This window comes from Microtus oregoni, unplaced genomic scaffold, assembly GCF_018167655.1.
Source record: "Microtus oregoni isolate MIOR12 unplaced genomic scaffold, Mior012 000026F_ref0000081, whole genome shotgun sequence".
NCBI classification, from domain to species: Eukaryota; Metazoa; Chordata; class Mammalia; order Rodentia; family Cricetidae; genus Microtus; species Microtus oregoni.
In genome coordinates this window covers 18,093,571-18,237,749 of record NW_024543085.1, presented here as the reverse complement: position 1 = coordinate 18,237,749, position 144,179 = coordinate 18,093,571, and the positions used below count along the sequence as shown (strand labels likewise).

The window sequence follows — 144,179 nt, the reverse complement described above, 5'->3', positions numbered from 1 at the left end:
TATTTTACTGAGTAATTTTGCATCCATGTTCATGAGGGAAATTGGTCTATAATTCTTTCTTGGTTAAGTCTTTGTGTGGTTTGGGTATCAGGGTTACTATAGCCGCATAAAAAGAGTTTGGCAATGTTCCTTCTGTTTCTCTAACCCATTTTTTGTGTGTCAGACTTGTTCTCCATCTGGCTGGTGACTCTCACTCTGCCCATCCTCACCCCTTCATTCTCAGTGTGGCTTTCCCACCTAACTTTATCCTGTTCGACTATTGGTCAGTCAGCTTGTTTGTTAAACCAATCATAGCGACATATATTCAGACAGTATACAGAAAGATTGCCCCACAGCAGCGTTCCTTGCATCTTTTCAGCTCTCTGCCTCTGCTTCCACTAAGGCTTCCTTCAAGTCCTTGGACTCCTGAAATCTAACCCATTTAGAACCATTCTGTAACTTACACATAAACGGTTATATGTAAAAAAAAATAACTATTGTCAATGCATGATCAGAGAGTTGATATTAGTAACTAAGAATAAAATAACCCATGCTTGCCAATGGCTAATAATTAAGAGAAATCAAGACTACTTCACAAATTGCAGCCAATGAAGCCAACATACCATGGGAATTTATTGTTAGTCAATAAATTCTGATATTGTGGAAAGATACAGATATGTTTATCTATGTTTCTGGCATAGTACACTAACCACAGAGTAGGTCTAACATAATTTATTTATCTATCCACCCTTTAAAAGATAGCTGTATGTTCCCAGTATAAACAAGGCCATTTTAAATATTTTCATGTAAATTTTTTTACAGGATTTTCAGAATAGAAAAGTTAAAGGATGAGGAGTCTTACAAATGTCAGAGGTTTGCTGAATTCCTTTACTTTGGTCAATCTAAGTAAAAGTTTTCTTGTCAACCAAATAAAAAGGCCAAGTCTTTGCTACAGACTGAATTCATCAGGATTTCTTTGCCTAATGGTCCTGGCTGGACTGGAACTTGCTGTGTAGACCAGGCTGACCTTGAACTCACAGAAATCTTCTCACCTCCCAAATTCTAGGATTAAAGGCGTGTGCTACCACTGCAGCTCTAAAATAATGTTCATAATGTGGTTCCCAATCCCTTTACATCTTGTTACTTGAACTGCTAAGAGACACCAGAATTTGCCTGAGACTCAAACAGTCATTTGCAAATGAATGGGAAAGAACCTTCAGAAGAATTCAGATCAGAGGACGTTCTAGCTTAAACTTTTAGTCCCTAAACTTTGGGTAAATACATTCCTGTTTGTTAAGCCATTCAGTCTGTGTCATTTTGTTATAGCGACCTTGGCAAACTAATACAACCTTTCACTGTATTTTGTATAATAACCACACTTCCATCCTAGGATAGCAACATGAATCAAAGGCGTCGGCCCCATCGCAGGTCCTTTAAATGGTGCTGTACTTTCCCTGTACTTCAGTAGGCAAGGAAGATGGAAGCAGCCCAAAGGCAAAAGCCTCTGCTTACAAATGGCATCTGGAGGTCCTTCCGCTTGCCCCACCTCACAAACAACATAAGGCAGGGTTCTGAGCTGTTACATGAAACAGATGACAGCTGAGTCAGGAAGGGAAAGGGACTTTATTCAAAATTCTCGGAATCGCTGGGAAGGTCGGCAAACCAGACTTCAGGCTAAGGTTTCAGAAATACAGCACCTAACTCACAACAGGCTTGGCCTGGTAGAAAGCAAAGCCAAAGTCGTGGCTGTTTCCCCATTGGTTGCTACAGGGAATTTGGCAGCAGCCACCCTGTGGTGCCTCTCTAGGCCAAGAATTCCACCTTGGATCCAATGGGAAACCTCTCTGCCACATGTCCCGGACAAAACCAAAGCTCCTATGCAGGCAGGCAGTCTCCCTTTGCTGCTCACAGACAGCATGGGCCCCGCGTCTGTGTCTTAGCTGGTGGCAAGTCTGGGAATCTGAACTAAGGAAGGATCTGATGTCTGGGCATTTTCCCCGAATGCTGAAAGTTCTTGAAAAGATGAAAGTTAACCTTGAAAATATCAAGCGCTTAATTCGAGGTCAATTCAGCTTCCACGTTGTACTAACTCCACTGTATTCTCAGGGCCTAATTCCGCGTCCACGGGGCACTCACTCCACTGTATTCTTGGAGTTCAGTTCAGTATCCACAGTGTGCTAACTCCACTGTATTCTCAGGGTGCAATTCAGCGTCCACAGTGTACTAACTCCACTTATTCTCAGCATTCAGCTTCAACAAGACAAAGGTGGCTTATTTTATTTCACCTTATCTTTACCAATATTATTTTAATGATATGTATTCATAGTTTTCCGAGTGGCATATTGATATGGTATATAATGATCAACCAGGGTGGTTACCATTTGTGCCTCCTTACGTCTCTGAGACATTTTTGATTAGCATGTAAAAATTGCTTTTTTATGAAGTAAGGCATAATGTTTCAATACCTGTATACAAGAGGTACAAATCTAATCAGAGAGTGATTAACTTGTGTTTCCTTGTTCCTTTGTGACCCTTGAGTACCTCCTCAGTCACAAAGCATGCAATCCAGCCACGCTTACTTCACTGTGCTGTAGCTCACAAGGACTTGTTAGTTCTAGGATCTCTCAATATTCAGCTAGAAACATTTCCTGAAATCTCAGCTTCCTTGAGTCTACACGAAACCCTCCCTTCAGTATCTAGAAAGACACTCACGGGCCGGGCCAGGCCAGCTCTTTCACTGACAAGTCAAAATCTCAGATAAGGCAGAAAGCATCGCCTATGTCCTTTCTGCTAACTGACTTCAGATGGCTTCCAAATAGTGTCTGTTGGTGAACTATTTGGTTAAAATCAATATACTGTAACCCAAAACAGCTGCAAAGGGAAAAATAGTCTCTAAATCTTGGGCAAAACATTTTTCACTCATATTGAAAATGATGTAACACAAGTGTAACTTCCTGTTTTTATTAATTAAATGATCAGCTATATTTTGAAAATCAAATTAATATTAAATTAGATGTATGTTTTTGTCAACTTTTCATTGCTGTGATAGAAATACCAGAGATAAGCAACTTTACAAAGCAAGGTTTATGGCCCCTCCTTCCAAAGGTTGCAATCCCTTGTCTCTGGGCTATGTGACTTTCAGAACTGTGATGAGATGGTACATCAAGCAAGGGTTTGTGACAAGAAAGTTCTCACCTCTTGACAACTGGGAAGCAAGCAGAGAAAAAGGATGAGGCACGATTCCCGCCCTACCACCGAGTCCTCTTCAAAGGCAAGCCCCTTCTTGCCTAATTCCCTTCCTTTGGATGGTATCTCCTAAAGATTCCACTATTTCTCAAAAGCAAAACAGGCTGGGCAACTTCAACACATGGACATTGAGCCCATTTCAATACCAAACTGTCCCAAGCACAACCTGTCTCCCCTTCAGACTTCCTTCCACTACACATCTCTGAGAGGCACCCTACCTCCTTTGACAGGTGCGCTTAGAGTGATCAAAAATTGTATAATACAGCAGGTTGGAGATGAATTTACTGTGGGCACAGTGAACTGCTCTAGGTGGTTTGTGGGTACTTCCTTGTATATCTTATTTATTTTGTGATGGCTAACACTATGTTTCAAGTATAAATTACTGAGCGGAAGAGATTTGTAAAACAAAAAACACCTTTAAATCGTAGACCCCACTTCCACAAGGACAGGTAACTTCCTGGAATGCTGGAGGCTGTTGTTCATTTCAGATAACTATCATGTACTTTTGCTTCTGTAAACAAGTTGGGTTATCCCCAAGAGCACAGGATATGTGCTTAATCACGCAGAGATAGGAAGTACCTAAGCCTTGTGACTTTTGCCTTTCTAAGCCTCTAACTAATGTAAGTCAGGGTGGTACTCTAAGCATGAATGAGTCTCAAGTAAGGATCTGGCCAGTATCCATGGTCCTGCCCAGTATTTAATAAAGCCTCTTCTTTATTAAAGTGTGTCCACAGTCAGATTCATCAATCTCTGAATGACCTCAGACCCATAAATATTTCTAGTCCCCGTGATGTAGGAATGATTTTCAGGAATATACCAATTGACTGCTACTATCTTGACTTGACCAGTCTGTAACACAACACAGAGGTCATTTCCTCATATAGACCTATCTTGGGCTTTTGGCACAGACCAAATTAAATAAAAATCCACAAAACTGCATTCAGAAGCTTGTCTGGAGAACATTTCTTTGATTGTAAAATAAAATCAAAGTGTGTGTGTGTGTGTGTGTGTGTGTGTGTGTAGAAATGTCAGATTTGGATGGTCTTGGTCATTTTCATGTCTATAATCCTATAGGAACCTGAGGAAGGACAATCCTGAATTCTAAGCTAACCTGAGTTATACAGGGAGCTTCAGACCAGCTTAGGTGATATAGCAAGACCCTGTCTCCAACACACACACACAGACACACACACACACACACACACAAACATGCATGCATGCACCACAAAACGAAGTAGATTTTGTTCTTAATACTCATCAAAACAAGTTCCATCTTTCAAGAACGTATTTAGTGCTCTGCTGCGAGTCTCTGTTTTGTTTTCATCAGTTGCTGGATGAAGGTTCTATGGTGACATTTAATATATTCATTAGTCAGACTACAAGGCCAAGCCAATTCGGGCACCCTCCCCTCTATTGCTTAGGGTCTAAGTTGGGGTCATTCTTGCGGATTCAAGGAATTTCTCTAGAGCCAGGTTTCTTGGTAGCCTCATAATGGCTCCCTCAATCAAAGTATCTCTTTCCTTGCTCTCATCTCTGCCCTTCCTCCATCTCATAAACTATCCCTTCCCCTTAAGTTCTCCTTCCCCTCCCCTTCTCTCCTCTTCTTCCTCTTCTGCCCTCCCTTCTCCTCTCATCACCATGCTGCCAGTTTTGTCAGGCGATTTTGTCTATTTCCCCTTTTCAGGTGGACCTATGTGTTTTCCTTAGGGTTCACCTTGTTACTTAACCTCTCTAGGATCATGGCCTATAGGTTCAATATCCTTTGCTTTACAACTAGTATCCACTTATGAGTGGGTACATGCCATATTCATCTTTCTGGGTCTGGATTACCTTACTCGGGATTTTTTTTTTCTAGTTCCATCCCTTTGCATGCAAATTTCAAGATGTCGGTTTTTTACTGTTAAGTAGTACTCCACTGTGTAAACATACCATATTTTCTTTATCTATTCTTCGGTTGAGGAGCATCTATGTTGTTTCCAGGTTCTGCCTATTACAAATATTGCTGCTATGAACTTAGTTGAACAAATGTTCTTTTTGGGAGCACTGGGCTGAGCTCTCGAAGTCCAGTTGAAGAGTGGGAGGAGTGAGAATATGAGCAAAGAAGTCAAGACACCCAATTAAACAGTTTACCTGAGCTAATGGGAGCTCACCAACTCCAGCCACACAGGAAAGGAGCCAGCATGGGACCAAACTAGTCCCTCTGAATGTGATTGACATGGCTGGGGCGGACTGTGGGGCCACTGTCAGTGGCACCAGGATTTATCCCTACTGCATGTACTGGCTTTTTGGGAACCTATTCTCTTTGGATGGATACCTTGCTCAGCCTAGACATAAAAGGGAGGGCCTTGCACCTTCCCCGCAGCAACGAGCCTTACCCTTTCTGAGAAGTGGATGGGTGGTGGGGTTAGGGGAAAGGTGGAGGGAATGGGAGGAAGGGAGGGAGTGCGAACTGAGAATGGTATGTAAAATGATAAAAAGATAGTTTGTTTTCTCATTTTAAAAACACAAAATAAATTATAAAAAAGATGCTGAATAAAAATGATATAAAGAAGTACTAAAGGTAAAAAAAGGAATGTATTTAATAATGCATCATATGCAAATTTATAAATGGCCCTTATTGTTCCTTTTTAATTTTTTGTTGTTTATTTCTTATTTTATGTGTATGAGTGTTTAACTGCTTGTATATGTATTTATGTACTCACTATTGTCAGACCAAAACAGGAAAAATATGCCTTGCAGGTTACAGGTTCTGTTTGCAGTTAAGAATAAGTTCCTGTTTGTCCTCTGTTTGTTTGACCCATCTGCAAAGGATGTGCTTGATAACCTGTGGGCAGCGGGTAGGCGGTCAGGAAATCCATGGGGATGTATGTTCGTCTCTGATCAGACCTGATGGGAAACATGGTGGCCCCCATGTCTTGCCTTTTTAAGGCCTTGCAAAACATGACTTGTGGCCATTTCCTGGGAAGACCTGTCCAGAGTGCATCCATCTGGTCAGTATTTAATTAAAACTTTCTTCTAATTTGGCTTTAAATTGTGATAGTGGACTTCTTTTCCTCCACAAGCCTGGGGCTGGAGGAAGTCAGAGGGCATAGGCTCTCCTAGAACTGAAATGACACGTGATTGTGAACTGCCTGCCATGTGGGTGCTAGACCTTTGTAAAAGTAGCCAAGTGCTCTTAATCACTGACCCCCCCATTCCAGCCCCCCCCTTATTCTTTCTTTTTTGTGTGTGTGATTATTTTGTGATGTAGAATCCGAAGCACAAGCAAAACACCGTGAGGCTTTTGGCTGGGGTCTGAAGTGAGAGCCCAGGAGTGTAGCGGGATGGGGATCAGAATCGAATCGGAAGACACTCCATTGGCTTCTGCTGCTGACTTTCTTACTGTGGAGAAAATTCCCCACAGCTTTCTGTATCATAAAAACTTCCATATTGATTGTGGGTTTTGAGCAGAAGAAGAAACAGTTAACTTCCTGCATAACTACAACTATGTCACAACACACAAAGTCATCTTTCTGTTCTTGCTGTAGACAATTGCATCGCTTGCGATGAGAACGGGCAATTAACAAGAATGTAGCTTAAAACTCTAGAAGAGTAGGATTTTATTCATGTCAGACTGTTAAAATGTTGTGATGTTTTCTTGGATTGTTTTTATGTGTATGACATTTATTTATTAGCTTTTAAAATACATGTTTGTCACAATCTTTATTCCTTGGAATAACGACTTAGTTTAATACATGTTTGGGGAGGGGTTGTTCGTTGGTTTGTTTTGTTTTTGCTGTTTCTGGGGATCAACCCATGGCCTCACACATACTAACAAATACTCTCATTGTATAATATCCTCCGCCCTTTGCTTTCCTTTAAGTACCCACATTGTGTCTGCCTCAGGGACCGACCACACTGGGATAGATCTGTGTCTGCTTCCATTGATTTGGGGCAGTACCACAGCTTCCTAAGATCTTGCTCCTCTGCTCACTGGGATTCCAGTTCATCCTATCCACCCATCGCCAGCACTCTTCCCCAGCAAGCATCTCAACCACGTACCCACTTTGTTGAAACACTTTGTAGTCCTGTATTAGATACATTATCTCAATTTTTTGATCTGAAAAATGAAGGTCTAATTTATTTTTCACTTTTATAGTCAACAACCTGCTTGTTTTCATGCCAACATAAAGTCTTGTAAAAATTACTATTTATATGTTGAGACTGGGGCAGGCTATAAAGAAAATTAAGGGAATGTTAAGGGACATGGGAATGGATGGAGTCTGACTGAAACATCTTACCACTAGAATCAAGATTTCCAGCATAATCAATCATATTTGCCATGAAAGTTGCCTACAAAGAAACAATATTCTTCTCATAGAGACAATATTCTTCTCATGTTGATATGTTTCAAATAAGAATGTGAAAACAGCAATGAATCATGCTTAAGGCTTAAGTGTATATAGCCTTTCTCCTTCCCCAATTTTTGTGGGCCATGGGTTTACTTTTACTGTTTGGGATCTTACCCAAAACACCTCTAGGGCCACCTCATAAGCACATGTGATAAATATGAGGGCTAGTTTCATTTGACTTGGCCCAGCCTAGAATCATGTAAGAGTCTCAATGAGACATTATCTAGATCAGGTTCTTGTCTGGGGGAGAATTTGTGATTGGATTCATAGCTGTGCAACCCTAGAGCCCATCGTAGCACCATTCCCTTGGTTTGGGTCTTGGAGTACATAAAAGGGCAAAAGTAAACTGAACACAAAAATGCATGCGCTTAACTGAAGATACATGTGTTGAATGTATTAGCTGCTTTAAGTTTCCTTGACTTCTTTGCAGTGATGGGTAGTAAATTATAAGATGAATGAATAATCCCGTTCTCTCTAAAGTGGTTATCGTTGGGGTGTTTTATCACAGTGATGGAGGTAAAACTACGATGTTAAAAAGGAAGGAAGGAAAAATTTCTTAGCTACTTTCTGACATAAAATTCAAGAGTCACTAAAATTGGCTGGTTCAACATATGAAAATCTATCAATCTAATCCATCATATAAATAAACTGAAAGAAAAAATCATATGATCATTTCATTAGATGCTGAAAAATCTTTTGACAAAATTCAATATCCCTTTATGATAAAAGTCTTGGAGAGATTAGGGATACAAGGGTCATACCTAAATATAATAAAGGCTATATACAGCAAACCGACAGCTAACATCAAACTAAACGGAGAGAAACTCAAAGCCACCCCACTAAACTCAGGAACACGGCAAGGCTGTCCACTCTCGCCATACCTCTTCAATATAGTGCTTGAAGTTCTAGCAATAGCAATAAGACAACATAAGGGGATCAAGGGGATTCAAATTGGGAAGGAAGAAGTTAAACTTTCATTATTTGCAGATGATATGATAGTGTACATAAGCGACCCCAAAAACTCCACCAAAGAACTCCTAAAGCTGATAAACACCTTTAGTAATGTGGCAGGATACAAGATCAACTCCAAAAAATCAGTCGCCCTCCTATACACAAAGGATATGGAAGCAGAGAGGGAAATCAGAGAAGCATCACCTTTCACGATAGCAACAAATAGCATAAAAAATCTTGGGGTAACTCTAACCAAGGAAGTGAAAGATCTATTTGACAAGAACTTTAAGGAATTGAAGAAAGAAATTGAAGAGGATACCAGAAAGTGTAAAGATCTCCCTTGCTCTTGGATTGGGAGGATCAACATAGTAAAAATGGCAATTCTACCAAAGGCAATTTATAGATTGAATGCAATCCCCATCAGGGTCCCATCAAAATTCTTCACAGATCTTGAGAGGACAATAATCACCTTTATATGGAAAAACAAAAAACCCAGGATAGCCAAAACAGTCTTATATAATAAAGGAACTTCTGAAAGCATTACCATCCCTGATTTCAAACTCTACTACAGAGCTACAGTATTGAAAACAGCTTGGTATTGGTATAAAAACAGAGAAGTCGACCAATGGACTCGTATAGAAGACCCAGATTCTAACCCACAAACCTATGAACACCTCATTTTTGATAAAGGAGCTAAAAGTATTCAATGGAAGAAAGAAAGCATCTTCAACAAATGGTGCTGGCACAACTGGATGTCAACCTGTAGAAGAATGAAAATTGACCCATATCTATCACCATGCACAAAACTCAAGTCCAAATGGATCAAAGACCTCAATATCAATCCGAGCACACTGAACCTGATAGAAGAGAAATTGGGAGGTACTCTACAACAGATGGGCACAGGCAATCGCTTCCTATGTATAACCCCAGCAGCACAGACATTAAGGGTAACATTGAATAAATGGGACCTACTAAAACTGAGAAGCTTCTGTAAAGCAAAGGACACTGTCACTAAGACAAAAAGGCAACCCACTGACTGGGAGAAGATCTTCACCAACCCCGCAACAGACAAAGGTCTGATCTCCAAAATATATAAGGAACTCAAGAAACTAGACTTTAAAATGCTAATTAACCCAATTAAAAAATGGGGCACTGATCTGAACAGAGAATTCTCAACAGAAGAAATTCAAATGGCCAAAAGACACTTGAGGCCCTGCTCAACCTCCTTAGCGATCAGGGAAATGCAAATCAAAACAACTTTGAGATATCATCTTACACCTGTCAGAATGGCTAAAATCAAAAACAGCAATGATAGCCTCTGCTGGAGAGGCTGTGGAGGAAGGGGTTCCCTCATCCATTGCTGGTGGGAATGCAAACTTGTGCAACCACTTTGGAAAGCAGTGTTTCGGTTTCTCAGGAAATTCGGGATCAACCTACCCCTGGACCCAGCAATACCACTCTTGGGAATATACATAAGTGATGCCCGATCATTGACAAGGGCATTTGTTCAACTATGTTCATAGCAGCATTATTTATAATAGCCAGAACCTGGAAACAACCTAGATGTCCTTCAATGGAAGAATGGATGAAGAAAGTGTGGAATATATACACATTAGAGTACTACTCAGCGGTAAAAAACAATGACTTCTCAAATTTTGCATGCAAATGGATGGAACTAGAAAATACTATCTTGAGTGAGGTAACCCAGACCCAAAAAGATGAACATGGGATGTACTCACTCATAATTGGTTTCTAGCCATAAATAAAGGTCAGTGAGTCTATAATTTGATATCCTAAAGAAGCTAAATAAGAAGGTGAACCCAAAGAAAAACATATAGCTATCCTCCTGGGTAGGGGAAGTATACAAGATTGCCAGGCAAAAAATCGGGATCTTAAGGGTGGGTGGGAGGGGGGTAAGGGGAGATGGGGAGAGAAATGTGAGAAGGGTAAGATGGGGAGAATTTGGGGCAACGGGATGATTGGGATAAAGGAAGGTTGGATAGGGGAGCAGGGAAGCACATATCTTAATTAAGGGAGCCATCTTAGGGTTGGGAAGAGACTTGGACCTAGAGGGGCTTCCAGGTGCCCAAGGCGAGGTCCCCAGTTAGTTCCTGGGGCAGCTGAAGATAGGGAACCTGAAATGACCCTATCCTATAGCCATACTGATGAATATTTTGCATATTACCATAGAACCTTCATCTGGCGATGGATGGAGGTAGAGACAGAGACCCACACTGGAGCACTGGACTGAGCTCCCAAAGTTCCAATGAGGAACAGAAGGAGGGAGAAGATGAGCAAGGAAGTCAGGACCAAGAGGGGTGCACCCACCAACAGAGACAGTGGGGCTGATCTATTGGGAGTTCACCAAGGCCATCTGGACTGTGACTGAAAAAGCAAGGGATAAAACCGGACTCTCTGAATATGGCGGACAATGAGGGCTGATGAGAAGCCAAGGACAATGGCACGGGGTTTTGATCCTACTTCATGTTCTGGCTTTGTGGGAGCCTAGCCAGTTTGGATGTTCACCTTCCTAGACCAGGACGGAGGGGGGAGGACTTTGGACTTTCCACAGGGCAGGTAACCCTGACTGCTCTTCAGACTTGAGAGGGAGGGGGAGAGGAGTGGGGGGAGGGGGGAGGAGTGGGAGGCTGGGAGGAGGCGGAATTTTTTTTTCTCATTAAAAAAAAAGGAAAAGAAAAGAGTCACTAAAATCATATCTATGGCTGTAGGTAAGCACAGCTCGCCTTTGCGAAGCCCACAGGCATGTATGGGTGTGTCTCCTTCTATTAACGTGTGTCTAAATCTATTTGGGGAAAATCTGTTTTTAATACACTGTAGCTCTGCTTCTTACAGGCTCAAGTCAAGAACACCATCTTCATCTGAGGAGAGGTCTCTTCAAAGATTCAAAAATGTTCTTCGGTGGCCAGAGGCAGCAGCATGGTAAGACATTTAGGGTCAACCCCCTACCATTGGGTCCAACCCATCAGTTCTGGTCCTTTCTATCCCCATTTTCCTTTCACTCTGGTTTTAATTTGTAAAAGTCCTACTGATCCTTTAAGGAAGACCTGACTCAAATATATATTTTCTAGTTTTTTAATTGGATCTATTTTATGTCCTATGTGTTCTGCCTGCGTTGTGCCACAGGTGTGTTTGGTGCCTGTAGAAGTCAGAAGAGGCTGTCAGATCCTCTGGAAGTGGAGTTATAGGTGGTTGTGAACCACCAGGTGAGTGCTGGGAACTGAACCCAGATCCTTTGGAAGAGCAACAAGTGCTCCTAACTGCTGAGCTATCTCTCCTGCGCCTCAAATATTTCTTTAATAATTTTTTCACATGCCTCCTTGACCTTCTGTATGCCTGAGGCACTTTTGCTCTTTTTTAAAATAGTCGTTTGCATTTTTTTATTTTTAAGACTCAATTTCAACTACATTTCTCCCTCTCTTTTATGCCCCTCTTCATTCTCCTTCAAATTCATTTCTTCTTTTACCATCAATTGTTAGTGCATGCATATTCAATTACAGTCTCTTCCTTTCATTGAAATTAGGTTTTTTTTTCCTCACACACTATATCCTGAGTATGGTTTTCCCTCCCTCTACTTCCCCCAGCTTCTTTCCATTTTCCCTCCCATCAAAATCCACTCCCATCTGTCTCTTATCAGAGAATAAATAGGCTTCTGTGATATAATAATAAAATATAGTAAGATAAAACAAAAACCACACTGGAATTGGACAAAAGAAACAGAGTGAAAAGAGCCCAAGGGAAGGCACAAGAAACAGAGACTCACTAGTTTACACCCTCAGAAACGCCATAAATACACTAAACTAGAAGTCATAATATATATGCAAAGGATATGTAGGGTAAAAATAGAGAAAAAAAAGGACGTAAATAAAATAAAAATTAAAAAAAATTTTAAAAAGAAAGAGCCTTGACACAAAATCACGAGGCAAAGAATCTCCAAAGATGCTGCTGAGCACGTTTTGTGTTGGCCATCTACTGTTGGGCTTGAAGCCTACACTTAAGAGTGGTTTGCTTCCCTAGTGAGACTCCCTTGGAGGAAACTAAATTTTCATTTGCAAATGGCTACCAATTGGAGATAGTTTCTGGGTTGGGGTGGAGGCATGCGTCCATTTCCCTGTTTTCAGCTCTAGGACCTCATCTGGAACAGACCCCGGGAGGCCCTCTGTGTGCTGCTGCCTCAGTCTCTGTGAGTTCTTGGTGTGAGTAGAGGGCATTGCTCCCTTTGTTTTCTCCATCCCCTCTGGCTCTTACACTCTTTCTGCCTGCTCTTCTGCGGAGCCCCCTGACCCTGAGGGATTTGAAGGAGACATCCTGTATAGCGCTGAGTGATCAGGAGTCTCACTCTCTGCAGAAGGTCTGGCTGTGGGTCTCTCCATTTGTTCTCATCTGCTGCAGGACGAAGCTTCTTTGATGGTGGTTGACTGCCCTTATTCTTACACTCTATATTTGCATATTGCCTTTGAGTCACTTGACTATTTTATAGATTGCTTCTCCTTATAAACCAGGAGTTCTTTGTGACTGAATATTACCTCTTTTTCATCACTACAATGTTGTAGAATATTATCTTAAAATGTGGTACATTGGTTTATGCTGTGGACTATTTGTTTAATGATGAACAGATATGTTGTGTCTTTTACATTGCATTAGTTTACCTCTGTGAAGCTATGTTAATTTGCTTGCCTAAAACACCTGATTGATCTAATAAAGAGCTCAATGGCCAATAGCTAGGCAGGTGAAAGGATGGGCGGGGCTGGCAAGCAGAGAGAATAAATAGGAGGAGAAATCTGGGAAGGAGAGATTGAGGGGCAAGAAAAGGAGAAGAAGAGTAGGATGTCATGGGCCAGCCACCCAGCTGACAGCAAGTCATGGAGTAAGAGGTGAAGGAAGGTATATAGAATACAAAAAGATGGAAGCCTAGAGGCAAAACATAGATAGGATAATTTAAGAGAAGCTGGCAAAGTATTCACTGCCATTCTCGATACGAGATACCCCACCACTGCAGCAACCACCAGAATCTCAGCCCCACCTACTCCTAGAGGAATAATCACCAGAACCATGGCCCTGCCTCCACCTAGAGGAGTGACCACTGGAGCTGTGGCCCCACCAGTACCTCAAGGAATGGCCATCTGAGGTTTGGCCCGCTTGCCCCTGGGGGAGTGATCACCAGAGGCTCTGCTCTGCCTGTACCTGAAGCGGCCTTCAACAGAGTCACAACCCCCAACTGCAGCAATCGGAGGATGAGGAACCCCCTGAAGCACAGGCTCCACCTATACTGATTGGAGAGATGGGTAGACAACAAGGTGGGAATACACTCAACAACATTAAGAGCAATATGGCACCACCAGAAGCTAGTGGTTCTACAACAGCAAGACCCAAACACCCCAACACAGATGATAAAACAAAACAAAATGACTTTAAAAATAACTTTATGAAGATTATTGATCACCTTAAAGAGGAAATGAAAAATTGCCTTAAAGAAGTGGAGGAAAAGACAAAAAAATTGGAAGAAATCAACAAATACCTTAAAAAATACCAAGGTAAAACAATCAAACAGGTGAAGTAAATGATTCAAGACTTGAAAATTGAAATAGAGGAAATAAAGAAAACATAAACTGAGCAAATTCTGGAAATAGAAAATATGGATAAACAATCAGGAACCACAAATGCAAACAAACAACCAAACACAAGATATGGAAGAGAGAATCTCAGGAGTCTAAGATATGATAGAGGAAAAAGATGCATCGGTCAAAGAAAATGTTAAATCCAACAAAATGTTAACATAAAATATCTAGAAAATATGGGACACCGTGTAAAGACCAAACCTAAGAATAATAGAATAGAAGAATAGAAGAAAGAAAAGTCCAAATCAAAGGAACAGAAAATATATTCAACAAAGTCATAGAATAAAACTTTCCCAAGCTAAAGAAGGACATGCCTATGAAGGTACAAGAAGCTTACAGAATACCAAATAGACTTGACTCCCTTCCAAAAAAGGCCCCTCACCACATAATAATCAAATAATCACTAAACATACAGAATAAAGACAGGATATTAAGAGCTGCAAAGGGAGAAGACCAAATAAGATATAAAAGCAGACCTACCACAATTATACCTGAATTCTCAATGGAAACAATGAATGCCAGTAGGTCCTGGACAGGTGTTATGCAGACACTAAGAGACCACAGATGCCAACCTAGACTACTATACCCCGTAAAATTTTCAGTCGCCATAGATGGAGAGCAAGATATTCTATGACAAAACTAGATTTAAGCAATACCTACCCACAAATCCAGCCCTAAAGGAAGTAACAGAAGGAAAACTCCAACTCAGAGAAGTCAGCTACATTCACAAAATCCAAGCAGTAGATGATCTCACAGCAGCAAATCCCAAAGAAAGAAAACGCACACACAACGCCACAACCAACAACAAAAACAAAAATAACAGGAACTAGTAATCCCTGGTCATTAATCTCCCTTAATAGAAATGGACTCAGTTTGCCTATAAAAAGACACAGGCTAGCAGGTTGGATATGAAAGCAGAATTCACCCTTCTGCTGCATACAACAAACACACCTCAACCTCAAAGACAGGCATTACTTCAGAGGAAAAGGTTGGGAAAATTGTTTCCAATCAAATGTGCCTAAGAAACAAGCTGGTGTAGCTATCCTAATATCTAACAAAATAAACTTGAAACTAAAAGCAATCAAAAGAAGGACATTTCATAATCATTATAGAAAAAAATTCATCAAGATGAAGTGTCTATTCTAAACATCTATACCCCAAACACAAAAGCACCTGCATTTGTCAAAGAAACAGTACTAAAGCTTAAATCACACATTAGGCCCCACACACTAATAGGGGGAGACTTCACCACCCCACTCTCACCAATGGACAGGTCTGCCTGAAAGACACTTCACAGAGAAATAAGAAAACTAACAGATGCTATTACTCAAATGGGCTTAGCAGACATCAATAAAATATTTCACCCAAATACAAAAGAATATGCTGTCTTCTCAGAACCTCATGGAACCTTCTCAAAAATTGACCACATATTCTGTAACAAAGCAAGCCTCAACAGAAAAAAAAAATAGAATAACCTTAAGTATCTTATCAGATCACCATGGCTTAAAGTTTACTAATTTCAGATAGCCCACAAACACGTGGAAATTGAACAATGCTCAACTGAATCATCAATGGGCCAAAGAAAATAAGAATGAAATTAAAGATTTTCTAAAAATTCAATGAATTTTAACCAAACAGCATACCCAAACTTATGGCACACAATGAAAGCGGGGCTAAGAGAAAAGCTCATAGCACTAAATGCCTAAATAAAGAGGCTGGAAAAATTCCACATTAGTGAATTAACAAAACACCTGAAAGTTTTAGAATAAAAAGAAACAAACTCACTCAGAAAGAGTAGACAGCAGAAAAAAATTAAATTGAGAGCTGAAATCAACAAAATAGAAACAAAGAAAACAATACAAAGAATCAATGAGACAATGAGTGTTAGTTCTTCGAGAAAATCAACAAGATTGACAAACCTTTATCCAAACTAACCAAAAGGCAGAGAATTAAAAGGGAACATCACAACAGACATTGAAAAAATCCAGAAAATCATCAGGTCATACCTCAAAAACCTGTACTCCACAAAACTGGAAAATTTAAAGAAACGAGAAATTTTGTGTATAAGCACCACATACCAAAATTAAATCAAGATCAGATAGACAAATTAAATAGATATATAAACCATAAGGAAATAGAAACAATCACCAAAAGTCTCCCAACTAAAAAAAAAAAGTCAGCTGATTTTAGTGCAGAATTCTACCAGAATTTCAAAGAAGTAGTAATACTCAAGCTGTTCCATATAATAGAAACAGAATGAACATTACCAAACTCTTTTTATGAGGCTACAGTTACCCTGATGCCCAAACCACACAAAAATGTAAAGAAAATTACAGACCAATCTCCCTCATGAACACTGATGCAAAAATGCTCAATAAAACACTGCCAAACCAAATCCAAGAACACATCAGAAACATCATCTACCATGATCAAGTATTCTTCAGTCATTAAGCCATCTCTGGGTGATTATTTGGGAGCTGGGTGGTGAGACCACCCCTCAAAGAGCAAATAATATTAAAAAATTACACTGTAACCTCTTTGTAACTTTTTTTTCTTAATTTGGGGGATTTGATGTTTTGAGACTGGGTTTTTCTGTGTAGTCCCGGCTGCCCTGGAACTCTCTATAAAGAGCAGGCTGTACTTGATCTCACAGAGATCTGCCTGTATCTGCCCCGAGTGCTGGGGACAAAGGCATGTACACTATGCCCTGCTCTTTAGAACTTCTTAAGCTACACCTATTTGTATTAATTTCTTCAGTGTCACTGTGACCTAAGTAACTGACATATGTGACCTGAGAGAGGGAGATTTGTTTGGCACAGTCACTGTTTCACAGGGTTCAGTCCACTTCTTTCCATAGGCTGGAAGCATAATACTGGAAGCAAGTGGGAGAAGAAAGCTATTCATATCAGAACAGACAGTAAGCAAAGAGGATTACAGACAGGATCAAGAATAACATAACCCAAGGACCTCACCCGGGGGCTCCCTCTCAAGCCCCACCTCCCAGAGTTTTCAGAACATCTCAAAGTAGCACAACTGGGTGGAAATCAAATTTCCAACTCATATCCAAACTCTAACATCTACAGTTTAATATATATTACTAGTTCATGAATAACCAAATGAGCGCGTGACTAGAGAAGTCCATGTATTACAATGCTACCTCATTCCCTTATAACCAACAAATATATCTTGAGACCATACAATGTCCCAACACCTGCGGTTATTTCTGGGAACAAGAAAGAATCACACATGGGGTGGAGAGATGCTCTTACTCTTGTAGATGACTTGAATTCAGTTCCCAGAATGGCTTCAGGTGACTCACAACCGTCTCTAATTCCAGATCCAAGATATTCAATGTTCTCTGTCCGCTTCAGGTATCCACATTCAAGCAGTGCACATAAACTCATGCTGACACATAAATACACATAAATTTTTAAAAATAAATATGTTTCTTTTTAAAAAATCTAAGACTGGGCAGTGGTAGCGCATGCCTTTAATCCCAGCACTTGGGAGGTAGAGGCAGGTGGGCCTTGATGAGTTTGAAGCCAGCCTGGTCTACAGGACAGCCAGGGCTACACAGAGAAACTCTGTTTCAAAAATAAATCAAAGAACTACATGTATATTTCTTGCCCACAGATACATTTTAACATGACAGAAACAAGTAAGAACAAAATTTCATTCATCAAAGGGCTGTCTCATAAAGAGACATGGGGCTAAAGGATTCCACAGTAAACATGACTGCAGCTGGCTAGACTATCTTTGCATCTGTTTTCCCATGATGAATCGAAAATACATTTTCGATTTAAGAAACAATCTTCAACAGGGAGAGCGTTAAACTGTATTTGAGCTCACTTCTCTATGTCCATGTTGTTTAATTCCTTAGCTAACGATTATCAGATCTAATTTCACAAAATCAGAGCAACAGTTTGTCCCTTGTTTTTGAAGACTGGCACATTTTCAGGAGTGCTCTCTTGTGTGGGAGCAGAACTGGGCAACCCAAAGCTCAGTCTTTGCTCTGGGTACAATTTTCCTTTTGTCTGCAACTCTGCTTGCCAAGCTTAGCCAGTCTGTGGTATTCTTTCTTGATAGTCACTGGCTGTGTCTTGGCTTGCTCAAACCATCCAGTCTTGCAGACCGAATCACAGGGAGGGAGGGAAGGAAGGGGAGAGGGAGAAAGGAAGGAAGGAAGGAAGGAAGGAAGGAAGGAAGGAAAAAAAGGAAGGAAGGAAGGGGTGGAATATTCTCCTTCCTGTTAATAAACTCGCACAAACACACCCACTTTAGGAAAATTTTTTCTTGTTTTTCTGGCTAGTTTAGTCATCTCCATGTTCGCTGTTATTTTGACTTCTATTAGTCTATTAGTGGATTTGTATATCAGTTAATCAAACTAACTGTCTCCCTTCTTTCTCTCTGGTCTCTGAAGCCATCAACACTCATAGGTGTATCCCCACACACAGACCCTCCCCTGTAAACATAATTAAAAACACTAATACAATCATTTTTTTTAAGCATGACTGAACTTTCTGTGTGCATGAGTACTTGCTAGCTGGAGGATGCCCCTGAGGGACAGTCAGGTGTGAGTGGGAACGTTCTCTGGGTGACTCAAACTGTCTGGAAGTAAAGGCAAACCCCACCCCCTCAAGAAACTGTCTCCTTTCCTTCCTTCTCTTTTGCTTCCTTCCCTTCCCTCTCCTCTCCCACTCCTTTTCTCCCATGTTCTTTTGCCTGAGAGCTCCCTGGGAACCTAGAGAAAGTGGAAAGACTAGGGTCTTCCCATCCTTTTTGCTGACTCTTACTCTAGTCCCCTGTCCAAATAAGTGACCTCTCAGATTCACTTTGTCCAGAGGAGGATTTTTGTCAGGCTTTGTGATAATCCAGAGGGGACCCATTGGCTTCCTGCTCTCTGTAGACATCAAGGTGTCCCAAGTCCAGAGGCCTGGGGCTCACATGGTCTTCTAGTTTCTAAAACTAGTTTCCCTACTCTTGTCCACTCTTGTCATTTTTACTCAGATTATAGGCATTGGTGATTAGCTTCAAGTTACCAATAATGCTTAGGTGTCTCACTAAAGAAAGAAAGAAAGGAATTCTCCTTGGAATCCTTTAACCAAGGGTGAGTCCAGATTTGAATTCTCTATTTCATGCTCCCTGTGTCTGTCATCTTCTGTCTGTTTGTTGTATGAGTCTGAATCTGTGACTGCTCTAAGGCTGTCTTGTGAACCTGTTTATCCCTATGTCTGTGTGTGTCCCTGTTGATGTCTGCTTCTGCCTTTGTGTGCCTGCATCTATGGTATGCACGATGTAGATCTGTCCCTAACGAAATACTTCTCTCTGTATTAACTGAACAATATAGAAACCATCCCAAGGGGGAACGAATAGACACTTTACAGAAATCTTTAACAGAGTGTTACAAGGAATTAAGTCCCTGGGTCCAACTGATCACAACTGACCCAGATAGCAAATGTCCTTTATCAACCAGTAACCATAAATAGTTATTTCCAACCTCTGTGGTAGACTTTGGGACGTTGCTTTCAATCTCCCTATTTGCCACTTTCAACAAATGATACACGGGCATTTTCTGGGCCAGGGACATGGCCTGGAAAGTCCGTAACTTAAAATTACAGCTATTACTTAGCTTAGGTTGTAAAAGCTGATTACATGGGAAATCAAGGGCAAGTAAGGTTGACTGTTCCATTGTTATGTTGAAGGCAGAGTAAACAATTTGAGTGCACAGTAGGCTAGCAGTCTTAAGTCTTAAATGACCATAAGGTATATTATTAATTTTGGTTGTGAGGTCCAGCAAGAGTTCCATACTCTTGCAATGTAAGAGATATTTTCAGAATATTGCATCACCATGATTGTCTATGATCTTCTCTTCACTTTCTCCACTTCCTGCCATTTTAGAAAATATTTAGAGAGGAGAAATAATGAGAACCCCTAGGAGGCAAGAACCTGATTGAAAATTATTTATTTGATGACTTTTCTCGTTGTTTTGTATATTACTTAGAAATCCATGCTGAGGAGTGGGAGAGAAGAACAATATAGAGAGGGAGGTGTTATGATTTAAAAATGGCTGTTCAGAGAGAGAGAGAGCAGATGCCAGAGCTTGCCTTGGAGAGTTTTTATTGGAGGAAAGGAGAGAGAGGGGGAAGAAAGAAAGAGGTACATGACCTCATGGCAAGAAAGAGAGAGAGGGATGGGAGTTGGGGAGAGAGAAGAGGAAGAAGAGAGAGAAAGCGGGCAGGGTTCTGCCTTTTAAAGGGAGGGGGCAATACATGTGCACAAAGACCACACAGCAGGCTAAGGAACTGCCTATGTACTGGGCTTTGAGCTCAGGGGTGACTCACACTGCCAGGTCTCCATGGGGCGGGTCAGGTATGCCTAAATGCCAACATTCCTCCCTTTTGTTTATTATAAAATGATGAGAAGTTAGGGGTGGCATGTTAGGGATTGAGTTCTCAAGAGTGCTTCTTGCTAATCTACGGGCATTGGAACCTTCGGGGACCTAGAAATCTGGGGTGCTTGCCACATCCTTGGATAGCTGGCTGTTTCACTTCGCTGTCCTGGCTCTGTGTTACCGGTGGTACCACTTTGACAGGTCAAGAGGCTGCAAGGGCAGAAGATAAGGTTAAGTTTAGGAGAAAATTTTTCTTAGGTCCTGGTAATTGAGGGCAGGGGACCACAAGACCAGGGAAAGGTAAGGAACTTAGGCTGTTGGTTGCCAGCACTCGTCTGGAGCATGGCTGGCAGTGCATCTGACCTGCTCAAGGTAGAGCCAAGTCAACTCGCTGGAGCCTGCAAGAGGTCCTTGAGTTTAGAAAAAGATAGAAGTTTCAGATACATTAACATTTTCACTCTTTGTAATCTGTACCAAAATCTACATTACAGAAAAGGTGGTATACTCACATAGTGGTAGTAGTATTCTGTCTGGTTAATAGCTTATCAGGATTTCATTAATTAATGCTAAGGCTATGAACTTTTGGAGTCTTAGTATAACAGCAGCATAAAGAGAGCTATCTGGACTGTGTTCCGCTCCTCTAAACATCTCAACTCACTTTCTCTTTATCAGCCCTTCCATTCCCAGACCTTCATACCGTGCATTTACACACCTTAAGTCGCTTTCTTAGACCCAGAAACATTCTTAGATCCTCACATCTTAAGCTTTCATTTCCTCACATAAACTTTACACCTTAAAACCCCTCCTTTCCCTCTAATTCACCCGGAGATACAAGTGGCTGACCTTTGAGAGTAGTCATTGCAAAGTGAGTCTCCTTAAGTAAAAGGAATGGTAAGAGTTACATTAAAATATGTTTTATAAGTTTCTCTATTCTTGAGTCTGGTAACGAGGTAAATTGCGTCTAGACTTAGTATTAGCTCTAGGAGAGTGAGGCCTGCGACCTGAGTTTTACACAGAGGACTGAGAAGGTAGCTGAAGCCTTGGTTGCTGCAGTAAGCCGACAAAGTTGCCAGTCGTCAAACAGCGTCAGAGTTCTGAGAAGGATAAATTTTACCTGAGTTAGCAATGGAAACGGACAGAGACTTACTTGCTGGCTACCTGGACAGTTACCCAGGGTCTTCCTTGGTCACGGAGGGCAAAGGTCTCAGGATAATATCAGTCTTCAGTGGCGGTTCCTCTGTAACATTGGGGCATTCATCTTCAGCCTACAGTTCTAGGCCTTGCCAGGCCCTCGAAGATCCAACAGAGTTTCTGTGGCACATTGACTTGTGGGAAGACCAGCCTACCTTTGTCTAGGCAACTTGAGGCAGTCCATTCCCCAGTGTCCTGTTTTGTGCATGGTCTGAAGAGGGTCTTGGCAGTAGCTGAGGTGAAAGGTCAGTAGCTCGGGTTGCTACTTTTGAAGCAAGTTCTGGGTAGAAGTTTTTCTGTCCCCATTCACCTTCTTTGGAAGAAATATGGGTGCTGCCAGGAATTAACAACTTTCTCTATTATAAGAAATTTTCTAATTAAACATTTTAAATGCCATAGTCTACAAATATCTGAGCATTTGGTTGTTGTCTGTCTATTAGGTACATATGGACAGGCAAACGTTTTTTAGTTACTTGTTTTTTTTCTTTTTTTTTATTGAGAAAAAGAAAAAAAAGTTTCCGCCTCCTCCCAGCCTCCCATTTTTCTCCCCCTCCTCCTCCTCCCACTCCTCTCCCCCTCCCTCTCCACTCCAAAGAGCAGTCAGGGTTCCCTGCCCTGTGAAAAGTCCAAGGTCCTCCCCACTCCATCAAGGTCTAGGAAGATGAACATTCAAACTGGCTAGGCTCCTACAAAGCCAGAACATGAAGTAGGATCAAAACCCCGTGCCATTGTCCTTGGCTTCTCATCAGCCCTCATTGTTCGCCGTGTTCAGAGAGTCCAGTTTTATCCCATGTTTTTTCAGTCACAGTCCAGCTGGCCTTGGTGAGCTCCCAATAGATCAGCCCCACTGTCTCAGTGGGTGGGTGCACCCCTTGTGGTCCTGACTTCCTTGCTCATGTTCTCCCTCCTTCTGCTCCTCATTGGGACCTTGGGAGCTCAGTCCAATGCTCCAATGTGGGTCTCTGTCTCTATCTCCATCCATCTCCAGATGAAGGTTCTATGGTGATATGCAAGATATTCGTCAGTAAAGCATTTGTTCAACTATGTTCATAGCAGCATTATTTATAATAGCCAGAACCTGGAAACAACCTAGATGTCCATCAATGGAAGAATGGATGAAGAAAGTGTGGAATATATACACATTAGAGTACTACACTGCGGTAAAAAACAATGACTTCTCGATTTTTGCATGCAAATGGATGGAAATAGAAAACACTATCCTGAGTGAGGTAACCCAGACCCCAAAAGATGAACATGGGATGTACTCACTCATAATTGGTTTCTAGCCATAAATAAAGGTCACGGAGTCTATAATTGGTGATCCCAAAGAAGCTAAATAAGAAGGTGAAGCCAAAGAAAACATATAGTTATCCTCCTGGCTATGGGAAGTAGACAAAATTGCCGGGGAAAAAATTGGCATCTTGGGGGTGAGGTGGGACAGGGGTAAGGGGAGAAGGGGAGAGAAAAGGGAGAAGGGGAGGCTGGGGGGAACTTGGGGAAACAGGATGATTGAGATAAAGGAAGGTTGGATAGGGGAGCAGGGAAGCACAAATCTTAGTTAAGGGAGCCACCTTAGGGTTGGCAAGAGACTTGAACCTAGAGTGGCTCCCAGGAGCCCAAGGCGATGTCCCCAGTTAGTTCCTTGGGCAGCTGAGGATAGGGAACCTGAAATGACTCTATCCTATAGTTACTTGTTTTAAGCTTAACTTTAAGAGCATACATAAGGTCAGATTGCTTAGGTATCATCAAATAGGAAGATAATCAGTCTCTGGTGTTTAGCTGTGATCCTGAGACATAGAACATAATCCTAACCTGTAGAAAACAGAAGCAAGTTTGTGCCAGACTAAGCTTGCTTCTGAAAAAGAAAGTGATAAGGAAAAGACCTAGGAACAGGAGAAAATAGAGCTTGTAAATTGGGGTGTGGCCCATGAACAGGGACTGAAAAAGCATAAAGGCCAGCACTGAGATCCAGAACCCGAATAACCACCACGAGACCAACTCCAATGCTTTATTTATGAATTAACTCAGGTCCCTCCATCCTCCTGAAGTGGCAGGAGCCATGACAACAGCAACAATGACAGGGCAGTCACGATGGCAGGCACAGTGGCAGCAATGACAACAAAAGCAGCAGCGACAGGAACAGAGCAGGAGAGAGACCCAGAGCAGTGACAGAAGCGGGTTTGTATACTAGCCAGCCGGGAAGTAGGGGCTTGGGCAACTCCAAACCTGCCTAGCTACAGCCTTGGGATTGGCTCAAGCCTGGACTAAGCTGATTGGCTGCCCTGAATCTAGGGTAGTTCCCAGTCAAGGTGAATCCTCCCTCTGAGGAGAGTCCCAAGGGGAGTCCCAAATCTGTTGGCCTAGAATTAGTCAATTTTTCTAGCCCAGGAATTGGCTAATTTGGGGTCAGAAGCAGAAATGGCTCCAATTCCAGGGGTAGGCTCTTTCTTTTGATGGTTCTTTTTGGCCTTTTGACCCCAATTCTAGGGGCTGGTCAAATTTCTTTTAGATATTCTGAATCTAGGGGTCAAGTGTGTTCTTTTGGGGCTAGTTTCAGATTTAGGGTGTTATTGCTGGGCTCTAGGCTTAGGGATAAAGTATCTCTTTTGCTGACTTGGGTCCCAAAATCAAGGTGTGTTTCTTTCACATACCTTGGGGTTTGGAGTCAGGCCATTCAATGTCTGTGTAGGGGCTGTATATCAGGGATTTTCTGGGGCCTGGGTTGTTCACTCCTGAGAGGCCATGGAGTCCTCAGTCCAAATGACCAACTCTGGGAAAAGAACCTTCTCTGGGGACCAGTCATGTCATTATAGAATATATATATCTTACTTATTAAATACCTTATTAATCAAACACATGTTGCTACTTATTTAAATTCTCTAGAAGTTTGGTGTTGAACATTTGGCAAAGACATAAGTTCTTAGGGGTAATTCTCTAAGTTAGCTTTTGATACTCTGAATAGGTCTTCATAACCTTCAATTTTTATCATTATATAGAGTATATTTTAGGGCAGATATACAGTATGTTCTAATAAATCTAGCCATATATTTTATCATCATACAAAAGTTCATACCAATCTGAACTAGACTCGTTAGTCTAGAAGGGGATACAATGAACAGAGAGTTCATTAGGACTAAGAAGTATACCCATTAACCTTAGTAAATAATGGCTGCCAGCCAGACTCATCTCTGTACATGATTCAGAATTGCAGCCTTAATATCTCAGTAAACCAGCATTGTTCTAAATCTTATCTTTTATAAACTTTGTTTTTCTATTTTTTTTGGACAAGACAGGAATTATCATATAGAAATATATCCTTACTGAAAGTATATTAGAGACCTGATGTCTTCTTGGTGGGGCCGGGTCACATGGTCACCCTTACTAAAGATGGTGGTGAAGTCATCTATCTTAGAGCTAAGGTCAAAGACCAACATGGCAACTGATCATGTGGTACTTTCCAGAGCAGTTTCAAAACTAGAGTCAGAAGCCTTACAGGTTTTAAATCATATCCTTTTAGGAAGACACACAGACAGGGCAGGTAAAACTCCAGCATTCAAAACCAGTTAGAAACACAGGCATGTGGCCACACCATTCACACATTTCTATCCATACATACAAAACAGACAGGACTTTTAACAAAAACAAAAACTCTTCCCAGGAAACTATGTCAGATGACCAACTTAAAAAAAAATTCTAAAATAAGAGTTTACAGTACAAAGCGGCATGTAAAGAACCGTAAGCATGAAAGATGTTTCCTGGCCAAGGTGATGGGGGCAATGGCACGGAATACTGCTCTTATCGGGCCAGCTCGCTGTGGGCTGCAGGATGGCAGTGGCAGCAGGAGGGAGCAAATCGACAGAACAAATAGAAGAAGACATTTAGACTGAGAGCACGAGATGCCAGCAGGCACAGAAACAGGGAGCAGGTGAAAAGGGAAGCCTCCAGTGGGCCAGAGGCCAAGCCATGGTCTTTCTGGTTGCCGGGAGAGGAGAGCAAACAGGACTGACAAACAGAACAGAAAAGGGGAAAGGATTGGTGTGCGTAGCCTCAGAATCCTGGGTAAGGGTGATTGGGGTGAAGGTAAGAGGAAGCTTGAAAGTGGAGTACTCCATGACAACTGTTGTAAAGGTCCCATGAAATATTGGGATATAGGGTGCCAGTAAGCAGCCGTTTGGATTGAGATGTTGGACTTATATTTCTGGTAGCTTATTCCGCATGAGCGAGGCAGAAACAAGAAAAAATGAGATCCAATGGCTTTTTACCAAGTGAGAATAAAGCAAGAAAGGTGTCATTCAAAGAGTGGGGGCTGAGGTGCTAGGCCCTAGGGACCCTTGGGTCTGAGTGAAACAAGACTTCACTCATGGGGGGATGACCAGAGGTGATTGTCCCTGAAAGAGGCCGGCTGTAGCCCTGAAAGTGTTCCCACGGGTCTAGAGAAGCGTTGTTCAGGGTCTCTGTGCCTCAGGGTGCTGGGAGTGCCTGCCAAATCTTTCAGCACCAATGTTATAATTTAAAAAATGCCAGGAGAGAGAGAGAGAGAGACAGAGAGAGAGAGACAGAGAGAGAGAGACAGAGAGAGAGAGAAAGGAGGGGGGATAGATGCCAGTGCTCATGTGGAAAGTTTTATTGTGGTAGGGAGTGAGAGAGGGAAGAGAGAAAGGGGGCACAGAGCGGCCTCATGGAAAAGGGGAGAGAGTGACAGGCAGAGGCTGGAGAGATGGGAAGAGAGAGAAGAAGAGGAAGAAGAGAGAGAAAGTGGGTGGAGTTCCACCTTTTAAAGGAAGGGGCACAACACAGAGACCACACAGCAGACTAAGGTGACTGCCTGCATACTGGGCATACACGCAGGGGAAAGTACTCTGCCAGTTCTCCAAGGGGTGGGCCTGGTATGCCTGAATACCAACAGGAGGAGGAGAGCAAGGGAGAGAGATTATTTTAGTTAAAATTATGACTGTGAGATCATTTTCCATTGCATAAAAATGCCACTATAATATTTTTTCTGACCTTTCAAACATGAGCTTCTGTGCTCGTGGATAAATTTGAAGTGTGTCATACAGACAAGCTCTAGCATGTCAAAATTTCCTAGTCAAAGGATTTTGTAATTTTATATAAAGGGAAAAAGAAACCTGTACTTGCCAAACGCCAATTAAGTGGCTGCTTTCTGATTCAGCTCTTGGGAAAATCCTTGGGGAAGGTTTTGAGGCATTATCTTGATTGCTTTTATAGATGAGGGACCCCCAAATCAGAGGGTAAAGGAACTTTCTTAGTGACAACTACAGCCAATAATAATAATAATAGTGGTCAGTATCCACAAAGGACTGATTTCATAGTCCATTTTTTTCCTAGGTTTAATTCACTCTCATGACCCACTGTCCTTCCTTAGGCAAGAGTGTGGCCATTGTACCCTGCCCAAAGGCCTCAGCAGCTGTCAGGACATAGCCACCATGTCTGCACTCTGAATATTTCCCTGAAAACTGTGACTTATGGATTTTTTTTCTAAATATAGCTACTTCTAAACTCATTGTTTGACTCTGAAAAACCAAACCCATATTACAGAAAACACATCTGGGTGGTTTAAATTAATTTTCATTATTGAGATAGTTTACTAGATTTTTTTTTCACATGAAGTTTCGTTATGTAGCCCAGACTGTCCTAGAACTAGCTATGAGGCTCAAAGTGAAAATCCTCCTCCTTCAATCTCAAGTGTGCCACCACGCTGGCTTAAAATATCTATTTCCAAAAATCTGTTTAAAGGCATTGCCTAAGCACACTCACTGACTTTGACCAAAACCTGAGATCATAGCTGCTAAAAGTCTACTTAAATGTAGATCCTGTGCTTATATAAACTCAATAGTATCTACGAATTTATGCAAAAGAGGGTTTTAAAGGGAATTTTGGTTTATTATGTACCTTATTTTTAAAAAATTAGAAGTGTAGATACCATACTTAAAAACAAAACAAACAAACAAAATATCCAGATCTGTGTGACTCATGCCTAGAAGCCGGGTGCTTGGCAGGATGAGCTACTCTGCAGGTTTGTGGGGTTTAGAAAGTTCACAGAAAAGACGTGAGAAACAAGATAAGCCCGAGGAACAGCGGAAGGGGTGCTCCCTTCTGCAAGGCCAGGACTCTGCCACCTTCTCCAGTAACCTGCTTCCTGTCTACTTCTGTGACCTACAGCATGTGCTACCAGCCGGTTGTTTGTTTTCACCAAAATCAAAACCTTTGCCTTCTTAAGTTTGCTTGTTTGCTCTTGCTTCTGAGAACACTCTGCTGATTACTTCCGGGGCTGTTGCCCTTTAGATTCTTAGAGCACACTTTCTGATTAATCCAGTTTATCCGTTCAATTATTGACTATAAGTCAGCAATCGTCGGTTCAATCAGTATTGACTAAGAGAGACAGGGGATCAGAAGAAAGCCGCTAGTGTATCTGTCAGAAGACACGTGAGTTGAGCAGATACCCACCCACCTCCATACCCACACTCCCTACCCCCCAATACACATACACACAATTTTTGGTTGGTTGTTTGCTTTTGAGACAGGGTTTTTCTGTGTGGCCCTGGCTGTCCTGGAGCTCAGTCTGTAGACCAGGCTGTCCTTGAACTCAGAGATCTACCTGAGTCTGTCTGGGATTAGAGGGGTGAGCCACCACGATCTGCTTAGATAAGCTTTTTAAAAGAGTGTTCTTCAAGGCCTAACGCCCCATTCCCTTTGATTTCATCTGCTCTAAATGGCAAAGGGGTTGTGTATGCGCCTCCTTTGTCCCCTAATACTTGCTTCAGTCTAAGAAGATGGGATGATATTGTCAGGGATAAGAAACAGTACGATCTATTGATCCAAGTTAGTGCAGGTCTGAAAATCAGCTTACTTACCTGTGGCCAGGATTCTGTGTACTTCTTCTGAAGTCCGCCAGCTGGATGTCAGCCATTCATTTCATGGTTTAAGTGGCATGCATGTGTATTTAAACCAGGGCTCCTTCAGCGTGGAGAGCTTTTGTGACAGTAAATTAGACCTTCAAAGAAGCACATTTCAGCAAGTCTGCTGGGTGCCAGACCCGAGACAAGTACATTTCTGTTGTCTTCAGCCACCAAGATTCTGGTGCTGGAGCCCCAGGAAAGCAACACAGTAATGAAGGCCCTATGGGCTCCTCAGCATGTACCACTATGCTAGAGAGACTGGTGGAATCAGGAACGACTTCCTGCTTCCAATGTGTGTGCTTTCCACAGCAGTAAAACCTCATGTCCTGGAATGCCTCCGGGTGGTTTTCGGTTTCTCAGACTTTCTGCTTATTATTCTCCAACTGGAAACGATGATGTCACTCAAAAGCCGAGTTTCAGCCGCTCTGGTGGACGTTTACATAAGAGTGTTTCTCCGTGAGAACCAAAATGTATAGAGCCTGGTGGATGCTCTCTCTGCAAGGAAGAAGGAGAGGGTCGACTATTATCTCACCGCTACCTTGCACAGTGACTGACTGCTGGGTGCATTTGTAGTGGTATCTTTTTAGGAAGCAGGGGAATTACTGAGCTGTCTTCCTCCTACCTAAGCCTAATTGTGTGGGAGGATTTGCTAGTTCTCTGTTCCCCTCTTTGCTGGGGCACCAAATCTAATGGCAGATGGGAATAGACATCAAGAAAAACGAACACTACATTAAAGGAATGCAAAGTTGAAGCCACTAAGAATCCAGGGAATATTATTGGATAATGGGAAAGACTAAGCTCCCCGTAAAGTGATTAAGCTTTGCCTGCCCATAAAAGAAAAGCGAAACGTCTCTCTTGGTTAGGATTGCTGTCCCTCAGGGACTTTGTAACAACAAGAACAAAAAAACAAAAAAACAAAAAAACAACAAAAAAAAAAAACCTGTGTTTTTACTTTCAAATGGTCCATGAAGTTGATGCAAACTATAATTGGAAGATCACTTTTTCAGTGAGCCCTGAGTGGCTGGACAAACCAAAAGTCATATCCAGGAAGACAAATGAATATTTCAGACAGCTGTCAACAGATGAAAGTAAATGAAATCTGTAAAAATATTTAAGTGTTTACATAAGCAGCGCAGTATCTAGGCTACCCAGATTACCACAAAAGACACTAACTACAGGGAACCCTGGAAAAGTCTGTAAGTCAAACAACTGCAGTATTTAGCATCGTCTTCTCTCCCTTGCTTTTCCAGTGCTAAACATCTCTCCCATTTCCACCTTAATATAAATGAGGTTTTTAGGGCAATTCTGGGATCTAAAGGAAGCAGAAGTGCGATTGCTGTATTTTAGCACACTAACTAATGGACAGTAAAGAAACTTAGTCCATTCTGGTAGCTGAGATTTTGTCCTAGACTTCAAAAATGAACCTACTGTACACTCTGCCTCACCAATCCCATTCCATGGCACAATCTTGGACTCTATAAAAATTTGTTTGTTTTGAGATCATAGTCCAGACTGGCTTCTAACTTATCATGAAGCCAAGATGACCTGGAATTTCTTCTGAGCCTCTGGTCTCTGCCTAGAGAGTGGTGGGTAAGTGCCACCATGCTTGATGTTACGAAAAGCTGAAGCCTGAAGCAAGGCCTTGGATGCTCTACATCCCCAGCCTCCCCCCACAGATGTTCGCACCGGAAGGCAAAACTCTTCTCCCCTGTAAAGATGCAAAGGTTTGTTAAATGTCCCTTGAAGACCTGCGTATTAAAGGCTCTGTGACTTGCAGCTGACACCGTTGAAGTGGGGAGAGGAGCTTAAAGGATAGGAGCTAGCAGGAGGACATCGGATCACTGAGATGCACTGGGAGTGGCCCTTGGAGATCGTTTCCTTGCTTTACTTTTTTCCTGTCTTGATTAATGCAAGCAGCTTTCTTTCCAAAGATCTATTTATTATAATATGTACAGTGTCCTGCCTGCACACCGGAAGAGGGCACCTCTTATTATAGATGATTGTAAGCCACCATGTGGTCGCTAAGAATTGAACTCAGGAGCTCTGGAGGAACAGCCGGTGCTCTTAACCTCTGAACCAGTTCTCCAGCTCCTCGAGCAGATTTCTTTACCTCTTACTTCCCCGTGGTCCAAACGTAATAGAGTTGTGAACCATAGCCTGCAAACACCAAAACCGTAAGTGAAAAATGAGCATTTCTTCCACACAGGTTAAACTCTCTTGGGTATTTTATGATGCTGATGGAACACTGACTGATCATACACCTCCGAAACAACCCCCAGTCACTGAAGTGAGATCCCTCCCTCATGTCTGCTAGTTCTTCTGTACTGAAATGATTTTGATTCCTTGAGCAAAATTTCTTGACCATAATTTCCAGTAAACTTACCTGAACTAAAATAGCTATTTTAAAACTAAAAACTAAAATAGAAATTCAGTAGTTCTTAGCTCAAAGAAAGACTGGATCTCTGCCTGGTGTCACCAAAAAGCAAACAGAGCAGGACCCAGGAAGGACCGAGAGAAATGCCAACCATCCCAGAGACCTTGGCTCATAGCACATAAAGCAGGATGTTTGCAGACTTTGCCTCTGCATGCCAAGAACTGGATAGAATGATGTCAGATCTTACTGGGGCAAAGACAACACACTTACTAAAAGGCTGTTCTTTCCCTGACCTTGGTCTTATGCCCCTTCTGCTGACCTTGCCTGTTGTGTCTCTGGATAGTTTCCCCTCCTCTTCTTGTTTTCACTACTCTTCCCACTAGAAAAGACGTTGGAGTTTTCAAGGCTCTAGTGAGAGCCCAAGTTAGATAGTACTGCCTCAGCCTGAATCCCTTCCAAAGACACCTTTGCTTTTCAGTTGACCTTTTCAGGTGCAAGATCGAATGTCCTCAGATTTGGAGATGGCCCATCTTGCCGTTCCATTGTTATTCTAAATACTCCATAGGCACATAACAAATGGGGTGAAGATAGCCCTCTGCCCAGAGCTCAAGGGTATATAAGGCATTTTACAATAGTAAAGAAAGAAACCAGAAGTTGTTCTGTTTGTATTATCACCATACCTCCCACACAGCACAGTGGTGAGATGGGGAGGATGAGGGGATGGCCATCTGTAGCTCCTACCTCTGATAAGCATCCCCTTTGTGTCCTGATGCTGCCTATCGATGCCTGATGGGGGGGGGGGAGGGCTTCTCTTTGATGATCCCTATAAGCCACTTTCTCAGGTCCAACTATGGCACTGACCCAACAGGCCCTCAGCGGGTGTGTATGGTGATCTCTATGACTCTGACTCCTGAGCTTTCTGCCATACCTACATTTTTCTGTGACCTATTAATCTCATTGGAAGCTGAAGTCCAAATGGGCTCATCCCTTAGATGAACAAGGCTTCTTGCTCTTCGTTTTCAGTTGAATTTGAGTTTTACTTTTCCGTCAAGAGTTCTCTTCATAAGAGCATCTGACTGAGGGTGCTGGTGCCCACCTTTAAACTCAGTACTTAGGAAGCAGAGAGAGTGGATAGACCTTTGTGAGTTTGAGGCCAGCCTGGTTTACACAGTGAGTAAGGAACTTATTTCTGCTTGGTTTATTTCAATTCATCTAGAATCCTATAGATTCAACCAAATTATTTCAACTGACACAGCCATATTTGTTTAAAATTTCTAACTAAAGTCCTATTTTTTTAATCTCCTGTTAATCCCATCCAATGAAAATAAGACCAGTGCCACAATTTTTGTACCAAATTTGAAGCAAGTTATATTAGATACTGGCCAAGAAGTTGGATACTGGCCAGGTCCATATCTGGGATTCCCAAGGAATGGCACTGAATTACATTAGTCAAGGACTTATAAAAGGAAAGCCTACAAGGCTATGTACTTCCTGTCTTTCTCCAATCAGGGACAAGCATACATCTCAACGTACTTCCTGCCTATCTATCTCCCACTTATGTGTGATCAAGCACATCCTGTACAGTTGGGGTTCACAAAAGCAAAAGCCAAGATGGTTCACAAAAGCAAAAATACATGGCTCATTATCTTTATGAACAACAGCCCCAGCATGCCAAGAAGTTATCTTGCGCAACTGGGACTTAGATTTTACAGGCGTTTTGTTTTATATATCTCTTAAGCACAGTAATTTAAACTTAAAACACAATGTTAGCCCTCACAGTTCCTCATGGAAATCATCTTTAATTATTTAGTACAGCCATATGTCATAAATTTTCAGACTTAAATAATCTATATACCACCTTCACAATTTTTATTTTTCTCATTTGAACTCAAATAATTATATATTTAATAACTATCAAAATCATGGCACATTCTATCAATAACACATGTATGAAAACACATAAGGAAAACTGACTTTCAAAATACAATATTAACAGCAGATATTTTTCCACAATAAAAAGAAAGGCTGGTCCTTTTCAGTACAATGTTACTTTACATATGAGTCATTTTTATAAAAGAAAATCCCTCTCAAATAAATTTATTTATTTGTTTATTTGCTTATTTACTTTTGAGACAGGGTTTCTCTGTGTATTCCTGGCTATCCTGGAACTCATTCTGTAGATCAGCTAACCTCAAACTCAACAATCTGTCTGTCTCTGTCTTCTGAGTGCTGAGATTAAAGGCGTGTGCCACCATGCCTGATTTTATTGTGCTTTTATTAATGTATGCCGATATTCATATTCAGTAAAGCCTCAGTGACACTGATAGTGAAGCTGGGGAATCAGGGAAATTCTTTAAAGTAAAGTAAAGTATCTGTGACCATGCTTGGAACACAGCCCTTTTGATTTTTCTCCCTTTCCTCAATATAAACTATCTAGGAAATTCAGGCCTTTGAAATGTCTAAGTTATTAACTTAATTCTTTGCATAATCCAACTTTTTAACAGATGGCTATATTTTGCTAGTATAGTTTAGGTTAAACTTCCAATGTGATAAAGACAAAGTTAAGTGATGCATCAGAGAGCCCCTGAGGACGACGTGGAAAATGTGACAGACAGAAACCTCTCTGCTGCTGTCTCTGAATCCATGGCTTTGGCTTCCAGAAAACCTTCATGAGATCAAAAAAACTATAAATACTCCTCCATCACCCGTTTTCATTTTTTTTTCTGTATAGCAGGTGGGTCTACGGAATGGCATAAAGAGGTATCAGAAAGCAACAGCTGATCCCTAGCTATTGCAAACTGAAGAAAACCGAGCTTCCAGGTGGTCAGTAACACAAATGATGAGCTCTCACGTGAGCCTTCCCAACAGAGCGACATATTTCACCAAAGCCAACCAAGGAAAGAGTATTCCAGCAAGACAGAAGATACCACCTCAAACCTGGTCATGAGAGCAACACTGATTCACCTTTAGTCTATGAAATAGAAGCAGATGAATGATTCAGTTCAAAGCTAAAAGATTATATGAATTCCAGAATTTTGGAATGAATTCTGAGCCAGAAAAATAAACACATACACACAATCACAGATACTACACAGATACTGAACACCCAGTGTAGTTGCTGACTGACTAAAATAGACCTTCTATTGGCTTAAATCCATGTCTAAGCCGTCTCCTCTGGTGAACAGCGCAGCACAAGGGTTCTGCCTTGAGTCCCTGCCTTCGTTTTCCTCCCTGACAGACTGTAACCTATGAGCCAAATAAACCTATTCTTCCAATTTGATTTGGTCAGTGTTTTGCCACAACAATCGAGACCAAATTAAACAATCATTCACGGTTAAAAAAAAAAAGGAGGGAAAGCAAAATATCCTGTGTATAAACACACACACACACACACACACACACAGACACACACACACACACACACACACACACATATATATATATATATATATATATATATATATATATATATATATACATATGTGAGAGAGAGAGAGAGCGCCTTGTCCACTTAAGGGATATATATCGTTAAAGATTCTCAGTCTGGAGAATGTATGTACATAAAAAGCAAGTGTGAGTCTTCATACCTATTCTTGCCCTTCTATTCACTGCCCCCAGGGTTCTAAAGTCCTTTAAAAGCTCAACGAAGCAAAATATGTCCCAAACACAGCAGGCTTTTGTTTGTGTACTTGTCTGTTTTGTTTATCCACACAGGGTTTCTTTACATAGTTTTGGCTGTCAAAGAACCCACTTTCTAGACCAGATTGGCCTTGAACTCACAGAACTCCACCTGCCTCTTCCTCCTGAGTGCTGGGATTAATAGCATGTGCCATCACTGCTGCGCCACAGCAGACCTGAAATTGAATCAGTCAAGTTTCTATGTTTACGCCCTTTCATATGACCTATTTGTGTCAATAAGTGTGCCATGCGCAAGTAACAGGCTGTCCTGTCCTATATGTAGCTTAGCAAAACTGGTCTGACTCTAAAATGGATAGTTGAATCAGGCTCTCTTAAGATTTTCCTTCTTTCCCACGGAGACTGTGGGGCTGATCTATTAGGAGCTCACCAAGGCCAGCTGGACTGGGACTGAAAAAGCATGGGATAAAACCGGACTCTCTGAATATGGCGGACAATGAGGGCTGATGAGAAGCCAAGGACAATGGCACTGGGTTTTGATCCTACTTCATGTTCTGGCTTTGTGGGAGCCTAGCCAGTTTGGATGTTCACCTTCCTAGACCTGGATGGAGAAGGGAGGACCTTGGACTTTCCACAGGGCAGGGAACCTTGACTGTTCTACAGACTGGAGAGGGAGGGGGAGAGGAGTGGGAAGAAGGGGAGAGAAGTGGGAGGAGGGGGAGGGAAATGGGAGGCTGGGAAGAGACAGAAATTTTTTTTCAATAAAAAAAGATTTTTTTTCTTTGTCAAAACATGCTTGCTCACCATCTTGTTGGCATCCGGTGGTTTTGTTTTTATGCCAATGTACATGTGCTTGAGAACCAATTTACTGTCCTAAGCAAAAAGCTGAGCATGTATTTCTGAAGAAAACCTCAGAAATTAGTCACATAATAGCAACATTCCTGAAAAAATACATAGAGAAAACACTTGGATTCCATTAAGATGTTTTGCATCATCAAATCTGTTCCATTAAGATGTTTCACATCATCAAATCTGTCCTAAAATACGGCTTATCAGCATGCTATTGAGATGATCCTAGTGGTCCTGGGCTATAGTCTGCATTGGGGTCGGTAGAAAGCAGAAAGGCTGCAAGTTCAGAACCAACTTTGGCAGCTTAGCACAACCATGCCTCCAAAACACAATAGCTTAAAATGAAAGGAGAAAGTGGAGGGAGTGTTGAAGACACAGCTCAAGGCCCTAGGTTCAATCCCCAGTACTTCAGTCATCACCAGTTAGTTAGAATAAGGAAAACAAATGGCCTATGCTCTACTCCAGCTTAGACTCTGATCTGAGGATGTTCCAAAGGTCATGTCACCAGCTACATACATCCTAGACAAACATGATGCCATACATCTGTAATCCTAACTATGCTGGAGGCTGAGACGGGATTTCAAGTTGAAGATACTCCTTAGCAACTCCTAATAAACTCAAAATAAATCAAAGGGCCAAGAACACAGCTCAATGGTAGAACTGGTTCAAACCCCACTGATGGAGGAAGGTCATTGGTTAAAAAATAAAGAAACTGCTTGGCCCTCATAGGTTAGAACATAGGTGGGTGGAGTAAACAGAACAGAATGCTGGGAGGAAGAGGAAGTGAGCTCAGACTGGATAGCTCTCCTCTCTGGGGCAGACGCGATGAAGCTCCGACCCAGGGTGGATGTAGGCTAGAATCTTCCTGGTAATCCACCTTAGGGTGCTACACACATTATTAGAAATGGGCTAGTCCAGGTGCGAGAGTTAGCCAAGAAAAGGCTAGATATAATGGGCCAAGCAGTGTTTAAAAGAATACAGTTTGTGTGTTGTTATTTCGGGGCATAAGCTAGCCAGGCAACCAGGAGCTGGGGCGGCAGGAACATAGCCCACAGCTCCCCTCAACACCCCATCACCACAGGAAAGTGAGGATTGTCTCCACCTCCCTTGTGCTAATCATATCTCATAGCTCTATATGACTGACAGCTGCCAGACTGCACAACACCAGTATAGAACATTTCATCACCCCAGAAAGTCAGACTGGAGAAGCCCCTGTTATTTTTCCAATCCCTAGACTGTTTCTGCTCCAGGAAAAACAAAGAATTATGAATTCCTGATACATCTTCAGAACCACAAAAACTTTATTTAAACAGATGCAAATGGGTTCCACAGTACCTCAGTCTGAGCACAACTTAATACAGACCCACACAACAGAGTTTGGGACCACGATGATACAATATATACCTCAAGTAGCAAAACTGTGCGTGGAAGGGCCCTTTGAAAGCTACAAGTGCGACATAAAAATAAGATATCCTCTAAGCACTTACTGTTTCTTTCCTGTGGGGATGTCTCAGGATGGCTGCATTTTAGGATTGTTCTCTATAATTTGGTGTGATAAATGCAGGAAATTTGGAAACTTAACAGAGGGGACACACGAAGGTTGGAAAATAAACGACTGTGCAGAAAGACACGGAAATCATTCATCTTGAGGGAATATTTTATAATTATCTTTGAGCATAAGCATGGGTGTTAGAGAGACAATTATTCCCAGCTACTTTGTAAGATAGTATGTGCAGGATGGAATAATTAAACTAAATTAATAGCATGAAACAAATCCCCTGACAAGAGTGGTTTTGCTAGTACAAGCCCTACAGAAAGTTGAAGAAATCTGTGGAAGTATTTGATCGCAGAAAAAAAAATTACATGCAAAACACTTGACAGCCTCATCTCCTGACAGCACTCAGATGGAGCGGAGGGTGAATATATTTGTGCAGGCTTTATGCACTGATCCACACCTGCTTGACCCCACTCACCGCTGAGTGTCCTGGGCTTCTTTAGATTTCTTGCACAAAGGATCACCTCTTGCCTCCTAATCAATACCTCTGATCCTTAATCTAGTTACTGTTCCATGCTTTCCCACTCCTGAGCACTCATGCAAAATTTCAGACACTTTTGCCATTTCTATTTGTCCATTGTGTCTTTCCCTTTGCTTGTTTGTTTGTTTTTTATTTTATTTTTTTCAAAGCAAGGTTTCTCTGTGTAGCCTGTTTGTTCTGAAACTCACTTGTTAGACCAGGATGGCCTAGCACTCAGAAATCCTCCTGTTTCTGCCTCCCGAGTGCGGGGATCAAAGGCGTGTGCCACCATGCCTGGACTCTTTCTCTTTAGCATCATTTTAATGTGGTCTTGGGAAAGAAGCAAGTGTGTTTTGTCAATCCATCATCATTAAATTACTCTCATGATATGAACTGAAAATACAAGAAGATAAAACAACAAAGAATAAAGAAAAAGAATTAAAGCAAGGTGAATGTCTGTCATGTGTTATCGTGAACAAATGGCAAGGATTGGAAGAAGCGGCTCTAGGAACCCATACTAGGTCCTGTCTATTTTTCTGTTGCTGTGATAAAACATGATGGCCAAAGAAACTTGTAGGCTAAAGTATTTAATTTCACTTCTGGTCTCAAAGTCTGCACAAGCATTGCAGCAGGAACAGCTGAGAGCTCACAACTTGATCTACAACCATGAGGCAGAGTCACTGGGAATGGCAGGAGACCTTTGGAATGGCCAGCAGGCCCCCAGTGACACACCTCCTCCAACAAGGCCACACCTCCTAACTCTGACCTAAAAGTTCCACTGGCTAGGGACCAAATATTTAAATATATGAGCCTATGAGGTCATTCTCCATAAAACCATCACAACCCTCACATCCTCAGTGAACGGTGCCACAGTGACCAGTGTCTTTGCAAACTAACCCTGCGCAGTTCTGGCAGACCCAAGCTGCATATGTTTTCAACTGAGACTTTCTCTTAGTCTGCAAAACAGAAGCATGAGTTCTTTTAGGTTGATTTCAGATCTTTGAAGATATTTTTGTTGTTTATTTAACAAGTATTTAATAGGATACATTGATGGAGACCCAAATCTCACTTTAATTCATTGTTTACTCTGTTGTAGAAAAGTAATCTGTATATTTGAAATATATATATTTGAATTGTAAAGTGGCACATGCCTTTTATCCCAGCGCTCAGGAGGCAGAGGGAGACAAGTCTCTAGAACAACCTACATAGAACAACCCTCTTTCAAAAAAAAATCAAAAACCAAAAATTTTTAATTAAAATTAAAATGCAAGTGGGGAAGTATTTGTGAATGAGAAAGGCAAGGCAGGAAGTGAAGAAGATGGTGGATGATGGTGGTGGGTAAGGCGGGGGTCACACATAGTTCTTGAGAGTGGCCAGCAATCTGGTGCCAAATGGGAACACTGTCGTTTCTAGATGTCTTCTTAAAACCCCACCTCATCTCATCTGCACAGATCGTGACAGAAAAATTGGCCTGGTGAAGAATATTATTGGTAAAACACACAATTTCCATCTATTCCTCAGTGGAAATCCATAATCTCTGGGCCCCTAGTTTTTAAATTGGACTTTATAAGGTTGCTTCCTGTTTTAAAATTTTGGAGCCCGAGCCAAAATTCTGGCATCTGGACCATCTCCTCACAGTTTTTCTGTTTGTACCACATCCTGTCCTAAACCACTGAATCTGGTTTTCAGTCAGTCCTGGTTTGGAATTCTGCATAACTTGTTTCAGACTCCACCGTAGATATAGTTTTTTTTTTCTTTCCAATTTATGCTTAAGGTTGAACTAAGGTTCATGTTAAACCTAGCAACACATAAATCTAGAAAGAAAACAAAGACTCCAGGTCATTGTTGGATGGTAGAAGAAATGATCTATAGCTAGAAATATCCAATTGCTCTCAGTTCTGTGGGAATGATTCATTGTATTTTTCAAAGATTTTCAAAAGTAGGGTGGATTTCTTTTTGGGTTTTGTTGTTTTGGGTTTTTTTTTTCTTGATTGAAATGAATCATCTAGCTGTCGTGATAATCATAGCCTCCCAAACTGAGAAAGCCAGGTTTTTTGATACTATAATGTATCACAGAGTCATCTGTCATATAATTTTGACAAATATAATTTTGTTTTCCTTCATAATTGAAAAGAACATCTTAAAATTGTAGGACTTTTTAAAATGGTGAAGAATTCTTTGTTTTCTCTCTTCAAATATTAAAATTAACAAAATCTCTTTTTACTTTTTTATTAAAAAGTTTTTAATACAGTCTTTTCTCATTTTACATAGCTATCTCCATTCCCACTCCCTCCCCTCCTCCTGACCCACCTTTCCCCTCACCCGTCCTCCCCATCCACTCCTCAGAAAGGGTAAGACTTCTCATGAGGAATCAACAAAGTCTGACACTTCACTTTGAGGCAAGATGGAGGCCCTCCCCATTATATCTTGGCTAAGCCAGGTATCCCTCCAAAGAGAATGTGCTCCAAGATGCCTGTTCAAGATCTAGGGATAAATCCTCGTCCCATTGTCATTGGCCCCACAGACTGCCAGAGCCTTACAACTGTACCCCACATTCAGTGGTCCTAGTTTGGTCCTATTCAGGTTCCCCTGCTATCAGTCCACAGTCAGTGAGCTCTCATTAGCTCAGGTCAACTGTTTCTGTGGGTATCACCATCATGGTCTTGACCCCTTTGCTCATATTATTGCTTCTCCCTCTCTTGGACTGGTATCCTGAAACTTGGCCCAGTGCTTGGCTGTAGATCTCTGTATTTGCTTTCATTAGTTGCTGGATGAAGGTTCTATGATGACAATTAAGGTAGTCATCAATCTGATTACAGGGGACGGCCAATTTAGGTGTCCTCTCCGCTCTTGCTTAGAGTCTTAGCTGAGGTCATCCTTGTGGATTCCTGGGAATTTCCCTAGTGCCATGTTTCTCACTAGCCCTTTAATGGCTCCCTCAATCAAGATATCTCTTTCCTTTTTCTTTCTCTCTGTCCTTCCCCCTTCTCGAGCATCCCATTCCCTCATATTCTTCTCCTCTCTCCCCTTCTACCCTCCCACTCCCCTTCCACCTTCCATTCTCCCCCACCCCCAACACTCCCAATTTTCTCAAGAGATCTTGTCTGTTTCCCATTCTCAGGGATATCTATGCATGTCTTTCTTAGGGTTAGCCTTGTTACCTAGCTTCTGTGGGATCATGGACTATATGTTGGGTATCCTTTGCTTTACATCTAATATCTACTTATGAGTGAGTATATAGCATATTTGTCTATCTGGGTCTGGGTTTTCTCACACAGGATTTTTTTTCCTATTTCCATCCATTTGCATGTAAATTTCAAGATGTCATTGTTTTTTTTACCACTGAGTAGTACACCATTGAGTAAATGTGGCACATTTTCTTTATCAGTTCTTTAGTTGAGGGGCACCTAAGTTGTTTCTAGGTTCTGACTATTGCAAATAATGTTGCTATGAACATAGTTGAGTAAATGTCCTTGTGGTATGAGTGAGTGTCCTTTGGCTATATGCCCAAGAGTGGTATTGCTGGGTCTTGAGGTAGGTTGATTCCCAAACCACCATACGGATTTCCAGAGTAGTTGTAAAAGTTTGCATCTGCACCAGCAATGGAGGAGTGTTCCCCTTTCTCCACATCCTCTCCAGCATAAGCTATCATTGGTAATTTTGATCTTAGTCACTCTGGCTGATATAAAATGCTATCTTAAAGTTGTTTTGATGTGCATTTCCCTGATGCCTAGGAATTTTGAACATTTCCTTAGTGTCTTTTAGCCATTTGAGATTCTTCTGTTGAGAATTCTCTATTTAGTTCTGTAACCCATTTTTTAAATGTATTATTTGGAATTTTGAAGTCTAGTTTCTTGAATTCTTTATATATTTTGGAGATCAATCCTCTATCCAATGTAGGATTAGTGAAGACCTTTTCCTATTTTGTAGGCTGCCATTTTGTCTTAGTGACTATGTCCTTTGCCTTACAGAAGGTTCTCAGTTTCAAGAGGTCCCATTTATTAATTGTTTCTCTCAGTGTCTGTGTTACTGGTGTTATATTTAAGAAGTGTTTTCTGGTGCCCATATGTTCAAAAGCAATGCTGATTGTGGTGATGTAAAGTGGGTACTTCCCACCCTTTGACCTATATTGCTGGGCAGTGATGGCACACACCTTTAATTCCAGAACACAGGAGACACAGGCTAGTGGATATCTGAGTTCAAGGCCAGCCTGGTCTATGCAGTACAGAGTGAGTTCCAGGACAGTCAAGGAGACTAGAGAAATCCCATCTCAGAAAAACAAAGAAAGAAACAAAATTGAGACTATTTGCGTGGCAGTCTGAAGTAAGTTTCAGAAGCTACTATGATCTCGAATCATCATGCCTAGGAGTTAGAAGACCCCACTGTTCCTGAGTATAATTTCGGCACTGTAGACAGCTCAGTAAGCATACTTTGGGAATACAGACTTATTTCAAAAATTGCCAACAGTCCTTCCAATCATCTTCCTCATCATCCCACCCATGTTTTACTCCCTGCTTATCCTCCCACCAACTCAAGAAAAATATTTGTTCAAACTATGCTAAGCATGCATACTTACATTTTTACATTGCATTAATATACTTTAAAATAAGAGAATATTAAAAATATAATGGAGATATTTTATTTCACATGATGATAAATTGTTGCATTACACTTTATGATTCTAGAGCCATAGTCACTCTGAGTTATTGGCAATAAGATTGCTGAACTTTGGGTCTGCACTTCCTGGTCTTGGCAACCATTAGTTCTCGCAGTGTTTTTACTCACATGACTTGAGTTGCAGATCTAGTCAAAAGAGAGCCAAGGCATTGCAAACCTGAAGGGTAATATCCAGTGACCAGACATCACAAAGAACCCTTACATTTCCTGTTCATGACTCCTGATGACTGAGATTTTATGGGGTAAAGAGAAAGGTGCTAGCTTATGACTGTAGTGAACAATACCATCATTATCATTCAGGTTTGTAGAACTGAAGAGGAAGAGGAATAATGGCAAAGTAAGGGCAAGAAGAGAGCTATAGTGGTTAAAATTCTAATGAATGTATTGAGTTCTGGGTGGGGGTTCATGTTCAGTGCCAAGAACTTTCCCAAATCTTCCAAACTCCTGAACTCTCTGAGAATGATACTATGAGGTGGGTGGGTTCCTTTTTATCACTAAAAGGGTTCAGTGCCCAGTGTCAGGATATCAGGATGCAAGGCAAGGTAAGGAAGCTTGGATATACATTGCAAGGATTACCCTCTTGATGGCACCATCTTAGGCTCTACATTGGCAAAATAAAAACAAACAAAACAACAAAAAAAGAAATGGGTATTAAAAACTGCTTGCTGCAAACTGTTTGTTCCTCTTGAAGCCCCACCTTGCAGCTGCCAAGCAAGATGCCAGGGCATAGTTTCTGCTTTTTAATACCCCATGTTCAGGACACTCAAGGGGCCACATTTAGGTCCCTGATCATTTGGGAGTCTCAATCAAGGAGATCAGATTCCAATTAAACCTGGAAATAGCCTCAGCAAGAATACAAGGTGTCTTGCCCCATCACATTAGAGGTTAAATCACAGTCTGTCTTTTTGAGACAACATTTGTTCTTTAAGAGGGCAAACCTCATCCTCCATATTCTCTCTCTCTCTCTCTCTCTCTCTCTCTCTCTCTCTTTCTTTCTCTCTCTGAGAATTAAACTGTTCTAGCTGGCAGTGGTGGTGCACACCTTTAATCCCAGCACTTGGGCTGCAGAAGCAGGCAGATCTCTGTGACTTTGAGGCCTGCCTAGTCTACAAGAACTAGCTCCAAAGCCACAGAGAAACCCTGTCGCAGAGAAGAAGAAGAAGAAGAAGAAGAAGAAGAAGAAGAAGAAGAAGAAGAAGAGGAAGAAGCAGCAGCAGCTATTCTGTGTTGACAGAGGTTTCTGTCCTGCCCAGTCCCATAGTCATTCAGTCATTAATTATAAACTGGTTGGCCTATTAGCTCAGGCTTCTTATGAACTAATTCTTATATCTTACAGTAACCCATAATTCTTGTCTGTGTTGGCCATATGGCTTGGTACCTTTAACAGTGAGGCGTTCTCATCTTGCTTGCTCTGTGTCTGGGTGACAACAACAGACTGAATCATTCCTCTTCCCAGAATTCTCCTGTTCTCATCGCCCCACCTCTGCTTCCTGCCTGGTTACTTACCAATCAGCATTTTATTAAACAAGTACAAGAAACAAATCTTCATAGGATAAAAACCATTGTCCCACAGCAGTTCTGAGTTGTGGATGTACAACTCCTAATTTATGATCATAACCAGCCCTAAATTGCCACAACCTTTGCAATAGAAGCTCTCCCAGACTAAATTATGTGGTGTAAAACTTCCCACCAGTCCCAAACCTTGTAAAAGTCAGATGGTTTCCTTAGTTCTTGGAATTTCTCTAAAGCCTCTGCTTCTGGGTGTTGTCCCCCAGCCCTCTCCTCGCAGGAGCTTTATCTGTATTTTCATTGCTCTTGGCTTTAAGCTGTTCCTCTAATGTAGCTCTGCCCTAGGAAAACTACCCGACTCCATTCTAGGAATCAAAGGTCGTCAGGATGTCCTAGCTAACTTATCTTAGTCTTTGCTAAAACTGCCTGTTTGTTTAGAACCCATCCCCCACACTCTGTCCAGACGACCAACTGCTTATCTTTGCTTTTGATAAAACTGCTTGCTGCAGCAATCTGTTTATTCCTCTTGAAGCCCCCCACCTTGCAGCTGCCAAGCAAAATGTCAGGATGTGGTTTCTGCCTTTTAAACCCCTATGTTCAGGACACTCAGAGGGCCACATTTAGGTCCCTGATCCCTTGGGCATGGTCCCCGTGTTCTGAAATAAAAACTTCACTGGCTGTACATTGTCTTTGAGTGGTCATCTCTGGCGAGTTCTCCATAACACCAGAAGTCAAATAAACCCACTTTATCAAGCAGCAGGATACTGACTAAACTCATGTGGTTCTCAAACTTAGTTCTAAATTAAAGGCATTTGGGAACGTGTAAGGCTCCTAGCTTCATTACACACCAACTAAGCCATAATGTCTTTTGAAGGCAGAGAGAACCAAGCATAAGTTGTTGTGTGTGCGTATTTGTGTGTGTGTGTGTGTATGTGTGTTTGTGGTATACATGTGTGACAGGGCCTCCTTTAGCTCACACTAGCTGCAAACTTCCTATGTATCCGAAAACGCCATTCAACTTTTGATCTTCCTGCCTCTCTTTCTTGAGTACCGAGATAACAAGTATAAACTACAGCAACTGATTTGTGCGGTGTTTGGGTGTTAGACATGGAACTCAGAGCCTCGGCACGCTAGGCAAGCACTCCATGAACTGAGCCAAAACCCCCAATCTAACTACAAACATTTTTAAGGCTCCTTAGGTGTGATGTACTTGGGGAACTGTTTGGGGTACTGTCCTAAAGATTGCTCTAGGGTCAGAAATCCTTCCAGAACATCTCACTGTAGTTCTGAAGAAGGACATTTTCCTACAGGTTCTGACTACTCCCTACTTTAAAACATTTTCTCTTTCTACTGTGAGGACTGAAGTTAAGTTTTAAATTTTAATTACTGTGCTTAAGAGATCTATAAAACAAAAATGCCCTCCAACGTGAAAACCCCACTTATACCTAAGGACAGATAACTTCCTAGAATGCTGGGGACTCTTGTTCACATAAGATAACAAGTCACATGATTTCACTCCTGTAAACAAGCTTGGTTGCTCCAACTGCACAGGATGTGCTTTACCAGAGGTAGACAGGATGTTGGCAGGCAGAAGTATATCAGAATATATGCTTGCCCCCATTAGGCAAAGGGAGGTAGTGCATAGCCTTGTGGGTTTTTGAAGCCGGACGCTAAAGAGATATCCCACACTAGCTCTGAATTGAGTATAACAAAGGGTTTATTTACTTAAGGGTAGACTCACAGATCACTGTCCTCTGCTTGAAGGGGAACAGCAACTGAATCCCACAGCTAGAAGCGAGAGTGACTACATGCTTTACTTTGGCATTTATAGTATAAGAGACCACACCCAAGTGGGCAGGCAACTTAAAGGCTACTGGCTGCAGGAATTCCTACAGCACCTCCTACTTTTGTTTAAATAAGAGAGTTTTAAGCCTAATACAAAATTATATACAATAAAAACAAATACTGGATATAAAAATTAGAGTTATAACCAGCACAAACAATATCAAGCAAGAAATGTGATAAATGTTTTAATAATTATCCTATCCTAGGAATTTAAGTCTTGTATTATAAATAACTTGGCCAAGTCATGAGAGGAAAGTAATTACAACTATCTAATTTTTAACCCCATAAAGACCTTAGAAGGGAAAATAATATTACTTGAGCAAGTAGGAAGTGCAATCAAGCAACTTCCAAAATGTGCAACAAATGACAGAGACAACTGGTTACTTGGGCAATCACCCAAAGTCTCGTTTGCAACATTGGATCAACCAACTTTGGCTAAGGCCTAGAGTAACTGAAAAATCATTTTTAGAGGCAGGAAAACTTTCAAAACCATCTTACTCTGTCTTGGCAAGTTTTGACAGCCTTTTTTTTTTTAATATTCTGCTTGTCCTGTCTGGACAGTGTGTATTTTGTCAGTGGTTGAAGCATGGACAGTTCTTGCTCCAATACCAGTTTTGCCAAGAAGAAAACAAACTCCAAGTGGAGTGTCGTTGGTGCTCAACATTCTCTCAGGAATAAATCGGTGCTGTCAGGAGCAATTTTGTCTCATGTCAAGAGAACCTTAAGTTATTTAAATGCCATATTTTGCAGCTCTTTGAAGTGGCTGAGGATTACTTATTTATGCAGAATATAATCTCTATGTATCTAAAGAACCTGATTAGTCTAACTATAAGTATGAAAAACACGAATAACTATTGACCTATAATTCTTAATAATACCTATATAACATAAAGACTAATGTTTCATATTAGAATATTAAACAATCTTTAAATGACTGTACAACAAATGAGGACATTGTCCTCAAAATGTAAACAGTGTATAAATATCTTGATCAGAGGTAGAAATGTATATTGCAATATGATAAATGTATCCTAAAATTGTATCCATATACAAAATGTCTTAAGCAGAGGTGGAAGCATGCATGCATACAATAAGACAAAATAACTTTGCCTCGGTGTACAAATTTTGTAGACGAAAATAGGAATATATTTAATATAATTTCAGTTTGTATTGATGTGCAAGAATTTATAACAATGTAAATAATAGCTATAAATAATAGCTCACAAGTATTCATTCTATTACTCACTATTATTATTAGTGTGAGTAAGCTCATACTAATCTATTATCCCATCCAATTTTGCCTTTATAAATATGTGACTAACAGAATTGGCATCCATTCTCTGGGAATCATGGGGATGGACTTGGCAGTGTCTTTCAACTTCGTCAGTATATTATAAAGTTTGCCTCAAATTTGTCTCAAAATATGTGGTAGTGATCTTATTCTTGTTCTCAGCCCGTGGGATAAGCATTTTACTCCCCTTCAAGTACTGCTGCTTTCACTGTTAGTCATCGTGATTGGCACAGGTGAACAGACTGATGGTAGAATAGCCCTTTTTAGTGTGCTGGAGCAATCGGAGATAATTTGAAGAAAGTGAGACATGTAGCAGTTAGCAGTTATTTCAGTGTTGCTAGACCGTCAAATAGAAAAACTTATGCCCAAACCCATCAGCTTCGAAACCTAATTATCCCATTTGACTATCATGATATGATCAAATTAGTCACTCTCCTGCCTCTTGTTTGCTCTGACTTGTTCTAGTGTGTTATAAGTAAAAACACCCGTGGAAAGCAAGGTTTTTCTTTTTACTCTTCTTTGTACAAGGTAAGAACTGAAAATGCTAAGCAAATTCCTTCACTTTACAGCTGAGAGGAGGAGGCCTTGTTCAGCTGACAAACCACGGGGGACCCTTAGGCCTCACACTGCAGTAGCCTAGTGACTCTGGGAAGCAGAGCGAGGGATGTGTGGGATATACAGACTTGACAGTGGCAGCCACTCTGGGGAGGGACTTATTGTCAGGAGCCATTTCCCCCCCAAAACTGGCCTGGAATTACTGACCTGCCAGGCGGGTTACAGCCCCTAGATTGAGTGACCCGCCAAGGCGATCTACAACTTATTATTCTGACATCTGTGTGTTTGGTTCCCTTATGAACTTGATGGGTTGGGCTGAGTATGATGTGAATAATAACAAAATTGAAAGGCCCAATTGCTGATTATCTCAAACAGAGCAAGCCTCAAGCCAGCAGCCCAGGCTTGGATCTTCCTTGGCTAGGTGAGGATCCACCAGATAACCCTCTACTCCTTTCCTCTCCTAGCTCAACCAGAAAAAAACAGTGTGCTTCCGCCCTGAAGAAACTATAGTGTGGTGGCAGCTGAGGAAAACAAAGATGAGCTGACTTACCAGCCAGGAAGGCGGGGATCAGCAGGGATGTCGCTACAAACTTCCCTGAACTCTGAAGGGTTGCTGTTTATCCCAAGGGTCCTTAGACCCAGGTACCTCTAATCCCTTTGCCCAGACAGGCTTGGGTGAGAAGGACAAAGCACCTGGGCAGAGCTCAGAAACCATATTTAGTGAAGCTAATGGGGTGTGCTGCAGTAGAAAACATGCTGTTCCTCCAACCAAGCACTAAGTCTCCTCATGGATCCAAAAGTGTGAGTCTTCTCATGGATCCCAAAGAGTTGTTACCGCCAGGGCACCAGTCGCGTGAACCAGCTCTGCCTTTTGTGTTCAAAGACAAGTTTCACCCCTGACCAGTTTGGAAGTCTTATAAAGAGCTGTTTACTGTAGGAAGTCTTTCTCATTCCCACAAGTCAGCTCCCAAAACATGATACCGAGATTTCTTATTAGTTATGAAAGCTTGGCAGATAGCTTAGGTTGTTCCTAACTTTGTTCTTGTAACTTAAATTAAATTATTTCTGTTTATCCACATCCTGCCATGTAGTGCTTGGTTATTACCTCTCCTCCTGTACATTCTGCTTACTCTGCATCTGGCTGGCGACTTGACCCTTCTTCTCAGCATCCTCTGTGCCTGGAACTCCTGCCTAGCTGTTGGCCACTCAGCTCTTTATTAAACCAACCAGAGTGACACATCTCCACAGTGTACAAAAAGGATTCTTCCACAACAGTCCACAGACATAGGTAATCGTGTTCATTCTGGGGGTGGAGGTTTATCGGGGTGAGTGAGTCCTCCTCAGGCTCTGACCCCATCAACCTTGCCCCCAAGAGCAGAGAGGTTAGGAGCTGTTCACCTAACCATTAGGGTAAAGATACGCTAAATAGACCGTTGTGTTCCCTGCTTAGGCATCAGACTCTTGAGATGACAGAATCCAAGAAACTGGAATTCCCCTCACGAGTCTCAGGTTGGGAAAAGGAAAAGGCTGGGGGTGTTGTACCCCCCAGAGGCAGAGTTTGTCTCCAGGAAAGAAGAGATTTCCCACAGAGATTTTTGACCAGTCAGACCAGACCACCTTGAAGGAGAGACGGGAGCCAAGACACTGATGATGGGTGGGACCGCGTGTTGATCAGATGCTGGGCTGTGCACACCTCCTTTCCCCTATTTAAACCTAACACCTCCATGCCAAGTTACGATACCTTATAGCTGGAAATAGGAGATTGCCGTTCAACCTCTTTACTCCTTTTCCCAGTGTGTTTACACTGAATAAAGTTTTTCTTTCCCTTCATTTCTTTCTTCCTTCCTTCATTTCTTCATTTCTTCCTTCCTTCCTTTCTTCCTTCCATCCTTTCTTTCTTTCATTCTTTCTTTCTCTCTTCATTATTGCTTGTTTTCAATCGTCCTACCCAGGACCACTGTGGCAAGTGCACCCCATCAGGGCTGCCCGGCCCAGATTCTGACCATAACAACCCTAGTAACTATTTGTCTAAATCAGAGCCTGAATGGACTTTTCCTCTTATTTTGAGGCTGTTGTACTTGAAGGGAGATGGAACCACGTGCTGCATACTGCTTGTCCTTCCCTGATAAGCATTCCCCCCCCCCCTTAATTCAGTGAACTGTTACCAAAAAAGGAAAAAAGCCATGGGCTGGAAGATATGCCTGCATTGAGGCAGCGTCCAGTAGCTATTCAGGGTATGGACTCTGTGCGTTTCTCAGTATGAAATTGCTGAAATGACTTTTCTTCTCAAGTATGCTAGTTTTCACAGCATCTAAACATGAGCTGAGGTTATGGGGGAGACTGTGGATTGGTATGTAGGTAGCCTGGATGGGTTGCTTCTTTGTTTGGGTTATTATTTTTTTTTTTTTTGGTTTTTTGATTTGTCTGTTTTAATGATTTCTGTGGAGCTAACCCTTAACTGGCGGTCCTGGCTTGTGTGAGAAAGCAGGATGAGCAAGCTATGGGGAGCAAGCCAGTAAGCAGCACTCCTCCATGGTCACTACATCAGCTCCTGCCTTGAGTTCCTGACCTGACTCACTAAAAGCTGCTAGATGAAATCAGCCCTTTCCTGCTCAAATTGCTTTTGACTACAGCGCTCTATCACAGCAATAGAAGCCTTGAGATGTTAAGTACCCCGGCACAGGAGGACATTCTGCAGCTAAGAGTGGAGACTCCCGACAAAGCGGAGGTGGCCTGGCCTAGTCTGCCTGTTTCCCCTGACAACAAACATGCTCTGCACCTCTGCCTTTAGGAGGTAGGTAGTAGGTCCCCACCTTCTTAGACATCCGGTAACCCGGTGTCTACTAACTCTCTTCATCTGATGGGGAGAAGCAACTACTGTTATCCCTGCTCTCCTCTAGATTATCTGTGTGGTGGAAGCTAAGCAAAGAGAGGTGAAGAACATTGTTTTAATGAGGGAATGAGGCAGGCTAGATGGCTAATCGATTCAGGGTGCTTGCTGCCCCTGCAGGGTGCAGGGTTTGGTTCCCAGGACCCACATCAAGAAGTTCACAACTGCCTATAATTCCAGTTTCCAAGAGTGGGATCTCGTGGAGCTGGAGCTACAGAGAGTGGTGAGTTGACATGTGATGTGGGAGTGTCATATATCAATCTGTTGATTTCATTGGTTAAGTAATAAAGAAACTGCTTGGCTGGCTCTCATAGGTTAAAACATAGGTGGGAGGAGTAAACAGAACAGAATGCTGGGAGGAAGAGGAAGTGAGCTCAGACTTGACAGCTCTCCTCTCGGGGGCAGACGCCTCAGAGAGACGCCATGCCCCACTCACAGGCAGACACACGCCATGAAGCTCCGACCCAGGATGGATGTAGGCTAGAGTCTTCCCGGTAAGACCAGTGCTCACAGATTATTAGAGATGGGTTGATCGGGATATCAGAATTAGCCAGTAAGGGCTAGAGCTAAAGGGCCAAGCAGTGTTTAAAAGAATACAGTTTGTGCGTTGTTATTTCGGGGCATAAGCTAGCCAGGCAGCCGGGGTGCTGGGAATGCAGCCCCGCCGCTGGCAGAGCAGGAAGTGAAGAGAGAGAGAGGAGAGGGAAGTTGCCGCTTTTTTAAAGGGAGAGAGACCATGCCCCAATGGGCTGGTATCTCAGCGGCTATAGGCTGGAGTAGTGGGAGGACCTCCCGCAACAGACATGTGTGTGCCAGGAACCCAGGTATTATGTGAGAGTAGCATGTCCTCTCAACTGCTGAGCCATCTCTTCAGTCCCAACCTGTTGAAGTTTTACGAGCATCCACCTTAAACATATCTCTTTCCAAGTCAGAATCTTTCCTTTGCTATTCTCTCTGGAAGCAATGAATTTATGGAGGAGGTGGGTGGATGTGGGGTGGATAGGGGAGTAGTAGGAATAAGGGGAAACACAACACACATACACACACACACGTAATGTGTGTGTGTATACAAACCTGAACAAAGAGCCTCCTTAGTTATATATGATATAGTTATATGATGCCCTGTCCTTGAACTCACTTAGAAATGCAATGATAGACACAACAAAAATATTTATTAATTAAGGAGCTAATTTTTTTCTTTGGAATTTAGGGAAGACAACAGATTAGAGATCCTATAATTAATAGTAGCTTGAGAGAAATTTAAATGGAGGGCAAAAAAGGTCTTAGGGAAAATAATAGAAACTGAAAGTGGCTTTCTAGTAAGGGTATTTGTGGATACTTGGGGGAAGCAGAATTTGTGGTCAGGAGGAGCTTGGGGAACTATCTGTATTAATGACAACAGAGAGAAAGTTCACCCCCACAAACTGCTAAGATAATTAAAGGAACAGACATTAACCAAAGTATCAGTCATGATTGGGGAACTAAGAGTTCTACAGAAAAGAGCTGTCAGAGAACTAGATAGAACTATCCATCAAAATAGATGTCATGTGACAAAATATGTAGGGGAAGGGAAGTGCTTCGTGTAGAGTGAGGAAGGGCTCCCTACCCAGATGGAAGTTCTTCAGGAACTGACAAGGGTAGCATTCTAGGTCAGACCACACCAGCTTCAGGAGATTAAAAACTTGTGACAAAGGGAGCCCGGAGGTGTCTTGGGTATAGATGTGTATTGAGTGCATAGGTGTGTTTTGGATGGGGAGGTATGTTGGGTGCACAAGTGTGTTGGGTGCGGAGGTGTGTTGAGTACAGAGGTGTGTTGGGTACAGAGGTGTGTTGGGTGCACAGGTGTGTTGGTGCGCAGCTGTGTTGAGTACGGAGGTGTGTTGGATACAGAGATGTGTTGGGTGTACAGGTGTGTTGGGTGCGCAGGTGTGTTGAGTGTGCAGGTGTGTTGGGTATGCAGGTGTGTTGGGTGCGCAGGTGTGTTGGGTGTGCAGGTGTGTTGGGTGTGCAGGTGTGTTGGGTATGCAGGTGTGTTGGGTGCAGTGCTTTCCTATTTACTTGCACAGCACGATACTGTCCTGACAACATCACAATCAGAAGACTTTTTCTTCTGAGAAACCAGGAATGGTGTTGTGATAGAGGCAAGCAATCCAAAGGAAAGCCAAGCCCTCATGCTTTTTTCTAAATTTCTTTTCTCCCCAATACCCAGGACTAAGCATAAGGCCTTGAATATTTGCAGTAAGTGCTCTATTACTTTTTACATTCAAATACCAATTTACAGCGCTTGTTAACATAGAAAATGCATTGCAACCCTAACATGACTTTTTAAAACTACTGCGCTCTGTGTCCCAAGTAAAATGTAAGTCATAGGAAATCAGGAATTTCATTTCTATTGTTCTACCTGTCATTCTCAGCACCCAGAAAAATGTCATGACGATGAGATGGAAGAAAAACCGTACAGCCGTGTTATTCTCAATCCCCGTGTAGAAGTGACTAGAAGACAATGAGAGGGTCCGTGTGTGCAGCACAGGGCATAGGACAGGGCAAATGTGGCCCTTCAAGAATCAGAGCACAGAGAGGACTAGGAACTGAGAGGAGTGTGGCTGTGGAAGATTGCTTTCCTTCCCTCTGCATGCAGGACTGGGGTCAGGATCAAAGGAAAGGCGAATCAGGAAGAAAGGGCACTTTAAGAATAAGTCCATCCTGAAACCATTCTGCCCCACAGTCCAGGTTGCTAATCTCAGCCCGAGATTTAGAACTGGAGGTCTAAACACCAATCTCTGCCTATCAGACAAAGACTCAGTGCCAAATCTCATTGCGGCCCCATTGATTCTATTTTAGATCTAACTTTATTATTTTACTTATGTAAATAATGTATTATTTACATAAATATATTTATATTTAAGTAAATATATTTATATAAATAAAAACTATTATTTTACTTATGTAAATAATGTATTATTTACATAAATAAATTTATATAAATAAAAACTTTATTATTTTACTTTTGTGAGTGTTTTGCTTACATGTATGTACATGTATGTTGGTGCTCTCAGAAGCTCTGTCCCTCACAACAGTGTGGTGACACACGGTTCTTCTCTGGTACTAGCTTTCATCCTTTTGCTTCCTTGGTGTGATAGTTCTGGAAAATACCATTTCCTTAGGGACCACTCTGATAGCGAAGGGAGGGTGCAGGTATCTCTTTAGATATCGTCTCCCGCTGGCAAGGTAGCATTATCTGTGACCTATCGGTTTGTTCTAGCATCTTATCTATCTCCTCTTGGGTCAGACAATGATTTTTTGATCTTGTCTCCCTATTTCAGTGACTAAGACTCCTTGTTTTTTTACCTCTCATTATGTAGTTTCTACGAGTTCTCTCATTTTTAAATCCCCCTCTCTCTCTCCCTTTCCCTCCTTACATTCCTCCCTTTCTCCCCACCCCATCTTCCCCCTCCTTTTCCCTCTCTCTCTGTAATCTAATCTCCTTGCTCTTTCACTCATTCACTCGCATACACAGTTCTTTGTACGAGATGCAATCTTTCCCTGTCTTCCTTCAGTTCTTCAGCCATGCAACCTCCAGACCCTCTCCGGGTTCCTCACAATTGTACTATACATTATAATCTGTTTCTCTACGCTTGATGGCTTCCATCTCATTAATGCCATTGCTAAGCTGCCTCGACACCACATTTACTGAGTTTGCTGTCTTAATATTTTAAAGCTGCATATAAAATCCTTTTACGCTGATCCCATCCTCTCCTCTACTACCTGCAGCAGCATTCTAACTCCTGCAGATCCAAAGCCTTTGGCAGCCCTGAGTTGTCTCACCAGCGCCCATTATGAAACTGGTCTCTCTTCTGAGACTCACCCGCATAGCTGACAACATATCTGTCACCACAACACAGCTTGTCCCAGGCACTGACATTCTGGGGAACCACATGCTATCGTGTTCTGGAGAGACCACGTCCATGGAACAGCAGTAAGTGCTCTTAACCACTGACTTAGTTAGGGTTTCTATTGCTGTAAAGAGACACCATGACCACAGCAACTCTATAAGGAAAACATTGAATTGGGGTGGTTCGGTTACAGTTCAGAGGTCTGGTTCATCATCATTGTGGTGGGACACAGTCATATACAAACAGACAAGGTGCCAGAGAAGGAGTTGAGAGTCCTGTATCTTGCAGGCAACTATCTCACTTCTCACTGGAGTAGCTTGAGCGTATACAAGACCCCAAAGCCTACCTCCACAGTGACATATTTTCTTTTAAAAAATCACATGACCTAATAGTGCCATTCTCTATGAGTTTATGAGGGGCAGATTACATTCAAACTACCACAATCACCTGTAGAAGGGACGACTTCTTGATTTTTTCTAGAGTAACAATGTCTTAGAGAGATAGGTCCATAATCTAGCAATAATGTCACTTAAAGGACAGGCCTCATCAATTTGGAAGCTCTTTTGAGCAAATTTAAAATTTTGTTGAACAGTGTGGGGCAACTATATGATAGGAAAGGTCTGGAGGATCTCTTGAGCCTCTGGAGTTCTGTGGAACCACTTAGAGTAGACACAAGAGGGTTGAGGAGATCTGCTGTGATTTATATAACCATAAAGACATTGAGTCTGACTAGTTTGGCTCCCCCTAAGGATACTTACAGCCAACCAATCTCTATAAACTTAGGGTGATTTCTAAGACAGTGATGGGGCAGAAACTAGTCTCTACTACTAGAACTCATGAAGAAGAAACTCTGATTACTCTAGTTTTGCATTTTTGGGAAAACCTATTTTACACTAGTAGTCACTAGCATTCCCTTGTAAAAAAATGTTGAGTGTTTGTATATCTGAATGTATTTTGGATCATTTTGGAATAAATAGGGGAAATTCTTTCTGTGTTAGAAAATTTAAATTTAAGGGGAAAAAGTTAATTTTTAGATGTTACCTCGGGCAGGCCTATCTAAAATTAATTGAAATGTTAATTTGAAGCTTATTCCTTAAAATGATCTGGATATGATACTTTCAAAAGTTAATTATGGGAGCTCAGGTTGAGAGAAAAATCTGATCACAAAATGAAGAGCACTAACCATTAAAGATACCCAGATAGATATTATTATTGAATGGCCAAAAAATTCTAAACTACTTTTGCTAACTGTAAGATTAGTTCAAATTGCTTTGAAGTAATCAAAAGATTAGTTTAAATTAATTCCAGGATTCCATGAAAGAAATAACCCTATAGGTGAGCAAAGGTGAATGTGGCCTAAATAGCCAAGTTTGATTCTATGATACGTTTGCTTGTAAAATCATTTTCAGTAAAACCTTCTCTGTGGTTCATACTAATTTTGATGGCTCTTTTCTAAGAGTGGCTAACATTTCTGTATTTTGACCTGTTAGTCTTTTAAACATGACTGTATTTGTATGTCTTGAGATCCCATTTCTGTGTATGTGTGTGAGAAAGAGTGATAAAGACAGAGAGATATTTAGGGGTAACTAATTGAAGGTCTAATAATCCCCAACCCTCATGTGGGATGAGAAACTCCAGACAGGAAGTGTTGACTGATAACACCTGCAGACTATTAGGATCAGAGAAAATGCAGATAAGTTCAGCATACTAACCTCCATTGACATCTACAACCCTGAAACAACAGAGGAACAGATAAGTAGACAGAATCATGCCACCCAAAAGTTCCCTCTTCCTTCCAAAGACCGTACATGTTGATTTGAACGTGAACGTCCCCTAGACACTCATGTGTTTGAACAGTTGGTCCCAGTTGGTGGAACTTTGCTGGAAGAACTGGGAGACATTGCCTTGTTAGAGAAGGTGTGTCTCTGAGAGTGGGCTTTGAGGTTTCAAAAGACTAGTTCCATCCCTAGTGTTGGCTCTCCATTTCTCTCCTCCTCTCTGCCTCCTACTCACAGACCAAGTATAAGCTCTAGTTGGTCTTGCCATCATGCCTTTACTCTGCCGTCATGGACTCTATGAAATAGTAACTCCAACTTAAATACTTTCTTTTATAAGTTGGTTTGGTCATAGTGTTTCATTCACAGCAATATAAAAGTAACTAAAACAAAGACTATCTTTTGGTTGTCAGTCTGGTTTAGGGGGTGCGGTTTGTTAAAAGACAATAGAACCCAGAAGAGTAAGGTGTAGTAGGAAAACACTGGATCACTGAACGTATGCCATTTAAGAAGACATTGGAAGGCCAGTGTCTTTCTTCTTCGCTCTTCCCCATTCTTTTCCCTTCATTCCCCCATTCCTTCCTCTCTCTGTCTCTCCCAAACCCCCAAACATGGTGTCGTATAACTATGGACTGGAAAGCACAGAAATTGTGACTCGGAGTAAATCTTTTTTTCCTCATGCACAGGAAACAGAAGACGCCCTGAGTGAATGAAGTCCTGAGTAAACATGGGCACGGTGGGTCAAGGCCTGCAAGACAAATTGACCCATGACAAACAGGGAAAGTCATTAGCCATATGGGCAAGGCTTAAGAGAGAGGCAAAGCTTTCCTTGGAAGTCTGAGTGTTTATAAATGATTATGAGTGTGGACAAAGATTAGAAACTGGCACCATTCTCCTCCCAACTGTTTACAGCCGAGACTGCTCACCTACAGAGACCTCCTACTGAGACTAGCCCACCCCTCCCCCTTCTAAGAAACCTGTGAGGTTCCTGGTTGTGTCTGTGAGGACACCACCTGATCTCAGGTTCATTGCATGCGTGTTTGTGTGTCTCTTCTTTCTTCATTTCCTGTAGACCACTAGCCAGGGTTGTGGGATTCAACCTGTGCCAGATGAAATGCTTATAATAAGTTCATTATCTCAGGTACTTTGTCATGACAGAAAGCTAACACACTGGCAATGTTTACATTGCTTAAAGCCAAGGGACTCGATAAGATTAATCAGTTATACTGTGCACATAAAGAAAATTGTTCAGAACTAAATTCTGGAGCAACTAAGCATCCAAAGCTTGAGCAGATAAAAAGGAGCTTCCAGTGAGAAGGAAAAAAAAAATGATATTAATTTGGTTCTTATTGCTGTCGTAAACACCATGAGAGAAATCAACTGAAGGGAGAAAGGGGTTATTTGGCTTTACGCATCCTAATCACAACTCATTCAAAACAGGAATGAAAGCAGGCAGGAACCCGGAAACAGGAACTGAAGCAGGGACCAAGGAAGAGTGCTGCTGGCTGTGATGTTCTCCATGACTTTCTCAGCCTCATTTCTTATATGGTCTAGTACCACCTACCTACCTGCTTACCCAGGGATAGCACTGGCCACCGTGGTTGAGACCTCCCACATCAAATGGTTAATCTAGAAATGTCCCCAGAGTTTTGCCTATAGGCCGATCTGATGAAGGCATTTTCTCAACTGAGATTCCTCTTTTCAGAGGACTGTATCTTGTGTCACCTGGGGAAAAGAACAACAATAAACAAACAAACAAACAAAAAACCCAAAACTTGTGTAAGTAAAAAGAACACTTCAAGTGAGACAGAGAAAAAGCCAATTAGTAGGTAATAAAAAAGAAACCATCCTGGAAGCCCAGAGAGGAGAAAACAAAAGAGGAAGCAGACAAGTTCAATGAAAAAGAGCACAGGCCATCAGAGCAGCTGGAGAACCAACAGAGCTGCCACCTTTGAAGCAGCACAGGAAATAGAATGGAGGTCTCTTACAGGATACTTGATCACACTGTGTGAAGATGCCTCTGTTCTACCTCTGCTTCCTCAGGCACCTTCTGATTGGCTTAATAAAGAGCTGAATAGCCAGTGGCTAGGCAGCAGAGGATAGGCAGGAATTCTGGGGTGGGGAGGAGAGTAACTGGGCGAAGAATCAAAGAGGTGGAGATTTTCCCGGGAGACACTGTGAAGATCAGACATGTGGTTCTGAGGAGAGGTAAGGAGCCACGTGGCAGAAGGTTGATTAATATAATGGGTTAAATTCAGTAATAAGAGTTAGTTGGGAAGAAGCCTAAGTTAAGGCCAAGCTCTCATACTTAATAAGCTCCCATGTCATTATTCATTAGCTGGGGGTCCAAAGAAAGTCTGTTACAGAGGGCAGCCCCCAAAGCTAGCCTGGAATGAAAATAAAAACGCATGAGTGGTGAGGACAGGGAGAAAGGATCAGAGGGCAACTCTTTGGAGAAGTTTTAAAGGGAACGTAGACTGGGATGTGATATCTGAGAGAAAGATAGTTCTAAAACAGCTGCTATATGAAGATACTAGAGAATGTAATGTGTGCATGCTGATAAGAATATTCAGTGGAAGCGCTGAGCGGCCCAGCATGACTGAGTAAAGAGAGAGCAGAAAAAGGCACCCCGCTCAGGGGTTGACGAAGACAGTCTTATCAGGGTGCAGGCCCTTGAGATAACGAGATTCACTTCTTGCAGGAAGGGGTTAAGAGGCCTGGTTCAGGTACTGGGATGAGGTAGATACTATGGTGACTAGAGAAATGATTCATTGCCAGTTTCCATTTGGGTTGAGTAAGACGGTGATCTCATCTCTCTGAGAAGTAGAGCAGCAGGGGGAAGATTTTGCGAGAGAGACGTTAGAGTGTGGCAAAGAAGGAAGACAGAAGTGTAAACTTGCTGCTAGGTGGCACAGATAATCCACACAACGTGTGTTGTAAGTATATGTACTTAACATGAAGTCAACTTCTTGGAGTGCTTTTCTCCAGCAAAACAGAGAGTGGAAGAGAGAGAGCTCGGAAGTTAAGAGCACTTGCTGCTCTTGCTAAGGACTCTTGGTTTAGAGTACTGACTCAGCAACTCACAACTAGTGGTAACTCTGGTTCCAGAGGATTTGATTGTAGTGGCTTTTAATTCGTATTTTAATCAATAAAGCTTGCCTGGGGATCTGAGAGTAAAACAGCCCCACTGATCAGCCTTACAGACCAAGCAGTGGTGACACACACCTTTAGTCCCAGTAGCCATACTAGTTTGTCATAGAAACCGGGCCGTGCATGCCTTTAATCCCAGCCCTAGAGAGGCTTACAAAATGGGAGGAGACAGCTCTCAGTCTCAGACTCATTTTGAGATTCCTGGAGGCAGGATTGCCATTTGGGGTTGAGGTCGAGGTAAGAGCCAGTAGCTGGCTGCTTTGCTTTTCCGGTCTTCAGGCTGAACCCCAATTTACCTCTCTGAGTTTTTATTAGTCGTCCATTATGTGATGCTCTCTTCTAGCCTCTGTGGGCACCAGAAACACACGTGGTACATATACATACATATAGCATATAGTATATACACACACACACACACACACACACACACACACACACACACACGTATTCATGCTTAAAATCAAAATAAATTCATCTTTGGAAAAACCAGAAAATAATGAGATATTTATGTATATAGAAAGGGATGGAGCAGGAACTGTACACAGGAGCTTAGGGATGGCTTCTCAGGTGGTTTGAGCAGAACTTTGAGAAGTGAGGGTCGTTTCCCAGCATCCTATCCAACGAAGACTGTAAGAGAAAATCTCCTAAGTGGGAGCAAAATTCTATATTCAGTGTCGCTTGCATAGTTTGAAGATGAGTGGCAAGACATGAAAAGAAATGGAACCCATTCTCATAATTCCTGTAGATGAGGATAAATGAAAATAATGTTAAATATGCAGAAACTCGATTTTGAGCTAGAGTAGTCCTCAGAGCTCATTTGGCCCAATATATATTCTTATACGAGAAAAGTGACTTAACGAGGCTGGAGCAGTCATGAGATGGATAGGAGAAGACCCAATCCTTGAACTCCTGTCATGGGGTTCTAAGTTGAACCACTTTCTACTATATTATATTATACCATACTATACTATACTATACTATACTATACTATACTGTTTTTCTTTCTTCCTTTTTTTTCTTTTTGGTTTTTCAAGACAGGGTTTCCCTGTGTGGTTTTGGCTGTCCTATAACTTGCTCTGTAGACCAGACTGGCTCAAACTCATAGAGATCCACCTGCCTCTGCTTCCTGAGTATGAGATTAAAGGTATGCATCACCACTACCTGGTCTCTTATCTTTTCTTCCCCCTTTCTCCTCCTCGTCCTCATCTTCATCCTTGTTCTCCTCCTCCTCTTCCTTCTCCTCCTCCTCCTCCTCCTCCTCCTCCTCCTCCTCCTTGTCTTCCTCCTCCTATTCTTTTTCTGCTTCTTCTAGGCAGGATCTCTTCATGGATGTCCTGGAACTTCTTTTACAGACCAGGCTGGCCTTAAGCTCACAGAGATCAGCTTGCTTCTCTGACTCCTGGGAGTAAATGTGTGCTCCATCATGCCCAGCTACTTCGCTACTTTTCTAAGAATAAAGCTCATAGTGTCCCACAACAGAAGAGGGCAAGCTGCATTGAGACAATATTCTTCAAATTAAAATGACCTACATTGAACACCGTAACAAGTCTTCTTCTGTCTTGCCAACTAGCTCTCAAATTATGACACGGAGACATCTTATTAATTATGAAAGCTTGATCTATAGCTTAGGCTTGCTACTAACTAGCCCTTATAACTTTACATTTATATTAATGTACATTCTATCACATGGTGTCAGAACTCTCTTATATCTTGCACCTTCTGTTTCTTCTCTGTGTCTCCTGGCATCTTCCATGCACCTAGATTTTTCCTCCTCTTCCTTTCTTTCCCCGGAGGTCCTGCTCACACCTCCTGCCCAGCTATTAACCACCCAGCTTTTTTTCACACCAACCACAGCAATACAACCCAAACACTATACAGCTGTCCCACAAAGAATACCAAAAACTCTGCTCCAATAATAAAAAGGATGCTAAGCATTTACTATCTAACCATTCTGCTAGTCTGTTTATCTTTTCCACTGTGGGCTCTTAGTCATAAGCATGGACAATAGATATGGAACCTTATCAAGAAAACTATGTTAGTAACAGACTCAGAAGGGAACTCAACAACCAAATCTAAAAAAAGGACAAAATTCCAGATGGTTTGCAAAATCTCTGGTGTGGGAAGTCCTTTCTATATGTATTGCTTTTATTGGTTAGTGAATAAAGAAGCTTCTTTGGACTGTGATAGAGCAGACTAGAGCTAGGCAGGAAAACTAAACTGAATGCTGAGAGAAAGTAGGCAGAGTCAGTGAGTTGCCATATAGCCCCTGCCAGAGACAAACATGGGATAGAACTTTACCCGGTAATCCACAGCCAAGTGGCAATACACAGATTAATAGAAATGGGTTAATTTAGGATATAAGAGCTAGCTAGCAATACGCTTAAGTGATTGGCCAAGCAGTGTTTTTTAATTAATACAGTTTTATGTAATTATTTCTGGTCTGAGTGGCAGGGAAACAAATGAGCATGCCTCTGACAACAGACCTCAATAGCAGCAACTCTCAAAGGATGTACCTATCTTGATGTGTTTCTGTTGGAGACTTGAATTTCCGGTAAGAAACTTTGTTTCCTAGCCTTCATAAGTGGCCTACCCTTGAGATCACAGAATGGAGTGCTATGATTGACGCTCTTCTTACATCATCTAGAGTAATAGAAGAGTTTAACCTTCATAAGATTGAGATCTTAAATGACCAAAACCCAAACTGCCGCACTATAATAGATACTTTATTCAGACCTTAGAACACAGTGTGACAGTTTGAATTATCTACACTTTACTCAGGGAGAAACTGAGGGTCAGAGAGGTTAATTACATTCCCAAGTTCACAGAACTAAAAATCGACACTCACAGGTCTAATGGTTTCTCTGGACTCAGACCCGAGGCTCTTTTTTATGAGTGTTTTCTCTCTCTCTCTCTCTCTCTTTCTGACTATTATTCTTGACCCTGTTGCTGGCTTAGGGCAAATTTTACAATAGGCTCATATGCGGTGGAAGAGTCCTGATTAAAGTGTGGGTTTGAAAGTCGAACGCACAACCGCTACTGCACTATATCCATCCCACAGGCAGAGCATGTTTAACCCCATTGCCTTTGGTCCTTTCTACGTCATGCAGCAACTTTCTGATTGTGAAAGTTTTTAATACATTTGAAAGATTTATTTCATTGTTATTTTTAGCTATGTGTACGTGTATGAATCTACCTGTGAGTATGTACATGTGAATGCCAGGGCCCTCTAACAAGAGACATCAGATATAGAATTTTAGGTGTTTGTGGGTCATCCAATGTGGGTGTTAGGGATTGCGTTTGAGTCCTCTGCAAGAGAAGGGCACACTCTTAACCTCTGAAACATCGCTCCAGCCCAGTTTTTAATTTGTCTGAGTCAGTTGTAGTGTTGTGTCACAATAAATACTTGACACAATTTACAAAGAAAAATGTCAGTTTGGGCTCTAGTTGTAGAGGTATCAGGTCTGTGATGAGCTGCGTTGCTTTGAGCCTGTAGCACGTAACAACGCGTGTATGTCACACTGCAAGTGCTTACCTTCAGCCTGGAAATGAGAAAAGAGAGGAAGAAGAAAGGACGGAGGACCCATTACCCACTAAGGACATGAACTCATTGCAGTGACCTAAAGACCTCCCTCTAGGCTCTACCTCTAGAAGGCCCCATCACTTCCTAATAGCCCCAAGCAGGGACCAGGTCTCTAACTCATGGATCTTTGTAGCTGTAAGAAATAGCACAGACTGAGTGAGATAAGCTTTAGGGTTTATTTTTTGTAGCTTGAGCATTCAAGATCAAAGTATAAGGGAATTTTATTTCTGGGAAAAGCTCCCTTCCTGACTGGCAAGTAACTACTGCTGACATCACCTCTAGTTCTTTCCTCTCCTTCCTCTTTCCCTTTTATTAAGATTTATTCATGGGGCTGTGGAGATGACTCAGCAGTTAAGAGCACTGACTGCTCTTCCAGAGGACCCATGTTTGATTCCCAGCACCCACCTGGCTGCTCACAGCTATCTATGACACTAGTTCTAGGAGATCTATGCCTTCTTTTGGGCTCTGTGAGCACTAGGTATGCCTGTGGTGCAAACCCTCATACACATAAACAACATTTACTTGTTTTTGTTTTATATGTGTGAGTATTTGCCTGCATGATGTGTATATATGTACCACATATGTGCCTGGTGCCTGCAGAAGCCAGTAGAGAGCATCCGACTCCCTGAAATAAGAGATACAGACAGCCGTGAGCCACCATGTGAGTGCTGGAACCAAGCCTTCTTCCTCTGCAAGACCAGCAAATGTTCTTAACGACTTAGCCATCTCTTTAGCACAAATAGCCAACGTGTCACTGTGTCCTCACAAGGCAGAGAAAGCCTGAGTTTTCATCATCTTACAAAAGCTCCAGTTCTTCTGTAGCGCTCCCCCTGCCCCACCCTCAGCCAGAACCTCTTCCAAATCTGAGCTCTTCTTAAAGCTCTGCTTTCAAATACATCAGAGGTCAGAATTTGCACATATCACTTCACAGGTAATAGGAACATCCTTCTCTAACACCACCTACCACTTCGACAGAAGGTGAAGCATTTGAGAGATACAAAATTCAGTGCTTTTATATTTTATATTTATATTTTGTATATTTATATACAGGGTGATTGTTAACAACTCCGAAAGGACAAAAATAAAAAGAGAGTAGGCTGGGTAAAATATAGGTCTGCCCACATTTTGGCAAGAATTTTGCTTGCTGCTTTCTAAGTGGTGATAATTGCTGTTTAGAATTAATTTGATTTAATAGATAAGAGAATTTCATCTACCCAAAGAATCTTTTCCTATTAAAAATTTCCAGCTCTAAATTTTTTTTCAGAATATAATTTTTATTTATTTATTTTTAAATATATTTATTTATTAAGGATTTCTGCCTCCTCCCCTCCACTGCCTCCCATTTCCCCCCCTCCCCCAATCAAGTCCCCCTCCCTCATCTGCTCCAATAGCAATCAGGGTTCCCTGACCTGTGGGAAGCCCAAGGACCGCCCACCTCTATCCAGGTCTAGTAAGGTGAGCATCCAAACTGCCTAGGCTCCCCCAAAGCCAGTACGTGCAGTAGGATCAAAAACCCACTGCGATTGTTCTTGAGTTCTCAGTATTCCTCATTGTCCGCTATGTTCAGCTAGTCCGGATTTATCCCATGCTTTTTCAGACCCAGGCCAGCTGGCCTTGGTGAGTTCCCGATAGAACATCCCCATTGTCTCAGTGTGTGGATGCACCCCTCGCGGTCCTGAGTTCCTTGCTCGTGCTCTCTCTCCTGCTCCTGATTTGGACCTTGAGATTTCAGTTCGGTGCTCCAATGTGGGTCTCTGTCTTTGTCTCCTTTCATCGCCTGATGAAGGTTAATATTCAGGAGGATGCCTATGTGTTTGTCTTTGGATCACCTTCTTATTTAACTTCTCTAGGAACATGAATTATAAGCTCAATGTCCTTTATTTATGGCTAGAAACCAAATATGAGTGAGTACATCCCATGTTCCTCTTTTTGGGTCTGGCTTACCTCACTCAGGATAGTGTTTTCTATTTCCATCCATTTGTATGCAAAATTAAAGAAGTCCTTGTTTTTTACTGCTGAGTAATACTCTAATATGTATATATTCCATACTTTCTTCATCCATTCTTCCGTTGAAGGGCATCTAGGTTGTTTCCAGGTTCTGGCTTTTACAAACAATGCTGCTATGAACATAGTTGAGCATATACTTTTGTTGTATGATAGGGCCTCTCTTGGGTATATTCCCAAGAGTGGTATTGCTGGATCCAGGGGTAGGTTGATCCCAAATTTCCTGAGAAACCGCCACACTGATTTCCAGAGTGGTTGCACAAGTTTGCATTCCCACCAGCAATGGGTGAGTGTACCCCTTTCTCCACAACGTCTCCAGCAAAGGCTATCATTGGTGTTTTTTTATTTTAGCCATTCTGACAGGCGTAAGATGGTATCTTAAAGTTGTCTTGATTTGCATTTCCCTGATCGCTAAGGAAGTTGAGCATGACCTTAAGTGTCCAGCTCTGAATTTTAAGGGCATAATTTTTAGTTCACTTTGAACTTAAAAAACAAAAACTGAAGTAGTAGTCAAGATCCCTAAGATGGAGAGGGAGTTTTTGGCTTTTTAAAGCCTCTACTTCATTTAACTAATAAGAAAAACAAACCAGTTTTATTTTTATAAAGGTTAGTTTTTAGCACCATGAGTAATTAGTATGAGACAACACACCTTTATATCCAACTTTGAAATTATTTATTCTATAAATCAATACATAAAACTGGGTGTTTTGACATTCATGTATTGAAGCTGGTGAAATATTTTCATTTTTCTCCTTTTGAAATATCAGATTCACCATCGAATTAATTTCTTAGCAAAAAAACACCTAGATTTTTTTCTTAGACATAGAAACACATTGAAAATTGAACAAAGTACAATATTCATATTGTACAATATTCATTTATTTCAAGATCTTAGAGTCGACTATTAGTTAAAAGAGCTGTCAATGCCTACTCCTTCTACTTCATAACTATCCAATTTACTCTAGCACATCTCCCATCCAACATGAGACTATCAGATTCCCTAACAGCTGGACATGTCCAGGTGACAAGGTGTCTTAGGTAGGCTTTCTATTGCTGTAAAGAGACACCATAATCACGGCAACTCATAAGGAAAGTATTTAATTAGGGGGCTCCCTTACAGTTTCAGAGGTTGAGTCATGGTAGCTAGCATGACGGCATGCAGGCAGAGGTAGTGGCTATATCTTGATCAGAAGACAAATGAAGTCAACTGAGACACTGAGCACAGGAAACCTCAAAGCCTGCCCCCACAGTAGCACACTTCCTCCAACAAAATCATACCTATTCCAACAAAGCCACACCTGGTAATAGAGCCATTCCCTATGAGATTATGGGGGCCAATTACATCCAAACTTTTATCTTCCATTCCATGGTCTCCATAAGCTTGCAATGGTATCACAATGCAAAATGCATTTAGTCCAACTTCAAAAATTCCCATAGACTATTATTATACTCTCAGTAATGTTTTCAAGTTCAAAATCTCTTCTGAGATTCATGCAATCTCTTCACTATAATCACCTGTAAAATAAAAATTAAAAGCAAATCACATACTTCCAACATATAATGGCACCTGATATACTTAAGCATTCCAAAACTCAGGGAAGGGAGGAAATACTAGATTAAAGGAAGACTGAAAACCAGCTGGGTAGACTCCAAACTCAGCATCTCAATGTCTGATGACAAAATGTTCTTCAGATTTCCAATTCCATTCAGCTTTGTTGACTGCAACACATGTCTTCCTCTTGTTCCTTCTACTACCTATGGTATCATCTTGAGAAGGCAAAGATGAACATAAAAAAACACAATATTTTTAAAGTTTTGAAATGTAAGATATATATATCAACACTGTGGTTTGAAACCAGAACTTCCTGCATGCTAACAAGCAGTCTACCACAGGACCACACTTCACACTTACAATATGTCTATTGTGAAATTGTTCATATATGGTTTACATGGTAATGTAAATGCCTTTCATTTTAAAATAACATTCTATTAAGAAGATAATTCCAGGCCAGGTGTGGTGGCACATGCCTTTAATCCCAGCATTTGCGAGGCAGAGGCAGGTGAATCTCTGTGAGTTCCAGGGTAGCCTGGTCTACAAAGAGAGTTCTAAGAGACCCAGGGCTGTCACACAGAGAAACCCTGTCTACAAAAAAAAAAAATTAATTTCACAATTATAATTTCTTTGCTTTAGTAGTTTTTTTTCAAAGCTGATATTGTGTTATCAGAGGAGTCTTTCCTCATGTATTCTTTTTAGGTACTTGTCAGATGCCATGGTAACATGGAGTCCGTGAAGCATGGTCTAGGAATAGTAAGGAATCCAAGACTGGAGGAGAGATAAGAGGAAAGGAAGATAAGAGATGTGTTTGATAACATCAGGCTGTATAAACTGGGCAAGAGTTTGGATAAAATAGAAATAAAATATATGTACACTACAGAAAACAAACATCTCTGTGGTTGGTAACTGCAATCTAAATGTGATTCTAGGATGTCAAGGTGTCCCGAGAGAGGCTAGAGCACTCCAATCCACTGTGGTTTATCTTACAAGCTGCAACACTAGTCACACAGAACCAGGAAAGCCTGGAATAGAAAATTGAAGAGCAAAGTAGATAGAAGTGAAGGAGAGGAAAGTGCAACAGCAGGGGACAATGTTATGTTAAAAAGGATCTTGCTGGTGTCCTCAGGATGATCATAATGTCTACCATTAAAATTGTGCTGAAGCTAAATGAGAAGGCTAGAGGGATGGGTCTAATAAAGGCTCTAGTGACAAACTGAATCAACAAATCCAAAGGCTAGCTATGAAAACAATAAAATCATCAAATGTCTAGCCAGTAAAGTAAGAGACTAGGAGAGAAGATACAAATCACTAATGTCATAAATGAAAGGGAGGCCATTACTACAGATGTTAGAGACATTAGAAGTATAGCAATTGGCCTGTATGAGCAACTCTGTGGCCACACATTGGACAGCATAAATGAAATGAACTAGTTTCTTGGAAGATAAGATCTGTCAAGTTACACACGTAGAACCCCAGCAGTTAGGAGTCTGGGTCTGGAGGGTTACAAGATTGAGAATAGTCCAGGCTACATTTTGTGAGCATGTCCCCCAAATAGACAATGAATAAGTAAAACTTACAGTTGATATCATAAGTTGATCAGAACAAAGCAAGAATGTCTGCTCACACTACCGTATTTCCACTTTCAAGTTCTAGCTGATACAACAAAACAAGAAAAGGAAATAAAACATAGAGATTGAAAAAGAGGAAATAAAATTGCCTTTGTTTGCAAATGAGATGATAATCTAAAAAAATCAAAACAAAGCAGAAAACTCAAAACCTTTGAGCCGACAAATGACAGGATTCAAGGTTAATATACGGGATGTAATTGCTTCCTATATACCAATCATGAACAAGTGGAACTTGAAGCTAAAGCCACATCCCTAGTGTAGCATCTCCTACACTGAAACAAGCGGGTTCAAACTACCAAAGTGTGTAAGATCTCTATGAGGATGACTACAAATTGCAAGAAGACCCCATGAAAGACATACATGAATTGATCTACTTCACATTCATGGCTACGAAAAGTACAATGCTGTGATGTAAGAGCAAGCTCAGGCCGGAAGCTGAAGATCAGACTGCCTCAGCCAAAGGGGGAGAAAGTGGGCATGGCTTGCCTCTTAAAGAGACAGAAAACCATAACACACAGCATATTTAGTAGGTAGGGGCCCACCTGGGGGAAGTAGGTCACATGGGGTAAGGTTTTGAAGGTTATATCCAGGTTCCTAGCTGCAGCTACTGTGTGCTTCCCAGTCCAGTGCTGGTGAACAAGACTCTCCCCAATGATCCCACCCACCATGACTGAGCCTCTCTGCTGTGATGGAATGAAATCCCTCCCAAACCATGAAATCTTTGTGTAAATAAATCTTTGTGTAAGTGTTCTTCTCTGTCAGTTCTTTGGTCACAGAAACACAAAATTAACTAACTGTCTTAGTCAGGGTTTCTATTGCTGGGAAAAGACACTGTGATCACAACTCATAAAGAAAAGATTTAATTGAGGGAGGCTCACTTACAGTTTCAGAGGTGCGGTCCCTTATCATCATGGCAGGGAGTATGGCGGCATGTGGGCAGATGTGGTGCTGGAGTAGCTGAGAATCCTACATCTTGTAGGGCACAGGAAGTCAACTGAGACTGTGGGCAATATCCTGAGCATGGGAAACCTCAAAGCCTGCTCACACAGTGACACACTTCCTCCAACAAAGCCACACCTCCTAATGGTGCCACTACCTGTGAGATTATGACGATCAATTACCAACAGACCCCAGATTATTTAAGCATGCCCTAAGTAATGATGTGTCTTTACAAGATCTAAAAGAGGAGAAGCAGAGAAAAGGATCATGGCATGGTAGATGCAGTGACTAGAATACTGTCACCACAAGCTAAGGACAGCTGTAGCCACCAGAAGATGAGCAAGGTTAAGAAGGAATCTCCACTGACCCTCCAAGACCTGATACGAGAGCCGGGTCCCTGGCCTGTGTGGAAAGCTAACTTTCCAGTTGGGCTGGCTCCTTCACTTTGGCTGAGAAGACCCCTAGGATATATTGATGAGATGGGTGTGATAATTAGTCCTTGAAATATATACTCTATTTTTCCTTCCCAGAATCCTCGCTGTTGCATGAAGAATTGTAAGTCTGCCTGCTTTTCTGAATTATTTAGAACCGTGTAGCTTTTCCTTTTCTTAGTGTTATTTCTCTAACAATGTGGGCTTTCTCCCTGACACTAGGAGCTTCCTTTCTCTTTCTCTAAGTCCTCTCTCTCCACCGTGTTTCTCTGTCATCTACTATATCTGATTTTCTGCTTAAAGACATGGCTTTTCCCTTTCTCTCCCTTGTTCTCCTCCAGTAGCTCCTGAGGTCTTCTTTTTAACTAAAAAATTGTCCTTGAGTTTCCACGGGAATTCTTTCTCAAGTTCTGTTATTGATGTGACTAGGAACTTTAAGAGGGGACCCTAATTTTCCCTGAGTCACTGCCAAGGCTTTGTTTTCATTTCAGACTTCCGTCTTGCAAGATGGTGAGAGAATAAATTTCTGTTGTTTAGGCCAAGATTTGTCATGGCAGCCCCAGTAACTAAGACCTCTGTCATTCTCCAGAATTGATTGAAGATACTATTATCTGTCATTGTGTAATAGGAGACCTGTTCTATGCTAGAGGCTAATAGAATAGCTCCAGGCTCCTGGAATAATTTGTATTGGTTGAATTCTTTCCAGTAGCACATGCCAAAATCCCTTAAACTTTGATACAAACTGACATTAAATTAGATGAGATGATTCTTCAAGAATACTATCTTAGGTAGTTAGTCATGGATCTTTTTAGGATGGTCCTAATTAAGTCTTTTATTCTGTGACCATTGTAGCATTATATGCAGCTTTTGGAAGCAATGGAAAGATCTCATCAGTTCTTTACCTGTTTTTCTCCAAAACCAGCAGCTTCAGGTCCAGATGTGCAAGAAGGCAGACTGACAGACATCAGTTGGAGAGGTCACATCAGCAACCAGGGATTGAGCAGAGCTGAAGCTACCAGAACAGACTGCCCTTGGTTCCCTCATTCTAGTTAGTTCTGGATACACAAACAGGGTATCAGTCACCACAGTGCTAGTTAGACCTGCAGTGTCCTGGATACACAGACTGGGTATCAACCACCACAGTGTTAGTTAGACCTGCAGTGTCTTACAAAACTACTGCAATTCTACAGCCAGGATATTAACATGGATACAATCCCCTATCTTCTGATCTCAGGTTTTCCAGTAGCCATCTCTCTGTGTGATTTTTGTCCTCTGTCAATGGATCCTATGTTGATTCCTGAATCTATCACCACAGTGAAGAGACAGAATTACCTGAGTGCCGCAAAGAAACCTCTCAAGTCCTTTTATAACCACATCCTCTTCTTACTTTGGGGATAACATGGGCAAATGGTAAGGAAATTCCATTGGAAAAAAGTCCATCTTACGGTTCCATTCGGGCAATAACAGAAGTGACAAAGTTGCAGCAATATACAACAGACGTCTAGTTGCCAGTGCGTGCATCTTCTCTTGAAAATGAGATATATTAAAACATCTGAGGGTTCATACAGAGCTCAAAATTGTCCTGTATTGTGCTGCTGAGTTCAATAGACACAAAGGTAGGGGAGCTGCGGTGTGCCTGACACTGTTCTGATGCTGAAGATATTCAACTACTGTTTCAGAATTCCTCGGTGATAGCAGGCGAGCAGCTCTAAAATGAAATTACATCATAAATTCCTGGTGCAAAGGAGAGGCTCCTCTAAAGGTGTTAAAGGGCCACCCCCCACCCACAGGGACACGGAGAGGATTGGTACAGGAGCTAAGCGTTTGGCAGGGTGAGCTAAATTACAGGCACAGGGACTAAATGCGTAGCCTCTTATGTCCTGGAGGGGGTCAGTGGATGAGCACCCGTGGCGTGCCCTGGGGACAGAGACGTGACACGTTGGCTGACTGCTGGAAGCCTTCTGCTATGACTCAGGGTAGATGAGCGGAAGGTAGTGCAGACTACACTGACAGTAACAAACCTCTGGAGTCCCGAGGATGGGGAAGGTAAGATCATGCAAATGAGCAGGATGGCTGGCCAAACCGATGAGCGTGCACCTCCGTGTGTGCATACAACAAGGGAAAGGCCCTCTTTCAGCAACTTCTGAAAACATAGGTAAGTTCCATTTCTATACTAAAAACAGTAAGAGAAATGTTATTGTTCTAATTTATAGATACAACATGGCCTTTGACAGACCAAGCAATTTGCTTCAAGTCACTTGGTTAGTAAAAAGGATAGAACCAGGATCTAAATTCCTCTTTCTAATTCCAAACACAGCCCTGTCACCTCAAGTCTGTCATCATGACCATATAATGGGTCATATGGTGGCCTGGAGGAATGGAAGAAAAAAGGGATTTGGGAGGATGAGTGGGCTTTGGAATCTATAGAGCCTGAAGGGTCAATTCCCCCCCTGCTATTTTATTTATTTATTTTATTATTATTATTATTATTTTTCCAGTAAAGTGAGCAATTTCTTTGGCTTTGGCTTCATGAATAGAAATGGAAAATTTGACTATTGAATGGAACATTACAAAATACCAGATTCTGTATGGGGGCAGGACCTTCTCTGGCTAAATAAATTACACTTGAAAATAGAAAATAAGCCTCAAAGAAACCACAGCAGTTCTACAGAAAATATTTCCAAAAAATATATATATAGAAAAAATAATAAAGGATTCATAACTAAGCTTTCATATTCAATCAGGGTACAGTCAGAATAGCTCAGATGTGGTACTTGGTTGGTCTCCATGTAACAAACCTCTACCATAAAGTTCCACCACCAACATAAGCCACACTGCCATGGCTGCCATGCCATGGAATCCTTTTGAAATGGTGGGCGAATATGAATCAATCTTTCCCTCCATACATTTTTTTTCCTGTCAGATATTTTGTTCACAGTGACAGAAAAAAAATGACTAAAATGCACTGGCTTCCCTAAATGAGTCTAAAGCAACAGCGTGGAAGGAACGAATCAGAAGAAGCATTGAGGAACATAGATGTCAATTCCCTCACCGTGGGAGTGGAGGCAATAAAGACACTGCAAGAAATATTAACCTAGAATTTGTAAAGCAGTTTAAAAAGCAACTAGGGAAGCAAGGTGGGTCCGGCTCTATATTTAGGTCATAGATTTGCATTGAGGTAAGATATGCCACTCATGAAATCATGCCAGCATTTGAAAGTCGATGCAGCTATCCAGGGCTCCAGTATTTCCGTCTGATTTCTTGGGACAGATGATCATTGTACTAATGACAAAGGCTCCACAAAGTTCAGAGTAGGGAATGCCCAGTGGAAAAGGTACACTGTAGGCAGTTTGGATGCTCACCTTACTAGACCTGGATGGAGGTGGGTGGTTCTTGGACTTCCCACAGGGCAGGGAACCCTGATCGCTCTTTGGGCCGACGAGGGAGGGGGACTTGATTGGGGGAGGGGGAGGGAAATGGGAGGCGGAGGCGGGGAAGAGACAGAAATCTTTAATAAATAAATAAATTTAAAAAAAAAAAAAGGTACAGAAGGAACCCGGCGATGTATCAGTAAGTTCTGCTTTGTTTTATTTTATCTCTCTTTCGTTACTTGTTTCTTTCTTAGCCCTGTTGTGAACACACGGGATTTTGGCCCCCGACCTTGTTGTGGATCTGCCGGCAATGGCCAGGTAATTCAGGAGAGAACAATGTTAATGGGAGTCTAACAATTAGGTAGTATTTTGTTACACGTATTCCTACTATCTTGCCTCTCAGAGCAAGCAGCACCTTGCAATTGAATGTAACTAGAGAAGTTAATGTTTAATAAAAACAGCACAGTCAGCCCGAGTCCTTTAGGGATTAAAGGGTTCCCATACTACATCTTCAGTGATGAAGTCACAGACCTAAGCAGTTATATCTTAGAATAACACAACTTTATTCAATATTTGTTCAGTTGTGTTTTCTGTAAAGCTTTTCTAGCCAATTTTTTTTTTATTTTTTTTGTATGTGCACAGAAGTGTTTTTGTTGACTCAAGTTTATCTCATTGAGTTACAGGAAGGTCAAAGGTGCAGTCACATTTTCCTATTTGCTCTATGGCAAAGAAAATACTTACAGCATTAGCTTTAAAAATCCGACAAACATAAATTTACAATATTTTTAGATGTATTTTGTTGGGAGCTGTTGGAGGCTGTGGACCCCCAGACCCTGAATTTCTGGTAAACAGCTTGTTTTCCTCTGTTCTGAGCAGCCTGTAGCTGCTCTGAGCTGGAGCCCCTGATGGTGGAGTGGGCTCTGATGGGTCTGCAGCTGAAAGATCCCGAGAGCTGGGGCGTGGCCAGTGCACTATATAAGCTGCTCCTGAGCACAATAAAGTGGGCATTCTTGTCTCAAGGATGACTTGTGTCTGTCTCTGTGTGTGTTTTTAAGTCTCCGGGCCCAGTTCCTGGCTTGCGTACCAACCTGCAGTGGCACAGGACCATTCGGCTTTTTACAGTATTTACTTTATTCATATATATAAATATATCTGTATATATATATTCAGATATATTTATTTCAAGATATATATATACAGATATATATATATATATATATATATATGCTTTGCATGTTTCTCTGTGCATCACATGCATGCTTTGTACCCTCAGAGGTTAAAAGAGGGAGTCCAAGTCCCTGGACTTGGAGTTATGGATAGTTATGAGCTACTATATGAGGTTAAAAGGGAGAGTAATATGTTATGAGACAGAATTACAAAGTAATTTTGAGGGATCCATTAATAATCTTAATAATTGTTATATACATCTGCATTTTATTCCAAGGGCAGGGGTTCTGCTTCGTAGTCATTACTTGAATACATTTTCAAGATATGGGTCATCTTATACACTCTCACCTAATTTTACTCATAACTTAGACAAAAATGCTAAAGTTTTCGCACACTGAAAGATACTCTTGAAGCAGAATGGAAATGATATTATTTAAACAAGCAAACTTTTTGAGCATTTAGAATTCTCTTTTACATTAATAGAAAAGTAGGGATAGACTGAAAACTTAAGCATGCTTTTTATGCAAAGGAAATGATTAAATGATTATATTCTGTTTTATATATACATCATAGCAAATTAAACCACTTAGTTTATGGACTTATCAAAATTCAGTGCTATGAAAAGGGTCAAGGTTCTAGCCTCTCTATAATTATTGTTTTTATGAGCAAAAACAAAGCTCAAAATTCTGAGTGCACCTTGTTCTAAAAATTCTGAATCATAGTTTTAAACTACACCTGAGTTTTATATTTTACCCAGTATGACTATAAAGCTTGCCACTTTTACTCTGTATTTCGCATTAATCTATCATACCTCCCACTTTTTTTTTTTTTTTGAAGCACAGTGAGTTTCTGGCCATCTCTCACAGTTGTGTCTATAATTCATTTAAACATATTTTTATATTTTAAAGTAATCCTACTCCTATCCCCAGCCAGCTCTCCTCACCGCTCAATAAGCCTTATTCTCTGTGGTTACGTTATTGACGACTATCTTAAAAACCATGTCAGAGCTTAACAAATGTCTGTGATGTCAGGATGCTGTGGGTGCTTTCATTTGGGTAGGCCCACTGGCACCGTCTAGAGTCACTCTGGAGATTCACTTAGCTCCGAGCACAGCTAGGGTTGTGTTAGCTTTCTGTCAGTGGACAAAATTCCTGAGATTATCAACTCAGGATTTCTTTTAGCTCAGCTTTTAGGATATTTGTATCCATGTTAGCTAAACTGTTACTTTTGGGCCTGTGGACTTCATGCCAGGACCTCGTGCCAGGAGCTGGGCAGTAGGATTACTTTAAGATATAAAAATATGCTTATATTGAATTCTAAACTCAGACCCCATGCAGGGGAACACTCATTTCACAGTGGCAGAAGGGCAAATGAGAGAAAGGAAGTGGTTGGGTTGCCAATGTCTCAATCAAGAATCCACCCTTGGTAATCTTATATCCTCACTGAGAGCTTACTTCTTATAGGTAGGTCCCAACATCAACCAACAGGATCACAGACTGCCGACCGAAACTTTAACAATTGTTTCTGGGGCCAACAACCCAAACCATAGCAGGTTGGAGGCCCAATACGACACACCCACACCATTGCCCCAGTGTGGGTGATCAGCACAGCTTGGAGATACGTACCGTCCCCTCCCGTGTGGTAGTTTCTCATCATTTAGTATCCTGGTCTGGGTTACTTTGCAGAATAACTGCAATCCTTGGTGGTCATATTTATACATAATCTATTCTAAATACAGAAGAATGATTCCAAATGGACTATTCCAGTTAACTAAGGTCCCGAGGATTTTTATAATTTTTGTATTTTATAATATGATAGAATCTTTATAATCACAGATTGTAGTTTTACCTCAAAACCCACACCCATTTAATAGAAGATGAATCTTCTCCTCCTCTTTTTTCCTCCTCCTTCTTCAGTTTGTTTTTTGAAACAGACTCTCTCTATATAGTCCTGGCTGTCCTGAAGCTCACTATGTAAACCATACTGGTCTTGAACTCACAAAGACCTCCCTCTCTTTGCCTCTCAAGTAAGTGCTGGGATTAAAGGTATTTGGCACCATGCCTGATCCATAAAAATTCTTCTTTGGCAAGAAAATGGGAGGGGCTATGAATTTACTTGCGTAGGTTGCAGCTTGGTCCTGTGAGGTCCTAGCAATTCAACTCTGGCATAATTTTCTTCTGCTCTTTCTTTTCCTTCTCTGTATTTATAGGATTAAATGAATGGGCAGATGTCAAGATCTTAGACCTGTGCTGGCACGTAGTAAGTAGACACGCAACATTAGCTCTAGAACGTAAGTGATCATCACCTGTCATAACACACAGGAACACTAGGTTGGTCAGTACCTCCCAGAGCTGTAAAGTGTCTGGCATTTTCCTTAACTGGTGCTCATTAAACCCAAATACTTCCCCTGCCTCCCTAACCCTGACAAATGAAACACAGGAAGTTAGTCTGACCTTTCCACAAAACACGCTAAGTCTGAACTATTCTAAAGGAGTGATTTATTGACTTAAAAACAAAAACTCACAACCTGTCCTAAGTAAGAAATAAATAGTCTACATTATAACACAAATAAAACAAGACATATCCACAGATACACAGATTCTCACAGAGTGCAGGCTGCACGTGTTTGGGAATGGTTACGCTCTGTTTTATTCAACAAATCAAAACAAAACAATGTTGGTTGTGACTCAGTATTCTTAACATTATTGCTGACCAGAAGGACTTTGAGCTACATCTTATTGTGCGTTGGGAATAGGAGATCAAACAGCCTTTAGGAAGAAACACTGCTTCAGGAGTGGGGTTCTAAGAATGTGGCAACTACAGTTTCCTTACTGGTCTGTTCAATTATAGAGGAGAAAGCTCATTCCCAAACAGGAAATTCCTACTCAAGAGGCTTCCTAAATTCTTTCAGTGGGATACAGGAAGTAGAGGGATAGCATATATACATGGCCACAGCTTTGTGATAAGGTAAAAGCTAAATGCTTCTTATTTGTGGCTGAGCGGAATCAAATGGAAATGCACAACTTGCTTTTTGACCAAGTGATTTAGAACTAATTTTTAAATCTTGGTTCATTGATTCATTAAAGTAACATACAGATTTCTACTTTGCCTAAGCATGAGAACATGTACCTTAAGAAAGTGGTGGTTTGAATGAGCACGCAACCCCTCCCCAATGGGCTCACATATTTGAAAGCTTAGTCACCAGTTAGTGGAACTGTTTGGGAAGAATTAGGAGGTGTGGCTTTGCTGGAAAAGGTGTGTCACTAGGGGTGGGCTTTGAGGTTTCAAAAGCCCTTGCCAGGCCCAGTAATGTCTCTTGTTCTCTACCTGGTGCCTGAAGATCAGGGCATAAAGTTCTCTGCTACTACCCCAGCTCCATTTCTGTCTGCTTCCCTCTGCGATGATCGTCCACAGTTAAATGATTTCAAGAGTTGCCTTGTTCATGGTGTCTCTTCACAGCAATAGAACAGTGACTCAAAGACCTAGAAAGGTATTGGGCAGTTAGAAGGTGCTCAGCTGTTTTCTCTTTCTTTCCCTTTCCTGGGTCATAGCATCAGAATCTAAAACTCTGTTTTGGGTTGCATGTTTCATATTTTTGAAGGAAAGCTGAAATATGTTAACATAATTGCCATAGTCTGCTTTTTAATTTTTGCTACCATAAATTATCCAACCATGAAATTTTCCCAAGAAATAATAGTTAATAGTTGCTAATTATTCAGATATGGATTTGAAGCATGATCTAATATTGTACTCTCAGATTGCGCATACTAAAATTTGTGTTAATTTCCCAGTGACCCATACAATCTCACAAAAAAAAATAAAGTTCCTAAGAAAAGAGGAAAAACATTTATCATATTGCAAATAATTTGAAAACAGAAATTGGCTTGCAAACAATACTTTTTTTCTTGGATAGACCACTCAGGGCTGCAGAATTTGCTGTGATGGTCCTGCCTATAGGATTTTTCTGATCAGTTACCTAGTTTCTAGCAGTCAAGTGAAGATTTTCCGTATGGTCCTAGTCTGATGCAAGTCTAGGAGGGGGCTGGTCATTTCAAAGGTTGGGATTCTGTACGTGTGACTTAAGGGCGGAGGCGCTGACACATTCTCCCTCCTCCCGGGGGAGTCACTCAGCCCCTGGCTGAGGACGCGGCAGGCAGCTCCCACGTGGCAGGCGCAGATTGAGCAAGGCTGGGCTGGAGTCGCAGAGGCGACCGGGGAGGGTGGCGGCGCCGGCGCCGGCTCGGTCCTCCACCGCCAGAGGGCGTGCGCGGCTGCGCGGCGGCGGGGCCCATTGGCGGCGGCGGGCAGCGTGGGAGGAGGCCTGGGACGAGCTGGCTTCCTCCTAGGCGCGGGCGAGCGCGGGGCCCGGCGGGACGAGCCGGAGGGAGCCTGGGCGCGAGCGGAGGCGGCGGCGGCGGCGGTGGAGGAGGAGGAGGTTCCCGTCGGCCTCCTGCAGGACTAGCGGCGGCGCGGCCGCTGGCGGGTGAGGCTCGGGCTGGAGGCGGGCTTGGGCGCGGCTGGGCGCGGAGGCAGGAGAGGAGCTCCAAGCCGGCTGCCTGGCATCCCGACGCGGGTCCCGGCTGCTGCTGCTGCTGCTGCCGCCGCCGCGGGTCCGGGCCGTGCGAGCATCGCGGCCCGCACGGCCAGCGGCGTCTGCACCTGGCTCCGGGTCGCGGCCGTCCCCGGGCTCGAGCTGCACGCACCTGGAAGCCGGGTGTGCCCCTGGCGGCCGCAATCCCGCAGGCTGAGCGTTCCCGGAGAACGGGATGGGATGGGACTTGCAAGGCTGGACTTGAACTCCCTGCAGGGCCGGCTTGACTCCCTTGTAAAGTTTAAAGGCTCTGCCCAGCTGGAGCCACTTGCAAAGCCACTTTCTCCCTTTGCAAGCTAGCCCGTTGGTGTTTTATGTCTTTGATGAGCGCTGTTTGTATTATCTCATTTTTTTTTACCCCTGCTGTATTCATAGCTGTAGTACACTTGATGGTCAGTGCCATTATGCCTAAATAACGAGTGACGGTTGGACTGTTTCAGATTGATGTGTCCGGCCGTAACTTGGTGGAAGTCGCCAGCCTCAACTTACAATCACTTCCTACAATACAGAACTGATAGAACTTTTGCCTTGCTTCTTTTTAGGCAGAAATACATGGATACAAAGTCAGTACTTTGTGTCTTTACTATCTCAGTTACTCGGTATTTTCACGCACACACGCACATATTTTTCCACAACTCCAGGGACCTATTGCTACTCACATTCTACGTATTAAAATAAGAGTTTCGTGAGATATTAAGTAGAATTGGATGATAATGGTAGGTTCCGGGCCTGTGAGATTCATTCATGAAGGACCAGGATAGACTGTTAGATTTCCCAAGACTTTGGAGACATTGTTGCCTACACAGTGACTTAGGGAGTACAGAGAGATCTCCATTTAATGCAGAAAATACAGTTAATAACTTTCCCCGTTGCCACTAAATGGGAAAGTGGCGGAATGGGTAAGTTAGCCTTCCTTAAGCTACTGTACTTCTGTTTCTGGACGATGCTAGTCTGGTGATTTCTCTGGCGGTCTACTAGGTTTTGTTTTTAGCTTTATGCAAGTGATTAGGGCTGTTTCACAGATTCTTAAAACGTGTTCTCTATTAGAAACGACCATTCTTCGTATGAAGAAATAACATAAAAGGGCAAGATAAAAATTCCTTTAGTCAGTGACTTTCAGTGTCTCTGCATGGTTGTGGAGATGAAAAGCTACAGAGGGGAATTATGTAAACCCGAGTGATTGCCACAAACTCTCACTGTCGCACTCTCTCTTTTGTCTCCCCCTGCCCCTTTGGTACCCAGTTGAGCATCTTGTGTGCTAGTTAGATGGATGCAGGAGCATCCGTACTTAGCAATGAGTTCCTGGTGGTTTTCATCACATCTCCACCAAGCTTGTTAAGAGTGTGCTGTGGGATCAGCTGTGCTGACTAATGGCACCTGCAATTAGTGGTCTTGGAATGAGTTTCGAAGGGCATTGGACAATAAAAAATAGGAGCTTGTAAAATTGTTTTAGCTGATACATTTTTCTTTTTCCTCTGTGGCTTCTTTCTGTGCTGTGCCAATGGCTGCTGACCTGCCTTTCTGTTCGGGCAGGTCGAGCCCTTCTCAGAAGTGGTTTGGCTGCTGAAGCCTGTCAACCTTGGTGTGTTTCAGTTTTCCCTTTGACCTCAAGTGTAAAGGAAGTGTCTGTGTAGGGGAATCCTGAAACCCGAGCTTAAGAAGCTGCAAATCCTTACCAAGTGTAGTGTAAAGTAGTTGCAGGAAGTGACAACCCCCGCCACACGGGGTGTTGATTTGTGCCTCCCTTTCTTCCTTGTTTTCTTTCTTAAAAACAAATCAAAATCTCAACAGTGTGTAAACTGAAATGTCATACCCTACTTTGTTCCTCCTATAATTAAAACATAGTTTTTATTTTTGTCATTCTTTTCGAAAGAAGTTTATTTTTCTTTTCCTTTGTTCCTTTTCGTATGTAGGAGGCGGGGAAAACACCCATGGTGTGGCTCCTGTGTGGGGGTAAAGGACAACTTGTAGGAGCTGGCTTTCTTTCTGGGACTTGAGCTCTGGATGTCAGGGTTGTCAGCAAGCACACTTACCTGCAGAACCACCTTGCCTCCCCTTTGTACCTTTTTCTTGGTAATATCTGTCTGCCCGTCTTTCCCGAAATTGTATAGGGTAGGACTAAGGTTGTTAAACATGCTAGTTTGTAGGACTCTGCACTGTTTTTTGTTGTTTTTTTTTTTTTATGTTCTGGGTTCTAGAAAGCGAATCACCATTTCAGTTTTTCAAGTGGCCGTTAGATTTTTGAACAGAATTCTGCTTTGTAGAGGAGAAGACCTGGAAGATCTGTGGGAAAACATGTGGGCAGTTTAGGCCTGAGGAATCTGTTTTAACCGTTGCCAAGGAGTTCTTTTTTTTTTCCTCACCGCTCTCCAGCTTCCCTGCCTGCTTTCCCCTCTTCCACCTGGCAGACCTGGCCCGGGGACAGACAGCCCCATTTCCGTCCGTGCTTCAAAGAAGAATGAACATTCCTGCCATATGACTTGTAGTTTGGGTTTTTATTTTGTCTTGGATCCGCCTTGGTATTCATTTTTATTTTTTTCCCCCTCTCTTAACTTTTCCTCTGTGTGGGTTGGTGTGCTGTTACCCTGAAGCTCTCAGCTCTAAGTCCCAGAGAGACTCAGTCCAGAAGCTTGTTAAACGCGGAGGATTTTAATGCCTGCTCCGAGGAGTCTGATCCTGCAGGTCTGTAGGAGCACAGGAATTGGCTTGTTCAAAGGCACACTAGTGCTTCTGACCTCCCTGGTGTGGGTAACACTTCTGTGAGGCCGTAAAAGAGCGTGATAGGGTGTGTCATTGAATCTTTACAAAGTAAAGTGTGTTCAGGACCCTCTGCATTTAGACTGTTAATGGGAAAGGCAGCGTTTTTCTTAAAGTATTTTAGGTGTCTAGGGCCTCAGGGCTGCTCTTGCGATGTTAAAGAGTTACTGTGAAGGTTAGGATATAAGATAAAAACAGTTCTACTGGAGTTTGGGGAGACCTCTCACTCTTCAGAGTGCTTGCCAAGGGATCTCTGGGACTCCCTGGTTGGTCCATCGAGCCTGAAGAGTATCCAGTTTCAACGAGAGAGCACAGGGAGTAACTGAAGAAGACAGCTGACAGCGATGTCTGGGTCCACACACATGCATGCGTACCCTCCCACACAGTGCATGCGTAGACCCACACAGATGTGCACACAACAATACCATGCAGACAATCGTTCCATTACTATTTCTTCAAATGTTCAACCGCGTGAAGTGTTTGTAGGAGTTGATGGACGGTGTCCTGCCCCAATGTCTGATTGTAATGAAGATTGTGTTCGTGGCTGAAGTGTACCTCAGGTGTACCTGGTGTCGGGCTCTCTAGCCCTGCTGCTCATTCCCATCCATTTATGCAGTCGTGGCTTACTAGAAAGTCTTGTAGTACACCGAAATATTTCCTTCGTGTAGCATGCACAGTAGGTGTGGCGGGTCCATTTGACCTGTAGCTTTTTATCAGTTCTTTTTAATAGTCCTCACTAATTCCCACTTTATTGACTAAATAGCCTGACTCGCGATGTGACTCGCCATGTACCTTCCTGGGCAGAATGGTTTTGAGATGTAGTGGCAATAAAGGTTAACCAGTCCGTCTCAGAAGAGACCCAAACTCTGGCTGACAGCTCAGGAAAATGCAAAGCTCTAATGGCATTTGTGATCCTACACCCGTCTTTCTGTATCACTGAGAAGTGGGTGCCGAATAGCCCTACGTGTGTTTGAGCTTCCTTCATGGATGAAGAAAGTTGGTTCGCTGTATTACTTAGGTTGAGGGAAGAATTCTTTTTTTTTTATTTTCTTTTGAGTCCCATAAGCGTTTTGTTGGAAAACTGGTTAAGTGCATGTGGATCAGCCGGCATGCTTCCGCCGTCAGCCCCATGTCTTGGAGGGGCAGAAAGAATTCTAGGTCTCTTCCTGGTTTCTCTAGTCTCCAGAGTTCTGCTATGAAATGGCTAACACTGAGCTGTCTGGGGTTGCAACACTGCTCTCAGAATGTCTGTCAGGCTTGACTGCCTGTTGTTGCCTAGCCTGGGCAAAGATGGCCTAGCCTAGGCACCTTCCGTCACCTGTTTTTAAGTAGAGACTGTGTATTAGACTGTGTTTGCCAGTGTAGGAGAGTGGATCTTCCTCCGGGCTGTGGTAGATCAGATAACAGGTTTCTGGAGTGTTCTTCCCTGTTGCTAACCAGGAAGAGCAGCTGAGAGGTAAGGTTTAAGGACAGTTTATGTGGGTGTGGTAGATAGTGAAGTCTCCCGAGTACAATCCTGTTTTGTCTCATCTCCACGTTGCATTGGCTAACAGTCCGTGGTAAGTAAGAACACTCTGGACTTGGGTTTTCACTTTCCCGCATTTATATGTTAAGCCTGCTTCAAATGAATTTCCACTTTGTGCTACTGAAGACAAGCAAGAAAACCGTGGGATGTTGATTCAGATACCTGAAAATTCAGAGACTGGGAGGTGGCCCAGGCTAGTGATCCCAGCATTCTGGAGACTGGAGACTGAGCAGGGGGAGTGAGGTGTTTAAATTCTGTCACAGACAAACAAAAAAGAGCAGCTAGGCATAGAACATCTGCATCCCATTCTTCCCAGAGTTTTTCATTAGAACAACATTCTGAAGAGATTAAGTCTGCTGACTCATTATTTAAAAGTTCTTGGTCTATGGCTTTGTAGTCTTCCATTTGGAGTACCACTTAGCAGAAGTAAAACTTTTTTTTTTAAATGTTGTTTTGCTTGATTTTTTTTCCCTCCTCTACTCAGAATACAAGATTAGTTTGTTGTAGACAGAAGGCTTTTCTCTGTCTTGCCTGCTCCCACTGGACCGGTTTCTCTCCATCCCTAGGTCCCGCCCGCTAGTTCCTGCAGCCGTTTATGAAATAACCACCCAGAGGCTTATTATCAGTCACAGTTAATTGGCCAATGTCTTCTTACTGGGTAACTCTAACTATTAAGTTACCCATTTCTGTTAATCTGTCTATTGCCACGGAGTTGCAGCTTACCGGTACCGCATGTTACTCTTTCGGGTACTACATGGCATCTCCTCAGCTCCACCTGTGCTCTCTCTGCATCTTTGTTTGGACTTCCATCTGGCTTTACTCTGCTAAGCCATTGGCTGAAACAGCTTTATTCATCAACCAATACAAGCAGCACATATACAGAAGGACCTCCCGCATCAGTTTGTTTCCCTAAAAACGTGGAAGACTTTTTCATTGTTAGGAAACCATGAATGGTTTTTCCCTTCCCATAGCTTTCTTGTTCCTTTTATAGGGCTTTGTTTTGTGTTTGGGGATAGAGTCCTGTACAGCTCATTCTGTTCTGAGCACCCTGTCTGAGCAAGGACGACTTTGGACTCTTTGCTCCCTTTCCTTTCCCTCCTAAGTGCAAGGATTTACAGGTGTGTGCACCGTACTTGGTGTTTTGAAAGCTCACTCTGTAGTAGATTATTTTTTAAAAACACGTGCCTGGTAGGATTCAGTACCAAAGTATCCTGCCAATATTAAGTCATTTTTCAAGTTAATATTTCTGTTAAGCACTCAGTGTTGACATCTTTAGTCATTTGATGTTAAGATCTATTAAGTTCACAGTAGCACAGCAATAACAGCTTAGGCTGCATACTGAGTTATTGTCTGCTCTTGTTTTGTAGTGCAGGAGGCCTTTTGGTGAACCACTGAACTAAATCCTTACCCTTGTTCTGCTGTTTTTGTTTGAACAGGGTTTCAAGTAGCCCCGCTGGCCCTCAGTTCATTTTGTAGCAAGGGGTGATCTTGAAATTTGAACTTCACATCAGTCTTACTCATTGTCCCATTGCTGTGAGGAGACACTGTGACCAAGGCAACTCTTAGAAAAGAAAGCATTTAATTGGGGGCTTGCTTGCAGCTTCGGAAGTATAGTTCGTTATCATCATAGTGGAGCGAGACAGCTCACGTGGCATTGGAGCCAAGAGCTACATCCTGATCCTCAGACCGAGAGAGAGAGAGAGAGAGAGAGAGAGAGAGAGAGAGAGAGAGAGACAAAGAAAGTGTGTGTGTGTCTGGGGGCTTGGTGGACTTTTGAAACCTCAAAACCTACCCCAGTGACACTTCCTCCAAGGCCTGTTAGTCCTTCTTAAGTGCCTCTCCCTGACGACTGAACATTCAGATCTTAGAGCCTGTGGGGGCCCTTCTTGCTCAAACCACCACAGCATCTCCACCTCCTGAATGCTGAGGTTGTAGGCACTCATCACGGTACCTAGTTTTTGTGGTGCTTGGGGATCAGACCCAGGGTTCAGTACATGGTGGACAGGCACTGCTGACGCTGCTCATGAGCCCTAGTCCTCGTACTGAATTTTAAAAACTTTTTTTTGGTTTTTTTTTGGGGGGGGGGGCGGGAACACAGGGTTTCTGTGTAGCCCTGGCTGTCCAGGAACTCACTTTGCAGGCCAGACTGCACTTGAATTGAGAGATCTGCCTTTCTCTGCCTCTCAGGTACTAAGTTTAGATGTGTGCACCACCACCCTTGGCTCATCCTGACCTTTTGAATGTTGATATTTCTCTCTAATGAGCACAGTCTTCTTCCCTGCCTTCTTTAGTTTGTTCGTTTCAGACATGTGTCTGGCCTGGCAAAGATCCATCTGGGACTCCGTGGGTTCCGGGGATCCAGGCCCCTCTCCTCATGACTCTGCAGCAAGTGCTTTAGCCACTGAACCATCTCCCCAGACTAGGAAATGTATTTAAGAGCGAAATTATAAAAACTGGTCAAGCATCAGGCACAAAGGTACCCACTCTTTTTAAAAGCTTGTCGCCAAAATGATCCCACATCAATACTCACGTAAGAAGAGTGAGCGCTGTCACCTCCTTCCTGTGAGCATGATCGTATCATCAGGGAAACAGAATTGGGTAACCACTTCTGTCCATGTCTTTCTGTCTCCAGCAGTGGGTTTTGAAATGGGACCAAGTCCGGGCTCACCGTTGCCTTTGTTGCATATAGCTCCTGCTATAGGAAGTAACGGTGTTTCCATTTGAAGGGATTTGTTCTGCTTCTCATGGGTCCATGCTGATGAAATGTCTGGTCGGGCACAGAATTTGGTCAACACTTTTCCGCAACAGGCCTCTCTTCTAAGATGATTTGCAGAAGCAGATTATATTTGGATTACTCTCCAAATAATCTAGCAAAAAAAAAATGTTCCACTATTTAGGTACTATTATGGAAGTTTTTCAGTCTTCTGTTTTATTTTTCTCTAATAAAAAAAATGTATTACTCTTTATTGAGGCTCAGCTAATCAGATGCGTAGTCCTGTGTGGTCTTCCGGCCAGGACCACTTTTCAGAGTAGGTTGAAAAATAAAATTTTAATATTTCGTTGTCCATAAAGTTTTATTAAAGCACAGTTGCGTCAGACCTGGTGATGCACTTGGGAGGCAGAGCCAGGCAGATCTCTTTAATTCGAGGTCAGCCTGGTCTACGTAGTAAGTTTTAGGCCAGCCTGGTCTATCTGGTAAGACCCTAACTCAAGAACAACAGTAAAAACCCAAAGCCACAATGCAGTTGGACCATCCATCTTCATCTCATCCAGCTATGGGTATAGAGTTGGGATAGAAATTGTGGCCTTTGAAGCCAAAGCATATTTTCGGTCTGGTTCTGTCTGGTCCTTTTACATAGAAGGAAAGTTTCTGGGCTTTTGCCTGGCAGTAGTCACATGTATAGTGCTGTATGGTATTGCAGTGTGTGTGTGTGTTTCCATTTTTTTCCCTTTTTCTCTGTCTTTCTTTTTGAGACAGGATCTCACTATTTAGCTCTAACTGTCCTGGGACTCACTGTGAAGAACAGAGATCTGCTTGCCTCTGCCTCCCGAATACTGGGCCGCTGTCTTTAACAGTGTGTTTAACAGTGCGCTTCTGTGTGTAGTTGGCAGAACAGCTTACCCTAGTGAGTCCTCTAGATGTAGCTCCTTCTGCTCTCAGTACCAATCCATTTTTCTCTTGTGCAGTAAATGCTCAGAGGGTGAAAACTTGGTTTTTCACCTCCTGATCATCAGTCCAAGTTTGCCTGAAAAATTAACTGATGTATAGGTGATAGATAGGTACATATGCAAATATATGTATGTGTGTATGTGGATAAAAAGAAATGTATGTATTGTGTGTAATAAGCTATCTACATTTCTGGAGCTATATTATTTATTGTATGTATGTTGCAATTTATTGGAAGAAATGGACTCACACCTTTCCAGAGGCTGAGAGATCCAGGTTTTGCACCCTTGTGCACCGTTCTCCCAGCCTAAAGACAGGCAGAGAGCATTGTCTCCCTATTAGAAAAGGCAGTGTTTCTTCTTCTACTCAGATACCAGGATAAATGCAAAAGATGTGTCCTTGGAGGGTGATGGGAGTTCCTGCCAGCCAGAAAACAAGTGAGTTTGGCATCAGTTTCCAGGTGGGTGGCCTCCCATCTACTTGGAGACAGTGTCAGGTCTCCTGGGTTGAGGGCTTAGTCTCTAGACTACCTCCCCACTTGAGATGCCAATTACAAGTCCCGGCTGCTATTTTATATTCGGGTCTGCTGGACCAGTTATAAACTGGGACCCCTACAACCCCTCCCCGAGGCTCTAGTAATCTGAGTGGTTTATACGAAATGTTCACGGCATTAGAAACTATTAGGCTGTTAGAATCTACGCTGGTGAACAGATGGAGAGGCTGTGGTGTGGGAAGCAGGGGCAGTCCCGGCCATCTTTTGGTGTACCATTCCCCGGGAGCCTCAGCACTGGGCCTTGTGGAAGCCTTCTGGGCCCTGTCCTGAGAATTCATTACATAGTCATGACTGAAGCGTGTACAGCTGTGTGGAAATGTGGTTGGACAAAAAGGAAATGAACTAGTGCCCGTAGACTGTATGGGGTTCCCCCCACCCCCATTCATCTTGGCCTCTGCAGCATCCTCAGGCCTGAGGAGGACCTTCTAACCTAACAGACAAAGCTGCACAGAAAAGTTATTTGTGGCTAGCTACATCAACACAGAAAGGTAGATTAGGTTTCTATCTTTTGCAAGGGAGAAGCTATCTAGGCCAACAGATTACTAGATAGTTCTTACTCCCTGCCTAATGGGATGGATTTGGGGTCAGGAACTATGGACGCTCACAGGTACAAGGAGATACTTATCAGCACCTGGGTTGTCGTGTCTGGATAGGATTCCCACTGAGGAAGGCACTTTGCTTCCCTCGTTCTAGATTTGATTGCTAACCATCCAGGAAGGTCCTTCCAGCACACCCGAAATGGTGCTTACTTACAGGCAGCTTGTGGCCCTGTCAGGTTGGCACATGAAATTCCCCATCACAGACAAGTCTTTTGTAGCTTAAGTCTCTTGAGAAGCTCCTGCTCCCCAGGGGCTCGAAAGGTAGCTCAGGGGTTAAGAGTACTTGTTCTTACAGAGGAACTGGGTTCACACACCAGCAACCACAGGTGGCTCACAGTCTTCTGTAACTCCTGTTCCAGGGGATCAGACACTGTCTTCTGAACTCTGTGGGCCATGCATGTACATATATACAGAACATACATACATACAATAGAAGAATGAAGTTACAAAAGAAAAGCCCCAGCCGACTTAAATATTGGAACCATCTGAATTTAGTTGGTTTTGGTTAAAATTGTGATTTGGCCAGCACTGACTTAACATTGCATTAAAGTAAATAGTGATTCTCTGTTTTGTGATGGCTCAGTGGTTAAGGGCACTGCTGGCTCTTCCAAAGGTCCTGAGTTCAATCCCCAGCAATCACATGGTGGCTCACAACCATCTGTAATGAGATCTGGCGCCCCCTTGAGGAAGAGACCTGGTCAGTGGTCCTCATCAACTTAGACCGTGAAACCCAATACAGACAAGTTCAACAGAACCGCCATATACGGGCCGCCCATGTTTGCTTCAGCATTGCCAGGGCATAAACTTCATTTCAATCTCATATTTTCTTTTGGCTGGATTAATTTTATTTTTAGTATTTTACTACTTTATTTATTTGAATGCATGTTTTCTTGCATCATTTTAGTCTTGAGGTGTGGTAGTGGGGTTTCCAACACTCAAACTTAAGTCAGTTTGACAAGCTGTCAGATCTCTGAAGTGGCTAGTTTGCAGCAGAGAGCCTCGATTCCCAGATCAATTTGCAAAAGCCAATTTGATTGACATGGTATTTGTCCACAAACTGTTATACCTGAGTACGTCAGTGTGCAGGAGGAGAAATGGAACAGGCTTTCTTTGTGAGCGTCCCTGCTCTTCTCAGGACAATAGACAAACCCCTCTTCCTCCCTTGTAAGGCCACCCCAATAGCCTGGGCAGCTGGAGAGCTGGTGGGAAGATAACGGAAAGACAGCCCTTCTTGATAACTGTTTTTCTGGCCTGTTTTCTCTGGGAAGAAATGGGAAAGTCATTTGATCTGCGCTTTCATTACTGTTGGTTCTTGTTTTAATGAATTCTAGACAGGTTCTCCATATTCACATAGCAGACCAATTTTGAGTAACAAAATTTTATTAAATTGGACAAAGCCCTGTAGTTGGGCCAAAGGAAGTGTTGAAATGAGGACCAGCCAGATAAGTGGGGTTGGCCCCTCCTAGTTCCTGCTTTAGGATCCCCTTTTCTTTAGGCCTCTGCTCCTTCGGCCAGGGGGCAGTGTGGCCCTCCCTGCTTTGACCTTCAGGTGACACTGCACCTTTCATTTAGCGTCTCTGTCCATCTAAAATGCTGAGACCTCTTTTGATCTAGCCTTACACTTTTGGAGTGTTGAATTTATTAAGTATCCTATCTTGAATATTTACATGTTCAAGAATATTCTGTTACTAATATTCTGGTTTTGGGGAGTTCTATTTTTTGTTTGTATCTCTAACCTCTTCCTAAGTGCGTAGATTAGCATTCTGAGCTTTTAGCCTGAGGCCTTTTTATTCCTTCAGTGTTGTGTTCATGGCCTCTGAACCTGTCCCTTCTTGACTGCCTGAAGTCTTCACGAGCTGTTTCTTCCACTGCCCCAGATTGTAATAAGTCCCCAAATGCTCTCTAAACAGCCAGGCTAGGTTTAGAATTAGCACATCATAAACACATGCCATACTTTGCCCTCAAATCTCTTCCCATACTCCTGCTCTTCGGATTTACACTTTTGCATCATTAAAGATGCAAGAGAGTTAATTAAGGAAATCAATTAAAGATGTGTTAATGACCGAGGCACTTTGATGGGATTTTAATATAGAAATTTTCCTAAATGTTAATCCCCTACGATATTTTAATGGAGAACCATTGTAAATTCACAAATGTAGTTGCTGCGATGAGCTGCGGCCTGTGATGATTTCAGAAGCAGAAGGGCTGGCGACTGTAATGCAGGTGTGAGTCTCCCCCTGCAACAGAAGCCGAAGGAGAACAGCAGGTGTCTGGTTCCCAACTGCTTATCACATTTTCAAAGACGCTTTCCTAGGCCACACTCAGATAGGAGTGGGATTCTTTGGGCATATGAAAGGGGAAGGAAGGGCATGTGTGTGTTGTGAATGCAGAGTTCAGTTCCCCTGGCAAGCCAAAGATTTATGACCTGTCGGACAGAGTTCTCTTGAGAAGCCAAAGGGCTCCCTGCCCCCCTTTTGTGTGAAGTGGAAACTTCAGTGTGAAGTGATATGCTAACCAGTGTTTGAATCTAAATGTAGTAAGCTCCCGAAGGATGTGTCATCTCCGAGCATAATAGTTATCATGTGTAGACACGGGTACACGGGAGCAAAGGACACGGCCCATGGGAGGCGCAAGCGAGGCAGCTCTTTTTAGCTATCTTTTTTTAATGGCCAGTGGAAGGAGTGGCCAGTATTAAAGAGTTTTTTTCATTAATCCTTGGTATTCATAGAATAAATACTTAGACATATCATGGTATTTACTTAATTGGCTTCATGTATACATTCTCAAATAATCTAAAGAGAAATATTCATTGTATAATTCATGGTGTTTGTCTTTTTCTTTTGATATTAGGACCTTATTTCTGAGACGTGCCCTAGGCTGGATAAGCAAAAATGAGGATAGCAGGTAAGACATTTAATCCAGTGAAACTAATTTTTCATTTTATAATTTATTTTATAACTTGTTTGCTCAATAATGACTAAAGGAGGGGGTTCATAATTCATTGATTCTTCTTCATCCTCCTCTCCCCAATCCCCCTTTTGTGGTGGGTCTTGCTTCCCAGTCTAAGCTGGTTCAAGCTGTCTTCCTGCCTCAGAGATTATATGCAGGTGCCGCTATGTAATGTCTGTGAAAGTTAAGTACCAGGCTAAAGTAAATTAAATCATGCTTAGCCTTTCTTGTTCTACATAGTCAACAAATCTCACGTATGCATTACATGGATTTTTGTAGATGAACTTCTTACTGAAATTATTCCAAATATTAATGTTTATTTTTGTGTGGTAAGCTTATTTGTCTAACAGTACATATAAAATACTCAGAGAATGGTTTTTAAAATGTAAAGAGACTTACTTTTCCTTGCTAAGTTCTGGGGATCAAGAAAAAAGAAATTCTAAAATAGAACTCTTTCCGGTGTGCAGTCAAGTGTGACATACGTGGAGAATTTACTAAAGTGTGGTTTGGCTTTGAATTCTTAGTCTACGTATAAATCCAGAACACGAACGGCAGTCTGAAGTAGCGTGTTATAGACATTGAAAGGCCTTACTAGATGGCCGTAGTACTAATGTCAGCATTGATAAGTGTCTTTAGGGGGTGGACCCATAAACGTCAGTTCCCCTTTCTGGACCTGAAAGTGAAAATACATGTGTTTCTGCTATACGGCCTCCAGCCATAGCTTCCCCACCCCTAAAGGCACATTGCTCTGAGGAATTCCACTAAATGCGCGTGAACAGGTTGCTCCTCCAAAATCGTGATAATTAGTCTTATTTTTAATTGCCATTTTCTTAGAAGTATTTTTTTTTCATAGAGTCACCTCTCAGAGATGCCAGAGGCCGAAGCAAAGGGACAAAAATCCCTCTTCTTAGTTTCCGTACAGTTGTATAGACTCTAACAGAGCTGATCAAACACCGAGATTACTGAAACCAGATTAACCAATGCTTGCTGGGAATGCTTTCGTAGAAATTTGAAAAATCGAATTCTCTTTGCTGTGAAGTGACACTTGTGTGGGAAGAAGATTCCAGAAACCAAGAGCTTGCTTGTTTTTAAAACGTGGAACTCTCGTTGGCTTTGCTTTTCGTTTCTGGATGCTCTTGGGGTCAACAGGACGATGTATAACTGTGGTCCCCTGAGGATTTTTAAATGCGCTGTTTAAGTGTGCTAACCAAAGCAAGTTCTTGTTTTGCACATAATTCTAAATTCATTTTCAGGAAAATTAACTTTGCCATCTAGCTTTTATGTTTGCCCTTTCTTGGCATATATCTTGGAGAGGGGGCTGCCTTTAATGGGCAAATAAGGAAGATTAGTTATTATTAGTTCACAGCTTTGAACTAATTAATATCTTCTAAATGAATAGTATCTGGTTGCTCACGTAGCCTATGATCTTTAGTTTATAAACGTAGGAACAAACTCAAAGCAGTGCTGTCAGTGACTGAAGGAAGAGGAATGACACACCATGCCAGGAATGGGTGTTGTGGTGCGATATGGTGATCTCCTCCAAGGCTGGCATTGGTGCGATACGGTGATCTCTCCAAGGCTGGCATTGGTGCGATACGGTGATCCCCTCCAAGGCTGGCATTGGTGCGATACGGTGATCCCCTCCAAGGTTGGCATTGGTGCGATATGGTGATCTCCTCCAAGGCTGGCATTGGTGCGATACGGTGATCCCCTCCAAGGCTGGCATTGGTGCGATACGGTGATCCCCTCCAAGGCTGGCATTGGTGCGATATGGTGATCCCCTCCAAGGCTGGCATTGGTGCGATACGGTGATCTCCTCCAAGGCTGGCATTGGTGCGATATGGTGATCCCCTCCATGGCTGGCATTGGTGCGATACGGTGATCCCCTCCAAGGCTGGCATTGGTGCGATATGGTGATCCCCTCCAAGGCTGGCATTGGTGCGATATGGTGATCCCCTCCAAGGCTGGCATTGGTGCGATATGGTGATCCCCTCCAAGGCTGGCATTGGTGCGATATGGTGATCCCCTCCAAGGCTGGCGTTGGTGCGATATGGTGATCTCCTCCAAGGCTGGCGTTGGTGCGATATGGTGATCCCCTCCAAGGCTGGCGTTGGTGCGATATGGTGATCCCCTCCAAGGCTGGCATTGGTGCTATATGGTGATCTCCAAGGCTGGCATTGGTGCTATATGGTGATCCCCTCCAAGGCTGGCATTGGTGCGATATGGTGATCTCCTCCAAGGCTGGCATTGGTGCGATATGGTGATCTCCTCCAAGGCTGGCATTGGTGCGATATGGTGATCTCCTCCAAGGCTGGCATTGGACTTTGGGACCAACCCTAGAGACCGTATTCTGTAGCAGGCTCCTGCGCTCTTCCCACTGTAGAGACTACATGTGTCTGCTGCTAACTTCTGTTTCTTGGCGTGTCTGTTTCTTCCTTGTTCCATTCCAGTGTAAATGAACAGGTCCTGGTTTAAGACGGTGCTGGGGCTAGAGAGATGGACCAGAGGGTTTGAGCACGTATCTATGTTCTTTCTGCAGAGGACCGAGGAGGTTCAGTTCCCAGTACCCACACAGTGACTCACAACTGTCTGTAACTAGTTCAGGGGATGTGACCCTGTCTTCTGACTTCCATGGGCACCAGGCATACACTTCCATATGCATACACAGGCAAAATAAAATACACAATTTATGCAAATCTTATGAAAGAAAAGACCCCCTCATCCCCCCGCTACCACCGCTGATAAGACCCTATATGCAAGAACAAGGCAAGTTTCATTTCTCTGTTTTAGAGGGCAGCGAGGGCGCATCCCCTCTTATACATGCCCATGACTGCTGGAAAACAGAGACTAGCTTGCGGCTTGTCACCTTCAAGCCTCCTGGCTCAGTCTTACACGACGAGAACACTGTGTGCCCCCTGCTGTCATTCATCTGTTGAACATATATGTATTGAGAACATGCTTTCTATGGGACGCTCCTGGGAGAGGGAGCTTTTGCTCTTCTATGCTAAGATTGTAGGTAGCTAGCTAGTAGTTGCTGTAAGGAACAGGAAGCCACCTTTGGACGGAAGGAGTGAGGCAACGGAGGCGAGAAGAGATTAGCTGGCTGTCCTCATTGCCACTTGGTTCTTGTACTAATAGAATTCCTTAGGGCTTTGTTTTTTAGAGCAGTTCCAGATTCACAGCCAGATTGGAAGGAAGATGCAGAGATTTTTCTTGTTACCTTACGTGTAGCTATGAATAGAGAGAATCTCTAGTGCTGAGGAGGCTCTGGGTGTGGCAGCCTTTCAGCCTCCCCGGGCTTTGCAAGCATCTTCCCATCTTCCGTTTCTTCCTGGCCCTCCCCTCTGAGGATATAGACTATTCCTTGGGGTCTATGAGATTAGAGGATTTTCTTTTTAATTCTTCCTTACCTACTATATTGAGCTTGGCATTGCCCCTTTCCCCTGAAGAGTGTGTCATTTAGAATGATATACTGCACAGGTCACTAGGTTTTGGGGTGCAGACTTGAGTTCTGGTTCTCGTGCAACCACTGGTGAATCTGTAATCATCAAGCGTTACTTATTTCTGGGATTTTTTTTTTCTCTCTTTAAGGTTAGATGTTTGCTGATTCTATCTGTTTCATATCAGGAGAGATTCAACCTGGACTATTACGCTTGTGTAGATGTGAATTACTAGTACTGTTAAGAAGCACGTCATGGCTGTGAAATCCAGAGATGGAGAGGGAAACTGTGGTTCTGCCATTGTTCCCTTCCTGTCTTACCTTGCCCTTTGTGGTATGTTTCTTAGACTGAGTACCTGGGAGAAAAGGAGTCAGAGATGATTCATCCTAAGCAGATGTGGCCCTGATAGCATCGTAAAGAAACAAAGTCTAAAGTGGAGGGATGTGCTTACCACATAGTCGGTCACTATGTCAGCTGTCCTCCAGGGGCAAAGTCCTGCCTTAAACTAGGTAGTGTTTGCAGTTCCCCTTGGGGTCAGAGAGCTCCAGGTGATGGGTTGGTGATAGGTTAGTAAGCGTGCTGTATTTCACGCCCGCTCCTTATTTCCTGGGTGTCCTGGCCTTGGCATCTATCTCCAAGTTTAGTGTTTTGTGTCATCTCCAGATGCAGCACACCACGCCTGTCTATGCACCAATGTACAGTTCGTGAAATGGGCAAGAGCCTGGAGATTTAAACACACAAAGACACACAGACAGAGACCTGGGCCATCCTTGAAACAGAAATGCCCCCTTTATTGTGTCCAGGGGCAGCTTATATAGGGATCCTTAACTGATAGCCACGCCCCAGCCAAATCCACCAGAAACCACTCTTCCTGCCATCAGGAACTCCTGAGCGTCTTGTGCTCAGAGCAGCTGCAAGCAGAACACGTTGTTTACCAGGAATTCAGGACCTGGGGGCTTCACAGCTCCCAACACCCAGAGGGGATCTGGAGAGGACTAGGAGCTCCTAGTCTTCTAGGTATGCTGGTGGTGCTCCACTCCCCAGGACACCTGTGGTCAGCCAGCAGCTGGTGCAAGGTAAACCTCCTCCCCGCCAGTCGCCTTGGCTTGTGTCTGAGAGTCCTGTGATTGTGGGTATCATACAGTCATTATAAATCCAGTAACATTAAGATCTAGAGATTATAAAACAGGACTGTATTCGTCTTAATGATTTTGTAGAAGCGTAGTGTTTGTGTAGCAGGAATTCTGTTGTCTTATAAAACCATGCTGAGTTACTTCTGCCTTTTTTCTAGGAGCTGCAAAGTTGGTGGTGGCTGTGGCAGTATTTCTATTGACATTTTATGTTATTTCTCAAGTATTTGAAATTAAAATGGATGCAAGCTTAGGAAATCTATTTGGTAAGTTTCACCCCCTCCCCATGTACCCTCCCCCTACTGCTCCCATTGCCTCCACACGTCCCTTGTAGTTTCACGTCTTTGTGTTTTTCAACTCATTCAGTTCAGGCTTACTCACATGGGCGTGAGTTTAGGGCTGTTTACTGGAGCATGGGCACCTACACCGCTGAAGAAAATGGCTCTCCCTTCTACTGTAGCAGTTAAATTCCAGTGGGTGCTCAGGGAGGAGTATTATCTTGCAGACTCCTCCCCATCCATGATGGAGTGTTGACAGGCATGGTTTTGTGCTGGTAATCACAGCTGATGGATTCCTTGAGAGCCACAGCCATGTTATGTCTGGGAAACAGCACTTGTCAGCCCCGGCCCCCTAAATTCTTTCTGTGCCCTCTTCCGTGATGTTCTCCTAGCTTTAAAGAGGGTGGGACATGTGTCCTGTACATGCTTGGTGCCCTCAGAGGCCAGAAGAGGGCATCGGATTCCCTGGAACTTGAGTTTGCAGGCAGTTGTGAGTTTGTGTGTGTGTGCTGCGAGTGGAACCTGGGTAGTCAGAAAGGGCGGCCAGTGCTCTTCCCCTGGGAGCCGTCTCCCCAGGCCCAGATTCTTAACATGTGTAAGTTCTTAGCATGAATTCACTGCTGCTTTGTCCATGTAGAGAAAGAATTATTATGTGAACAAATGTCACTCATTACAATATTCTAAAAAATATAGCGGGTTTAAGGATAAAGCTGGTATGAAACAGTCGGTTCTCTGTCTGACATTTTGAGCATCTTTAGTGACTCTGCTACCCGGCAATGAGAAGCATCAATCACGACTCTTAAGAGCTCCTTCTGGAAAACACCACACTGGAGTGTTTGGATTGTTTCTGCCTTTGAGTTAGCTGCTAGAAAATGGACTCACATCTACTTTATAAGAGTCAGAGAAATATGTTGTACATGTTGGTCCTTAACGTTCTTTTTCTTTTCTCTGGGATTTTCATTTTGGCCCATTATATGGTGTTTTTATGTTGTAAATGTACCTGTATAAGGTACGTTAACTCAAATATGGTTTTCAGTGCTAGGGATCCATCTCAGTGCCCTGCACATGCTAGACAAGTGTTGTGCTACACTCCCAACTCAGTTTTAAACACAACCCTTCAGTTAATAAAGTGGAACCAGTTATATTTAATGCTTATTTTAGATACTTCTCTGTCTTACTGATTTTCAGATGTTTCTATTCTGAAAGTGTACCAGGGTTTTCCTCTGGCATGGTAGGCTATTTCAGAATTCACTGTGCAGCCTTGTTGTCTGCCAACTTGTGATCCTCTTGCCTCACCCTAGTCCCCAAGTGGAAGGATTACAGGTGTGCACCGCCACAATGCTCACCCTATAGTTTCTTTCCCTTTTGAGGCACTGGTAGTCAAGCCCAGGTTTTGTGAAGTGCCAGGCAAGTACTGTAGCACTGACCCACATCCGTGACCTTAAGTATATTATTAGGAGGGTGAAAAATAGAACCTAAGGTTCATATATTGAAATGGAACTGATTATATTTATCTCACACTGTATAAAATTGATATCGGATCTCTCCTGGAGACCATCCACTGTCGTGGGAAGCTCAAGAAGCTGGTTGTGTTTTCTGGGTTCTTGTGCTCACACAGGGTGAACTCTGGCTGCAGACTAAAGCCTGAAAAGAGACTGAATCCTAGAAGCAACATCTTGTTCTGGTTGGCAGAATTAAACAAACTGAGGGCTTTGAGTTAGTGAGTTTTCCTGAGGAGGAACTCAGAACACTGAATTTACTTCTGCTCTCTCTGAACCCGAGATTCACCTACACAACAGCACTCAACCTTTCGTGTCTGAATACTCTTCAAAGTTAGTGTCTGGGATATGGTATGAGAGGCTGCCTTTCCCATCAGGATGAGTCCTTGTCGAGTACTTTAAGTGGAACATTGGACTCCTGATTTCCGTTCTGCTGTTCCATGTTGCATGTATTTTACCTACTTGGTTTAGGCACTGTTTAGGACAGGTGTTTGTTTTCATTTATAAAATATTATTTGTTGGATTCTGGTCTAGATTGAACTGGTGAAAATATTAACACAGGCTTGTTTTATATTTTTTGTTAGAATATGTTAGTTCTCTTAACCATTTATTTAGCATCCAATTTAAATTGGCAAAGGTCATCAGGTTGAATCCATAGAGGTTGGTTTCAGGGACCTGGTCTCTAATTACCTGTATGGTTAACTACAGTTCATTCAGAAGTCAGTTTTTTTTAACTTCCCTTTGTGATAACTTAATAGCTTGAGCAGATCCTTTTCCCCCTCTGTGTGTTGAAAATATTCTTTTCTCACACAATATATCCTGACTACACTTTCCCCTCCCTCTGCTCCTCCCAGTTCCTCTCTATCTCCCCTCCCACCAGATCTACCTTTTTCTTTCTCTCATTAGGAAAGAACTAATGTCTAAGAGATAATAGCCAAACTTGATAAAGTATAAGATAATAAGATAAAACAAAATCCATCTCATCCAAGTTTGACGATGCAAACCAAGAGAAAGGAAACAGTCCAAAGAAGACACAAGAATCAGAAACCCGCTCCTTGGACAGGTCATTTTGACTCAGGCTTTTTTGTTTGTTTTTCGAGACAAAAGTTCCTTTGTGTAACCGTGGCTGCCCTGAAACTCACTTTATAGACCAGATATCTCAGATATCTGCTTGCCCCTGCCTCCTGAATATTGGGATAACCTGGCTCGTTGACTCAGGCTTTTTATATTGTTTTATATATATATACTGTTATATATAAATATAAATATAACATTAAATATAAAACTATATATATATTGTTTTATATTTTTATATTGTTTTAGAAAAAACAGACATTTCTAGACAGGGAGAATGAAAAATTTGCCCACAGTTAATAATTTAAATTACCAAGATAGGTTATAATTTAAAAGAAAAAGATAAAATTTAAAAGACAAAAGGCAAAGAGGAACAACTAAAACAGTCTAAACCCCTAAGCAATATATTAGCATGGGGATGTAGCCCAGTGGTAGAATGCTAGATGCTTGGCACATCCAGATTTCAGTCCCCAACCCAGCACACCCCACCCCAAACACACAGAGACCCTCTTTTTTTAAACAAGACTTAATCTCGAAGGAATTATAGAGTCATACTCTGTAAGAAGTACCAACCAGAGACCCTAGATACCTGTCTTGCTTCCACCCATGAGTAACATCTTGGGAACTGGGACCTGTCATGGACAGGGCAGGATGGAGACTTGCGTCCACTTTGCCAGCCGTGCTCCTGGCTGTGGTTTAATGCGGTATTAGTTTTCAGCAGGGACATTCAGCTAGTGCAGGACTGAACACAGTCCAGATCATCTCTGCAGATATTGCTGCAGTGAATGTTGCGGGCTTGTTGATTTTTACACTTGGATATTTAAGCCATTGGTGAATAGTATATGCATAGATTATTAAAAGCTGGTATAAAGTAGTTCTAAATTCTCCAGTCTGACTTAACTAAAGGACATCAATTCGTCATTGAAGTCTGATGAATCAGACAGGTTTGTATCCATTCCTTGATGTATTATCTGAAAGATATTAAAGATTGGGGTTATCAAGTAGAGTCAGAAGTAAAGCCTGCAGTGGGGAGGGGGATGTTGTGTTTCCAGTTAGTGCTTCTGCTGATACTTTGGCCGTACCCTGTATTAATGAAGAATTGTTCCTCTGCTTGCCTCTCACATTCTCAGAATTATAGGCCTAGGGGCTGTCTTTCAGTTTTGGTGGGTACTGGATAACAATAACCTTCCTTTGTATAAAGTGCCTCCCAGGAGTTTCTTGGCTTTCAAGCAACTCAACAACTAACACTAGTTCCATGGAGGTATATTCACCCGAAAGCCTGGTGACTAGCAAACTGATTTCGATGAAATTGTTTTTAGTTAAATAGCAAGTACAGGTTTGACATCTGAAATTTAACAAACTCATTTGGTCTTTAAATTTTTTAAAAAAAATATTCATTTTTTAGTATTTTGCATATATTTGTGGTTAGCCTGCATGTCCTTCGGTCACCACATGTGTGTTTGCTGCCCTCAGAGGTGGTGAGCCTCCTTGTGGTGCTGGGGATTAAACCCAAATCCTCTGCAACAATCACAACTGCTCTTACCTCTGAGTCAACTCTCCAGCCCTGATTTTTATCATTTTATAGCCTTTGCCTCTCTGTCCATCAATCCAGGCTCCTAAGTTTCTTGTCTTGGTCAGTACTTGAATGTTGATGTCCTCGGATTCTTTCTTTCCTGGATGTTCTTATCTGTTCACTCATAGTCCAGTTTCTGTCTTACTCCCAGGTCTTATTTCTAGCTGGCCTCCATATTGTTCCTCTTATATCTTCACCAAGTATCTTAAGACATGGTGGTTAGAACCCATCACTGGTGTCCACATACACACAGACACACACCTCTTTACATAGTTACAAAGGTCTTGAGTGCAGAGAAAGTGTTTTGATCACTTCTTCGTGTGAGCGAATGTAGGTGTATTTACAGAGCTAAGCCAGCGTCCTGATTCCTGCCTTTGCATCCAGCCTAAGCCCTGTCTGTGTTGTTTCCTTAAAAGCTCTGTATCTGTCTGTTTTAGAAAGTCCCGTGAACACCTCTCTTATTTACTTCCCACAAAACTGGCTTTTTTTTTTTAAATCCTCAATGACATCAGCAGGGTCTTTGTAGATAGACTCAGGCTTGAGCCTCTCTGGTCAGATTCTCAAAGGTCCCTAACCTGGCTTTCTGTTCTGCTCTGGGTGTGGTTGGTGCTTTTTACTTATATAGTCATCTTTGGAAGTGGTACAATGGCCCGGATGCTACATGAGATGGTTTTCAAAGCCAACTGTGGACTGGTCAGATGGCTCCACAAGTAAATACGCTCACCGTCAAGCCTGACTACTTCAGTTCAATCCCTGATCCACATGGTGAAAGGAGAGAACTGGCTCCTCTAAGTTGTTCTCTGAGGTCTGCACACGCGTCTCTTGGCATGTGTGTATATATATATACATATATATATATATACACACACACACACACACACACACACACATATATACATAACAAATGGCTTGAAAAATTAAAAATAAACTAAAATCTACCTCCACCAATTACACTTATGACCGAACACATACGCAGCAGTGAAGCGCTCTGTCCTCACTGTCCTTATCTCTGTGAGACATGATGACCATGGCAGAGACCACCCAGGCATGCTTGGCACAGCCGGCTCATAGGAATGAGAGGTGCTGTGCCAGCCCTGTCCAGATCCCACTGTCTCCCCCTGTCCTTACCTCAGATCAGGTAAGCCGTCACCTGATCAGCCTAGCACTGGTCAGGGAGACTAAATTCCTGATTTCCACAGTGTTCCTTTCTAATGATGTAGGCGGATGGATATACTCTTTTCTTTTTCTTTAATTATTGATTAATTAATTTAGGTGTTTTTTTTTTTTGATTGTTTATGCTCTTGTTTTTGAGACCGGGTTTCTCAGTGTAGCCCTGACTGACTGTCTTGGAACTCACTCTGTTGACCAGGGTTTGTACCACCATTGCCTGACTAATTTTTTTTCTTAATTGCATTTCTCTCTGTGTGTGTGTGTGTGCTTATCTACCTGTATATGAGAGTAGGTGCGCCTGTGACAACCTGTGAAAGTCAGTTCTCTCCTTATACCATCAGATTCTGCGCTACTGCCCAGCTTGGTATCAAGTCCCCTCCCACTTTGCTATCTCGTCTCTTTGCCTTTTAGAACATTTTTGTTTGTTTGTTTTATTTTTTGCGACAGGGTTTCTGTGTGTGACAGCCCTGGCTGTCATGGAACTAGCTCTGTAGACCAGGCTGGCCTTGAACTAACAGAGATCCACCTGCCTCTGCCTCCCAAGTGCTGGGAATAAAGGTTTACTTTTTAAAGACAGTCTGAAGTTGAGAATTTCTATTCTTCATGATGCTGCCCTGCAGTTTAGTTTCCCCATTAAAAAAGAGTGAAAGCATTGGATCAAATCTCTGTAATTATATAAGGAAATGGAACAAATGAGCCAAGGAAAACCCAGCGCCTGAATCTATGCTCCTCCTCCCCTCCCCTTTTCTGTTTTGCTATTTGCTTGTTCAAATCTCTCTGCATGGGAATCACCTGTGTCCTTAAGGTCTAGAGATGGGGAAGGCTCTTTTGGCTATATTCCATGCTTCTCTCTTTCCCTATATTACAGCTGTGTGAGTAGCGGTGCAGAATGTTCTCCTAAGTGTTCTACTGAGTCCTGAAGCTACTGGCTTGGTCCCTTCTCTTTAACCATCTAGATATTCTCTTTCAGCTTCGACTTTCTGTTCCATAATTTGAATAGTGGGGTTACAGGAAATTCATAGTTATCAGAAATCGTAGAGAAGTACAAACTAAGCGACTATTTATAGTTAGCCAGCTGGCCAGCAGCCATCACACTGTGTGCTTATTAGTCAAATCAGAGACCAGCTGTCAATGGCACTTTGATGGTCTGTGTTCAAATCCCTTGGACACTGGTGCATTTACAGAGCACAGAGTGTAATTGGGAAGGAGGACAGTTGAGACCCAGTGTGGGTGTTAGGAGTTGACCTTTTCCCTTCCTTGAACTAATGAAACAAGAAACTCTCAGGAACAGCACTGATTTTTCATTAGGCCCTTCTTAGTATATACTCCACACTTCTGTTGTGGAGAAACTCAGATTTCCCCAGCATTCACCCTCCCCTTCTTCTTGGTCTCCCAAATCTTCACCAAACCCCAAGATAGATTTGTACACATTCTCTAGGACTGTGTGGGTACCCAGCCTAGCTCTGCCAAGCAGCATTTAGTTACGGTATTGGTCACTAACACAGTTAATAGTCTTTTTTCTTCTTTTTTATTAAGTTTTTTTAAATATAATCTTTTATCATTTTACATAGCTGTCCCTCCCTGTTCCCACTCCCCTCCTCCTGCCCCACCCTTCCCCCACCCCACCCTCCATCCACTCAGTCTTTTAAAGGTATATTTTTAGACTAACTTTCTGAGTAGGATTTAAGTTTGTAGTAAATAATTAAGCAAAATATAAACTATAAAATGAACCAGGTGGTGCACACCTTTAATACGAGTACTCAGGAGGCAGAGGCAGGTGGATCTCTGTGAGTTCAAGGCCAGCCTGGTCTACAGCATGAGTTCCAGGACAGCAAGGACTACACAGAGAAACCTGTCTCACCCCCTCCAAAAGAACTCCCAACGTTTAAAATGATCTTTCCATAATAAAGCATTACTCGTCATGGTTTCAACACACACTTGTCCATAATGAATTAACAGAAAGGTACTGCTTCTCTGAAGTGGTATTGGTATTGGCAGTCATCCGAACATGCATTTCCTTGACTTAGTAGAAGCTTTACTATGTTTGAAGTAGATAGCTTCCAATGAGCCTGTGTTTTCTAATGATGTTAATTGTTTCTCTTCTTAGCTCGATCTGTGCTGGACCCAGCCACTCGCCGTAAGTCCCTCAGCTTGGTGGTTTATGAGTGCTCTCTATTTAGTACCGCAGTATATGCCCTGTAAGGAGGGGCTTATTTCAAGCAATGCAGGCAGTTTGTGTGAACAAACCCTCAATGAGTTGAGTTTTAAAACTATACAGCTGTCATTTAATTGGATAGCCTTGTATCATAGGATCTTCATTGCCAGTGGGTGTTTACTCTGTGTTGGGTTGTAGCCCTGTGCTGTGAGCACAGCCCGCGAGACTGAAGAGGAGAGCCAGCTGCAGCTTGGACCTAGATGGGTGGGAGGGCCGAGCTTTCACTGATCCTGATTTTGAAGTACTAGACAAGCAAAGGAGCAATTAAAAAGCCCCAGGCACCCAGAAATTTAAAGATAACTTGGAGGATAATTAAATAAGATCTGCCTTGCTCAGCAAGATCGTATGGCACAATCCATTTCTCTCAGTAGTTGGCTCATTCCCCAGGAGGGTCTGAATTGCGTCCTTGTGTCTTTTTATTTCAGGGGGCTTGCCTGCCTTTCTTCCTTGCTTGGTTTTTTGATACCCTTAGTGGGGGGATAGTTTTCGAGATTTAAAAATTGGGTATTTATTTTTAAATATGTGTATTGCTCTTGTTATATTATTTTTCATATGTATGATGCTTTGCATGTACATATGTACATTACATGTGTTGTGCTCAAGGAGCCTAGGAAAGGGTATGTGATCCCTTGGAACTATAATTACCGTGTGGACACTGGGAATTGAACCTGGGTCCTGTGGAAAAGCAGCCCGTGCTCCTAATTGCCAAGTTGTCCCTCTAGCCCTTAACTAAGTATACCATAGTGATATAAAATATATATTTCTGTGTATTATTAGCAATCTGAAACAAACTGATTATGAAATCCTATTAGTCCCATTTCTAAAGGAATCTCAAATCTATTTCTGTTCTCCCTGAAGCAACAAAGCCTCCCAGGTACAAATGCGGAATCTCAAAAGCATGCCCTGAGAAGCATTTTGCTTTTAAAATGGCCAGCGGAGCAGCCAATGTTGTGGGGCCCAAGATCTGCCTGGAAGACAATGTGTGAGTATTGGATGGCTCAGGACGCGAAGGGCTTGTATTGAGTGACAGCTGGCGGAGTTGCACTTCTGAAATGCTTTTATTATTGTAGAACTCCCCCTCCCCCCAGTGAATTAAGAGAGTGACCAAGAAACCTGCTTTTTATTTGGTTTTGTGTAAGGATAAATGTGGCTGTTTCATTTTGATTTTTAAATACTAAGAAAAAAATTTGATTTATTTAAATTTATTTTTAAAAAATTTCTTCATACATAGTTGGAGTATTTCAAGTCCTCACTGGCTCCTGGGGGCTCTTATTTTGGTTTCTTTGGTTTTTTTGTTGTTATTGTTGTTGTTTTGGGGTTTTTTGTTTTGTTTTGTTTGTTTGTTTGTTTGTTTAAAGCCATGTATGCCCTAGTTTCCTTTTTTTATTATTTTATTTTAGTTGTTGCAAAAAAAAAAACAGTTTTCCCATTTCCCTCCCCCTCCTCGCACACATCGCCCCTCCCCCCACTCCACCCCCCACTCCATTCCCCCTTCCTCTCCAGAATGAAGAGCAGTCCAGATTCCCTGCCCTGTAGGAAGTTCATGGTCCTCCCACTTTTATCCAGGTCCAGGAGGGTGAGCATCCAAACAGGCTAGGCTCCCACAAAGCCAGTTCATGTATTAGGATCAAAGCCTAGTGCCATTGTCCTTGGCTTCTCATCAGCCTTCATTGTCTGCCATGTTCAGAGAGTCCGGTTTCATCCCATGCTTATTCAGTCCCAGTCCTGCTGGCCTTGGTGAGCTCCCAATAGATCAGTTCCACTGTCACAGTGGGTGGGTGCACCCCTTGCGGTCCTGACTTCCTTGCTCATGTTCTCCCTCCTTCTGCTCCTCATTTGGATCTTAAGAGCTCAGTCCGGTGCTCCAATTTGGGTCTCTGTCTCTATCTCGATCCATCGCCAGATGAGGGTTCTAAAGTGATATGCAAGATATTCATCAGTATGGCTATAGGATAGGGTCATTTCAGGTTCCCTCACCTCAGTTGTTCAAGGTACTAGCCGGGGACATCTCCCAGGACACCTGCGAGCACCTCTAGAGTCCAGTCTCTTGCCAACCCTAAGATGGCTCCCTTAATTAGGATATATATTTCTCTGCTACCGTGTCCACTCTTCCTTTATCCCAACCATCCCATTCCCCCAAGCTCCCCCCCATTCTCCCCTTCTAACGTTTCTCACCCCATTCACCCTTACCCCCATCCCAACTCATCTCTAAGTTCCCAGGTTTTGCCCTGGAATCTTGTCTACTTCCCATATCCAGGCGGATGACTATACGTTTTTCTTTGGGTTCACCTTCTTATTTAGCTTCTCTAGGATCACAAATTATATGCTCAATGTCCTTTATTTATGGCTCGAAACCAATTATGAGTGAGTACATCCCATGTTCATCTTTTTGGGACTGGGATACCTCACTCAAGATAGTGTTTTCTATTTCCATCCATTTGCATGCAAAATTCTCGAAGTCATTGTTTTTTACCGCTGAGTAGTACTCTAATATGTATATATTCCACACTGTCTTCATCCATTCTTCCATTGAAGGGCATCTAGGTTGTTTCCAGGTTCTGGCTATTACAAATAATGCTGCTATGAACATAGTTGAACAAATGCTTTTGTCATAAGATAGGGCATCTCTTGGGTATATTCCCAAGAGAGGTATTACTGGATCTTGGGGTAGGTTGATCCTGAATTTCCTGAGAAATCGCCACACTGATTTGCAAAGTGGTTGCACAAGTTTGCATTCCCACCAGCAATGGATGAGTGTGCCCCTTCCTCCACAACCTCTCCAGCAAAGGCTATCATTGGTGTTTTTGATTTTAGCCATTCTGACAGGTGTAAGATGGTATCTCAAAGTTGTTTTAATTTGCATTTCCCTGATCACCAAGGAGGATGAGCATGACCTTAAGTGTCTTTTGGCCATTTGAATTTCTTCTGTTGAGAATTCTCTGTTCAGTTCAGTACCCCATTTTTTAATTGGGTTAATTAGCATTTTAAAGTCTAGTTTCTTGAGTTCTTTATATATTTTGGAGATCAGACCTTTGTCTGTTGCAGGGTTGGTGAATATCTTCTCCCAGTCAGTGGGTTGCCTTTTTGTCTTGGTGACAGTGTCCTTTGCTTTACAGAAACTTCTCAGTTTCAGGAGGTTCCATTTATTCAATATTGTCCTTAATGTCTGTGCTGCTGGGGCTATGTGTAGGAAGTGGTCTCCTGTGCCCATATGTTGTAGAGTATTTCCCACTTTCTCTTCTATCAGGTTCAGTGTGTTCAGCCTGATATTGAGGTCTTTAATCCATTTGGACTTGAATTTTGTGCATGGCTATAGATATGGATCTATTTTCATTCTTCTACAGGTCGACAACCAGTTCTGCCAGCACCATTTGTTGAAGATGCTTTCTTTCTTCCATTGAATACTTTTAGCTCCTTTATCAAAAATGAGGTGTTCATAGGTTTGTGGGATAAAATCTGGGTCTTCTACTCTATTCCATTGATCGACTTCTCTGTTTTTATGCCAATACGAAGCTGTTTTCAATACTGAGGCTCTGTAATAGAGTTTGAAGTCAGGGATGGTAATGCCTCCAGAAATTCCTTAATTGTATAAGATTGTTTTGGCTATCCTGGGTTTTTTGTTTTTCCATATAAAGTTGATTAATGTCCTCTCAAGATCTGTGAAGAATTTTGATGGGATTTTAATGGGAATTGCATTGAATCTATAAATTGTCCTTGGTAGAATTGCCATTTTTCCTATGTTGATCCTCCCAATCCAAGAGCAAGGGAGATCCTTCCATTTTCTGGTATCCTCCTCAATTTCTTTCTTCAAGGACTTAAAATTCTTGTCAAATAGATCATTCACATCCTTGGTTAGAGTTACCCCAAGATATTTTATGCTATTTTGGCTATCATGAAAGGTGAAGCTTCTCTGATTTCCCTCTCTGCTTCCTTATCCTTTGTGTATAGGAGGGCAACTGATTTTTTGGAATTGATCTTGTATCCTGCCACGCTACTAAAAGTGTTTATCAGGAGTTCTTTGCTGGAGTTTTTGGGGTCGCTTATGTACACTATCATATCATCTGCAAATAATGAAAGTTTAACTTCTCCCTTTCCAATTCGAATCCCTGTGATTCCCTTATGTTGTCTTATTGCTATTGCTAGAACTTCAAGCACTATATTGAAAAGGTATGGAGAGAGTGGACAGCCTTGTCGTGTTCCTGATTTTAGTGGGATGGCTTTGAGTTTCTCTCCATTTAATTTGATGTTAGCTGTCGGCTTGCTATAAATGGCTTTTATTATAGTTAGGTATAACCCTTGTATCCCTAATCTTTCTAAGACCTTTATCATAAAGGGATGTTGAATTTCGTCAAATGCTTTTTCAGAATCTAATGAAATGATCATATGGCTTTTTTCTTTCAGCTTATTTTTATAATGGATTACATTGATAGATTTTCGTATGTTGAACCAGCCCTGCATCTCTGGGATGAAGCCTACTTGATCATAATGGATAATTTTTCTGATGTGTTCTTGGATTCGGTTTGCCAGTATTTTATTGAGGATTTTCGCATCGATGTTCATGAGTGAGATTGGCCTGTAATTCTCTTTCTTGGTTGAGTCTTTGTGTGGTTTTAGTATCAGGGTAACTGTAGCTTCATAAAAGGAATTTGGCAATGACTTTTCTGTTTCTATATTGTGAAATACATTAAGGAGTATAGGTATTAGGTCTTCCTGGAAGTTCTGGTAGAATTCTGCATTGAAACCATCTGGACCTGGGCTGTTTTTGGTAGGGAGGTTTTTTTTTATAACAACTTCTAATTCTTCGCGACTAACAGGTCTATTTAGATTGTGCATCTGGTCCTGGTCTAATTTTGGTATATGGTATTTATCTAAAAAGGTGTCCATTTCTTTAACATTTTCCAATTTTGTGGCATAGAGGCTTTTGTAGTAAGATCTAATGATTTTCTGAATTTCCTTTGTGTCTGTGGTTATGTTTCCCTTTTCATTTCTGATCTTGTTAATTTGTGTATTCTCTCTCCACCGTTTGATTAGTTTGTATAGGGGTTTATCAATCTTGTTGATTTTCTCCAAGAACCAGCTTTTTGTTTCATTGATTCTTTGGATTGTTTTCTGTGTTTCTATTTTGTTGATTTCAGCCCTTAGTTTCATTATTTCCAGTCTTCTACTCCTCCTAGGTAAATCTGCTTCTTTTTTTTCTAGAGCTTTCAGGTGGGCTGTTAAGTCTCCAATGTGTGCTTTCTCCGTTTTCTTAGTGCTATGAACTTTCCTCTTAGCACTGCTTTCATAGTGTCCCATAGGTTTGAGTATGTTGAGTCTTTATTTTCATTGAATTCAAAGAAAGACTTTAATTTCTTTCTTTATTTCTTCCTTGATCCAGGTGTGGTTCAGTAGTTGACTGTCCAATTTCCATGAGTTCATAGGCTTTCTAGGGGTAGCATTGTTGTTGAATTCTAACTGTAATCCATGGTGATCCTATAAGACACAAGTGGTTACTAATAATTTTTTTGTAACTGTGTAAGTTAGCTTTGTTACTGAGTATGTGGTCAATTTTTGAGAAGGTTCCAAGAGCTGCAGAGAAGAAGGTATATTCTTTCCTATTTGGGTGGAATGATCTATAGATGTCTGTTAAGTCCATTTTATTCATTACCTCCCTTAATCCTCTTATTTCTCTGTTAGGTTTCTGTCTGATTGACCTGTCCATTGGTGAGAGAGGGGTGTTGAAATCTCCTACTATCAGTGTGTGTGGTTTGATGACTGGCTTGAGTTTTAGTAATGTTTCTTTTACGTAAGTGGGTGCTTTTATATTAGGGGCATAGATATTCAGGATTGAGACTTTGTCCTGATGAATTGTTCTTATGAGTATAAAATGTCCCTCTCCATCTCTTCTGATTGATTTTAGTTTGAAGTCAACTTTGTTCGAAATTAGTATGGCCACACCTGCTCATTTCTTAGGACCATTTGCTTGATAAACCTTTTCCCAGCCTTTTACTTTGAGTAGATGTCTGTCTTTGTGGTTGAGGTGTGTTTCTTGTAAACAGCAGAATGTTGGATCCTGTTTTCGTATCCAATCTCTTAGCCTGTGCCTCTTTATAGGTGAGTTGCGTCCATTAATATTAAGTGATATTAATGAGCAGTGGTTGTTAACTCTGGTCATTTTTTCTTTTCTTTTTTTTTTTTTTTGGTAATAGAGTTTGTGTGTTTCCCTTCTTCGAGTTGTGCTGGTGAAGGGTCATTAGTTGTCTGAGTTATTGTGGGCATTATTGGGCTTCTTTGGTTGTGATTTTCCTTCTATTACTTTCTGTAAGGCTAGATTTGTGGCTACGTATTGTTTAAATTTGTTTTTATCCTGGAAAATTTTGTTTTCTCCATTTATAGTGAACGAAAGCTTGGCTGGGTATAGTAGTCTGGGTTTGCATCCATGGTCTCTTAGTTTTTATAGTACATCTATCCAGGACCTTCTCGCTTTCATGGTTTCCATAGAGAAGTCAGGTGTAAGTCTGATAGGTTTATTTTTATAAGTAACTTGGCCTTTTTCCTTTGCAGCTCTTAATATTCTTTCTTTATTCTGTATGTTTTGTGTTTTGATTATTATCTGGCGAGGAGTTGGTTTTAATTTTTTGGTCCAGTCTATTCGGTGTTCTGTATGCTTCTTGAACCTTCAAAGGAATATCTTTCTTTAGGTTGGGAAAGTTTTCTTTTATAATTTTACTAAATATATTTTCTGGACCGTTGAGCTGTACTTCTTCTCGTTCTTCTACCCCTATAATCCTTTCTTCTACCCCTATAATCCTTAGGTTTGGTCTTTTTATTGTGTCCTAGATTTCCTGAATGTTTTGTGATGAGAATTTGTTGGTTTTGCTGTTTTCTTTGATCAGTGTGTTTATTTTCTCTATGGTATCTTCAGTGTCTGACATTGTTTCTTCTATCTCTTGTAATCTGTTGTTAGTACTTGTCTCTGTAGTTCCTGTTCGTTTACCCAGATTTTCCATCTCCATCCTTACCTCGGTTTGTGTTTTCTTCATTACTTCTATTTCATCCTTCAAGTCTTGAACTGCTTCCCTTACCTGTTTGATTGCTTTTTCTTGTTTCTCTTGGTTTTCTTGGGTATCTTTGAGCGATTTATTCACTTCCTCTACCTTTTTGTTTGTAATCTCTAATTGTTTATGGCAGTTTTTCACCTCCTGTTTAAGGTCCTATATTAATTTCATATAATTCACTTTTGAGTCAATTTCTTCTAATTCTTCTGGAGTAGGGTGTACAATTCTTGTTTCAGGATCCCTGGATTCTGGTGATGTCATGTTGCCTTTCAGGTTGTTGGAGGAATTCTTGCATTGGCGCCTTCCCATCTCTTCCTTCAAATGGGGTCAGGAGAGGCCTGGTGTCTTGGTCCAGACTTTGCTGTGATTGACTCTCTGGGTGTATCTCCTCAGTGTAGAAACAGGAACCTTTCCCGTCCAGATGAAACTTGTCAGCACCGAAACATGGTCGCCTGGTAATCCAATGACCCATGGACAAACCGGCGAACTTGGAGGGCAGGGCGGGGTTGAGTAGAAGACAGGAGACACTGCCCTGCAAGCTGAAGGTGCCTGCGCTCCCTTTGGGGGTCCTTGAAGCCTGCCGGGTAGGCAGGCGCTCACCTCTCTGGGTGGGTAGCCTTAGTGTAGGAGCAGAAAACTGTTCCTGAGCAGAGGACCTTGCAGATCACGCAGGCTTGGGTGGAGGGGTCGTGTGTAAGAAAGACAGCCCTTCAGAAGGAGCTGGGGGAGGGGGCTTTGTGCTCTCTTCCAGGACAATCCGCCCCTGGATAGCACACACTCACCCATCCAGATGGAGTTCCTCAGCACCTAAACAGGGATGGCTGGTAGTCCAATGAGCCGGGGACAAAAGGAAGAATGTGGCAGGCAGGGCGGGGTCCAGTAGAACCTGTTTGTTTGTTTTTGAGCATGATTTCTCCGTATAGCCTTGACTGCCCTATAACTCAATGTGTAGACCAGGCTGGCCTCAAACTCACAGAGATCTGCCTGCTTCTGCCTCCCGAGTGCTGGGATTAAAGGTGATTACCACCCATGCCAGGCTCTCCACAGGGCTCTTGACCACAAATCCCACATAAAAAATACTTGGTCAGAACAAAGTTCCATTGACAGCTTTCCCAGAGCAGTGACTGTGTCGCATTATAGCCCAGTGTCTTGTTGTTGCTTGCTGAGGTGTGAAATGACCTGGCGGTCACGGCGGGCCTCTTGGACTCAGACTGCTCTGGGTTGAGCTGAGTGGCTCCCTGGTGGTGGTGTTTTACACAGGATGCGTGTAGGTTTGTCACCCTGCCTTGCCACAAGTTCCTACTCTGAAATTGAAACCCTGCTTTGGTTGCTTTGCATCTGATTGTTCAGGAAACTCGGGACACGAGCTCATTTAGTAGTGGATGTGCTCTCTGGCTGTGTAGACCGAAGATGAAGATGCTGCACAGTCACGCAGCAGATACTGGGCCTTTTCTCCTAGCTTCTTACGTGTGAATCTCAAACAGCTCTTAAGTTAAATTTGCAGTGATCTACGGAAGAATTAGCCACATGGGGCAACAGTTTCTTGCAGAATCGATGTTTAGCTCTGTCCATTCCCGTTCTTCCCCCCAGGCTGATGGGCAGCCTCTACCAAATCAGCTACCTTCTGACTTTTCGGTACCCCGATCTGTTTATTGACACAGCAGAGCACATGGGTTTAGGAAGTGTCTGGGTGTTTAAAGACAGTTCTTTCTCCCTTGCTTTACTGAAGAGTCCATGTCTGAGACTGAATAAGGGGATGAAGGTTCATTTGGAATACCTCACCCACGGACCTTTGTCTGTCGCCTACTCTGTCTCTTTGAAGTATGGAGTTGAATGGAAGGAAGGGATCAAACCCTTCCAAACACTGCCTTCCAACCACACTTTAGAAGATAGATAGAAAATAAATGCTTCTTCTTCTTTTTTTTTTTAAAGATTTATTTATTAATTATGTATACAGCATCTGCCTGCATGTATCCCTGCAGACCAGAAGAGAGCACCGGATCTTATTACAGATGGTTGTGAGCCACCATGTGGTTGCTGGGAATTGAACTCAGGACCTCTGGAAGAACAGTCAGTGCTCTTAACCTCTGAGCCATCTCTCAGCCCAAATAAATGCTTCTTGGGAGTACGGCTGAGCCTAACTGTGCCGGGCTAGGAGCCAGATTCTTTGGTTCTAGCATGGTGGGCATGTCATGTAGAATTTGTCCTGCGCAGTAGTTTGACTCTCCCCCCCCCAAAAAAAAATCGAGGTTGCCCACATATCAGCTGCATTTCAAGAATCATTCTACTTTTCCCATGAAAGATTAATAATTGATAAAATTTTATAACTAGGCTTCAGATCATGACACTGGTCTTCATAACTAACTGGTCGGGGATCTCCAATGGGATGCTGGAGGGATCAAGTCTAGTGAGTAGAGTATTGGAAGTGAGGGGAAAGGGCCTAAGTTTAGATTGAGTGTTGTGGATTGGTTCTAAGACCCTGAGTGTGGTCTAAGAACCTAGGGATCAGGAGACAGCCAGAGGCAGAGCAGAGATATCTCAATATCCTCAGCACATGCTCAGGAAAGTTCAGGAAGGGATTGAGCCAGACCACACAAGAACTTCTGAGCAATGCAGGTAAAGGATTGAGGTCATTTTCTATGTGTGCTGAGAAAGTTTTCCTGCTTACCGTGTTACGATCTCATTTGTATTGAAAAGCGAATTGCGCAGATATATAAAATCATGTAGTTGAATAAAACTGTCGTTAGTTATGCCCGCTGCTTGACATGGTGGCTCTACTCACAATTTTTATTTCTTGCCCGCCTATCTACCCTACAAAATGTGCAGGTGCATAATAAAAATACGTGTCCTTGTACCCGATCTGAGTCCAGGAACCCACTGTGGAGATAGACAACCGCTCTAGATTGCAGTGAACGGCAGGGCTAATTTTGCTCCCTGTCGTGTATGTGTTATTTGTCATCGCTGTGGAGAGCCAGAGCTGTTGAATATTTTCACTGCTCAGCTCCCTCCAAGATGTTTAGAGTAGCCAGAGCTGGTGGCGGGTATGGGAAGCAAAGCTGTATTTGAAAATGTGCAGTGTTTATGCCTTTTCCTTTAGGGTGTTTTTGCTGAAGGTATGTGGTTGGCCAGAGGGCCTTCCCAGTTATAAAGAATAAAGTATTCTTTATTTTAGTTGCTGTGACTGCTCTTGATGCATTTGGTTTCTTTGGCAGTTTCTCATTGATTGCAAGTTTCCCTGGTTCCATCTGTTTAAAACCTGGTAGGTTGCTGCCCTCTTGTGGGAAGCCTGTGGCAATGTGCTTCTTGCTGCCTTCCTTTCTCTGCTCTGTGATGAACTTAAGTTTATTGTAAAAGAGAAGCGAGTTCCAAGAGGATCTCTGCTTGGAAAGTCACTGGAGTTTGACTATTAACCAACACATTAACTGCAACCATTCCTTTTTGGGACCACTGATGGAATTTACATGTCTAATGTGCTTCTGTAGAGTCTGGAGCGTCCCTCCTCTTCCTGGTGCAACCCAGCCAGTCAGTAGTCCTGTGGTGAAGCTTATGTCGGTCTTCTGTGTGTGCTCACAGCAAATCCTGTTGTTTAGACAGCTGGGAGATGCAGTTGATATGCCTAGCTTTCCTCGTCTGTACTGTGCAGTCACCGGTTTGTCGTGTGATTCATCATTGTGTACAAACTGTGCTGTAGTCATTTTAGTCATTTTCTTCCTTCCTTCATTCTCTTATGGCTATCCTGACTCCCTGTCTCTAGAACACTGGGGTTGCAGTCCCAGCGTAGAACCTCACCACACTTCTAAAGGAAGCTGTGCCCTTTGACTTTGGCCCCTCTTCATTTCCATTCTATTCCACAGCAAGTCCTACATCACCTTGTCTGCTTCTGTCCCTGCCGACTGGCTTGTTTGTGATGTTTCAGAGATGTGTTATCTGTGGTCTTCAGGAACTGGCTTTTTCGCTTGATATAATGTTTTTAAGGTTCATCCAGCTTGTAGCACGTATCAGTTAATTCTCGTCACGGATGAATGATTTCCCATTACAGATATGCCTCATTTGCTTTGCCCTTTAGCAGTTGGTAGATGCATGAGTTATTTCCACTCTCTGACTATCAAGAGAAGTGTTTCTGAAGCATTTCTCTGCAGATTTTATATGGATGTGTTTTCACTCTCTGTACTTGTACTGAATGGACTTTTCTTTCTGATAGCTGTCTGGCTTTTTAAGGAATTGTCATATTGATTTTCCAAAGTGACATCATCGGTTGACTTTTGTACTAACGCTGTATGAAGTCCTGGGTCCTCTGTATGCCTGTGCATCTAATAGGAGTCAAGTTGTAGCTCATTGAGTCCATGATTTGTGCCTCCGTAGTTGTTAATAATGTCTTACATTCTTTAAATTCACCATAGAGAAATGTCCACCCAACCTTCTGCCGTTTTTAAAATTGATTGATAATTGTTTGTATTTCCTCTGTGGCTTGTTTGTATAAAGACTTTCTTACTCTTTTACTTTCTATTACCTATATCCTTATGTTTACAATGAATTTATTACCACCATTATGCAGCTGATTCTATTATAGCCAATGGTTCCCCTTCTGTCTTTGTGCTACGGTATGTTGGCGCACTTGTTACAATTATATTCCCTGCAACCACAGTTCAGTTCTAGATATGAGTTTGGTGGAAATCCGTTGACACCTGTGTGAATTAGTTGGCGATGAGAGATGGATGATAAAGTATTGTGTGGTTTTTTTTTTTTTTTTGCAAAATTGTGTGTTACATGTTTTATCAGAAAAGTTTGCATTGTGCTAATGTTCGCACAGTACCCCTCTTCCAGCACACTGCTGAGGACATTGCTATTACATTTAATTCTATTAATTTAACATTACCTACAAGTTTTGGTTTAATAGTCAATACAATAAACTGATAGCAAGCCAGCGTGCCACTGTGGTCTTCTGTAGTCTGTAGACTGCAGCGAGGTCAGTTACCACTGTGCCCTCCACCCCACTGTCATCTGTCATTACGGTCTGTTGGCTGCAGCGACGTTGGTAATCCCAGGCAGCCCATTCATGGCTGTGGTGAGGTAATCAGCAAGTACAGCTTTCCTCTTGCGTGCGGAGAAAGTGTTTGTTAATAATCACTAGGAAGGGCTGGAGAGATGGCTCAGAGGTTAAGAGCACTGACTGCTCTTCCAGAGGTCCTGAGTTCAATTCCCAGCAACCACATGGTGGCTCACAGCCATCTATAATGAGATCTGGCGCTCTCTTCTGGCATGCAAGCATACATGGAAGGAATGCTGTATACATAATAAATAAATCTTTAAAAAAAATAATCACTAGGAAGATAGGAAAATGTTCACAGCGAGGTGGCACGGGCATGGCAATTGTCCATTATTCCTTCAGCTTCAGACTTTAAAATGTCCATACAGAATGCGACTCCATTTCATGCCACTGTGTCACAGTGACCCTGCGGAGGTGGGGAGAGGGTGCGTTTGGCTTCTTGCGAGTGGTGGGGATCGAGCCCGGTATTGCCCATGTCTTAAAGGATTGCTCAGGTGGCCCTGCACAGAATGAGGCAGAGCAGGAACACTGTCGTTGAGCCATAATGCTTTCTAAAGGCTTTCCTTTCATTTGTGTGTGCCTGGGTGTGTGCACATGAGTGTAGGCATTGATGGCAGCCAGAGACATCAGATCCCTGTAGCTGGGGTTAGAGGAGGTTGGGAGCCTTCTGGCGTGGGCATTGGGTCTCTGTGTGAGTAATGTCCTTAACCACTGAACTCTCTCTGGCGCCAGTGTACCTTTGTGTGTAGTTTTTGATTTTATGAAGTATTTTAGTTGACATTACAGTTGATCCAACTTATGACTGTCTTTGATGGAGTAAGTTTTTAATTTGCTGAGCTGAGTGTTTGCTATGTGTAAAATACCTTTTTTTTTTTTTGCTTTGTATTTGTGTGGCATGTCCATATACTATCTAATTCTAATGAGTTTGTCTTGACTTCTTTTCCTTTAGTCTGATGAGCGGTGTCAAAAACAACGTTGGAAGAGGAATAAATGTTGCCTTGGTAAATGGTAAGAATAATTATTGTACTTTATGGATGTAATCAATGGGTGTATGTATGCCCCACACTAAAATTTACCCTTGGCACCAGAGTAGAAAGCACCACTCAATATTGAAACCTTCCCAACAAGGATATCCTCTTGTCCAAACCATTGTAGATGGAGACTTGGAATCTCCTGGTGGGCAGCATGTTTTCTTGGGCATATTGTAGTCATGTGCATTGTGTGGCAAGCTTCTTGTGAAGCTGCAAGCCACAACCCTGACACTGAAATGGATACAACCTTGCTGCACCTTTCAAAATTCTTACTAAGGAGCTAGGTAGACAGGATTAAGGGTGTGTAAAATGACAAAGGATGGTGGACCGTCAGATAAGTAGAAGGGAGAATAAAGTCATAATTTGTTGTAAGTTTTCAGTACTGTCCACATTTTTCTTAGAGGTTATTTGTGCCCCTAAATTCACTGAATCCTGGACGTAGTATCTGTTGCAAAAGTAGATCTTAAGCATCCAGCCCAGGAAGTGCAGGCTGCCTGTGCACTGCTTGCCTCTGCTCAGACACGTGTTCCCTGTAACTGCCTGGGGTGAGTAGACTCTACGAGCAGCCGTACAGCCAGCCCCCAGCAGAGAGAAGCTCTCTTTGCTCTAATCATAAGTAGCATTTATATGATTTTGTACTTTTTCCCCCCCAAGTAAAAAATTTTAATGTCTCTTCTATTTAATGGATCTTCTAGATAAACTATGTGTAAATTTTATTTGGAAACAAAAGTTTTAACATAGATTGTTGTTTTCGCTCTGATTTAAGTAGCTAGTTTCTTTGCTGTAGAGGTTATGTGTTGGTGGTTAATGTTGTGGCTTGCTGACCACATAGGAAAGTGGAGTGTAGTACGGAACTGGTCTGAAGTCAGTGAGGCACAGCCGTGTGTGTGCTTCAGATCGTAAGTTCTGGAAGCATTCCTTCTGTTGCTGAGTTCATGTCCCTCGTTGGGGAAGACTTTTTTTTTCTACGCTGATATTTCAGTTGTGTGATTTAAATTTGATGTGTATTCTGTTTCTTTCAGGGAAGACAGGGGAGGTACTAGACACCAAATATTTTGACATGTGGGGTGGAGGTACGTACGACTCACCGTGTGTTCCTGCTGCCGCTGTTTGCGGTTGCGCTTTGTTTCCCTACGTGTCCAGCCATGTTGAAGTGGACTGTCATGTTGCATGTGGTTTGGTTATGGTAGGAAAGTTGCCTGCGATTGAGATTCCAATGAGATTAAAGGACATTAGCGTTCCGTGTTTTCCCAGGACAACTGACTAAAAACCCTGACTTGATTTCGATTTCTACCTGAAAGTCGGGTCAGTAGACCGGTACAACCAGTTCACACAGTTTTAGACTGAAGTGGCTTGCGTTCTCGAAAAGCAATAATCCCATTAATCCATCCTGTTTCTACCTTTGGACTCTACTATTATAATGGCAAACATTTAGAAAACGCACAGACTTTTCCTTGTATAATTTGCTGGTCTCGGAACAAGCCACAGAATTTTTTCCCTTCCATGTTTGGGAGTCCTAGGAATAGGAAGAGGTCGCCATCAAATACTGGTGAATTTGAAGCAAAGACTGGCTCCCCAAAGAATGTTACTCCAAAGGGGAATGTTTCTTTGAGAAACAAAAGAAAAGGAAGAATGTTTGTTTTCATTATTTTATTTGTGTGTAGATGTGTGTCTTCATGTAGGTCTGGCCACGTGGGTGTAGGTGGCTGAGGAGGCAGGTGACACTGGATTCCTGGTGCTGGAATTACAGGCACTGTGAGCCACCGGGTGTGATGCTGGGAGCCAGATTCAAGTCCTCTGGAAGAGTAAAAAGTGGGCTGCTAATGTCTGAGTAGCCTAACCTTCCAGTCCCCAGGATTTCTTCGTCTTTAAGGAAGGCGGGCCGACCCTGGCTTATCTTTTGGTTCCCTGGCTTCACTACAAACTAGCTACTCTCAGGCCTCCAGACATTTATATTCAGTTTCCAGACAAGCTAACGTGTCTAATATTTCTTCAGCTTTTAATAAGGCGCTATGTGTTATTTATTTAAGCTTTAGAGAACGTTTCATAGCTGTCAGACGTATATTAAATTACACCGTTCCCATCAATTTTAGATTCTGAGAGCATAATTGCTCTTAGTATAATTTATAACATAGAAACTCTTCCATGAAGCTGTTGAAATTGGGCATGTAAACAGAGCTCTGGGATTGCTCTCACTGCCCATCACAGGAACCACATTGCTGCCAAAGACTCTTCCTGGTTCAGAAATAATAGCAGTTTAATGCCATCTTCTCCTTTCAATGGGAATGATTTGTTGGCATTTATGTTCCCTCACTGAAAATGTGCTTACTGTAAAATACAATCAATTAGAGAAAAATCTTTGGAATCTTCGATGTTGAAAAAAAAGAAGTTGGGAAGACTTGAAGTAATATAGTTTTGGAGTAGACTTAGGCTTGTGGTCTATAAGGAAAGCTAGCATTGCAGAGAGCTCGTGATGGAAAATGCGTTAGTCCACGCCCAGTCTATCTGGCGACACCAGTTTGCACTCCCTGAGCTGGGTTTTTGGGAACTTCCTGTGGATTGGTTTCCTAAGAGGACCAATGTTGGCCGTAATTAGTTTGGCTCTTAGTCACGGTCTACATTCCTTCCCCCAGTTTGTCACAGAATGGTACACCTAAAAACTCTTTCTAAACCCACCTTCCTACTGATTAAAAATGTTTTACAGAGGTCTCTGAAAATTGGATAAGAGCAGGGCTTCCTTTTCCCAGAAAAGCACCCATATTAACGTTCAATGCCATGCCAGTCTAGTCCCCAGAGCTTCACCTGGACCTGAGAATCAGGCTTCCTGTGGACTCTAAGCTCACTTACGTATTTCTGAGAGCTTTCTGAGGCCCTCACTTCACAAGTGATGTGCTGACATGACTTTCCTGTGCATACAAGTATGAAAGACTCAAGATGATTCAGAACTGGGAACGAAATCAGGAAGTGGAGGGACCATATTAAAGAATAAATTTGGTAATTTTGTTTAGTGTTTTTTATTTATTTTTTTTTTTTGCTTGCCTGGCTGGACTTAAAAACTTTGAGTTTTTAAGCTTTCCCTAAGATTTGTCTGTCTTACCTTAAATTACTTTTCATTTAGAAACAGTTGTTTTATGGAAACTGCATGTGACATTAATTATATAGATTATTGTGATAGTAATTCCGTTATTTCTAAGAAAATCTCTAACCCTCTTTTTCTTCAGATGTGGCACCATTCATTGAGTTTCTGAAGAACATACAAGATGGAACAATAGTGTTAATGGCAACATACGACGATGGAGCGACCAAGTATGTAAAATTAGAGCCTAACAACTTTTGGTGCTATAATTTATCCTTTAAAAAGCAGTATATTTTCACTGAAAAACAAAATCTATTACGTTGATAAGGTAACTATTGATAAGTGCTATCAGTTTTTAAAAATCCTATTTCCTTTCTATCTTTACATATAAAATTTCTTCATGTGTTATGATGAAATTTGAACCACACTGTACATAGTGTTTTATAACTTCTTTTACATTGTAAGAGCATTAAGTTGTTTTCTCTAACATTTCTTTGTTTTTTTGGATTAACATTCTTGAGTAGCATTTTTATGGCTCTTAGCAGTTTGACCTGTGGGCTCATATTTATGAAGAGTTTCTTTTTAACTACAAAGTTTTTTATCTAATGAATAACGTTCTTTTACATAATTTTTTCTTTACCTTTGATTATAACATTAGGGTAAATTTCTAAAAGTGAAATTAATGGTCAAGGACATAGATGTGAGGGGTGTGTGTGTCTGTGTGCATGTGTGTGTGTATGTGTACAAGGTGGGTTTTTTTCTTTTTTTCTCTTATGTATATTTTCTTTTATGAGTTATCCTTTGACCATTCAAGTTGGTGCATATTGATTTGTAAGAGCCCTTTATATGTTAAGATATTGATGAGTTCCTTTATTAAAGATACAGTTTTTATAGGCGGTTTGCTTTTTGTTTTGTCCACTTGAGGTATCTTTGACTTCTAGCAGATAGGGTAGCATTTATATATTTGAGACTGTAGATTTTTCCTTCTAGTTTCTCTGACTCTTAAACTCGAGAAGTATTTTTCCATCTCCAAATTAGATAACCAGTAGATTTTCTCTTGCAGTGATTTTAACCTTTTCCTGTATTTTAAAAACCCATTTGTAATCTCCGGAGATCTCCAGTGTCTGTGTTGTATCAGGTTCTAAGATGACTTGGGTTTTCTGTTGTTCTCTTCTGTTAATTTCTTTCTTTCTGTTCGTGAGGACACTGTTTCAGTTGCCTTATGACTGATTTGTCAAAATGAGCATGCTTTATTCCTCTCCGATGTTACTTTTTAGAGTACTTTATGAGGGACACTGACATTGCATTTTCACTGACTCAACTTACGATAATGTTAAATCGATAAACTCGAAGCTTAGTGTGTCTGGCAGGTTTTATAGTTAAGTAGTACAGCGTCTAATTAAGTAAACTTCTATTCGTTTAGCAAAAGTGACTTGTGCAGTGGTCTGTCTAGGTTATGGGCTATTATATGTATAATGTCAGCTTTTAACATAGAGGCACCTTTTCTATCTAGACACACGTGACCTTTCTTTTCCACCGCATGCTTTTATTCCTGAGCTGATGGGAATCAGAACTCTGATGAGATGCTGATGTAGCCTTGAGAAGGTTGCACTGTGGGTGCCCTGAAGCCCACCTGAAGCAGCCAGCAAGCCTGGACAAGTTCTTAAAATCTCAACTGTGTCCTTGGACTTCCCCACCTGCTGGAGGCCAGTACCCTCGCTGTTTCCCAATTTGTAACAAAAGAAGCTGAGGGCAGAGTGAAGAGATGCTGTCTTCTCGGGGCCAGCTCTCCATTCTGTCCAACAGTCCTTATGTTGGGTAAATGGAATAGCAAAACAGTGAAAGCATTCCCTTGTCACCTGATACCAAAATATTTGAAGCTAATTGACATTTTTCTTTCAATTTTCCAGACTCAATGCACATAGCTTTTTCAAACCCTTTATCATATTAGGTTCTCGCTGGTTTCCCTTTTTGGCTGTATTTCTTGGGCATTCTTTAGTTCGTTATTGTCTCTCTTAAAATGAGTGTCTCAAATTAAACCCAGTGTTCCAGATGTGGTCTGGCCAGAACTGGCTACAGCGGAGACGCTAACTTGCCATGTCTCAGAGATTACATTTCTTTGAATATTCATGCAGACTGGAATTATATTAGTTTTCTTTAAGCAATCAAATCACATTTTTGGCTCATAAATTTTTAGTCAAGTTAGATTGTTAAATTGTCAAATCTTTTCTTTTGATCTCAGCCGTTCTTTATTTTTTAAGCCATTGCCAAGTCAGGTTTTTCCCCATTCTGAACTTGATTTTATTTAATGTAAATGAAGAACTTTATATTCATTTATTCCTGTTATATTTGATTGTACTGATTGGGCCTGCTTGGTCTTGAGTCTGACGTGTGTCCTAGGAGGATTCTGTGATCCAGGCTTTGTACTCACTCCAAAGCCATTCATGTGATTTCAGCTCTTGATAAAAATGTTTACGAAGGGCAGCATGCCACCAAGCTAGAGACCTGGTTGCTCACCGGATTCTTCCGTTAATCCATTGCAGGGATGGCTTTGCGGACAGTTGCCAGTGTCCCCCAGTAGGTGTGCCGTCCAGCTGCAACTTAGTTCCTCTACTCACGACAGCGTTTTTCTGAGGCTATCGGTTGCTAACTTGAAATTCATAGAGGAAACTAATTACAGCGCCCTGATCTGCTGCCATGGAGCTTAAGTTTCAGAGATGTCATTTAGCTTGGCTGGATTTGCTCCTGTGCCCTTCCAGCTACACACCCCCCCCTCCCCCATGCCTCCCTTCATTGTTGTACTCACAAGGGCTTTTTGTTGTCTTCTGAGCTAGCGTTTTGCTCGGAATTGGAATTTGTTTTATTGGAGTCAGGGTTATAGGTGTACGCTCTCACTTCTGGCTTCTAAGTGCAATTCTAGAATCAAACTCTTGTTTGCCCTGCAAGTACTTCAGCACCAAGCCATCATTTCCTTGGCCCTGTTTGCCTTAAAAAACAAAACAAAAACTGGATAATCCATCAGCGTGACTGTTTCTCAGCATTCCTTCTTTGCCTGTGTGGTTTGTCTAGGGCTGAGGCCTCCTGAGTGCCCCTTCCCTGCCATGTTAACATGTCTGTTGTTATTCTCCTTGCTCAGGTCATGTTTAGGCATGTTTGAGACTTTGCCTGAGGCTACTGATACTTCTAGGAGATCAAGAAATCTCACAGCATACTTCCTGTTCCTCTGGCTCTTAGCATCTTTCTTCTCTTCTGCCGTGATACCGGAGCCATGAAGTACCAGCATATGTGCAGAGCATGTTGGATGTATTTATTTAGGAACACACATCAGCACCACCAAGAGTCTGTACGTGCGGCTCCTGTCTTTAATTCCAGCAGTCTGGAGGAGGCACAGGCAGGCCAGCTTGGTGTACATAGTGAATTTCAGGACAGCCAAGACAAAGGAAGGCCATGAATTAAATTGGAAAGACAGCAATGATAGGATATGAGGGAGGATTAGGAGGAAGGGTGTCATCTCAGAAATAATTAAACAAAGGTTATTTTAAAGATAAAATACACGATTTACAAAAAGAAAACCCTGGAGTATTAAACTTTTAATGTCTTAACATCTCCATTTTTCATTATAGAACAGTTGACGTGTCCTTAGATTGCATCAGGCGTTTCCTTTAGAAACTTTGTGTGTGATGTATGTGGACCCAGAGGCTTAGATTGTATTTAAAATGCATTCCTGGACTTGGTTATGGTTCTTTGTTCCACCACCCAAGCAGTGCTCACCTCCCTGGGCAGATGGCCTTGATCAGACAGTATCCTGTTCCTCTTTTTGTAACACCAGGTTTCTTCATTACACTTCGTTGCTACTCTTTTTGTCTTCATAGCAGATTTTTTTTTTAAAAAAGTGGTTTTGAGTCTTGTTTCATTCTGACACGGCAGGTCTTCATATAGTATTACTCAAAGCATCCTCTTTAGTAATGTGCTTTGCCTTAGATTTTAAAAGCTTCCTGTTTTCAGTTAGGTATAGTCCTGTGGTAGCACCAATTTAGAAATTACTTCCCTACCCAGATTGTTATACTGTTAAAATTATTTTTCTTTGCTTGCTTGTTTTATATTTATTTATTTATTTATTGGGGGTGGGGGCAGGGGAGTAGATGGCATACGGGTGAAGGTCAGAGGATAGTTTTCAGGAACTGGCTCTTCCCTGCCTTGTGGGCCCAGGGAATCAAACGTAGGCCGCCAAGCTTGTTGGCAGGTGTGTTGACTCACTGGGATATCTCCTAGAACTATGTTTGATTTCAATAAACTACATGCTCATAAGAATTTTTGAGGAACGGTGTTTCATCTCTGATCTCTCTAGCCACCTGTGATTATATTTCTTAGTCTTCAGACTCTAGAGGAGTATCACTGTTTTCTTCCAGAATTCCTGGTACTTATGGCTTGTTCTTTCCTGCTGGTCAGAATTGATCCTAGACCACTGGTTCTCCCGTTTCTGCTCTATGCTTGGGAGAAGAGGCGTGGCTTGGCCAGATGGCGTAGGCCTATTAGGTCTACCTTCTTGAAGAGACTGGATGGTGTAGACCTGCTGAGTATACCTCCTTTCCCAGTAAGAGTGGAACCTGAACAGAGACTTCCATCTCTAGTTGTTCCTCCCTGTGTGGTGGGGTGTCCACCAGAGAGGACATGGGTTTGAACCAATAGTCTTTGTCAGCCAGCAGCTACACTGGGTGTTCAGGACCCCAGTAATCTCAGCCTTTTTTAGGGTGAGCTTTTCAACATAAAGATCATGTCCTGGGTGACACCCTTCAGGTCACAAGAACAGTTTGTGGAAGCAGAACTTCATTAGCCATTTAGAAGCTTTCCCAGTACTGTGCGCTTTGACAGATTAGGTCTTTGCTTTGTTTTAGCAGGTAGCACCATACGCGTTGTTTTATGGCCTGGATGGCACTTCCATCACGGAGTCAGTTATACTAAGGTTTCGGGTCCTACTAAGATCTGGGACCCCATTACAGCTATTTCTGTTCTGGGTAATCTCCAGCATTAGGATGACCTTGAAAACCTGACCCCTTTGTTTCTTTCCTGTTTATTATTGGAAAGTTTTTTTTTATTTATCTTAAAGAAAATTCTTCACTAAAATAATTGATTCTACATAATCCTTTAAAAATGCATTACACGTTATTTATTGTGGATGTGTTAATGAGCACACATACTCTTCCATGGTGTGCATATGGAGACCGGAGGAGAACTCGCCAGAGTTCGTTCTTTATTCCGTCATGTCTGTCCTGGAGACCAAACTCAGATTTTCGTGCATCCTGTCAAGAGCTTTTATCTTCTTGAGCCCTCTTGCTGGTTCCCAACATTAAAAAAAAAGTGTGTGTGTGTGTGTTTACAAAAGATTGTGTAAGGGTATATGCCCTTGAGGACATCAGGTGTCCTCTTCTTGCTTTCTGCTCATTCCCTTGAGACAGTCTCTGGCTGCATCTGCCACGTACCATTTCTCACCTGGCCGTCGGTTAGCAAGCCAGCTTCCCATACCATCCTGCAGCCTCCGTGTTCTCCCTAGAACCAGGGGTACAGGCGTATGTGGCCTCCCTGGCTTTAATGGACATGCTAATGCTCAAACCATCCTCGTGCGCTCTTAGCCACCAAGCCATCTGCTTAAGCTTCCTAAACTGATTGGTTCAGAAGAGGTCAGCTAGTGACGACCATCAGTAAGAACTAAAGCACACAGCATTAGCATAACCCCTGTATTGGGGGGGAGGGGGCGTTGTTACTATTGTTTGCAAATTTAGCATTCATCATTTCAGTTTATCAAGATTGCAAACTACTTTTTCTAAAGAACCAATGTGAATAGAGCCCTGTGGCTCTCAGGAGGCAGTGAGGTTGGCACCCTGAAGCCTATTGCCTTGTATTCACATGGCAGTATGTTTTACTCTCCTTCCAGGAGCGCAGCTCCTTTGCTTGTGTAGAGAGAAGCAGAGAGTTCTCTGAAAAGTAGCCAGACAGTGGAGCACATAGTGAGACTGCATGTGTAGAAGAACCATGACTTCTGGGGAGACAGGGCTCAGCCAGTCCTTTCAGGGGTTGCTCCAGTGCCGAAGGTGCTCCACAGCCGAGCCAGCCATGGGAAGTGACAGCTGAACCCGTGAGGTGGAGCCAGAAGCATGTGTGCACCATCCGTGCAAGGGTCTTCACAGACCCACGGACTCAGGTGGCATGCCTCTTGGTTTTTTTCTCTTCCTTTTTGGTTTTTTTGAAACAGGGTTTCTCTGTGTAGCTTTGAAGCCTGCTCTCTCTCTCTCTCTCTCTCTCTCTCTCTCTCTCTCTCTTTAATTGTGTGTGTGTGTGTGTGAGTGCCCTCAGAGGCATTGAAGTGAAGTTATGCCTGACTGCGAGCCACCCATTGCAGTATCAGGGAACTGAACTCGAGTCCTTTGCAGGAGCTGCAGCAGCCCTTAGCCACTGCACCATTTCCCCAGTCCTCTAAACATTGATTATTTGGTGTTCTGTTTTCATGGGCTTCTCGTGAACGCAGGCAATATGCTTCTTTTTGGTTCTCCCGCTCACGCCGCACCTTTTCAGAAGTGCGTCTGGCAGGCCGCATGTCTGGGACTTTTGCTTCTTTTCTCACTGATATGGTGAGCTTCCTCCAGGGTGACAACAGCCTTCCAGCTGTGTCTGAAGCAGTCCCTGTGTCCTCTGGATGTGACTGAATAATCTGTGAAAGCTGAATGTTACATCGGTGCGGTTCATGTTTTATTAAGCTCCTCCTTGAAATGGAAAGCACCGCACTTTAAGTCAGTTTAAGATGGAGTTCGTTCATTAAAGCCTTAGAGAACGGAAGGCTGCTACAGGCGTGGATCAGCACCTTCCTCATTGACTGTCCTGCTGTTTTCAGGTGGAGCATGGTGCTCCGAGTGTTAGCAGGATAGAGCTACACACGTCTATAAAAGTCCTGTCGTCGTTGGGGGTGGTTTTGTGTGTTTATGCAGGACGTCATGTCAGATAGCCTGTGTATCTGACTCTGGGTTTTCCTTGTCTAGCCCTATAGCTAGTGTTCATCACTTTGTTTCTGCTCTTTGTGAGACAGGAGAGGGAATCACTCAACAACATTTTAGGGATCCCTGCAGATATTTTTAGTGGCACCTTTCAATTGAGAGTTTGTCTGGAGGCTGGCTTTCGTTACCATCTTCCTGGTAAACATTTAGCCCTCACGTGGTTCCGACGTCCGTTTTTATTAAATAACTAAAGGACAATTTGTATATCTCTTCTCAAAATTTGCTTTCAATAAAAGGCAGTGCTGAGAAGCCCCCAGCGTCCATCAGTGTTTGTTTCTCTTCCATTGCCACGGAATTCACAAGGCTTTGGGGAGTGAGTGAAGACGCTGGCTGTGTATGTTCGCAGGGCTGTGGTCTCCCTTGATGGTGCGCGTACTTGGAAATAACTCCGTGCAGACAAACTGTCAGGAGATGCGGCTGTTTACGGGGCACGCTCTGACTGTTCTCTTTGTTGCTGCCTTTCGTCACTAAAGAGCTTGAGTAGAGACGTTGTTTTAGACATTTTTTCCTGTATTCATTTTTTTTCTGTTCTCTGATTTAATCTGAAGTGATTTCACCCTCACATTCAGTGAGTCTCTGGGTAAGTGTTTAAAAAGTGCAGTGCCCGTGTTCATGTCTGGTCCTCTCTTTCAGACTCACCGACGAGGCGCGACGGCTCATTGGTGAGCTGGGGAGTACGTCCATCACTAGTCTTGGCTTCCGAGATAACTGGGTCTTCTGTGGTGGGAAGGGGATTAAGACCAAGAGCCCCTTTGAACAGGTTAGCGTCTGAGTTTTTCTCATATAATATTCTCAAACCATTTATTTAGAAATTATATTAAGTACTGGGCAGTGGTGGTGTTCTCCTTTAATCCCAGCACCTGGGAGGCAGAGGCGGGTGGACTCAGAGTCAGAGTTAGTTCCAGGACAGCCAGGGCTATGTAGAGAAACATGATCTGAACCCCTTCATCCTCCCCCCAAAAAGAAAAGATAAAAGAAAATTAGATTAAGCAAATACTGAAAATATCCAGATAGTTTTTATAAGTTCTTGGTATATAATTAAAATAATGATGACTTTTAAAAAAATTTTCAAAACTTAAAATTATTACCCCCTTATTCGACAGTGCATTACCATTCTCGGTTATTAAGGATTTCAGCTATGCTTTCATGCTGGAACGGCTGAATTTGCAGGTATCTCAGAGCTCCAATAGAATGTAAACTTTTCGACAAATAATCCTCTAAAAACGTTTGGAGATTTTTCTTTACACGCGTTTTTTATTTTTGTAAGGTTTGCCACATAGCTCCCTGCCCACAGAGGTCCCTCCTGTAATCTCTGGAGCTGTAATTTATGTTACCGCATTGTTGACCTGTGTTACTGAAACGAGGCTGAGCGGGTTATGCTATTTATTGCGAGTTAGCAGATCGCAAACATTCGTTAAGCTGTGCACTGCCGTTGTGTCCCTGCAGCACATAAAGAACAATAAGGATACAAACAAGTACGAAGGATGGCCCGAGGTGGTGGAGATGGAAGGATGCATCCCCCAGAAGCAAGACTGAAGGGAGCGTGAAGACAGGAGGAACGCACTTTGATTCTGACGCGGCCGGCTGCAAAGCCGCCGCTCTACTCCGTGTACATATTCTAGCAGCATGCGGCCGTCCAGGGTGTGCACGAGCAAGATTGTCTCTGTCGATTCCAGGATTATTTATTGTTAACATAAATGACTACCTTTGTAAATAGCCCTCCGATCACTAAACCCCTTTTAAGCACATTTCCCTACAAGAACAACGTGTAGACTTCAGTGGCAATAATGTACTTCAGTACGGAAAGCATATTCGGTGGGTAACCAGGCCGGCTGCATAGGCATTGATTTCTATTCTGGTTGCTGTGAAACTCCGTCCTGGAAAAACATGGCTTTTAGGGAGGAAATCTTATTCGTACATATGTCTCTGTATAAATATCTGGCATGTGATGACAGTATCCTTTAAATTAAAGAGATTTTTGGCTAGTTGTATGTATGTTATCTTACAGTCTGGCTCCTAGCACATCTCTTTTCGTAGTCTTAATTTTTTTCCTTCCAAAGAAAGCAAGAAATAAAATGTTTCACATGAAAATTTTCATCAGGTTTGTGAAAAGCACAACGGTTTTTTTTATACACTGAAAATGAACATTAATATAGGTGTCATTTGGGGCTCATCTTCTGGATTTTGTGTTAGCAGTATGAATTATGTGATTTTTGTATAAGCTTTTTAGAGTTCGCCTGGAGAACCAGGCCAGGTCCCTTCCTCAACCTAATCAGGTCATTCTCCACTGCTCGGTCCGTGCCCCTAGGGCAATGCAGGCTCTTGTCTGCTTGGTTGCCGGCAGGCACTGAGTACAAGGATTAATCTCCTCTGACAACTTTGATTTGTAAATCAAGAACTTCTGTTATTTACTTCTAATTTCATAGTAGCAACCATTGCCTGAAATTGCAGCAGAATATTTTATAAAGTCCCAATTACTTTATTAGGGCACTAAATACCTATCATATGTGACATGTATGGAGTACTTAAAATGCAACATACACAAGTGGAGGACTCATGCTGCCTTTCATGGGATGAGGCAACACTTAAAATTCGAACCTAAAATTTAGGTGGCTTGTATAAAAATCAAAAAACAGTATTTGCTATTTTGTTAAAAGCTGGAAGCAAGTCCCATATTTCTTGAATATTACTGACCTTGTGTTACTGTTTCTTCTCGCAGACCGAATGTAGTAGTTCATAAAGAGTCCTGTCTTCTGTCTTCGGGCCAGTTTTGTAAACTTTGAAGAGTTCTGGTGCTTCTATCCTTACTCATGCCCCACATGCCTGTCTTGACATGTGAAATATTTCCCTTGATTCTGTTAGTTGTTTTACAGTTTCTAGGGATTGGAAAATAAATGTTGCAGGTTTTGTTTTTTGTTTTTTTGTTTTTTTTTAATAATGTAAGTACTCTTGGTTGCACATTGTCAATTGTGTGTGTGTGTGTATTTGACAAAGTACATACTGTACCTGCAGGACATCACATGACTGTCTTTTTTGACAATTTTTTAGTACTTCTTTACATTTAAAAAATTAAGTCTTTGCATTAAACACAGTAATATTCTCTGGATATGTCTGAACATGTGTTGAAATTAAGTTGCTTGACAACAGATGATCCCTTTGGATTTTACAGACCGGAGAGATGTCTCTTCAGTATAAAGTGTGGGAAGGGTAGCACTGCCTTTGGAACTGCTACAGTGCCATTGTTTTCGTCTGGCTCCTGTCTTTTGTTGGTTGCACCAGCATAACTGGAAGCAATAATCGACTGTTTTACGTTCACATCAGCCTTAGAAGTGAAACAACACTCATTTGGTGTTGAGAATTTTCTTTATTAAAGTCAAAGCTCTAACACTGGCGTGTAGTCTTTGAAGTGATGGAAGAGGCCTGCGGATGCAGTTCCATCTGTAATCATGAGTGCGCCCCTAGCAGAGCTGTGGGAGGTGGGTGTTAGAACAGGAAGGGGAAAATAAGTGGTGTCTGGGCAATGGGAAAAATAAAGAGGAGGTTTATATTCTTTTAACTTGGTTTAAGTTAAAGTCATTTTATTTTGTTATATTTGTTTTTGAATAAATCAGTCAATAATTTGCAAATTTTATAATTTAGCTTGTGTTTTGTATTTCAAAGGTTTGCACAAATTATAATTTCATCTCAAAATGATGCATGGTTTATTCTGTTTTGTCAGCCCTCTCTCCCAATCCATTTTAAATGAAAAAGAGAGAGAGATGCACTGTGCTCAGTGAGCACAATGAGCAAAGCAGTTTAAATGGAAATGCATTTGACATCTTTTCAAGTCAGCATGAAACGGGGATGCTTGTTGATTGGGTAAAAGATTTGCCACTCAACCAATTGCTTCTGCCTCTTCAAAGGCTAGAAATGGATTTCACCTTTTCTAAAGCATTCTAAGAGTTCTTGTCCTTACCAGGAAGACTTTTCTACCACAAACTTGGTTTGATTGTCACATGCCACATGGCCAGTCAATCCCCACCTCTCAAATCCCTTCTTTCTCCTCTTATTCCTTCTTGAAACTCTTGGCACCCATCAAATCAGAGCAAGGTGGGATGAAAAATTGTCAGGCTTAGGGAGGGGCAGTTGTTGCCAGGTAGGATAAGGGAGCATCAAAGGACTCCCTGGGGAATCTTAAGTCTTCCTCCAGCGGAGGGGGTACACAGTGAGAGCACTGTACAGAGGAAGCAGTTCTGTGGTGGCCAGAGGGCAAAGCGATTGGTCAGCCCTGAGGTTAGGTGACAGCCGTGCTTCTCTTGGGTTGTCCGTAACCTTGTGATTAGCTTAGGGAGACTTGTCAGCCCCTGAGCTGACAGGTACTATTTGTTGCTAGTACTAAACTCACTGTCCAGCTCGGCATCAATTCGGCAGCATGGAGTGCACTGAACATGGAGCGAACTTGAGATCATTTTAATAAAGATGTTCCGGTATTAGGGACAATTTGTGGACATGCCAGCTACTAACGTCATAGAATTAGATTCTGTTTGCTTGGTAACCGGAGAGAAGAGGACCTAAAACCTTAAAGGGGGACATTCTGAAAGAGGAAACCATGTAGCATACTGCTTAACACCACAGATATGCCTGAGTGTGCCCTGTGTGTGCACTGGTCATGCTTTGAATATTGTTAGTTTCCTGTAAAGCAGTACTAGAGTGTTTCCAGCCAAAGGATGAAATACTCATTAAATCCAGTTACTGATGCCTATTGCAGACTAGTAGACTCTAGAGCCAGAAAAGTTACCAAGTATTCATCTGTGGTTTACCAGTTCTCCTAAGCCAGAAAGGATCCAGTCAGTGAAGGGACAGTGACCTTATTCACGGATGAGATGCGGCTGCGTGTGAAGCCATCTTTGATCTCCAAAGCTCCAACTGGGTTTCACATTCTATCTCATTCACTACTCAGAACACCAAAAGTCCCGTCATATGCAGAATCCAAGATTTCATTTCTTTCTAGGTGGTCAGTATTTCAAATCCAATAAAAATGGGGTGGGCTCTGCTCATCAGGCTAGCTATGAATGAAAATGTGAGGAACCTTGTAGGGAACCCAGACATTGGTCCTTGCTAATAACTGGCTGTAGGGCACCGTGAGAACATTAGGAATAGGGAGACAGCAGGACTTCGTTGCAATCCCACTAACACTTGCCCCTTGCTTAGAAGGGCCACTAAGAAAGTGTCTTGCCGTCAGGACTGTCTAGGCATAGGAAGACTCTTAAGTGGGGATTTTGAAAGTTTTATTATTATTGATATTATTGTTTACTTTGGGGGATTTCCGAGTACATCTTCCACAGCGTGTTAACCACCATTCAAATGAGCTTTGCTTTACCAGTGAGGTTGGTATCACCATTTGGATACAGCTTGATGTATCCAACAAACTCAACCTAGGGACAAGTGAGTTCTCTGCCAGGTCTGCCTTTCTGCATCACCCGTGAAATATGACAGCCCATTGTATGTCTACTACCAAACAGAAATGTCATCTTCTGTAGAGCTGTCCCTTCAAGCAGAGAAGGGTTAATACTCACCCCTGGGACTCAGGTTTTAACTAAGAGCCCAATGTGATTCTCGGGTGTCTTTATCTTAAAACTAAATGTCAAGCTTTGCATTTTGATTTATTTATGCATGATGACATTAGCATGGAAATCTGAATCATTTTCAAGTTCAGCTCCAAAACTACTGTGCTTAGGTTTAGTTCTGTTGGGAACTAAATTGGGAGTTTGATTAGAGACCTGCATTCTCTGACGAGAGCAGAAATGAACAGCGAGACTGTCTTAGAGTGAATCATGTTGGGCACTGTCCTCTGGATGTGTTCAGTTCACCCACAAGCCAGTAGTCAGTAGTGCCTGTAAGCAGGGCACTCCAAGAATACAGAACAGGAGGTTTAGTTGCTTGGTTTCCTTAGGCGTGAGGAATGGGATCTGGGTTCTTGCTCTGGAGACTGCTCTGCCCTCAATAGTTTTCTGCTCTTCAGCAGGTAGCTGTGAGAGACCAGATAGATGAATGAACCTGTCCCTAAACTACAGACATTGGAAGCTCTTGGTGAGCATGAGGGGAGAAGGGAGCAGAGTGGTTAATTATATGTTTTGCAAATACTGCCAAAATTCTATTACCATGGAAATATTCTGGAGTGGGTCCCCCATGGTTCTGAATCCCGGGGGCGTGTTGGATGTGGACCCAGTGGCAGGGATTGTGGCAACTAGAATTTTGAGGTTTCTCTATTTAATCAGTGAAGTTCAAAGTGGTATTTTGAGAAATAATTGGTGATTTGGAGAGAGAAAATATTTTCTGGTTGGCAAAAGGAAAAATTTCTCAAAATAATGGAATTTGTTTTTGTGACATCATCCTGTTCTCATTAAATAGAAGGCACATCAGAGACCTTGTACCCATCCCACTGACTTCAGCTTTCCTGCTTTCAGTTATACTGTATGCTAGCTTATTTATTTATTTTTTTTTTTACCCAAAGAACTTGAGTGCAGCAAATACTAGTTTTCTGGAGAGTTTACGATGCAGGAATGGTAGCGCATAGAACCAGTGAAGAGTGGAGATTATGTACTGAGAGAAAGCAGATTGTTGAATTAATTTGTGTGTCCCCTCTGCTTGCCTTAGAGCATAAGTTGTGTTTCTGCTTGCTTGCCTTAGAGTATAAGTTGTATTGAAATATCCAGTAAAATATGGTGCTGGCCTTTGCTCATCAGAAATACTCAGTGGGGACGCAGGATTACCTTTTGTTATCATAGAGGCCCAGATCTAGGTAGAGATAGGCTATGACCACAGCTGTTAGGTTGTTACTAATAGTTCTCGGCAGCTGTGGAGGTCACCCCCGGTGCTAGACCAGCCATTTAACAGGAAATAGACAGTCTTTATTCCATCACATTTTGCTTCCAATTCTTATGAATCAGATGATTCCTCTTACTGTGCTCATTAAAAAGACACAGATGAACCTCCGTTTGAGTTGACTCTGTTCGTATTTACTGCTGTCTCCACAATCACTCAGAGGGCTGCTTTCTCTAGCATATTTGTTTTCAAGGTTTTAACCTGGTGCAAAACTTTCTGTCTGGGAGATAAAACATTGCAAACGACAAATGTTACTTTTTTTTTTTTTTTTTTTTTGGTTTTTCGAGACAGGGTTTCTCTGTAGCTTTGGAGCCTGTCCTGGAATGTTACCTATTTTCTGAAGAGAATACCTGTGAAGCAGTGTGCTCTAAGCCCATCAGCGAGGGCATATTTATTTTATGCTGACTTTAATTGTTTTGTTATTTCCTCAGATCATTTCTTCTTGGACTGTTGACAGCTTCTTGGGTAATCCAACTGTTAGCAATGTGGGGATCTAAAATAGAGGCTAGTTTAAATCACTTTGAGCTCCTTAACCAAGTTTAGATAACCGAACTATGAAGAAACATCTGCAATTTGATGATGCTTACAGATCCCTCAAAGTCTTTCCATGGTGTGGTCCTAGTCCATTGGTGATTTGGATACCGTGTGATGCACAGGAGCAGCCGGTCCATCCTGTGTGAGCATGGGAGGCTACTTGATTGACAGTTACTATGGTAACCCCGCTCATCTGAGAAATGGAGCCACAAAAATGGTGCCTAATTTATAGGGCTGTTGTGTACATGTATGTATTATGTATATGATATTTATTTTGGTTCATGTCAGCTATACAGCAAACAGTATCAAGGTGATTACTAGAGTTATATTTTCATTCAAAGGAAATGAGTCCCATCTCTCTCTGGTATCCCACTATGCCCCCTGACATGCAATGACATAGTTCTGCTCTTTATCCAAGACGTGTTTTACTTGCTGCATTGGAAAATTGAAATTAAAGCCAGAATCAGTACAACTTAGCTTTCCTTCGAAAGGTTTGTCTTGGGGATTATGTGTGGTTCCTGGAGAAAGAATTTGTACTTTTCCTTCAACAAATCAGCTTAGCAGATCATAGCACTCTGAGTTAAGGACCTAACTAATTAGTGGCTTATTTTTCCAGGCTTTGAGAACTAATGGGAGGTGATACAGAAACTACTAGCAACTCACAAAGGGCTGCTACTTCTCCTCCCATGCTTCTCTTTTAGTAAAAAATAACTTTGATGAATTTTAAGGGTCATGGTTAAATGTTCAGTGCTGATCTTAACAGTGGAACTGTTCATATCAGCACGAAAAATGCTTCCGAAAATGTGTGGTTCAAAAAATATGTACTGTGAATATCTCATGGTTCTAAAGCAGCAAGGGCATGTGAAATAATAGCGTGTAAACATATGTAATGAAGTGTTCTTATTCTTGCTATCATGTGTAGTTCCTTAAACTATAGAACAGAGGAAATGCCATTCAAATTGGGAGTGGGGGATACTGTGGATGTTGATATTCAAAACAGTGAATAGGATCTATAGCGTACTGTTATCAGAGAAATGCTTTCTCTATTCCTATAGTAGAGGTTATAGATGCTATTGTTTAAGGTAGCTTTCATTATTATTATTATTATTATTATTATTATTATTTAAAGATAGAGTCTTACTATGTAGACCTGACTAGAATGGAGTGCCCTATATAGACCAGACTGCCCTGGAACTCACTGAGATCTGCTTGCCTCCACCTCCCAAGTGCTGGAATTAAAAGTGTGTACCACCATACCTGGTTTATTTTTCCTTGATTTCATTTTAAGGTGATCCATTGTCTCTTATTAGTTCCAAATCAGGAAAAAAAACAACAACAAAAACTTAAATTTGTAAGTTGAAAAAATAATACATTAGTGGAACTGCTTCCACATGCACAGCCCACAGTATTTGGGCTTGATCAGTCTGTCTGAGAGTTCTGTGTGAGGCCAGACACTGCAAACACATTGCTAGAAGCAGGCATGGTGGTCGTTCTTGTTCCCTTACGTCCTGGTTTTCCTCTAAACCCAATCTCCTCCTCTCTACTCCCAAACTGCCTAAATTAGTTGTAGTTGAAATCCTACTGGATTGCCACTAGACAGATAAGACTGCCTGTGGCCTGCCCCCAGCTCCCAGTTGTCACTGTGATTGGCTTAAGTAGAAGCACATTTAACCGGTCAGTGCTAACATCAACTCAGAAGATCTTTGCCAGACCTTCCCGGAAGGCAGCTTTTTCCCGTCTTTGGTGTACAGAACAAGAAAATGACCTTCGTTTTTCCTTAGAAGGTTACGTCTGTAAATGTGGTAGCCACGTGACCAAGAGAGGCAGAGACGGAGCAGCCAGGGCTGCAAGCATTTGGGGCACACAGCCACAGAGCCTGGCATTCAGGACAATGCCGGAGTGACGGGGAGACCTGAGCCTGAGGACTGTGGCAGACTCTTACTGATAATTCTTCCTCTGACCCAGTTAACATTTGGAAGTTTTCAATTTCTGAGTCAATATGCTTCCTTTAATGTTTAACTCAGTCTAGTCTGGGTTTGTGGTTACTTGCCACATAAAGACACATAGGTGAAAAACACATGGCTGACTGAAAAGGTGGTGTCTAAGATAAGAAGGGAAAGAACCCAGAGACTGTGGGAATGAGAAATTCCTTCTTGGCATCATAGAGAGGACAACCACAGCCACAGCCACGTAGGGACTGGGTTTTTGATGCAATGGCTGGAGTCAGCAGCTGCTAGTGACAAAGAGGGTAACTAATTCTCAGTCAAGCACTAGGGTAGTCGGAAAGATTTCCTAGTTAATAGAATAAGCAGTTAACGTGCTGTAGTCTTTCTCTATAAAAGTAAAAGAGTGATTATTTTCAGTGCAGATAAATTAGTTACTTTGCAAAAAGACTGTGAGCGTGCCTCACCCCACATTATACTCAGAGTAACAAGGAACGGGAAACAATTCTTTCAAATTAGCACAGTATTTGTTCATTTGCCATGTCCATATTTCTCATTTAGCAAACAGTAACTGTTAGACTTTATGGGTCACAATTAAATGTGCAGTCTTGATTTTCTTAACATCAGAATTTGAGATACCTTCCATGGGTTTGATTTTCATGTTGTTGTTCAATATATATTTTAAAAAATAATAGGAAAAATTGAAATCTTTGATAAATATCTTATTAATAAAAAAGAATATTCTTTGTGTCCATCATGAGCTTAGAAGAGCTATTTTTCAATATGATTTGAAAATATTTTAACAAAGCATGAAAGTGTAACCATTTACATTAAAATGTAACCTTAGATAACAGCCCTGTGATGTTTCAATAGGTATCTTGTAAAATATGAACATACATATGTGGATATTAAAATAAGAGAGGGACTAAAGATTTAACTTAGTGGTAGAGTATTTGCATAGCAAACACAAGGCCCTTGCTTCTGTCCTTAGATCCAAAAGAAAAAAGAAAAAAAAAAGGGAGAGAAAGAGAAAAGAAAAACAGTACTCAATTTTCAAATGGAAAGACAACATTGCATAAAATTTAATAAATACCCAGGGTATCAAGTTCACCATTATTCTGGCTTAGATTCCTTTTCCCAACTAATACCTTTACTATGAAATTGTTATAATAAAGCAGAGATAAGGTTGAAATGAGTTCAGTTATCTGGCTACTGAAATAAGACAATCTTTAATATTTTATAACATACTTTAACCTATAGCATAAAAAAGCCTGTCATTTTCAAGATATCCAGGGCTATGCAGAGACATCCTGTCTTGATAAAAAGAAGTTTTGTTTTTCTTAAAAGAAGAAAGAAAGCTGTCATTTTGGCAAAAAATATACATCCGGGCAACTGCCCCAACTGTTTTCTTTTGCAATGCTTTAAGAAAGAATTAGTGGTATGAAAAAGAAAAGATTATTGTTATTTCTTGACATAACCTTATTATTGTAGTCCTCTAAGAATTTGACCATAAATGTCTTTAAGTCTTAATATATGTCACATAAGTTAAATACTATATTTACAAATTATAAAACTTTTAAAGCAAAATACTATACAAAATACTGTCTTTATATAATTAGGGGGCTTTATCTTGTTACTTCCATTTTTTTCTTATCTTTTTAGGGATCTCACTTCCCTGTATATCACAGCTGAGTTTTTGATGGTAAACACTGGTCTATAACAAAAGGATAAATCCAAAGATTAAAAGTGAGATAAACTCTGCAGAGCTTTTTCACTCCCTAAACAAATCCCCCTAGTTAAAGGCACCTAAAAATCCAACTCATGCTTCATTCCTTACATACTGATTCTTTTTTTTTTTTTGCTTAATATCTTTAAAAATACTTTGACTTTTTTTTTGCAGTCTATGGAAGCATAAACAAGCACCTGCCCCTTAGTTAATTTTCGGTCTCCGCTCTCCTATGCACAAACACTTAGTATAATCAATTCTATTAACATACTGAGGGAGAATGCAAATCATGTGTGCTGTTCCTTTGCTCCTATAAGAGATGTCTTTAAAACATGATCGCTGTGCACACGCCATGACTGATTTCTGCATCTATGTCCTTGGTCTTTGCTTTTATCCTGAGCCTGCCTGGACTAGGTCTCCAGATAGGGACTTTTTTTTTCCCTTTTCCCCCCTTTCCTTTCCTTTCCTTTCCTTTCCTTTCCTTTCCTTTCCTTTCCTCTTTTTTCCTTCCTTCCTTCCTTCCTTCCCTCCCTCCCTCCCTCCCTCCCTCCTTCCCTCCCTCCCTCCCTCCCTCCTTTCCTTCGTTTCTATTTCTTAGGGGACAGATTGATGTTCCCCATATGTCAATATCTTTTCACAAAACCATCCAAAGGTGACTGCCAACCTTTTCTCTTTTAGAACTCGAAGCAATCCTCGTCTTGCGATCAGAAAGAAGAAATCACAGCTTGACCCAGGGATCTGCAATGGCATTGCAGGCAGTGAGGTCTTTCTCCGTGCACAGTAGGGGGCGCCCTCCAGGTTTCAACTCTTGGTTGCTAGTCTTGATGGAGAGATTACTTACAAGTGTGGACATCAGTCATGCTTTCACACCTCCGGCAGCGGACGTAGCAGCACCAGATAAACTTACATTCACACCTCTCCACGTGCCTGACCACGTGGGTGTTGTAGCCCCGGCCACAGCAGAGGAGGTTGCAGCCATCGGCACCTCCCGACGTACGGTTGCACTCTCTGCCCTGTGTCCCAGGAATTCCCAGTTTCTTGTTCTCCACACAGTAGTTGGGAGACTTATGAACGTACAGCAGGTCGTCTTTATGGATGGGTGTCTGTGTCTGACCTTTTTCTCTCCTGCGCATTTTCCTCTTGGCTTTGTCTGAAATCTGGATGCTGTTTTCATATTTATCCTTTAAAAAATGCCCAATCTTTTCAAAAGAGGACATAGTTTTCCAGCAGGTTTTCACAGCGCAGGAGCCGGAAACTCCATGACAGCGGCAGTCCACAGACATTAACTTGGCGACAGCCTGAAACCAACAATGATTGTGTGCAAATGTCATTTGTGCAGGTTTTCATTCAACAGCAGAAACAGTTAACCTAGCCACTCAAGTTGTTCTTGCTCATTTCCTCTATAAAAATGACGCTTTGAACACAAACCATCTTTAAGGTTGTTTAGAGTTCAAATATTTTGTCATTTATTTCTGTCTAAATGTTTTGAGTCTACAAAGAAAACCCTCCCATGCCACATTAAAAACAGTAGGGGTGGGAGGGGCGGCGAGGTGCCCACTGAGTGCTGTCAAGCCTGATGACTTGAGTTGGAACCCTGGGAAACCACAGGGTAGAAGGAGAGAACCAATTCCTGCAAGTCGTCTTCTGGCTTCCATATGTGCACCGTGGCGTGTGTGTAGCTCCCTATACTAAATAAATAGTTACATAAAAACTATAAAATAAATGATTACCAGAACAGCCACGTTTACTACTTACCAAAGACAATCCGAAACTTCACAGGGAAAGTCCTCTCATTCCTAATAAGTACCTCACTCTTTTGGGGATGAGGAAGGATGCTGGTGCTTGCCTGCATCTCCCTAATACCACTCCAAGCCTTGCTATTCAAAGTCTGTTTCATGGGCCACCGGCTCCAGCATCCCTTGTAAGAAATGAAGACAACCCTGGTCTTAAGTCCGATGTACAGAATGAAAAGCTACACTGTAAGCCAGAGCTCCAGGTGATTAGCATGCAGAGCACTCACAGGGGAGGTCGTAGCCATCAATTTTCACAGCAAATACAGAAACATCAGTACAACTCTCCCAGGAAACCAATTCTCAAGCCCGTGGAATCTGACAGGCTGGGGTGAGCTGCTTACATGATACGGCGGCACCTGTTGGTTGATTCTATAGAACCTTCCTAGGGTTTGTCACTATATTGTCAATTACATCGGGGGGGGGGGTGTGGAGAGGGTAAAGGCGGAGTGAGAACATGCTATACTCTGGTCACAGACCACACGAGAAACCCTGCCTCAAGTCAGATTGCCTCAGGGAGAGGAGCTGCAGGCAGTGAGGCGGCTGCCGACAAGTTCCGCTTTTCTGAAAAGTTTAATTGAAAACATAGCTCCTGTCCTTGACGAATAAACAGCAGTATATTAGCACAAAGAATAAAAAGAGAAATAATTCCTGTAATCGCCACTCTCGGTAGGTTGAGGTGGGAAGGCTCTGAACGTGAGGCTGCCTTGGGTAACTTAGTGCGTCCAGGCCAGCCTAGGCTGCAGAGTGGGACCTTGTCTGAAGAAAAGGAAAAGACGACCATGTTTACGTAATTTTAGATTCATGTCTAAGTGCTTCAGTTTTTCCAACCCGGAGCACTACTTGATCTTACACACGCTTGTGCTAGCCCATTGTTTGCGGTGTAGTATGGTCTAGACACTCCTGCCTTTGAGAAAGTTAGAGTAAAAGTTAAGGTGAATTTTTCAATGAGCCTAAAATAACAATCTAGAGAGTTCTAAAGGGGAGCTCTAACCTCTAGTGTATGAACATTGCTTCCTGCAGTCCCCAGACGATGGCAGGACAGATTAATAAATTATCAGGACTAGTTGTAGAGTTGACATTCTGTCGACAGGCTGGGCTAATGAAAAATGAATTCGCCCACTCAACAACTTGAAAATTATGTGCATAGTCTCACAATAGAAATTTAAATTCCATTTACAGTTCTTATCAAAACTACAATATAACCAAGGCTTTATTACTATTGATATGTCTACAGAAGGGCATTTCCTAACATTCCCTGAACAGTAACCACACAGAATATTTCAAACAAGTAATATTGTATTGCAGCCTTACATGAGCACATATGATATTGATTTGTACAATACATTGAGTAGCATTGAAAACAATCAATAGAATGGTATTGAATCCTGTCCTTTCTAGAATATAGGACACAATCATTTTTACTCATAAAACTTCAAAACTGATATATGTATCTATTTCTTAAACACAGGGAAAAAAACCCTATGGGAACATAGGAACAACTTATCACACAAAGTACAGCACAAAGATAATCTGATTTGTGGTATTTGTTATGCACAAAATCCTAGTTTCTTTAAGAACTCTATATGCAGATAAATATTTAAAATTAATGCAATCTGGCCACCTTTGTTCATATTTTAAGTGCCAAAGGATACGAAGGAAAAAAAGAGCTCAATCAGTGTAGGTAATAAAATAAATAGTCCGAGAAGCCCCAGACCCGAGAGTAAGTATATGTTTAAACCAGATCAGCGTTCCTGATAGTCATCACCCAGTGATTTAAAGCTGCCTTTCCTCCTGATCGTGACTGAAAGCCCAACTTCCTTTTTTTTTTTTTAACCCATTCAGACATGTGCACTCCTGGTTTGCTAAGCATGACTAACAGAGTAGATTCTGCACTTCAAATGACGGTGCACTTGCGCAAGCCATTCTAATGTACCCTCCATGGCTAACCCGAGTAGGAAGAGTAACAAAAACCACCCTCACAAAGGCAGATCATACTGCTGGAGGGTCAGTGGTCCCAGAGGATCTTGAGCTAGCAGGGCTCTCCTCCAGCTTCATCATAACTCTCTGCCAAACAGCACGAGTCCACCAAATTGCTGTACAAAAAAAAAAAAATTGTAAAAAGAGGCTTGCAAATACAACTTTGTCACCTACTAAGCTTATATTAGGATTTTGAAGGATTTTCCTACTCTAAAAAAAAACGGCTCTTTTTAAATACTGGAGTTGATAATTTTGCACTATATTATGCTTTTCAACTTTTAGTTCTAAAACTTTTGTGCAAAACTGGCCAGAACATACGTAGCAGAAGATAGCATTCTTTTCATAGAAGTCACATATTATTTTTCTACCTCAAAATTTACATATTTAAGTTCACTCTGAGTAGAAGAAGCCCAAGAGTCTCGCATACAGTTTGAATGATGATGTCCCCGTAACACGCCAAGGATTGAGCTTGGGATTAAAGCAGAGCAAAATAATCATTACTCGGAGAATTTTATGAAATACGGAGTTTCAGGGTAGGCACATATACACAAGGGTTTAACTTTGCCGACAGTGTTTTTTGGAGCACATTTTCATAAATCTTGTACTTGATCTGGTTTTTTAGCAAGAAATTCTTTTTACTTAATGTGTAGTTAATGAACAGGTACTTAGTTGTGATTCCAGTTTTATCGAAAAATAAACAATGTGGTTAAGACACTTGTCTTACATAAATTAGTGACATATAATATAAGGTCTTTATAACTCAGCAAGATTATGTTAGAAAAACAGAAAAAAAACGAAAGTGGAAAATACAAGTATATTTAAAAATCTTCCAGCAACTCCCCGAAATGTGTGTTCTCTATCTTTCCTGCCGGGGTTCTTAATTGTTGTGAAATGGCCAGTGTGAGCCACAGTGGTGGTTCTGATGTTTTCTGCTAACTGGAAAAGAGAATAGCAACCGAATGAATTGTGTGTGGTTATGGGGAAATTCCTCTCTCTCCTCTAGTTGAGTTGTTAAGGTTTATAACGACATTAACAGAGGAATGTTTTGTTAACTATTGCAAACAGATGTGCGCATTTTGACGGAACAGTGTAAAACTATAGGAGAGTGATTAGGATGGTGGCATTTAATCCACAGGGCTCCTCATGGAAGTTTTGGGTTAATCAGTTCTACTGAAGGGAAATGGGAAAGATGTATCATTACTGGAACTCGGTGCAAAGGCAGATGCCGCATAAGAAATGATTTATGGGCTAATTTTTTCACAATTTTCAGTCAAAGGTAACGCTGAGGGCAGAGATCTTTTTCTACATATTGCTTTATCCAAACTTTACGAGGAATGGCCAGAAACTGTGTGGAACATTCTGTAGTCAACACTTCATTGTGTCTGCCACCGGAGGATCTGCTTAACTTAAGAACTCTGCGAGTTAAGATCGGATGGGGGTGTGTGTAGGATTTCTGTTCCTCCGCCCCACTTTATCCCTTTATATCCCAAAATACATCTGAACCTGCTGAAAATGAAAACACAGTTGTGTTGTTCGACTACTTCTAAATATTCTTGAAACAGGTCAATGAAAATTTGGGGTCTGCCCTTCCCACTTTGTTGAGTTACTCATAATAAAACAAATTATGGGGTAGGAAAACTTAAAAGTTTATGAGGTAGACATGGTAAGAATGGAAATATTTTAAGCACACCAAAAGAAATACCCATAAATATTCCAAGTCACAGTATTCCCAGAAGTTCTGCCCCTGGAAGACATCACATCACTCTCGCAGCCAATCACCGCCCAGCAACATTATTCTTGGAGTCATAAGTTTAGGAATGGTGTCAGAAACCAAGTGGGAATCAGAGTATTTAAGGTCAGCGGTTAGAAAATCATCTATCCTGTTCACAGTGCTACTAAGCGCCAGTACCCACATTTCTCTGAACGCTTTCCTACATTCTGAGTTTGGGATTTGGAGACTAGAAAAACCAACTCAATTGAATGCAGACCTTAAACTTTATTCAGACAAATATGCCTGACAGATCAAAATCATAATAGCTAATATTAAAAATTGAGTCAGTTTCTCGTCCATGTTAGGGAAACCTCCTTTTGTTTATTTAGACTTTTTTTTTTAAGGTAGCAGTGGAAAGAAAAATACGAAAATATTTTGAATTAGAATGCCTCCCAAAAAAAGATAAACAAAAAATGCCCAAGAATTACCCTGAAAATAGTCAGGTAAATGTTTTGTAATATTTTAGGATTCCATCTAGAACAATGTGAGGCAAAAGATTCAGTAAGGGAAACTGAAAATTTCACAAAACCTGCATCTTTATATGGACTAAACTGTTCTTTGCTAATACAGAAAAATAGCAAAAAAAAAAAACTATGTAAAATGGAGTAATTGATTTTTTCCCAATTCATAGTGTAATGTATTAAAATTGATGCAGATCAAAAACCCAAAAATCAAAATGTAAATAACTGTTTAAGACCCATATTATCAATGATAGGAGTGAACATAGCTGTCTAATTTGAAAGTAAGATGAAATAAAACAGAATGTTAATAATAAAATTAATTTTCTTTAATACAAATATTTTAGGTTTTCATAAGCTCAGGTACAACTATATTTATTTAAGAGTTAATCATAAGATGAACTTCTGAGTTTCGTTTTTTGGTTAAATTTTAAAATCACTACCAAGCCATTTAAAGAATGAGGAGTAATGAATATTTATGCAATTGTTTTCTCAACTCTTAATTGGCTGTAGTGATTTGGTGTCCACTGATGTTTTTTCTTGAGCTTAGTGCTAGAGTTTTAAAAGAATATATTAATTGCATTACCTCCTTTCATAGTAAAATGCTAGAAATAATAAATATTTATTTAAATTCAATTGACAGCTCATTCTTACTTTCACAACGAAAAACAAATCCAAGGGGAAAAAAGGTATATGCCTAACTGTTGAAGTGCAGACCAAGAGTGATATTAGTAAAATCAAATAACTTTTCTGAACCTCCAAAATAAAAATATGGAAAACTTGCAAAACCTGTCTGTTGATTTTCCTGTTTTCTATTTTGCTTTATCGAATTGCATATTCAAATTAAATGGAACTGTAAATCCAAACTTGTGGAGTTATGGTGATATTTTACTGAGTCTTCTGGCTTTTTGTATTTTAAGCCAGGGCAGTTAAAGAAAGAAAACTGGCTGGGACTTCCAAGCATTGTGAATGAGCCCCGTTCTTCATTTGCCAAAAATGTAAAACGCAAATGCAACATAT

At 41.9% G+C, this 144,179-nt stretch overlaps 2 protein-coding genes across 2 annotated transcripts in view; one reads left to right on the top strand and one right to left on the bottom strand.

Moving 5' to 3' along the window:
- Positions 1–78,184: 78,184 nt before the first annotated feature.
- Fam3c (FAM3 metabolism regulating signaling molecule C) lies at positions 78,185–129,000 on the top strand. Its single transcript, XM_041675693.1, has 10 exons — positions 78,185–78,319; positions 90,379–90,432; positions 95,209–95,313; positions 102,749–102,778; positions 103,715–103,838; positions 115,890–115,948; positions 116,994–117,044; positions 119,193–119,277; positions 126,727–126,853; positions 127,540–129,000. The coding sequence occupies exons 2-10, from the start codon at positions 90,420–90,422 to the stop codon at positions 127,627–127,629; spliced, it is 684 nt and encodes a 227-aa protein (XP_041531627.1). The 5' UTR covers positions 78,185–78,319; positions 90,379–90,419; the 3' UTR covers positions 127,630–129,000.
- An 8,787-nt stretch (positions 129,001–137,787) lies between these two features.
- Positions 137,788–144,179, bottom strand: part of Wnt16 (Wnt family member 16) — a 10,026-nt gene continuing 3,634 nt past the window's right edge. The window contains exon 4 of the mRNA XM_041675670.1: positions 137,788–138,458. Within this exon, the coding sequence (XP_041531604.1) occupies positions 137,994–138,458 (465 nt within the window). The 3' untranslated portion in view covers positions 137,788–137,993. The remainder of the gene's footprint in view (positions 138,459–144,179) is intronic.

Coding starts and splice junctions, on each gene's coding strand:
- Fam3c (XM_041675693.1), top strand. Junction 95,314..102,748: donor AAGCTTAGGAAATCTATTTG/GTAAGTTTCACC, acceptor TTCTCTTCTTAG/CTCGATCTGTGCTGGACCCA. Junction 117,045..119,192: donor TTTTGACATGTGGGGTGGAG/GTACGTACGACT, acceptor CTTTTTCTTCAG/ATGTGGCACCATTCATTGAG.